Source organism: Neovison vison, chromosome 11 (assembly GCF_020171115.1).
Source record: "Neovison vison isolate M4711 chromosome 11, ASM_NN_V1, whole genome shotgun sequence".
NCBI lineage: Eukaryota > Metazoa > Chordata > Mammalia > Carnivora > Mustelidae > Neogale > Neogale vison.
Genome location: NC_058101.1, coordinates 108,185,647 through 108,329,825, shown reverse-complemented (window position 1 = coordinate 108,329,825; position 144,179 = coordinate 108,185,647). Strand labels below are relative to the sequence as shown.

At 41.6% G+C, this 144,179-nt stretch overlaps 1 protein-coding gene across 1 annotated transcript; it reads left to right on the top strand.

The window, feature by feature from the left end:
* The first annotated feature begins 91,338 nt into the window (after positions 1-91,338).
* On the top strand, positions 91,339-140,666 carry DAPP1 (dual adaptor of phosphotyrosine and 3-phosphoinositides 1). Its single transcript, XM_044224418.1, has 9 exons — positions 91,339-91,554; positions 112,859-112,981; positions 116,773-116,906; positions 129,525-129,655; positions 133,794-133,841; positions 135,100-135,162; positions 136,556-136,641; positions 139,048-139,135; positions 140,102-140,666. Exons 1-9 carry the CDS (start codon positions 91,454-91,456, stop codon positions 140,168-140,170), a joined length of 843 nt encoding a protein of 280 aa, XP_044080353.1. The 5' UTR covers positions 91,339-91,453; the 3' UTR covers positions 140,171-140,666.
* Positions 140,667-144,179: the final 3,513 nt, after the last annotated feature.

Genomic DNA, 144,179 nt, shown 5'->3' with positions numbered 1-144,179 from the left:
AGTTAAAAGGGTGAGTCTTGAGGCTCTGAAGAGAGAAGACTTCTACAGAAGCGTGAGAGGTGAAGCAAGAAGACAGCAAGCAGCCTAGCATTCCAGCTCAGGTGAGATCTGATGGCACTTGGACAGGTGGTAGCAACTGAGTAATCCCGTTTCTGGCCCAGTCTCCTTATCTGAACAGAGCTGGCCTCACCGTTAGCCAGTGCCGTACAATATGTCCCCATCTGGTCCTGGCTTGACTCCTAAGTCTTGTTAGATAGCATCTCTTTAAAGCCTGGCTCTAATGTTCATATCCAGGTGAAGCCAAAACCACCCAGCTGAATTCATCACTACCTCTCCTTGTTTCCACGGTATCTTGCCCATACCTTTCATGTAATGCGCATTGCACTGTATGAAAATTCGAACATGTATCTTTTCATAGCCATAAATTTGTGTTTCACCTGGTAGGTTGTGAGCCCCTTGGAACAATGTATATGTTTCACTGCTACTTATCTTTGTAACAAAACCAAGACGAATGTCTGTCCATGGTAAATGATCAGTCAATAAATAACAATTATTTTAGATCCAGCTCCATACATTCCATCTTAAGGAGGGATATCTTTCTGCTCTAAACAGTTCAAATGTAATCATATGATAACAACAGATGCAAAATGATTCTTTCTCAGAGAAGTCATGCATTTTTATAATTTAAAAAAAATTTTTTTAAGAAGGGGCCATTTCTACAATTAAATGTAGGCCATTTCTACAATTTAAAATATTTTAATGCAGGATCTTGCAAACATCATATCTTGTTTTTTGTTTTTGTTTTTGTTTTACCAGAAAAAAAATTCAGAATTTCAGGCAATCAGTCATTAAGTCCCAAGTTTGTGGCCTTGAAAGTGAAGCATGTCTTCAGCTCTAAAGAAGCAGATTAAACCACTTGTGCTGTCAGCTTGAAGCATTTGGAACCTGGCCAGAGCTGCCTAAATTTTTTTTCTTTCTTTCTTATTCTCTTCCTTTCTGCCAGGCTCTCACAGGGAGTTCATTTGCAGAATCAAATGAAAACCAATCCCTTTTATGCAAACCTTCCTGAGGCAGCAGGGCTATGTTTGGTCACAAGAGCAGTGGTTCGTGAGGTGGAAGGCTGGGTGGTGATTTTTTCCCCCCACCAGGCCTCGCCAAGGTCCTCCCCACCATGCAGCGATGAAAGGAAGGATCAAACAGCTCGCTCAAAGCCAAGTTCCATCAGACTTGCCTTTGCTAAATATAGCGCACGTCAATAAACACCATTGTGAATATGCAGTTTGCCCGCTGAAGAATACATTGCCACCTCCATCAAAATTTGATGCATGCCTGGATGTGTTTAGATCTTCCTGGATACTCTTTGATCGACTGCAATCCAAAACGAATTATCTTCTTTATTTTAAAATCTGACGTTCAATCGTTTCTGCTCAGCATTTTAGGTAAATTAATTAAAAAACAAACAAACAAACAACAACAACAAAAAAAACAAGAGTTCCAAATCGGGGAGGGCTGAATGAACAAAGTTTAATCACAGACAAGGCTGAAGTCTTGGCCATTCTTAAAAATACCACCTTAGGTCAGGCTGCCACGATCCATGTCCTGTGTCCATGAAGTGAGTCCTCTGTCAGTCAGATAAGGACTGGGAGATGGAGCGAAGATAATCGTTGCTTTAGACAAATTCTCCTGAGTGGTGTCTGCTGATACAATTTCCAGAACATGTTCTGTTTTCTCGTCTGGAAGACTCTGCTGGTCAAGGTGCGGTACTTATTTTTGGTTTATGTTCACCTTTGATCCTGATGGAAGTCAACATCTTTGTTCTGTAGCCAGCACCCGATCCTTGGGCTTCTGTTCACTCTCACCTCAAAAAAGATCAGGAGACAAAGCACACCCGGCATGCAAAGTTCAATAGCAGTTGGGGGACAGGGACCTAGAACGCTGTCTTCAGTGGGAGGCCTAGGGGTTACCACCGGAGGGCATAAAGTTTTGCACTTACTTTGACTTCTGAGCCCCCAGGCAAGGGGGAGAGGCGTGGGGATCTGAACACCCATGAGCAGAGCCACACGCTGTGGTGCATGGGAGCGGTGACAGTTGGGAGAGGAGCTTCCTGCCCCATGGGGTTCCGCTGCCTCCACGTTTGCATAGAAGAAAGCTTAGGACTTCATCCATCTATGGTTTTCAGCATCGGTGATTTGGGGGAGCAGATTTTCACCCCTCCACACACCAGTTTCTTCCTCATTAGTTTATCCAGTCAACCCAACAAACTAGGGTCCCAATTTTAGAAAACAAATATTTCAGCCTTGAACCAGACAGAAAAAAAGAAATAAAACATTCTGTAATGCTAGCTGAATACAAGAGAAGTAGATTCTAACAGGACAAAAGAAGGGAAGAAGTCTATATTTTTTTTCATTGTGCTTTTCCCCCCCTTTTTCCTTTTGTAGTTACCAGCCATTTTGTATCGTTTATGTGCTCGGTTACTCAATCTTTAAGATGAGTGTAAACTAGGAATTTAAGCATTTATAAGATGGAGAGCCCTACTCCAGGAAAATCCAAAATAATACCCCCAAAATGACTTACAACATATGCATTGGGCATGGTTTTCTTCTTTACCAGAGGATTGTTCAGTAAGTTCCTTTAAATCAGAATTGTGCAGACTGAAGCTTTTACAAACAGCTCTTGAGCTTTGGAAGGAAACAAAAGATCTCAATTAATGTCTCAGCCACAGCACTTAGTAGCTGCATGACCTTGAGCACGTAGGTGAGTGAATTTTCAGAGCTTCCATTTTCTCTTCTATAAAACAAAGATAGCAACACCTACTTCACAGACTTGTTAGGATCAAATGAGCCAGTTTGTGTGGAACCCATTTATTTGTGAATTCAGGGAACTTTCGGGCAGCATCTGCTCTGTGCCAGGCACTGCTCGGCACCGGTCTTGCTTTCTACATAGCGCGTGGCACCTTCATTTGCGATTTTCATCTGTTAGGGACTTCCAGCTTATGTTGAAACTCGGTCTCCGTGCCGTACACCCACAAGTTCTTAGAACTCTATCAAGTGGGTAAACTGAGGGACAATGACACATATTCGTTGACTTTGCAGAATTCAGATGCACTAGGAATGGTGAACAAATGGCGTACCTGGCGGGTGTGTGTGTGTGTGCAAACCGCAGCCTTTCCAACACACAGGAGGGAAAGAAAGTGCCTCATGGTGTGTGGCTGCTGATGCTGCTGAGGGGCTGGGCATTGGACAGACTCTTCCAGGCTGCCCTGCAGCCCATTCCCAGAGCCCTTGAAGGGGGCACCATGGCAGTGTGTCCGTGATGGGGCTGGCTGGTGTCTAGGTTCCAGAGCCACGCCACATCGGTGGGCTGTTCTGTCTCAGGCCGTTCTGATGTCTAGTGCTCCATACCACCTCCTTTGTGTCCTGCCCCAACGGCCTGAGGTCCTGCTGTCATCCCCACTCTTCTCATCTCCACACGGGCAGGAGCAAGGACTCTTTCCGTCTTGCATTAGATCCTAAAAGCTACCATTCGCCATCTTGCCTTACACTTATCTCTTCTGTTTAGTTGGGCTTAAATACCTCGCTATGTAGACTTCCTCTGGAAATTTTTGTTTGCCCAGCCATAGGAAGCAAGATGGTAGCACTGCATAACCTGAAGGGGCTGTGGTCTGAATACGGGGCAGTGTGTGTCAGTAGCGTCTTCTGTAGCGTCTGGTACTATACAGCTTGTCCGGCCATCTGTGGGGTAGCCCCGATAGGAAAACTAGAAGCTCTGGAATATTCCTTGCAATTGAATCAAAGCTCAATCACGTCCATATTCTCCCATGCTCCCGCAAGTTGTTTTGGTCATTTTAATCTTTCTCCTCAGCATTGGAGAATGTTCCAAGTACAGGCTTTCTTAATCCCTAGGAAACTGCCTCCTCCCCTCCATCCATCTTTTCACAGCCCTCGTGGGGGACGGCTTCATCTTTCCTCAGAATTGCTATAGCCACCCATCTCCTATCTGGTCTCCCTCCTCTCAGTTCCACCTCCCACCACTACCAGTTTTCTCGTGTTGACAGGGCGAGCCATCTAAATCACAGAGCTGGCCAGGCCATGCCCTGGCCTTCAACCCTAAATGACTTTCTATGGCCTTCAGGACAAACTCCACACTTCTGAGCATGGATATAGGACCCTTCATCATTCTGGCCCCTGCTCTCACCTTCTGCTTCTGGAACAATGTACTGGCTCATTCAACTCAAGGCTTTTGCATTTTATATTCATTTTGCCTAGACTGTCCTTCCACTCTTCTGTCCCCTTCTCCTGAACGAGCCCAGCTCAGATGTCATTTTCTCTGGATGTAATTTGAAGGCAGAAGTGGGACCAAGTATTTAGCAATGAAAACACTTCTTCAGCCCGCAGAGTGTTGAAAAGTAACAGTCTTGTAGAAAGGTCAGATAGAAAGTGCTGCCTCTCCCAGCACACCCTGATTTGTAGGGGATTAGATGGTAGGGGCAAGAAGTTCAGAGAGCTATCCACAGAGTAAGGCCATGCCAAGCCTATTCTACTCTGTTCCTTCCTGGTATCTGGCCTTCATGCAGAGGTGACCAGATGGCAGAACGGTTCCAGGAGGGGCAGCCTCAAGTTGCATGGGAAATAAAAGTCAGAAAATGGAGCAGAAAAAGTTGAAGCTTGGGAACCTGAAAAACCAAATTCTGGCCACCATGTCTTTAGACCTCTGATTATCATTCCATTATGATCTGTCCAAGGTTTGCATATCATGCTTCACGCAGCTCTAGGTGTTGCAGATGCTTTTCAAGGGCCACATCAGGACACTAGAAGGAGCAGAAAGGTGATGAACCCAATTCCCCAAGATCACCTCGACTTCTGTCCTATATTCTGTTCTGCATCAAGTTCCATCAGTGCTGCTTCAAAAGCATTGCAAGACCCTAACGGAGACTAATAAACAGTAGATATGCCATGAACCTTCTTCATATGTTTCACCTTTTCCCGGAGTTGAGTGGTAAGACTTGTTGACGATACTTCAGTGGTAATGGGGCATTGTTTCTGGCTGCCCCCGCTGTCACCTACCTGCTCTGCTCCTTCCAGCTAGGCTGCTGACTGGTCAAGGATCAGTTGGGCTTTGTCGCCCAACCACTCAATGCCAGCTGTACTCGTTGATGACATTCTTTTAATCACATATTCTATAAGCCAGTGAAATAAGAGTCCTCTTTTCTATGAATACTAAGGAGAAGGCTTCGGGAAAACTTAATAAAAAACAAGTCACTAAAAATATGGCTGTGGAATGATGTGTGGAGAAGTCAACGCTGTAGGGGAAGATTGTAAAAATCTAAATGGAATATGCTCTCAGACTGTTTCACGAGTATCTTGGAGTTCTTATTCCGCTGTAAAGAAATCCAATCTGGAAATTATACGTGGCATATCAGAAGGTGGGGTTCACTAAAAAGGGGGAACGACCTCACTCCAAACAGTGTGTCCACACTCAGATCAAGCCTTGGCCCTACAGTAGTCACTGGAAAATAGACATTTACGTTTTAAGAAAAAATAAAATGTTTTGACAGATAGATAGACATATATATTATTTTTATGATTCCCCACTTTGAGACAGACCAGAAAATGTTCTTTCTGTAAAAACAAACAAAAGAACAAGCAAGAAAGACAAACTCACAGCAATAGTCTAGGCTCTGAGCTTCTGTTGGCACCTTTTTTTTTGCCCCCAAACAGAGAAGTCACTTCTACTGAAGGGGACCCTGACTGGCTTTGCATTTGTGCAGCTGTCAGGCTCAATGGCCACTATAACACAGACAACATGGTCATTTCCAACTACAACAGGTGTCCCTGATTTGAAGTCTTTCTTAAATTTCAGCAGAGACTGCAGTATGATCATGAAAAAAAAAAAAAAAAAAAGTTGGACCAGAAGGAGAAGGATAGTCGGGGGTGTGGAGTGAATGGTGTGACCTGGAGGATCTCTCTGTAACTGGTCGGTACATGGTCGGAGGGCCAGAGAGTTCTGCTTGGCAAACCCACCATTATAGAGATTTACTGATTCTGCTTTCAGCTGAGATCAGTTGCTGAATGACTTGTCTTGTTTTTGTTGGGTAGGGACTGGATGCCAATCATACAAATCTCTCTGTGCCCAGTGGTCGCTGAAATGACATACAACTAAATTAACGTTGCTAGGGGTCAACAGAAATGTGCCGACTGGGTGGGCATTGACATAAAGAGTGTAATACGTTGGTGCAAGGAAAATGTGTTACTTTGGTAGGAGGCACAGCCATCTGAAATCAGAATGTGGATCCCTGGGGTGCAAAACAGTTTGGGATAGACTAAGTATTTTATCAGGAGTCTCTATGATCTGTACTTAAGCACAACCCTTAGTAAAAATCAAGAACCTAATGCCTTAAATTACAGATGAGGCACAAGCCTTCAAAATGTATCTTGTCATCTGTAGAATTCTACCTGGGAAGGTGGACTAGGTCTTCATATCTTTGCAAAGCAAACTTCTCCTATGTTTGCTGTCTGTCCTCTGTCTGGCCTCCTCAGACTCTCTTCCCCGTGACAGCCATTGTCTTAGTCCAGAAAATTTGTACCTTTTAAAATATATTGAAAGGGGCACCTGGGTGGATCAGTGGGTTAAGCTTTTGCCTTCAGCTCAGGTCATGATCTCAGGCTTCTGGGATTGAGCCCCTCATCAGGCTCTCTGCTCGGCAGAGAGCCTGTTTCCCTCTCCCTCTGCCTGCCTCTCTGCCTACTGGTGATTTCTCCATCAAATAAATAGTAAAAAAATTTAAAAAATCTAAAATATATTTAAATATATTTTCTTTTTATAACACAGTTTACATCACATCTTATGTCCTGTTCTGCAACTTTCTTTATGCATCTTATTTTTAAAGCTCTACCATAAGGTAAAGTTCTATGTATTTCCTAAAGATTACTTAGCTAACTAGTTCATGTTTTACTTTATAGTGGCAATATGGACATAACAGGGAACAAAAACCCATTAAAACAATACAGAAAGATATAACTTTTACATAGAAAAACTGCTGACAGTCTGCGAGGTACAAGAGATCATCTGAGGGCTGGGAGGGGGCTGATATCTGAGGATGAGAAGTTTCTACCAGGAGCAGGAATTGGCCTGCTCTGATGAGACTTTCCATCTTCTGTCAAATTCAAGGCTCGCCTCGGGCTCTGGGAGAACTGGTTTACTTTTCCAGGGAACAATCTGTAGAATAAAACTGGAGTAATGTCAGGAAATGTACCCCAACTTTGTCATTATCCCTAACAAATCTCTGCTAGTTTATACCTCAAGTAAGCTACTAATTAGGTGGGAGTCAGAATTTTTGCAGGTCAGACTTTCTAGTAGAATGGGAGTCAGGCCATTATGAGGCCTATTCATTCCCTTGGTTAATAATTTTCCTTTCATTCAGGACTGTGCTTCCTTTTTTTTTCAGCTAAATGAGCTTAACAGATTCCTCTAAATTAAATTAGATTTATCAATTAAATTCCTCTAAATTAAAAGAGCTGGAGGATAGTTCTTAATGGGGTAAAGTGTTGTGGTCTCCAGTTTTCATCAAGAGGAAGGAGTCTTGGAGTGCCACAAGAGGGGCATTGGCTTTGGGGTCAGACCATGTGCTTGGATTCAAATCCAAGAAAATACATACTAGCCATGGGATCTAGGCATGATTTGACTCTCCAAGCCTCTATCATCTCATATGCAAGCTGAGGTATATTAATCCCCCAATTATAGGTCTACTGGGAGAAGTAAATAAGATAATGTATTTTCCCATGGGCCAGGTCCTTACATGTACAGCTGGGTCAGGCACTGTGAGAGATTTCCAGAGAATGACACATGCTAAGTATATGGCAGGCAATCATTAAAGACTTGTTGACTGGACTCAATCTCATAAAGCAACAGGGACACTCAAAAAATAAATAAAACAAATATGAGACCATCACTGAAAGAGCTTTGGAATGGTGCTTTAAGAGAGTAGATTAAGCAACTCTTCCCACATATGCTCTTCAGGACTTCTCTTCCAGGAACAAACATAAGGAAGGAACAGGGAGGAGGAAAATCAGATACTTCTTGAGACCAAAAGAAAAATTATACAAATAATAAATAAAATATATCCAGTGTCAGGTGATCATTAATGAAAAATTGTGTTGCAAAGAGCCAAGGCTTAAATTCTGGCTTGATTCACTTCCAGGATACAAATATCTAGAGGTCAGTATTTCTCGGTCTCGGCACTTCTGACATTTTGGGAGAGATGGTGCTCTGTTGGGGGTGGGGGGGCTGTCCCATGCATTTTAGTGTGTTTGGCCACGTGCCTGACTTTCACACACTAAATGCCAGTAGAACTCTCCACCAAGTTGTGACAACAAAAAATGTCTCCAGTTGCCGCCAAATGTCCTATATCCCACAAAATTGTCCCTAGTTGAGAACCACTGTCCTAGGGCCTATTTGGCCAAATAATGTAAGAAAAAATGCATTCCCAAGGAAGAGACCCAGCATTTGGGCTTAGCCCAATATGTGGCTAGGACATATTGGAGGAAATGTAATTTATATCAAGACTAATTGGAAGGTAAGTTGCTGGGACACTTCTGAGCACAGATGTTCCTGCTAGCCAGATTAGACTTCCGGTCCAGCTGTATGTTTGTGCCCAAAGGAGAAAAGGATTACAAAAACTGGAAAGCTCTGTTTTCACTGAAGTCTTGCAGAAACACTGAGAAAGGTGTCCTTCCTCATCATCTGTCCCTCTTGCTAACTCTGGCCACTCTTCTGCCTGATGTTCTTCCAATGTACTGATTAATCGTGTCCTTTGCTCTGTACTTTGGATCCTTGGATATCTCAGGGCTTGCTGACTCTGGAGAGACTCCCCTCCCAGGACTAGCCAGTTACTAGAGCTAGCGAACAACATGCCTGTGAGTGTGAGTTTCATACCCAAACCAGCCAACCCAGGGCCCACACCACCCACCTCCCCTCCGGGCTCTCATACTCAGAGCCACTGTTTCCCTGCCTCAGTCACCCCCAGAACCAGATACCAGACAACTCCAGGCAGCCCCTTTGCCTCAGAGCACCCTGAAATTATTCAGACTTATGAGTTCTAAAGTGCGTTCCCTGCTTTGCACATTCCTTCCCAAGGAAACCACGACGACGACCCTGGCTCACATTTTCCCCCTCACACCCTTACCTTCTTGACTGACCCTCGTGCTCCCTCATAGCACCCTTCCTCCTGGAATTTATGGATATGACCTTTTCAGTGATAACTATCTCCTGATCAGTTGACCCCTCCATACCTGAAAAAACCATAAATCCCACATTTTAAAAGACATTCTTGCTATGCTACCACCGCAGAACATACATGTTTTTCCCAGCATGGGTTCATTCACACCCCAGGCGCTTTCTCCAAGCACTCCATGCGCACTCCTGCTGCATGGCTCATGCCCTTGCCATTCCTTCTGCTGGAAATGGCCCTCTTTTTTCAGAAGCCCTTTACCCAGACCCCAGGAGCTTCTCCACATTCCAGATCTCATCTCAATCAGGAACTTCTTCAGAGACCTCCCCTGTGCCCCTGCCAAGGTCAAGTCCCTTTGTCATTGTTCTCATAAGCTCTCTACTGGTTCTTCTTAGCAGTTAAGGTAGCTTGCATTTGATTTCCTGAGTGATTATTTGATTAAGGTCTGGTGTCCCCCTTTAGATTGGAAACGCCCAGAGAACAGCGGCTGTGTCTTTTTCCTCACGATCATGTGTTCTGCGCACTGCCCAGTACATTGTACATGCTCAATATTTGTTGGCTGAATGAAGAGATGAATCCCTTGGGTACTCCTAGAAAGACAAGAGGAGGGGTGCCTGGGTGGCTCAGTGGGTTAAAGCCTCTGCGTTCGGGTCAGGTCATGATCTTAGGGGCCTGGGATGGAGCCCTGCATCGGGCTCTCTGCTCAGGAGGGACCCTGCTTCCCTTCCTCTCTCTCTTCCCGCCTCTCTGCCTACTTGTGATCTCTCTCTGTCAAATAAATAAATAATAATAAAAAAAATCTTAAAAAAAAAAGAAAAGACAAGAGGAGTCTTCAGAGACTTTGAAGAGAAGGAGTCTTCCCAACAAGAGAAAGTTGGAAAAGAGTCAGAGAAATATATTTTATTACTGTGAACATGGCTTCCCTGGCCCAAGGCAGCTGGATTCTAACAGACAACCACCCAGTGTTAGCAGATTATAGCACATACATGGGATGGCGTATTATGCATGCACTGTTATCTCCATCTTAAAGATAAAGAAAATGAAGCATCTCTAGGGAGAACACTTGCCTGTGGCTCTATATTAGTATCATAACTACATTAACAACTGCGGTAATAGCAATCTTCTCGAGTTAGGATTATTTTTCTATTCTCTAAATTTTCTGCAATGAACGTGGGTTAATTTTGTGACATAACATAATTAGTTTAAAAAGACATGTAATTGTTTTTAATGACAAAAATGTTCTTTAAAGCAATGTTGTCAGATACGACAGCAAGATAAATTTTATATACAGTATCATTTCAGTGATGTTTTGTAAAAAGCAGAAAAAAATATATTGAAAGGAAATGGGTACCCATGTTAGAAAATGAATGTTTTTTTCTCTTTACTTGAGCACTTCAGCATTTCCCAAATTCCTTACCATGATCTTGGCTTATTAAACAGTTTGCCAAAGCTGTCCACTGTATAGCAGTTACCACTGGGATGGTTTCTTGGCAGACTAAATCCCCCCAAAGTTTCTAAAGCACCTTAAACTCTCACCCCACAATGTCAGGAATGCAGGAGATTTAATTTTTTTCCCTATAACAAAACAAATTTGTATTTCAAGTTTAAGAATGGAAAAAGTCTCAAGGCCAATGTATTTCACTCCCTTATCTTCCCCAGCCTGCCCCCACCTTCGCCCCACCTGCACCCCCTTCCTAGGGATTAGCCACCGTGTTCTACTGTAACTCAAAGGGGGGTGGGAGGTTGGGGTACCAGGTGGTGGGTATTATAGAGGGCACGGCTTGCATGGAGCACTGGGTGTGGTGAAAAAAATAATGAATACTGTTTTTCTGAAAATAAATAAATTGGAAAAAAAATAAATAAAAAACTCCCTCTTCAGAGACAAAAAAAAAAAAAAAATCAGGGGAAGAAAAACCATTATGTCAATATTCCAGAAATATGATCTTTCCTTGCATCAGTGGTACTGAAGCAGTCAGTACTCAAATCAGACCAAACCCTAGTCACCCTCTGAGGGACTGACACACTTGCCTTTTCGAGGTGGGATAAAGTAAAAATCCTACCCTCCTGTGACTTAAAGTCATCCAGGCTGATGTGACCTCTTTTTCCCCAGGTTGAGGGTTTATTGTCAAATGGAGATTGAATCCTTTTTACCTAGAAGGGTGGTCAACTCAGGTCATCTTGGAGGGAACTGAAAGAGTACATTGAAGCCTGAACTGGCAGCTGCTTTTGGCTATTAAGTAGTCTTTCTGCACTGGAGCAGATGGTGTTGGCAGGGCCACTGAAGTCACCCTGGAAAGACAAACACATTGAAAAGTGGGTTTTGACTTTCCACTTTAAATATCTTTTGAGTCTATATACATACATATATATAGTTGAGTTTGATAAATACATATTTTCTATATATAATACACAGATTTTATATATTACATATTTATATAATATATATTTCTTATATAGTAATATAATATGTATATTTTATATAGTACATATTTTATATATAATATATATTTCTTATATATGGTATATTTCATATGTATATCTATCACTAGCATTTTTACGATCTTACTTTGCAGGCTGGTCTGTCAGTGTACTTTCAATGCCTACCTAACCCAGTGCTTGGCACATGCTGGGCATTCCATATCAGTTTGTTGTATTTATGATAAATAAAAAAATGGTAAGTGATTTCTAAAGGGTGAATATCGGGGTGCCTGGGTGGCTCAGTCAGTTAAGTGTAAGATTTCAGTTCGGGTCATGATCCCAGGGTCCTGGGATAGAGCCCTACATCTGGCACCCTGCTCAGCCGGGAGCCTGTTTCCTCCCTGCGTCTGCCGCTCCCCCTGCTTGTGCTCTCTCTCTTTGTCACATAAACAAATCAATAAATAAAGGGTGACTATCCACAGATAACATGCACACAGCTAGGACACAATTCAAATTTATTCTCTCCGTAAGAGGGCATATGGGGAGTCTGAAGGGATAAGATGGTAACTTGCTACTTTTCCTGGCACTCCAGAGCTGGAGCAAGGATCATCTGGAGTAGGAAATGTGCTCCTCGCCATGCTCGGTGACGAGGAGGGCGCTCCTTGCGTGGCCCGCAGACGTACCAGGCTCATACCAGAATGGCACTTCTGGCTGGCGGTGCTTCTGGCTGGCGGCATGCCGAGGGATGCAGAGCCGCTGTAGAGAGTCCACTACAAGCTCATTGTGTCTCACGACTCAGGACTGCCTGGGGCAGGACGGCACTGCCCAGAGAGACCCGGGAGCAGCCACAGGTGTACAAGCGGTAGATCCTTAAGGTGGTGGTTCCAGAGCGTGAGCAGTCTTCTGAACCTGGTTTTGGAGTCAGCCGAGAATCCAGTCACCAACACAGATCTCATAATGACTTCAGGAATTCGGAACTCAGCGCCCGGCGACACCCTCTGTTTCCATTATTATCGTCATGATCATTAACTTTGCAATTACACTTATTTGAACACCTACACACCAGGCACTGTGCCAAGAACTTTGTTTCTAATTGTTACAACCTCTCTAGAAGGTATTATCTTCACGTTACAAAAAAAGAAAATGAGCCCCAGAGAGGCTAAATAACTTTCTTAAGGCTCACAGCTAGGGAAAAGCTTGCCTTCTGAGCTTCAAAACCCATTAATGACTCCTCATTACTTAAAGTTGCTGTTGGTATCTGTATTTCAAAGAACACTAGGGGGAGCGGAGACATGCCATGAGGGGCCTCAGGAGCCATCTCAAGGGCAAGGTCATGGGGAAGGTTCCAAGGTTCTTCCTGTAGAGCACATTTTGATAAAGCTTCTCTGATTTCATCTATTTTCAATACCAGTCATCTATTTAAGATTTAATTTGATTTCTTCAGGGCTCTGCTCTGATACATGAGGAAAAAACAAACAAATTTTTGGCATTTCTGGACCTTCAGAAACTTATGCCAAGACATCATCCCTCCTGTAACTACAATCCCTGTTCTTGAACATTTCTGCTCCCATCACACTGGCCAAATTGTTTCGGGAACTCTCTTCTTGTCTATTTGACTCTGTGCCTTTCTTCAGTCTTCCAGGCTCGAGTTGTTTTCTTTCAGCCCCCTTTCCTGCTGTGCCCTCTGGAGACTTCACCAGCCTCCCTTGCCTGGAAGTTATTCAGAAGGGCGAAGGGTGGAGGGCAGGGAGTGGGTGGAAGGTGCCGCTGGCATCTGGTGGGGAAGGGATGCTGCTAAACATGCTGAATGCATAAGACAGGCTCAAAGTGTCAGTAGGGCCAAGGGAGGGAAACCCTCCAACAGGGCTTAGAAACTAACAAAAATTGAAAAGAAAAGAGTAAAACCATCTTTATTCTCAGATGACATGATTGTTAACGTACAAATTCCCAAGGAATCTATAAAACACTATGAGGATTACTAAATTAATTTATAAGGTCACAGGATACAAAGTCAATGTACCAAAAAATTAATTTTATTTTTGTACACTTGCAGAAAACACCTAGGAAATACTTTTTAATCATAGCAACAAATACATACAATATTTCAGAATAAATTTAATGAAAGATGTGCAAGACCTCTACACTGAAAACTATAAACATTGTTGGAAGAGATAAAAAATCTCTAAATAAATGGAGAGACTTTGAATTTTCCTGGATCAAAAGACACAATACTGTTAATATATTAAGTTTCCCTAAATTAATCTGTGCATTAAATACAATCTCAACTAAAAAATTAGATTTTTTGGTAGAAATTGACTCCAATATGAATCCACCATGATTCCACAAACATCTGGAGGACTCACCAATTTTTAAGGTGATTTTCAGATCTATTATAAAGTTATAGTAATCAGGATAATGTGGAATTATCATAAGTACAGACAAATAAACTGATGCAACAGTTTAGAAAGTTGGGAAATAGACTCATATATACAGAACCATTTTTTAAATTTTTGTTTGTTTGTTTGTTTTTTTGTTTTTTGTTTTTTGTTTTTTTTTTCCAATTTATTTATTTTCAGAAAAACAGTATTCATTATTTTTTCACCACACCCAGTGCTCCATGCAAGCTGTGCCCTCTATAATACCCACCACCTGGTACCCCAACCTCCCAATTTTTTAAATTTTTTTAGGAAGGTTTTAAGACAATTCATTAGGAAAGAAAAGTCTTTTAAACAAAGGGGCTGGAAAAACTAGAATATATGGGGGGAAAAAATGAACCTCAACTGTACCTCACACTGTACATAAAAATTAACTAAAGATGGGTCATAGACCTAAAAAGGTCATAGACCTTTTTAAAAAATGAACAGAAAAACCATAAACTTGGAGAAAATATTCATTTATATGTATATCTCTGACAAAGGACTTGTATCCAGACTATATATACCCCCCAAAAAAGCAATCCAATTAAAAAATGGGCAAATCATTTGCATAGACAATTCACACTTCAAAATGAGCATTAGTCCAAGGAGAAATTAGCACTCATAAAAATAACTATTTATACTCCTTACCTCTGTTACTGCTTACCGTAAGCAAGAAGTCTCACAACTTCTCTGTCAAAGGACGATGGGCCATATTGCTTAATCTATGGGGGGAAATCTAAGATATGAAATCTCCAAGCTTGGATGTTGTTGATCTAAGTAAAGAGAAGGACAAATTTGAAAATTGTGTTCTACATGCAGGAGTGTTGACTTCTGGTAAACCATGGTGATTAAGCACAAATATTTATCTCTACACCCTCCCTCCCAAATCCATTAAAACAACAATAATGGAAGAAAAATGTTCTAAATTCACAATAAAAGAAAAAAGAATAGATGAAGGGAGATGAGGATTGTCAACAAATTTTTGGAAGCCAGAAGACAGTGGATTGGTGGTAACTGACTCTAGCAGAGCAGAGAAAGCTAAAATGTAAGCATCTGAGACACACAGGAAGATGTTGAAAAGAAGCAAACTGTTTCATTTAGCAGAACCATGGAGAGTCTCAAAAATTGGATGTAACCAGTTACTTTGGAATGCGACTCTGAGAAATGAGAAGAGAAATTTAATATGTATCAAGAGCATGTCACCTCCTAGGTATTTGCCATGTCCCTTCATAGCCTGGTGCATACCCCTGTCCACCCCAGCAAGGGCAGGGAGGTATACTCTACAGGGAAGTTGCATCAGAGGTTGTGGGATCAAGTAGATCAAGTATGGATAGAAGATGGTGTAGATGATACCTGCATCAGAATCAACTAGGATATAAATTTAAAGTGTATTAGGATGGTAATGAGATTTTTTTTTCAAGCTAAATGTCTTTTTGTCTTTCTCTTCACTGAATATAACTTTTGTCGTCTTATGCACCAGGCATTTATTGCCAATGATAAAATTCAATTTCAAGATTTTAAGCAAAATTTAGAATTTTAGAAAACTTGTATCTGCACAGTAAGAGGCAGTTTCTTCTTACTGGAATCCTTTAAGTCTTTTCCAAATACTTAAAGACTTTTCTGATAAGATTGGCAAAACCAATGTGTTTGTTTAATATTGTATAATGAGAAAGTGACAACATTTGGAAGATCCATGTGTCTCAGTGAACCAACCTCTTCCCAATGACCAATCACCATGTTATATAATTATGAATGGGTAAAAGATGACTGAAAATCCAAGATAGAGAAAGTCTTTTAGGGGCACCTGGGTGGCTCAGTGGGTTAAGCCGCTGCCTTCGGCTCAGGTCATGATCTCAGGGTCCTGGGATCGAGTCCCGCATCGGGCTCTCTGCTCAGCAGGGAGCCTGCTTCCCTCTCTCTCTCTCTCTGCCTGCCTCTCTGCCTACTTGTGAATTGTCTCTGTCAAATAAATAAATAAAATCTTTTTTTTTAAAAGTCTTTTAATGTAATAGAGTAAGAAGACTTTGTTGACATAATTTCAGTTTCCACATTGCAACTCATATTTAGAAAACTGCCACTTGTCAAATATTGATACAGTATCAAAGAATATCACAACTAGATGAAAAGGCTATTGAAGTACTCTTTCCTTTCCTACCACATATTTTTGTTAGACCAGACATTGTTCATATACTCACACCAATATAACTTGCACCAAAATAACATAAAGCAATTGTTTGAACGAAGAAGCAGATTGGACAATCTGTTTTCTAGTAAACCAGACGTTTAGAAAAATTTCCAAAAATGAAAAATAATGCCACTCATTTGGTTGGAAAACACAATTGCTTTTCATTAAGTATGTTATTTATGTTAACATAATGGGTTTATTATTGTTGCTATAAATAGATTGATGAAGTTTTTCAAAAAATTTCTTGGTTTGGATTTTTTTATACTACAAACATAAATAGATACAATCCACAAAAATCAAAACTCTTTGAGGTCCTTAGTAATTTTGAAGATGTAAGGGATCCTGAAACCAAAAAGTTTGAGAAATGCTTCTCTAGGGGAACTCTTATGTATCCTAGAAGTAATCTAGGCTTTAATCATGTGCCAGCTATTAGGATGCAGTGAGGAAAGCATAGCATCAATTCAGGGATATATATACATCCTAGAATATATATATTATAGAGTTATAATAAAATTATATATATATTCTAATTATATAGTATATATTCTAAACTTACATATTCTATAATTTATACTATATTATATAATTATATATAATAATAATATTATAAATTATAAACATATATCATATCTTATATTTAGTTCTTTTTATATAGAATATATAATTAGAATATATATAATATATAACTAGAATATATATATATAATTCTACCTATAATATGTATATTCTAGGATATATATATCCTTGAATTGATGCTATGCTTTCCTCACTGCATCCTATTAGTTGGTACAAGATTCTGATTTGTCCCATTTCTACTTATGCCAGCTTTGATCATTTGATTACGGTAATGTCTACCAGCTCTCAGTTTTGTCCACTATAAATTAAATCTTTTCCCCTTGTATCTCCTACATATTTTGTGAAAAGATGTTTTGAAGCTATGGGAACAACCTGCTTTTCATCAAACTTTTCCTTCCACTAAAATGTTAACCTCCATTAAAATTTCTTGCCCAATTAATTACTATGATGTTTGCCAAAAATATATTTTAGTTTCATCCTTTCTTTTACATGAATTACCTGCCATGTTATTGTTACAAACATTGTAAGAAGTTTTCTCTTCTCTTCACTTATCTGCCCACTTATTTATATACATCAGTATGGACTCAGAGATTCCTATTTAAGTCAGTAGTTTATAACTTGTTAGTATCATTGTTTATTTTGATGCTTGAATTGTCCCAGATTTGGCCAATAGGAGAAGTTTTAAGTTAGCTACTCTGTCCCTTTTGAATGTCTTTATCATTCTTTGCGTTCTTCGTTACTTCCTGGCCCCATCTGACTAAGAGAGCTGTCTTCCTGACCCAGCCCTAGAAACTGGTCACTTCTAGGGTCCAGAGTCCTTCTTCATAGTAAGCGGCATTTACAAACCAAGCTGTAGATGCCGGTATACCTATTGCTATTGGGGTATTGCTGCTTCCAGGACTTCTCAGTGGCCAGAGCTAAGGAATACAGGAATGCTTGCTGAGAGAGAGAAACATGCACGCATATACATACAGTTACAAATACACTTATATCTGTGTTTAGGGCCTTTCTATATTGGAAACTACAAGATTTATTTTATTTTAGCTTTCCCCCTTTTAATATTTGTGACTTCTTTCTCTAACTTTGAGAAATCTGGTTCCCATTATCCTCAATAGTCTTACTTATATGGTCAGTCCTCATATGAAAACAATTGACTGACCCCACCAAGCTACCCCAGGACTAGGTACACTTTCCTCACAAGAGCCCCAGCATACCTCGGAGATGCTGTCTCTTTACCAGATAGGCCTTCCTATCTCAGGCTCTGATCCATTAGTTTTGGGGATGGAGAGAAAATGGCAGGAAGGAAGGGAAAGAGGGGAAGTGGGAGGGAGAGAAATTTCTTCCATTTTACATAATTGAATTTACCAGTATTTTCCTTCATGGTTTGGATTTCATTTACCTAAGAAATCCTTCCCTACTCCAGTTTTGTAAAGACAGTCAAATACATGTTCCCCTGAAAGTTCTGTAGTTTTGTCTTCTTCGTTGAAATCTTCACTTGGTATTGATTTTTACTACAGTGTATGTGGTGAGGGTCCAATTTCTTCTTTTTCTTTTCTCTTCTTTTTTTTTAATGCTTGTAATTATTGTTATTTTATGACATGGAAAAATAGTTGTCCCAATACCATATATTGCAATGTATTTCTTCCTTGCAAATATTTTTTTTTACGACTGTACAGGAAAAGTCATTGAGTTTGAAGAGGAGCAGAAGAGAAAATTCAGACTATGTCATATGTGAGCCTCAACAGATCACATGTCCTGATATTCAATTGCAATCATTTTGGGTCTTACCATAATGTTTCCTAAGAGAAAAATTCAAATGCTAAACTAAGGTAAGCAATCACATTTCCAGCAGAACTAAAGGATTATTCTGATTGTGTGTCAAGGAGCTAGTATATATATTGAAGCAGAAATAATATGACCACTCGTAAAATTTGTCATTAGAAGGCATCCTTTAACCATTTGCATGCTACACATTTCCTTTGATTAATATGGTGCTGCACACATGCTTATGGCTGTCCTTTGACATGAGTATTTGTCACAGCTGACACTGATGGACACGGACTCATTTCTAACTGCCCAGACTGGCTATGTTGACTCATCAGGATATAGATCCTCCGGTTTTTTAAAGAAGGTAATGCAGCAATACAGAATGTGCTTTGATTAAAACAATTTCAAAAATATAAGAAACCATCAAAATAAATTTTCCAGTAGAAAATAAGTCTTAGAACTATAGAGTAGGCTTAAAGGTGAATTAAAGCCCTACACACTTAATGAGTTATGATGTCTAAATGATGCCAATAACATGTGCCAAAGATCTAAACTAGTATAAAATAACTTTTTGCTTTTCCTGAATCATGGTATGATAATTATTTAAATTCTTGTAGCCACAGTGTACCCTATGGAGGCCATATTCATGTGTTTTGTGAGCAAGAAATCCACTTTTAAACTAGAGAGTGTGGGCTTTTTCGAATATTAATCTTAGAGGTAACTGATACTTTAGATTTGTCAGTTACTAACTCTTCTTTTCCCTTGTGGGAAACCATATCTGTTACATTTATAGCCAGTGTAAAATAGTTTTGTGGTTGTAAAACGGGGACGGGCATAGGATTCCAGAAAACGACACCTCAGAGTTTCCTCAGAGGTGAGTCACCCAGCAGAACCTGGGCAAGGAGTGGAGCTGTCTCCATGAGTTTTGTTACTCATGAGAAGCTTCTCTGTTCTGACGAGGAGCTAAGAACTTAGTGGGAGACCCAGATGAGAATGGATACTTTCCAAAAGAAAAGACAGAAATTCTGTTTCTCATGGTTAGAAGTAACAGATAGAGATTTGAAACGGGGATAGCTGGATCTGTCTTCAAAGACAAATAAATAACAAGATTAGGATCCAGTGCTAACTTGGGATAGTAGGTGAAAAAGCTAGGCTTATTTTGAGGTTGAAATGAACCTTAGCAACTCACTAGCTAGTGAATATGTGTCAAATACATCATAAAAGTTGTAGAGAAATGGATGAGGGCTTAAGTCCGGATAGCTAGGCCCTAGTGTCATGGAGCGCATCCTGAATGAATTTCATAAAATGGTGATGCCCCAAGACAGAATGCCTGAGGACCCACAGACTCACGGAGAAATGTCTTCCTCCCCAGGGACCAGTGTTAAGGGCCGGACTAAGGACACAGTGACTGGACATCCCAGGAGCCAGTGCTAGAGACGATGTTTGGAATCTACTTTTGGCGAGACAGTTACCATGTTTTTAACAGTGCTCTTCCGAGTCTATTTAATTTAGTCTAGCATACACAGAGTCAAGTCCATAACAAGGAGCTCTGGTAGGGTGGCTAGTTAAGATATATGTGACTAAGTTTAGGAAAACTAGTTTGAGAAATCTACGCGTTCTGTTTCGGCCAGTTCTATGCTAGGGCCAAACGCTGACCCTGCCTCAGGTGAACTAAGAGATGAAGCAATTTTCCTAACTTGGTGACAGTGAAGATGGGGTAGAGGGAGCAACACGTGGATAAGGCTACATGCATGGATGCCAGGGGTGGTTCTAGCTCAGTATGATGGGAAAAGGCAGTGATGTAAGGAAATGAAAAGTGCAATAGAGGAGGGAAATAATCAGAACAGCTGGAGAATGTTTAACCTCATCCAACCTGAAATTTTCTTTTGTAGATGGGTTGATATGTTTGCATATTCCGCAGTTAGTAGGACGTTAAAGCTCTCAGAGGTTATCAGTGGATACTTCATCACTTAGCAGTGATAAAGGGAATTTATGCAAGTGGCTGCTTTGTGAGCACAGCATTGGTGCACAATAATACTCTGCTTCTTAAACCCACCCAGTAAAGACGTTAAATGTGGATAATGAATTTATTATTGAAATCCTGATACAGGACAATGTCTTGTACAGAGTGGGAAGGGCAGGCCGTTCTTAACTGCTTACCTGCTAGGGCGTCTTTCTCAGCCCTTGAGAGGGAAGAAATAGCTTTTCCAGGCCTGCTCTCCTGAGCCCAATCTCTGGGTTTCGACTTTTGAGAATGAAACCCCTTTTCCCAATTCCCAGTCATTCCCCACCCCCTTTCTTACTTTCGACACCCACACAACACCTCTCCAATACATGCATGCTCTTTCTCTGCCTCACACTGCTACCTGAATGTTTGACTCAACTTGATTCTCATTGCAAACCGCCTCAGCCTAGTTTTGATTCCCAGACCTGCTTTATCTGGGTCAGTCTCGAAAACACTCACGATACTACTTGCTTCCAGGAATGAGTTGCTGATAACTGTTGTTCATAGTGACTACATGCCCCAGCACGTGTATTCAGTACCATAGAAAGACATGAAGAATGTGTCTACCCCGCACTGGAGAATCTTTTCTCTGGTCACAGTGGAAGTCTAGGATGATAAAACCACTTTCCTTCAAGTTTGAGTAACAATTGGAACAAGCAAATTGCATCCAAGGAATATGAATTTGTAGCCAGATTGTCAGTTGTCATCTCACTGTGAGAAATCCACTGGCAAGAAGATTAAATGCTACATTTTTATCTTTGGGATAAATAGGCTGTAGTGCAGTTGCTGGGTCATAGGGTAGCTCTATTTTCAACTTTTTGAGGAAACTCCATACAGTTTTCTAGAGTGGCTGCACCAGCTTGCATTCCCACCAACAGTGTAGGAGGGTTTCCCTTTTCTCCACATCCTCACCAACATCTGTCATTTCCTGACTTGTTAATTTTAGCCATTTCGACTAGTGTAAGGTGGTGGTATCTCATTGTGGTTTTGATTTGTATTTTCCTGATGCCAAGTGATATTCAGCATTTTTTTGTGTGTCTGTTGGCCATCTGGATGTCTTCTTTGCAGACATTGCAGACATTGCAAGACATTTCTGCAAGACGTTGCAGAAATGTCTGTTCATGTCCTCTGCCCATTTCTTGATTGGATTGTTTGTTATTTGGGTGTTGAGTTTGATAAGTTCTTTATAGATTTTGGATATTTGCCTTATATCTGATATGTTATTTGCAAATATCTTCTCCCATTCTGTCAGTTGTCTTTTGGTTTTGCTAACTGTTTCCTTTGCTGTGCAAAAGCTTTTGATCTTGATGAAGTCCCAATAGTTCATTTTTACCCTTGCTTCCCTTGCGATGTTTCTTCCCTCGGCGATGTTTCTAGGAAGAAGTTGTTGTGGCTGAGGTCGAAGAGGTTGCTGCCTGTGTTCTCCTCAAGGATTTTGATGGAATCCTGTCTTACATTGAAGTTTTTCATCCATTTTGAGTCTATTTCTGTGTGTGGTATAAGAAAGTGGTTCAGTTTCATTCTTCTGCATGTGGCTGTCCAATTTTCCCAACACCTTTGTTGAAGAGATTGTCTTTTTCTCATTGGACATTCTTTCCTGTTTTGTCAAAGATTAGCTGGCCATAGAGTTGAGGGTCTCCTTCTGGGCTCTCTATTTTGTTCCATTGATCTATGTATCTGTTTTTGTGCCAGTACCATACTGCCTTGATGATTACAGCTTTGTAATAGAACTGAACTCCAGAATTGTGATGCCACCAGCTTTGGTTTTCTTTTCCAATATTCTTCTGGCTATTTGGGGTCTTTTCTAGTTCCATACAAATTTTAGGATTATTTGTTCCATTTCTATGAAAAAAGTTTATATTATTTTGATAGGGATTACATTAAATGTAAAGATTACTCTAGGTAGCATAAACATTTAAGCAATATTCATTCTTCCAATCCATGAGCATGGGACATTTTCCCATTTTTTTGTGTTTTCCTCAATTTCTAAAACATAGTGATCTGAAAGGGCACATGAACCTCAATGTTTATAGAAGCAATGTCACAATAGCCAAACTATGGAAAGAACCTAGATGTCCATTGACAAATAAAAGGACAAGGAAGATGTTGTATATCTATACAATGGACTATTATTCAGCCATCCAAAAAATGAAATCTTGCCATTTGCAATGACATGGATGGAACTGGAGGGTATTATGCTAAGCAAAATAAGTCAATCAGAGAAAGATAATTATCATATGATCTCGCTGATATGTGGAATTTGAGAAACAGACAGAGGATTATGGGGTAAGAGAGAAAAAAATGGAACAGGATGAAACCAGAGAGGGAGACAAACCTAAGGGACTCTTAATCTCAGAAAACAAACTGAGGGTTGCTGGAGCAGAGGGTGGTGGCTGGGCAATGGACATTAGGGAGGGTATATGCTATGGTGAGTGCTGTGAATTGTGTAAGACTGATGAATCACAGATCTGTACCCCTAAAACAAATAATACATTCTATATTTAAAAAGCAAAAATAGGGGTGCCTGGGTGGCTCAGTGGGTTAAAGCCTCTGCCTTTGGCTCAGGTCATGATCCCAGGGTCCTGGGATCAAGCCCCACATCGAGCTTTCTGCTCAGTGGGGAGCCTGCTTCCTCCTCTCTCTCTATCTGCCTCTCTGCCTACCTGTGATCTCTGTCTGTCAAATAAATAACTAAAATCTTAAAAAAAAATAAAAAGCAAAAATAAGGAGGAAACACAGAATCTAAAAAATGCAAAGTGTCTGACTGGCTATAGGCTTATCATGAGCAACAGAGGCTGGAAGATATAGTGAGTCAATCCAGAATTCTGTAATAAACTAAGCTTTTATTTAAAAAAAAAAAAAAAAGATTAAACCTTTATGTCAACTGGTTGGCAAGTTGCATTTCCCGTTAGAAAAACCATCTGAAAGCATGGTCAATGATTTGTTTGGTATATAGAGCCCAAATTTAAGAGAATAGATGGCTTGTAAGGGATATTCTGTGAGCATGAGACAAAAATCTAGTGACTTTGCTTCTAGAACTCATCTTTCTAGTAATCTGGATGAATCAAAATGCTGCAAACCAGCAGTTCTTACCTCCATAGACAATGAAGATCGGATCCTAAAATAGCTGCTTTCATGCCTAATGACTTTCTCTTTGAGCCTCTGACATTTTGATATTGAAATTATGTTTCTCTGAGCATTAATCTATTGACATATCTACAGAAATTGGGGATTTAGGCGTAACAATTCTGCTTTGGATATCAGACTATCCATATGAGGTAGATAATTCTGCCATGCCTGAAAGGTAGAAGGTCCTCAGGAAATATGAAAAATTGAATGATAAATAAATTTACTAATGATTCAAAATTAACTAAAAACCTTTGAAGAACTTTATGAAAAATGGACTTAAAGTGGCTATTCTTTGTTTCTAATTCTTTTGAGGAGAAAGTAGTTTTATAGAACTAGTAATGAATAACAGTTTATAAATCATTTATTGAAATGCTTCACCTGCAAGGGAACCACTTATTAAGGTGGGGGAATATCACATTGTTCACTTAGAATCTAATTTCCAAGACTTTCTGTCCAGTAGTAACATGGCAGGAATAAAAAATTTGCCAAGTCAAATTGAGCACTTAACTCAAAGCTTCTCTTTCTCCAGTTATAAAGGGAAAAGAAGCTCTTGGAAAGAAGAAAAATAAAGAAGATTATGTAGGATGCTTTGCTGTATGTGCCTCACATGTTCAAATATAAGTCTATCTTTTCAGTAAGGACCAAATGTTATTTTCAGACATAACTCTTGGCCAATTTTGTTAATGTACACTCTAGTTCTAGTGAAGCCATTATGGCTTCTACTGAAGCCATAATCGCAGACCATTTTTGAATAAAATAATCTTTTATTCATAAGTTATCATGCTTTCTACCACATGATGGTATTACCATGAGTGAAGCTTTCCTTTGACCCAAAGGCAGTCACTTATAGTCTGGTCAGCAGCTTGTGAATTGGCTAGAGCCATAACCATCCAAGATAAGGGTGTTCCCTGGGCACCCCATGCGTACTGCCATCGGACGCCCTCTCTCAGGGAGTTTAACTCAAAGATAGATGCAGCTAATGGAAAAGAAGAGGATCTGAAGGTGCAGTTATAAGGCAGTAAACAGAAGCCTGAGACCACAGGGGGTACAGAGGCAGTTATCAATGGTAGCAGCGGGTGGGAGCAGTAGAGGCAAAGTGCTGAGTCACCAAAATGGTGGAACACTAGAGTAGAGGGCCAATAGTGTGTCTTGTTGATGGAATGTGAAAATAAAGGCGAATCAAATGACAGTAAAGCAAAGGCTATTTATTTATGTGTGCTATAGCAAGGGAGTCTGCCACTGTCACTTGCATTTTGACAGAGACTCAAAGGCAGGCAGAGGAGTAGGAGACTTTATAGTAGCAGAAAGAGAAGTTTTCTGGTATACGCTAATTGAGACCATTGGGGAGGGGAGGCTACTGGTGGGCTAACGGGAAGTGGACCATCCTGTGTGATTAGTTAGGGGTGACTATTTGGCTTTCTCTGATTGGCCCTAAGTTGCAAGCTGGATAAAAATTGGGCAGCTATAAGTCATTAATGAAGCCCTGTTCATTTTGGGCTGAATGTTGTAGAAGTTATTGTTTAGCTTCCTGGGTTGCCCCCAGAAAGAGCAATCTGATTTCTTGAAAGTGAGACACAGGAGGCTGTTCATTGCAGGCAAGGGGTTGTCTGCCTGGGCTGGTCGCTGCAGGTTGGGGTTCAAAGGTCTATTTTTATATATGGTCTAGCCCTTGTCCATTTGTATGTTCAGTCTCTAAGGATTCTAGCTGTGGTGTCTGAGCTGGTAGTCCAGTGCTCCACAGGGCCTGCCTCTGCCGTTGGTGAAATCGCTCCTTATATTTTCTACTTTAAAACTGTTTCTGGGTGCATGTCAGTGGCTCAGTTGGTTAAGCACCCCACTCCTGTTTTTGTTGGGCTCTGCTTGAGACGCTTTCCCCCCTTCTCTTCCTCTGCTCCTCCCTGCTACTGGAGCACACTCTCTCTCTCTCTCTCAAATAAATAAATACGATATTAAAAACAAACAAACAAACAAACAAATAACCTGAAAGTGTTTCTGTTTTTAAAATTAGGATTGTCTGAGGCTTAACATAAAACTCGCATATCCTGGGAAAGCCTTGAGTTCAGGCAAACCAGGATGGCCGGTGGCCCTACCTATTAATATCCCTTTAATAGTCCCAATTAACTGAGTTCACAAGCAAAGCACGGATGGATTTTAACATCTCATCCTGTTCGGTGCTCTCTATTCCTTGAAATCTAGAACAGCCTAACAAACACAAGGCAAAATGACATCCTTATTTTTAACACGTGGAGTAGTGGACACTTCTTTTCTCTCAAATCAAGTGCATGAGTGTAATAGAATGCTGTCCTGGGAATTAGGAGACCTGTTTTTGCTGTCGGCCGGCTCTGCGACCTTTGCTTAAATCGCAGAAAAGCATCATGGTCACTTTCTGGAGACAGCGTGCAGACTTGGTTTCAACAATTCGTTCTCTGTAGCTTTGGGAAAGTTACTTTATTTTGGAGCCCAAATTTTCTCATTTGTAAAATAGAAATTCTAATAATTTAACTTTAAGGGTCATTGTAAGAAGTATATGAAATAATGTGTATAAAACAGTTATCTTGTTGCCTGGTGTGTAATACGCTTCAATAAATCTGTACCCTTGGCAAATATATTTTTCTTGCTAATACCTCCTACCATGGCCTGAAGTGTGCCCCCCTCAGCCAATTCATATGTTGAAATCCTGACCCTCTCCCCCCATACCTCAGAATAAGATTGTATTGAAGATGGGGCCTTTGAAAAGGTGACTAAGTTGAAATGAGGGAATAAGAGTAGAGCCTCATCCAGGATGACTGGATGAAATCATCCTTGATGAGGATGACTTTAGGAAGAGGACACATGTAAACACAGAGGCAAGATGAGGTGAAGACAAAGGAGGAAGGCGGCCTCTGTAAGCCAAGGGAAGAGGTCTCAGGAGAAACCAAACCTGTAGACACCTTGATCCCGGACTTCTAGCCTCCAGAGTCATGGGCAAATTCCTGCTGTTTAAGCCCCCTGGTCTGTGGTACTTTGTTATGGAGTCCTAGCCATCTACTATAACTCTAAAGATGACATCCTAATTTAAATAAACAACTTGAGATAGAATAGCATCTCTCTGAAACCCCCATTGTCTTATTTGTTGAGATTAGGAATTGAGTATTTATGAAAAAATAGAAATCTGCTTCTCAATAAGTAATTTTAAGTTTTATATAGCTCAGAGATACTGTGGTTTCAGTCAACATAATTATGTATTTATTTATTTAAGATTTTATTTTATTTATCTAACAGAGAAAGAGAGAGAGACACACACACACAGTAAGAGAGGAAACACAAGCAGGGGGAGTGAGAGAGGGAGAAACAGGATTCCCCCAGAGTAAGGAGTCCAAGACAGGGCTTGATCATGACCTGGGCAGAAGGTAGATGCTTAACAACTGAGCCACTAATTGAGATGCTTAACAACTGAGCCCTCAGTCAACATGTTTAGAAAGCCACTAATTCTGAGACATTCAAATATTTGCTTGCTGTGGACACCTCTAGGATGGAAACGTTCTGCATATTTTCTGACTATGTATGAGACTCAGGTAGAGATGAAATCAAATAATAATCAACCAGCTAGCAGACTGTACTATGTTGCTATTCTGCCAGAGCAGAGTGGGAGCTGCTCTCATTGAAGAACCAACTATCCGTGTGATTCAGGTTTAAATTTTCTTCAAAAAGACAGGAACAGTGCAAGGGAAAAAATTAATAATAAGATAGGCAATCTTGGCATGCTGAGTGGCAACCACAACTAACACAAAGTAACACCACTGCAAATATGCTGTAACAATAGTACTTATAGCCCCTCCAGAGAGCAACATGATCATTTCTGATGCTCCCATGTGGAACACACAAAAGAACTTTGAAACACACACACACACACACACACACACACACACACACAGAGACACAACCTGAGATATCCAAGCTAACACAGGTTTTTAAAAAATCAACAATGTGGAGTATCTAACAAGGAAGAAAATATCTAGGGTATACAAAGTGCCGAGTACTTCATCAATGTCGTCATTTTAAGGCCTCATTCAGTCAGTCATCTGCAAGCATACCACATGCTTTAATTGACTGAGCAGTTTGAATATTTGGGTTTCCTGTAACATCAACCTCCATGTGACTTCTGAGTTCAGTTGTCTTTTACCCCACCTCCCCCAACCCTGTAAGGTAGCCAGGGGTTGGGGTGGGGACAGAGTGGAGGTTGGAGGGGCATGAATTTCTTCTCGGGCTGGCAGGTAAGCAGCTCTTCCCTCCTAACAGGGACTGAATTTCCATCTGAAGATTTTGGTCACAGTGCTTTTTACCTCTCTTCCAACTTTGTAAATTTGGATTCTATAAACATCTGTATGCATTTTGCATCGCTTTAGAAAATAACTACAACTTTGATTGAATTTTTAAATATCTTTTCAAGTATTTTGAGATCGTTTAGATGGTGCTATGATCTGAGTATCCTTAGTTTGGGGAATATGTTGTTCTCTGCAGTTTCCAGACCACAATTTTAAACTTATGGGAAGGTTGCCAGTGACTCTGAACTCCCACCTTTCCTTTCTGTCAATTGAAAAGGATGGTCAGGAGAAAAGGAACATTCTCTCTTTTGTCTTAGCAAAGTTTGTTCAGTCTACAAAATTCCATTTCCAAGGACTGTGAATTGTTTAATGACTCTAAGCCAAACAGGTTTTGTAACTTTCTGCAACCTTCCTAAGTGATGACTTCTTTCATATTTGTTTAATTTTTTTTTTTGCCGTATGCCACTGTAATTATTTTAGTATAAATCAAATACAAAAGGATAGGAGTTTCAACCACATCCTTCTACTTGGTAAAGTCCTACAATCCACCAAGGTCCAACTCAGATCCTTCTAAGAACCAGGAAGAATCTTCTCCAGATGGATAGATTGAATCCTGCCCTGCCTAAATATCCCTAAATATCCTACAGCATCTTGTATGCCCATCTAGAACAGCACTCACCATATCAGAAATGTCTCTCAACACTGGATTATACTCTGTTTAGGAGAGAAGCAGTACATGATTCTTCTCTGTATTCTCAGAGCCTGTGTATTCCCCCATATAATCCCTGGAATACCATCAGTGTTCCATTAATCCTTATTGAATCCACTTAAGGGTCTATTAAAATCAAACATGAACATTTACCCATAATCAAGGTGCTAAAAAGTGAAGATCATCCCAAGACAATATTTATACATGATATCCCATCTTTGGGATGGTTTTCTATAAAGTTATCAAAACAGTCTCACATCTGTAACATGACGTTTATTAGGAACATTGACCTTGGAATTCATAAAAAACTATTGCAGGAAGTCTGGACATCAAGATTTCTGCAACTCTGAGAACTGTGATGGTTATAAAATATGGCTAGAGCACGTTAAGGACCTTCTATCTTTTTCTCCCTATTTCATCAAGAAGGTTAAGAATCAAACTTAGAATCAAATCAATCTTTGCATGGTACGTTTATCTCTGTGATCATGACATATTCTCAGGGGCCTTTGCCTAGTCACATATATGAGGGGGTCCCTGAAAGGGGCTAGGCATTTTAAGATGTAACCATGCTTTATCTTAATGTTTTCAGGCCCCATTCAGCAAATACATATAATTTACTGTTTGCCAGGCACAGTGTTAGACGCTGGGACTATAGCAATCACCACTGGTTCCTACCCCAAATCCAATTCCTGCTCGCCCTCCATTTCCTTATTAATTCTGATCAGGGTAAAAACGTGCCTGGCTAAAAAAAATCTCAAGCTTCCTAGACTGTCATAATTGGGTGTGGTAAAGCCACACTTTGCACACAATGAGATCACAACCAAGGGCTTACAGGAAGTCAACCTTATAAATTTAAGTTATTTTGGATGATGGTTCTCTGTTACTTGCAGCTGAATAAACTTCCGACGCTACGGCAAGGCAAACCCAAGTACTGTTGAAGTGTGACACTTCTCTGCCAGAAGAATGATAGGGCTTAAATCTGGCATCTCATATCCTGAGGCTTTTATTTCTAGACTACTCTGAAATCTTCTCGGGGTGGGGGGTGGTGAATGAAAATAATTGAAATACACCTTCCCCTGTTTTAAGGAAGGGAGTGGATTATGGGCCCATAGTATGACCCTTAGGCCTGAGATAGAGTGTGGGTGTTGGCAGCATCACACTAATGAATCCAGCTGGGCTTGTGTTCTGCAGACAGGTAAAGAAGTACAGTTATAAGTGAAGGGTCAGTTCCCATAGTCCAGTGAAACTCCCCTGGGCAACAATCTGGCCCTTCCAGGGGAGGGAACATGATCGTTATAGGAGGACTCAGAGGCATTTTCTAGTCGTCGTGTTGTTGTTGTTCTTTTTCTTCTTCTTCTTCTTTTTTAAGATTTTATTTATTTATTTGACACACACACACACACACACACACACAGAGTACGAGGAGGGAAAGCAGCAGGGAGAAGGAGAAGCAGAGAGCCCAACATGGGGCTCCATCCCAGGACCCTGGGATCATAACCTGAGCTGAAAGCAGACGCTTCACCAACTGAGCCTCCCAGGTGCCCCATTTTCTAGTCTTTTAAATCCAGATTTCCTTACCAACACTGCCACTTTACGCCCTTGAAGAGAGGGCAGTCCAGACAAGAATTTCCTTATTAGCAAACAAATTATGGCTAGAAGCCAAAATAACCCACCAAGGAGTAAGTATCTGCTTTGGGGAGAGGGGTGATATTAAATGAATTGAAACAGAAATAATATTGCATTTCCTGCCTCTCTTTTGAGGTCATCTTGACCCTTAGATCATCTTTTGTAATAATCATTCACCTCTGACTAGAAAAGCAAAGTCACTGCCACTGGCCCCGGGTAAATATAGTAAGACACTTGCAATGCAATGCCTTTGAGAAGCCAGCATCCTCCATAGGGAGCAACCTCATCTCAATAACAAAGAGATAGCGAGGGACCTCCAGCTGGCCTGCTGGGTGTTCTGGGACTCAAACAGCTGCTTCCCGATGTGTCATTCCCACCTTTCACAGCCTTTCAGAGGCAATATTTACTGGCTCACTCACAGAATACAAAATCTCTCCAATTAAGCAAATTGGTGCAAAGGCTCAAGGTGGCAGCTGGCAGAGCTCCTGGAGGAACCCGCCTTGAACGGCAGCCCGAGTGCACGCGGAGGGCAAGAGGGGGTCCAGGCATGTCTTGACGCCTTGGGTCACAGACATGGGGCCGGGTGCCTAGGATGGGGTCCTTCTTGTTTTTTTTTCCTTATTATGCCATTGCTGCTGTGGACATGTTTGATTTTTCCAAGTCATCATCACAAATACAGCCCTGTTCCCACAGCTGTGTGTGTGTGTGTGTACTCATGCATGAGTGTGCAACACCCTTATGTTTGTAGAGAAGGGAAAGGGGATGGGAAGAAAGAGCCTCCTGCTCCCTGAAGACAGACGTATTTGCAATTACTAAGACGTTTGTAAATAATTATACTGACAGTGCTGAGTAGCTGAAATATGACAAACACAGAAGAGAAGTGAATGGACTAAAATGAAAAGGGAGTCTTAGGCAAGGGGCTTGCTGCTTGGTTTAAAGAGCAGTTTTTTCTCCCTCTATCACCTGCCTCTCAGGTCCCGGCCAGCTTGTCTTGCCAAGGCCAGTGACTCAGCAGAGCGTGCCTCCAGCAGCTACTGAATGACACCCTGGAAACAGTTACTGTGGGTCTCTATGCTCGAGAACCGCACAGCGACCCATGAGGCATTGTATCTTTGTTCGCCACCTTGGCATGCATTTTCTGCCCCTCTACATTGCCTCAGTGCTGTGAAGTAATGCAGTAAGGGGCCACGAGAGAGGCCTCCTGTGGTCTTCAGTCTAAAGCCTGCTATTTTCTTATCTGACTTGGCATTTTGAACAGCTGGATGGTTCCAGTCCTTGCCAAATGTTGCTTGGAGCTGTATGGTGGGGGGTGGGGGGGTGGGGAGGGGCGGAGGCGGGGTGGGGGGGGGGCATGGTATCTTGCCCTGTGACATGATTAAGTGAAAGCATACACTTTCTCTTTCGTTGACTTTCTCTGTGCCCAGAACTGAAATCAATCCAATCACTAAAATCCTGATGCGGCAAACGATAAAGCTCAAGGCTTACTACCGTTACTGGAAAAAGGCCAAACTCAGCTCCGTTTGACAGGCGGGAGGGTGAGGGGGGAAGTTTTACCTTTACCTGGAGATCATGCATTTCCCTCCCTGTTGAAAAGCATGAAATTGCCATTAGATGGAGCTCAATGAAAGAAAAAACAGAGGATGGGCTTTTTCCAGGTAGGAAAGGTTTTTTTCCCCTGGGAAATCTACTGGCACTGTTAAAGGAGCCCATTTCATTCTGGTATAGAATTTTACAGGGGAAAACTCCATATAAGCTCAGCAGACATCTCTCTGACATTAGTGGTACCTGTGCAAACCCATCTGCGAGAACGGCAGAGAGGAAACTGACAGGCAGGAAATACCCGGGCCCAGGAAATGACCTCAAAGTCACCACCAACAATCTAGTTTGTATCATGTGGGAGATTAGAGAACACCAGCAAACTCAGATCTCCCTACAATGTGTAGAATGAACTCTAATCCAGTCTGTTCCATTTCTCTGCTCCTCAGTCATCCAGGCCACCAGGAGACTTTTGGGTGTTCAGGCATGAAGCGAGCTGAAGTCAAAGAGATGTACGGTCTGGGAAGAGAAAGGCAACTTAGTGTGTAGGGTCAGAAGGAAGTTTCCAGTCTGGCCCTGTGTGGTGGTGTGTTGATGATGACGAAGCCAATTTCCACAGCCAGCCAAGACTGTTCCCCCTTGCTTTAGGGGTGGGGTCAACTCAGAATGTGCACGATCCTGTGTAATAGGGAAAACCTGTGTCATGGAAAAACATAATCCTTCTGAGTATCATAGAAGAGAAAAAAAACTGTAGTTTTTGTTAACAGCCAGCTAGTAATATTATTTAACCGAATCATACTCATGGATATTCCACTGAGTGACATTGGAAATTTGTGAAGGACGTTTAATTTCAGAACTTGTGCATGCTGAGGTCTCCTGCCACCATAGAGCCCAAAATAGCAAAAGAAAGAAAATAAAAATAAATCATTTCACCATGTTTCTTTATACCCCCATGAAACCATAGTATGAGACTTCTATGCAATAAGCAGTGAAGAAACTATGGATTTGAAAAGGGAATTGGTACCTTATGAACAGATCTGTACCAATCACTTCTTGAAAGATGTTGTTTTCCGTCTGTTTTCTGATTGTACCTCTACAGTTCTTCCATCAATGCAAAGACTTTCCATTTGTCCTTTCCTTTCCACCCTGTGCACATCATTTGACCAGTCAGAAGAGATGTGCGTTTAAAGCATCTGTTTGTAAATCAAAATGTTTTAATTATTTTTTAAACTGGTGGGTGCCAGGGGGGAGGTTGGTGGTGGCATCGGTAAAATAGAGAAAGGGGACTGAGAGGTACAAACTTCCAGTTATAAACTAAGTAAGTCACCAAGATGAAAAGTGCAGCATAGGGAATATAGCCAATAATATTGTAGTAACATTGTGTGGTGACAGATGGTGACTGTACACGCGGAGAGCAGTGAGTAATGTGTAACATTGTTGAATGCTATAATGTATAGCATTGTTGAATCACTATGTTGTACACCTGAAGCTAATATAACATTGCATGTGAATTATAATTCAATGAAATATACGTTTTAATCACACTGGGAGAGTCTTTATTACACTATTAGGAATAATTTCAGAGATAAGACATCTTTTAGAGAGTGAATAATTAAACTGTAGTACATCTTTTACACAAATAGGAATTCGTGTACTAAATGCGCATAGTACAAAAGCCTCCACACAAAGTAGTAGATTGTGGTACCCTTTACATATGGGGTAGGTATTCTCAATTTGGTCAGTTAGCTCATGCTTGCCAAAAAGATGGCCCAGAGATCCTCAAAGTTTCCAAAGCTCTGAGCCCCTTCACTAGACCTCAAATGATTCTCTCCCATGCCTTTGCTCACATCCTGATTTTCACCCCAAACATGCCTATCCACCTGGCCTTAAGTCTACTCACACCCAAAAACAAAGGTGGCAACATATAAGGAATAATAGCTTTGTTACTGAGTCTCGAGGAAGATATTTTCTCCCAAAGAATAAGGGAAGAAATTTCAACGGGTAGGAAGGCAAGATGGAAGAAGAAGAGGGCAGCCTCGCTGAACTCAATAATGCTGAACCGTTAGTCTGTGATTTGATGTTAATTTCATGAGTGGGTACCTGCGTGGAATATTAATTTGGATTTCTTTTCTTGCATTTACCCCCTTTAACAAAGAAAAAAATGTACATTCTCCAGGAGTCACTGACTGATTGGGGAGTGAGAAAAGAAAAGGATCAAGGAAGATGTGGTGTTCCTGACTTGGACCACCAGGAGATACTGCTAGTTTTCACTGAGGTCAGTGGAGGACACATCTATAACAGGACTATCTGTATTTGGCTAAAGACAATGTTGTAAAGAATTGTGGTATTATTGCTTTACAAGTTATTTAATATTTTATAGTTCTCAAAGGTTTTTCAAAAACACCATCTCTTTAGATTTAACAGCCCAATAAAATATGTAGATGAATTATCAATATCCTTGTTTTAGAGATAAGAAGTCTAAGGAACCAAACACTTAAATGATGGTCCAAAGATCACAGGGAAAAGGAATGGCAAGGTGGAGCTTGAACTTCAGTCTTCTGTTTCTGAATCTCTTAGAGCACGGAGTTTAGTATTTACTTATGCTTTGTACCTTCATGAATGTTAGCGAAGTCCCTATTTCAAAATTAGAGTATATAATCTCCAAAACAGAGAATAATGGTATGTGTTTAGTCCCCAATTTTCTCAACCTTAGCACTATTGACATTTTGGACCATGGGCTGTCCAGTGCATTGAAGAGTTTCTGTAACAATCCTGATCTCTACCCATTAAATGCCAATAGCACGTTCCAAGTTATGACAAGTCAGTATGCTTTCAGTCATTGCCAAATACTCCCTGAAGGGCAAATCGCCCCTGATTGAAAATCACTGATTTAGCATGTGGCAATGCTGGACACAGAAGAGAAGCCCAGTAAATTCCTGGTGATGGAAAGCTAATATGCATTCTGGCATGTTTTTAATAGAAACTGATCAGAAGATAAAGTTAAATTGGAGTATAAAGTCAATGACTTGACATTTTCAGCATTTGGAACGGTGCCTACCTAACTGGGGAGGGCTAGGGCTGTGACGATGACTGTCCTTGTGGCAGTTAGTAGAATTAGCACAATTCTGTAGGGATCAATTTAGGAAGAGAAGAGGGACATGGTTTCTTTCAAAAGGAGGTATGTGTACAGTGTGGGTCTCCCTTCCCATGGCAGCAGCAGATCTAGGGTAGGAAGCACGCTCCTATTTCCCTTGTTTAGAAATCCCAGCCACATAAAAACAGACACATAGACCAGTGGAACAGAGTAGAGAGTCCAGATATGGACCCTCAAATCTGTGGTCAATTAATCTTTGACAAAACAGGAAAAAATATACAGTGGAAAAAAGACAGTCTCTTCAATAAATGGTGCTGGGAAAACTGGACAGCTATATGTAGAAGAATGAAACTCGACCATTCTCTTACACTGTACACAAAGATCACCTCAAAATGGATAAAAGACCTCAATGTGAGACAGGAATCCATCAGAATCTTAGAGGAGAACATAGGCAGTAATTTCTTTGATATCAGCCACAGCAGCTTCTTTCAAGATACATCTCCAAAGGCAAAGGAAACAAAAGCGAAAATAAACTTCTGGGACTTCATCAAAATCAAAAGCTTCTGCACAGCAAAAGAAACAGTCAAAAAAACAAAGAGGCAACCCACGGAATGGGAGAAGATATTTGCAAATGACAGTACAGACAAAAGGTTGATATCCAGGATCTATAATGAACTCCTCAAACTCAACCCACACGAAACAGACAAACACATCAAAAAATGGGCAGAAGAAATGAACAGACACTTCTCCAATCAAGAAATACAAATGGCTATCAGACACATGAAAAAATGCTCATCATCATTAACCTCAGGGAGATTCAAATTAAAACCACATTGAGATATCACCTTACACCAGTTAGAATGGCCAAAATTAACAAAACAGGAAACAACATGTGTTGGAGAGGATGTGGAGAAAGGGGAACCCTCTTACACTGTTGGTGGGAATGCAAGTTGGTGCAGCCTCTTTGGAGAACAGTGTGGAGATTCCTCAAGAAATTAAAAATAGAGCTTCCCTATGACCCTGCAATTGCACTCCTGGGTATTTACCCCAAAGACACAGATGTCGTGAAAAGAAGGGCCATCTGTACCCCAATGTTTATAGCAGCAATGGCCACAGTCGCCAAACTATGGAAAGAACCAAGATGCCCTTCAACGGATGAATGGATAAGGAAGATGTAGTCCATATACACTATGGAGTATTATGCCTGCATCAGAAAGGATGAATACCCAACTTTTGTAGCAACATGGACGGGACTGGAAGAGATTATGCTGAGTGAAATAAGTCAAGCAGAGAGAGTCAATTATCATATGGTTTCACTTATTGGTGGAGCATAACAAATAGCATGGAGGACAAGGGGCGTTAGAGAGGAGAAGGGAATTTGGGTAAATTGGAAGGGGAGGTGAACCATGAGAGACTATGGACTCTGAAAAACAGTCTGAGGGGTTTGAAGTGGCGGGGGGGTGGGAGGTTGGGGTACCAGGTGGTGGGTATTATAGAGGGCACGGCTTGCATGGAGCACTGGGTGTGGTGAAAAAATAATGAATAATGTTTTTCTGAAAATAAATAAATTGGAAAAAAAAAAAAAAAAGAAATCCCAGCCACAGGGCAGGAGCTCACTGAAGGGCGGTGAGTGGAAGGAGCCGGTGACTTGAGTACCTGGGGAGTGGAGTCTATTTCTATCTCTGCTACTAACCGAGGAGTAAGACCTTTGGCAGGTCACTGCTCTTCTCTGGACTCGGCGTCCTCATTCATAAAATGAGGAGGTTGGAATATATTGTTTCCTAGGTACCTTCAAGTTGAACATTTATTTATGATTCTGTGATCCAGGTTCCCAGTGCCCTGGGTGAAAACCTGGAGATTGAATATGTTACTGAATTCAAGCTTTTCACATTCTTTCAAAGATAATAAAGTGCCTACGCTCTTTTTTAAATAACGTTTCCGGTGTGGGCTGAGGCAACACCCCTGATCAAATACATTAACATTAATATTTCTATAGTAAAATGTATGGCTGTTCACACTCAGTGAAATACTTAAAGGTAATTAACAGAAAAGCATCAGTTCAGGTTCGATTTTTATTTATTTATTTATTTTTGCCACAAAAGCCAACAAACAGAAACCCTTCTTGGTTTTCAGACCACTTTAGACTTCAGAATTGTAGAAATGCATTTCTCAGTGTGCACTTAATTTCGATTATTGGTAAGTCACTAATAAATCATGTTATAAGGAAGTAAAGTCTGCTAAATAAGCGTAGGGTATACTTTTTAAAAGCATTTTGGGATATAAGAGTTTTATTTAAAAAAGTAAGAGGCCTTTTCTTAGTATTTATTCTCTTGGCTTCCTATTTCAAAGTTAACACACTAGGCATTGCCTTGGGCCTTGATTTTTATTCTGCTGTTTTGTTATCATACCCAAAAATGATTATCCCAGGTGATATATGTGATGAGAAAAATATGAATGAAAATGAAAATTAAATGAATTCCTTCTGTATTTTAATGTAAAAGCATATACCCAATTTCATGAAAATGGTAACTAAATGAGTATTTACCAAAAACACAAAAAATTAACAAATACAATACAAATTATTGTACAAATACAAAAATTAACAAATTAACAAATACAATGGTTTACTTTGTGTTACGTTAATCATGGTCATGTTAACAGACAGTATGATAAAATGAAAAAGGAAGACATTTCAATAAGTTCTGTTTATAGGCTGATGCTCCCGGGAGGCTCTGCTACTTCCTGGCTGGTGCAGACTAAGTTCTAGGGTTGGACGCTTGGACCTGAGGCTTACTCTCCTACAGGCGTCGGTTTTCCAAATTGCTATTAATATTGCTGCTGCACACAGCACTCTCCTTCACTCGCTGGACACTTTCTGTCACACAGGAGTAATACACTTCAACAGAAAAGCGCCACTGAGCTAAATATGTTCAAAAGTCCTTCCCAAACAGGAAACGCATGCTCCCTCTCCTGCAAGAGAGACTCAGGCAGGTAGGGAGCCCCCAGTTCAAGTCTTACAATCTTTCAGTCGGAAGCAAAAAGCAGAACATAATTGCTTTGCACTTGCCGGGAGCAGCAAAGTAGAAAGCTGAGACTGTTGACCTGTTTCAAGCCATGGGGAAATCAAGACAGAGGGGGAAGGACAGAGGGAGGAGGGAAAAGAAGGAGGGAAGAGTGTGTGAAATGGTGTCGATTATGGAAATTTGCCCTGAAAGAGCCAGCTGTTCGCTTGTCTATTTCGTCTCCTTGACTGTTGGAATAATGAGGAGGAGGATGACAGATGCCAGTCACAGTGCTAGGTGTTGGTAGTACAAGGGCGAACAAGACGTTTCGAAACTTAGGGCTTAGTAATATGAACAGACAATAAACAAGCAAGAAAAAAAAATTATTTTCCAATAATGATAAAGGCTGCAAAGGAAACCAACCACGTACTCAAAAGGCTTTTTGGGAAAAACCTTTCTGGGACGTGGGAGTTAGACCGAAAAGCCAAAGGAGGATAGTAAGTCAGCCATGGGACACACCCCTACTGCCAAAGCCCAGGATAGGAAAGGGCTGGGGTGTTGCAGAAGAGAGAGGAGGCAGGGGGTGACATGGGGGAAGTGACAGGACGAGGACCATGGAGCCTGAGCTGTCCCAGTAAGGAGTCCGTACTTTCTGGCAAGGACAATGAGAGGGCCCTGAAAGGCAAAGCATAGGAGAGATGATGGGTTTTACGTTTGAAAAAGAGCATGCCAGGTGCCTTGTGGAGAACGGATTGGGAAGGGCATGAGAGAAGGTGAGAGTGCTCGTTAGAAGGCTGCTTTGGATGAGGCGGTGGCAAGAATTTAAAAAACCTCAAGTACACGGAGACTGGGGGAGCTGGTTAAGGGAAGGGCTATGACCTTTACAGGTCAGCTTCCCTGAAGCCTGTGATTTTTGTAAGATTTATAAGCATCTGCTTATACTTTCAACCTGCAACTTCTGTAGGATTAAAAAATATGTTTAGTTCCTGCTGTGGATCATTTTTTTTAATAATCCAAATATAGACAAGACTGCCACAAAGGCAATATTGCTAAAGACCTAAGCATTCACCCTGACAGCAGATGCACAATTCCTCTTTAACTTTTCCATGTCTTGTAGGATATTGAAGACTGAAATTATATCTCCTCTCAACCTTCATTTTCCTAGGTTGAAAAACATCGGTCTCAAGAAAGCTGCCCCTTTATTAGTGTATCTATTTTAGACCCTCCTACCACTCTTTTTTCTAAACCGACCAGTGGATTTTCTTGAGATGTAGAATTAGCACTCCACCCAAAAAGCCAAAGATGGATACTATGCTTTATTTAATTTTCCTTAGAGCAAGATTTTACCTTGATCCTTTTTTCTTAAAATTTTATTTATTCATTTCAGAGAGTTTGAGCAATCATGGGGGGAGGGGGGGAGCAGGGAGGACAAAGCAAACTCCCTGCTGAGCCCAAGGCAGGCGTCCACCCCGGGGGTCCATGTGGGCCTCAATTCCAGAACCCAAGATCATGACCTGAGCTGAAGTCCGATGCTTAACTGACTGAACCACCCAGGCACCCCTTACCTTTTTTTTTTTTTAATTTGTATTATGCTTAAATGGGTCAGTGGTTTGTTTCCGCTAGGAAGCATGGGAAGTGAGGGAGACACCTGCTGGTGTGTGTGTGTGTGTGTGTGTGTGTGCGCACTCACATGTGCACATGTTCACAAGCTGCCCTTAATTACCATATTTTCACACTTTTAGTCAGGTTTTCATATGTCTTTTTAACTTTTGTCGCCATGGTAAGATGATGCTTTCTTGGTTGGCTGAGTGGTCTCACTGGTGAAATAAGGCGAAATAAGGAATTTAATTAGTTACCTATTGCTGTGTAACAAATTGTTACATATTGCTGTGTTTCAAACCTAGAAACTTATAAAAAGAAAAGTTCATTATCTCAAACCTTCTACAGAGTAGGAACTCAGAAGTTTAACTGTTTGGTTCTGCCTCAGGTCTCTCATGAAGTCCCAATCAAGATGTTTGCCAGATCTGCAGACACCTGAATGCTTGAATGGAGCAAAAATCTTCCAAAATGGCTCATTCACATGTTGAAAATTGAAGTTGGCTCTTGTCAGGAGGCCTCGGTTCCATCTTAGGGATGCTTGAGTGTCCTCATGGCATGGCAGCTGGCTTCTCTCAGAGCTAAGAATCCGAGAGACAATGAGGCAGAAATCATGTATCTTTTATGAGCTAGCCTCGGAAATCATGATTCATCCTTTCTGCGACATCCTGTTGGCTACATGGGTCAGCTCTAGTGAGTGTACACACAGGCATGAACACTGGCAGACTCATTGGAGGACATCTTCAAGGCTGGCTACTATAGGATAAAAAACTAGAGTAGGGAGGGACAGATGGGGAAGAAGCAGACCATGGAACAAGACACACACCATAGCAGGATCAACTATTTTCCCTTGAGGAAGTCCCACTGGCCAGATGCAGCGTCTGGAAGGCATTGCACCAAGTGCCAGTGTTGGAATGCAGGGACCAAGCAATGTTACGAGGGTGTTACCCGGGTATGGATCAGGCATCCGAACTTGCCATTGATTCCTGTCAGGGCAAGTGGTATTCTGATTCAGATAGGCACTTAGCTAGCATCTGGAAAAACATTTATTATTTACAGTAATTCATTAATTATTATATTACAATAAGAAATAGTATTACTGTTACACATTATTCAACAACTACTGGGCACTGCACATTAAGAATACAGTGGGAAGATGAACTCCCTGTCATCATGAAGCTTAGAATCTACAAGAGACTATGTGTAAATAAAAAGATAATGTCACTATAATGTGATGAGCTCTGTGACGGGAGAGGTACGGCATGGTGGAGATTTTACAGGAGGAACATCTGATCAAGAGTTGAGATGTGGATAGGAGATAAAGGAGGGAGCAACACTGGAACCAAAGCTTAAAAAGGAGTTAGCTGGGGCGCCTGGGTGGCTCAGTGGGTTAAACCGCTGCCTTCGGCTCAGGTCATGATCTCAGGGTCCTGGGATCGAGTCCCGCATCGGGCTCTCTGCTCAGCGGGGAGCCTGCTTCCTCCTCTCTCTCTCTCTGCCTGCCTCTCTGCCTACTTGTGATCTCTCTCTGTCAAATAAATAAATAAAATCTTTAAAAAAAAAAAAAAAGGAGTTAGCTGCTGGAAGACAGGGAGACAGAGAGAATTCTAGACCAAGAGAATCGCACATGGAACAAGAATAACCCTGTAGCAAGAAAAAAGATGTCCCTCTAGAGCAACTAATAGTGTTTCTGGGTCTAAACATGCAACCCTGAGGGTAGCAAGAAGTGAGAATACAGTGAAACCCCAGTGGCAGGATTTTGGTTGAGGTGGAAGGGTAGGACCACAATTCTGGAAGGAAGGGGGTGCTCAAAGGGAGGCAAGCAAACCTCAGTCTTGACAATACAGAGGTTCTGGGGAGTTCCCCAGACAGGAACTGTGAGGCTGGGACAAACATCTGGTGGGAGGTTTTGTCAACTCAGGTGATATCTGAGGGAGATCTCTTGTGATGATTCATATCGAAATTTATATTGATAGTTTGATGTTCATATAGAAATTGATTACCCTCAGGCAACCGCCAGGACAGGGAGGTGTGGGGGCATACCAGGGAGGAGAGCTCAGATGTAACACGGCACATGAGCTCAAAGGAGGGGTGAGCCATGCACACAGGAGTCGTCAGATAAGAACGTCGAGAGAATACTGTGGATGTGGAGGTAGAGGGTGAATACGGTTTAGGAACTAAACCCACAAACTCTGGACACAAGTCCTTTCATGCAAAGCCCTGAGCTTCTTTTTGAGAGCAGAGTAGTTCCTTAGAAAGCCATCCCAGACCAGACCCCATGAGGAAAGGGACTATATCTGCTAGAAATTAATGTTTCAAGAAAAGGTGGAAAAATAGATAGCTCTAGAGTCTGTCCTGGGCTGTCCGTTGCCTCAATTAAATCAGAGATCTTCAGGATCGGATTTGGAGAGTACGTGGGCTGAGCTTTCAAAAAGGACTCATCAGTACATCCGATAGTGGGAGAAAATAGGCAACAGTAGAAGCAATGTCATGGCCGTGACCTCTCAGTTGCTATGGAAGAAAAGGATGATGGCAATGTCTACCTTTCTAATCATGGGCCATTTCCTCTGGAGGTCTATAAGGCAGGTCATACTGTCCCCCATTTTTATGAATGAGGGAGCTGGAGTCCCAAAGTTTACATGGCTAATAAAAAAGAAATCAGGATTCAAACTCAGGTCTTCAAATATAGTCTAGTTTGTTGTTTTGTTTTGTTTTAACCTACTATACTGTCTTCCTACCCAATAAAAGGAGAGGTTATTTAAAAAATGACATTCTAACTGGACATTGGAGTAGGCCTCAGAGAAAGAGAGAGAGAGAAGGAAAGCAACACACTAATTTTATGTACACAAGGAATGCTAGTGACATCCAAGCTTGAATGTTTGAGTATCCACAGCTGGGGGATATTTGTGTGACATGACTGAGACATACATAAAAAACCTACACATATAAGATGATTTGGAGCCATGCAGGTATATAGAAGTAAACTTCATGACAGTTGTGTAGTTAACGAAGTAACGTGATATAAATGGGGTTATTTGATGACTGTAAGGAGACATGGATGAAGGTTAGTTTCATATCTACTTTTGAGAACACAGAGGATACCATACCCAGTGCTATTTACTGAACACCTACTCTATACTAGGAATTTTAAAGAGTTTACCTCATATAGCTCTAAAAGCAACCAGGAGGAGTAGGCATTATTTTGAACATTAACAGAAGAGAAACTGAGAATCAGTGTAGTTTGTCCAGTGACACAGGACTTGTGAGCGATAGGGAGAGTCACTGTTTGAACCCGGGTCTAACTCCAGCCCATATGGTCTTGTTCCTATACCAGCTGCTGCAAGGCAATGGAACCAAAAGAATTCTTGGTTCTTTCTCTCCTAATTCCTTAATGCCATGTTTCCTAAAACCTATTCTTGTTAACTGACGTTTCTCCCAAATCTGCCTCTCCTCATATGTTTTCTCTCTGTGACTCCCTTGGCAATCATCCCAATCAACCAGGCTTGACGCCTTTTTTCCATTCATCCTACCCATCCAATCTGTTTGCAAGTCCTGGCAATTCTAATTCTATCTTCATTTTCACACCATTCCCCTATCTCGGCCTGACAGGAACCACCTACTGCAATAGCTTCATGACTTGGAGCTTACTAGGTTGAACTAACCTCTGAAGTGGCCCCCAGTAAATCCCACCTACGGGTATTTACAACTTGGAGTAATCCCTTCCCCTTGCATGAGGACTGGGCTTGACAACGTGCTTTGAATGACTAGAATAAGGCACAGAGAATAGAATATGGCACACGTAATGGGATATCGCTCCCAAGATTAGGTTACAAAGAGACTCTGGTTTCCATCTTGCTTGCCCTTTCTTTCTCTTCTTTCCCTTCCCTTCCCTTCCCATTTTCTGGTTTAGAACAAAGAAATTTATTGCCTCACTGTTCTGGAAGTCAGAAGTCCAAAATCAAGGTGTCAGCAGGGCCATGGTCTCTCTGAGGCACTAGGGAAGGATCTGTTGTACATTCTTTTCTCCCACCTTGTAGATGCAATACTATGATCCTAAGTTTGTCTTCACATAGCCATCTTCACATCCTCTGTGCATGCTTTCTCTTTCTTGCTCTCTCACTTGCTGACTCCGATGGAAGCTGGATGCCATGTACTGAGCTACTCTATAGAAAGGCTCACTTGGCAAGGAATTGAAGGAGGTCTCTTGCCAAGGACCTTGGAGGAGCTGGGGTTCCTAGTCTAATAGCCGGGGAAGAGCTGAATCATGCAATGACTATGCCCAGTTTTCGGATCTACAGAAACTAAGATAATGAATGCTTGTTCTTTTAAGTGGTAAATTTGGGATAATTTATTTTGCAACAATAGGTAAACAATATACTAATAATGGGTAGTCCCAAATCTAGGAATAACATCGTTAATTTGGGGGCTGCCAAATTAAACTGCCAAATTAAATTTTGGGGCTTCCAAATTAATATAATTCTGATTATGTCATACCCTTGTTAAAAACCTTCAATAACTTTTCCTTTGCCTTTAGAAAATACCTAAGCTTCTCAGTTTAGAAATGAGATGTGTTATCACCAAGCTCCAGCATAACAGTTAATAATTAACTAAAGATTATTTCATAGTTGAAGGCAATAATGTATAATTCTGTTGTCAACTGAATCCATTCTGTCCTTTAAGCCTAAAACAACAGCAATTTCCAGAAAAACTTTGCCCATTCTACCCCACTTGCGTGCCTTTGCCTTTATCTCAGCAGGTCCATACCTACTTGGAATACCTCATTCTTCAGCAAACTCTTCTTGATTTCACTCTATTGAATATCCTCTATCTTTCCTCTGAAATATGATACTATTTAATTTATGCATCTCTTGTGTCAACACCTTTCTCTACCTTTTATTTTAGTTGTTTATATTTTATCTCTTATTTCAGACTCTGAGATCTTTTGAAAGAAAGATACTTGCACTGTTTTGCCCACCATAGATATTATAAAATGGTGACATAGATTATTCCCGACTATTCTCCATCACAAGAAGAACAACTAACAACTATTCAGGAATAAAACACCACTGAGAGAATCCTAGAACATGGTGATGAGGTTGAAGCACCTTCTGCACCACAGAGATGAAGACAGACTGCATTAGAAAGGTAAGAAAAGTGTCTGCACACTGACTGCATTGCCTCTACCCTAGGCCAGTGTAGTACCACACAGCGAGATCTGCCCTGGACCTCTAGTTCCTCCAGTAGGAAAAGAGAACCCAGTGGGAACAACCAGCCTCACTCCAGTATTGTGGGTCATTTTGCAAGAGCCCTAGGCTGATCTCATACCACAGGGATTTTCAGGGCTCAACAACTAAGAATCTGACTGTGGTAAAGAAGGGGAGAAGGACTTGCAACAACCACCATATGGGTCTTGGCAGACTGAGTTCATACCTGCAGTCCCTGAGTGGTAATCCCAATCAGTGCTTTTGCCCATCTGCGGAACCAAGTCAGGGGGACACTCCCACCTGGAACTGGTAGGGTACATACAGATCTGCCTGATAGGGATCCTCAAATTGGTGCAACCACCTTGGAAAACCACCTAGAGCTCAGCTTTGTCCCTGGTGTCCCCACAAGCTGGCAAGGAGCTGAATCATAGTCCACCCACTGTGGAGAGTGTCTTCCAGACCCATATGAATAGAAGGACTGGTGAAAACTCCTGGTAACTGTGTGGCACAGCTCTGCTCTAGCTGAGAGGTGATGGGTAAAGCCAATTGCATCCAGAGCAAAGCCAGTGCCAGGAATGGAGTGTTCTGTGGTGTGCACAGGCAGGGGGAATAATTCATATCCAAGGGTAAATGTAGTTCCTGGCCCCTCCCAACTAGAGAAACTGCCCAGGAAATGGAGAGTAACCCAGAGTGTCCTCTTCTCCTCTTGCCTAGGCAGGAGAGCTGAGACATAGCTTCAACCACTGTGGAGAGTGTCTTTTAGCCCCACTCCATCAGAAGGGTTGGAGACATCTCCTGGAAGCAGTGTAGCCCAGCAACACTGGAACCAAGAAGTGGGTAGGCAAAGCTGCTACATTGCAGAGCAAAGCCAGGACCCTCTTCAGTCAGAGCACTTGGAATGTCAGTTGGCTTGAGTTAAGAAAACAATGAACTTTACCAGCTTTAGAGTTACTTCACTTGCTGTGCTGGACAGAAAATCTAATTCATATCCCCATTCATCACTGAATATAGCCTTCAGCCTGTCCAACCAAGGAATCTAACTATAGCACATGAGAAGCTGTATAACCCTTGCAACACCTATGGACAGTGGCAATGGGACAGAGAGCACAGCCCATGGCTTCCCCATCTGCAGAGCAAAACCAGGGAATTAAGGGCCTCATCTGACTAGGGAATTAAGGGCACACAATGGCCTGTTTATGCCCCTAAACAATGAGCTATACAGGTCCTGAACTCTGACTAGTTGCTCTCCCAGGGCAAGAAAGCTAATTTATAGCCCCATTTATAACTGAATATAATGCCTAACCATCTAAGCTTGACCAGAGAATCCAGGCAACCACTGAGTCCATCCTACAGACTCGCATGGGCAGGGAATCAAGCCAGCAGTCCTATCTAACTATTATCAGCCAGTGGCACATCTCCATCCCCATCCTCAGAGTTCAAATATTTGCCTCACTCCCATACAGGCCAAAATAGCAGCTCCCACAAGCCTTAGGACATTACCAGCAGAAACACCCAGAAACCTAAACTGTGCTGCCTGAGGAAGAACTTTCTCTGCAAAATGAACCTGTAAAGTCTGGAAAAGGGGCCCAGTTACCCAAATACACTGGTACCAACATAAAGAATCAAGGATCACAAAAAATCAAGTAAATATGACAACCCCAGGGAAGACTTAAAAACTTCAGTAACTTACCTTAAAGAAATGGAGATCTGCAAACTGTCACACATAGAATTCAGGATAACTCTTTTAAGGAATTTTAGTGAACTACCAGAAGACACAGAAAACTAAACACAATTAAGAAATAATGCATGAAAAAAATGAGAAGTTTGACAAGGAAATAGCAACCATCAAAAACAAACAAACAAACAAAATCACAGAAATCCTGGAGTTAAATAATTCAACAACTGAACTAAAGAATTTCAAAAGTAGAATCAGCTACTTGGAGTAAGGACATTGGACATTATCCAGAGGAGCAAAAAGAAAAAGAAAGTTTTAAAAACTGAGGAGAATGTATAGGAATTTCAGGAGAAAATGAAAAGAAAAAAAAAAAAACCAGTATTTGCACTATGGGAATTTCTGAAGAAGAAGAGAAATAAAAAGGAACAGGAAATATATTTAAAGACTAATGGCTGATCAGAATCCTAGAGGAGAACATGAGCAGTAACCTCTTTGACATCGGCCACAGCAACTTCTTTCAAGATATGTCTCCAAAAGCAAAGGAAACAAAAGTGAAAATGAACTTTTGGGACTTCATCAAGATCAAAACCTTCTGCACAGCAAAGGAAACAGTCAACAAAACAAAGACGCAAGCCACGGAATGGGAGAAGATATTCGCAAATGACAGTACAGACAAAGGGCCAATATCCAAGATCTATAAAGAACCCCTCAAACTCAACCTACACAAAACAGATAATCATGTCAAAAATGGGCAGAAGACATGAACCGACACCTCTCCAATGGAGACATACAAATGGCTAACAGACACATGAAAAAATGTTCATCATCACTAACCATCAAGGAGATTCAAATCAAAACCACATTGAAATATGACCTTACACCAGGTAGAATGGCCAAAATTAACAAGACAGTAAACAATATGTGTTGGAGAGGATGTGGTGAAAGGGGAACCCTCTTACACTGTTGGTGGGAATGCAAGTTCGTGCAGCCATTTTGGAAAACAGTGTGGAGATTCTTTAAGAAATTGAAAATAGAGCTACCCTATGACCGTGCAATCACAGTACTGGGTATTTACCCCAAAGATACAGATGTCGTGAAAAGAAGGGCCATCTGTACCCCAATGCTCATAGCAGCAATGGCCACAGTTGCCAAACTGTGGAAAGAACCAAGATACCCTACACAGACGAATGGATAAAGAAGATGTAGTTTTTCATACTATGGAGTATTATGCCTCCATCAGAAAGAATGAATACCCAACTTTTGTATCGACATGGACTGGACTGGAAGAGATTATGCTGAGTGAAACAAGTCAAGCAGAGAGAGTCAATTTTCATATGGTTTTGCTTATTTGTGGAGCCTAAGGAATAACACGGAGGACATGGGGAGATGGAGAAGAGAAGGGTGTTGGGGGAAACTGGAGGGGGAGAGGAACCATGAGAGATTGTAGACTATGAGGAACTAACTGAGGGTTTTGGAGGGGGTGGGGATGAGAGGTTGAGTGAGTCTGGGGGTGGGTATTATGGAGGGCATGTATTGCATGGAGCACTGGGTGTGGTGCATGAACAATGAATTCTGGAACACTGAAAAGAAATTTAAAAAATAAATAAAAATTAAAAAAAAAAGTAATTGCTGAAACCTCCCTGAATTTGGGGAGAGAAATGAACATCCAGACTCATTAAACACATTATAATTAAATTGTCAAAAGTGAAAGACAAAGAGTTTTAAGAGCAGCAAGAGAAAAGAGAAGTTACATACAAAGAAATCCCCATAGACACAATTTTCTCAACAGAAACTTTTTAGGGCTGGAGAGAAAGGGATAATATATTTAAAATATTGAAAGAAAATAACTGTCAACCAAGAAGTCTGTACTTGGCAAAGTCATCTTTTAGAAGTGAAGGAGGGATAAAAATTTTACCTAACAAACATAAGCTGAGGGAGTTCATTACTACCAGAGCTGCCTTGCAGGAAATACTAAAGGAAGTTTTTTGAATGGAAGTAAAAGAATGCTCATTAACACCACAAAAACATAAAGAGGTAGTGTAAATATTAATGGTAAGGTAAATACATGGTCGTATTAGATTCAGCAACATGGCAATAGTGATACATAATTCACTTACAACTCTAGTTTAAAAGTTAAAAAAATGAATAGTATAAATAACCATAAATACAATAATCTCTTAATATAAAAAATGTGAATTATGATAGCAATCATCTAAAATGTGAGGAGAAGAAATTAAAATGTAAAGTTTACTAATTTTATTGAAGTTAATTGTAATCAGTTTAAAATAGGGTGCTGTAAGTTTAAGGTATTTTACTTAAAATTCGTTTAAAACCACAAAGGAAAATTTTGTAGTAACTACACAAAAAAACACAATAAAGAAGTCAAAGGACACTCATACCAAAAGACATCAAAACACACAAGAGAAAACAGCAGGATAGACACAAGGAACAACGGATCTACAAAACAACCAGAAACAATGAACAAAATGGCAGTGGTAAGTCCTTACCTATTTATAATTACTTTAAACATAGAAGGATTAAATTCTCCAATTAAAAGACAGTCAACAAAACAAAGCAAAATCGACATGGACTGGACTGGAAGAGATTATGCTGAGTGAAATAAGTCAAGCAGAGAGAGTCAATTATCATACGGTTTCACTTATTTGTGGAGCATAACAAATAGCATGGAGGACATAGGGAGATGGAGAGGTGAAGGGAGTTGAGGGAAATTGGAAGGGGAGGTGAACCATGAGAGACTATGGACTCTGAAAAACAATCTGAGGGTTTTGAGGGGGCGGGGGGGTGGGAGGTTGGGGGAACCAGGTGGTGGGTATTATAGAGGGAACGGATTGCATAGAGCACTGGGTGTGGTGAAAAAATAATGAATACTGTTACACTGAAAATAAATTTTTAAAAAAAGTGAGAAAAAAAATTTAAAAAATTAAAAAAAAGACATAGAATGCCTTAATGGATTAAAATACACACATACACACACACACACACACGCAAGATACAATATGCTGCTTTTAAGAGGCTCATTTTAGCATTAAAGACACATATAGACTGAGAGTGAAGAGACAGAAAAAGACATTTCAAGCAAATGGCAATCCTCAAAAAGCTATACTTCAGACAATCTTCCACTTTAAACTGGAAATGGTAAGAGGAGACAAAGAAAGTCATTCCGTAATGATAAAGGGATCAAGAGGATATAAATTATAAATATTTATGGACCTGATATTGGAGCACCTATATATATAAAGCAATAACTAACAGAACTTTAAGGAGAAATAAATAGTACTACAATAATAGTTGAGCACTTTATTACTAAGTTTCAACAATAAGTAGGTCATCCAGACAGAGATTCAATAAGAAAACAAGGAATTTAAACAGCACTATAGACCAAAAGGATTTAACAGACCGATATAGAACATTCTATCCCAACAACAACAGAATACACATTCTTCCCAAATGCACATGAAACATTTTCTAGGATAGATCATATGTTAGGCCACAAAACAAGTCAGCAAATTCAAAATGATGGAAATCACACCAAGTATCTTCTCTGACCACAATGGCATAAAACTGGAAATCAATAACATGAAGAAAACCGTAATATTCATGAACACATGGAAATTAAACAGCAGTCTTCTGAACAACCAATGGAGCAAAGAAGAAATTTGAGGGAAAATAAAAACATTTCTTGACATAAATGAAAATGGAAACAAAACATACCACAACATGTGGGATGCAACAAAAGCAGTTTTAAGTGAGAAGCTCATAGCAATAAACACCTTAAGAAGCAAGAGGGATCCCCAATAAACAACATAACTCTATACTTTTTTTAAAAAAAGATTTTATTTATTTGACAGACAGAGATCACAAATAGGCAGAGAGAGAGAGGGAAATAGGCTCCCTGCTGAGCAGAGAGCCTGATGCAGGGCTCGATCCCAGGACCCTGAGATCATGAGCTGAGCTGAAGGCAGAGGCTTAATCCACTGAGTCATCCAGGTGCCCCCATAACTCTATACTTTAAGAAACTAGAAAAACAAAAATAAGCTAAGCCTGAAGTTAGCAGAATAATAAAAATTAAAGCAGAAATAAATGAAATACAGAACAGAAAAACAATAGAAAAGATTAAACAAAGAGTTGTATCTTTGAAAATATAAACAAAAAGTTGACAACCCTTAGCTAGACTAACCAAGAGAGAAAGAGAAAGAACCCAAATGAACAAAACAAAGGGAAAAAAATTAAATCTAATGACACAGAAATTCAAAGGACCATAAGGGGCTAAAGTGAAAAACTATACGTGGGCAAGCTAAACAACATAGAAGTTGAAAAATTCTTAGAAACATAGAACTTATAAAAACTGAATCAGGAAAATATAGAATATTTGAATAACCCAATTACTAGTTGGGAGATCGAATCAGTAATCAAAAATCTCCCAGTGAGGAAAAGGCCAAGACCAGAGAGCTTCTTGGTGAATTTAAGAAAATATTTTAAGAAGAATTAACACCAGTTCTTCTCAAATGCTTACAATAAATCAGAGGAGGGAACACTCCCAAATTTATTTTACAAAGCCAGCATTATCCTGATACAAAATCAGAAAAAGACACTCCTAGAAAACAAAACTATATGATCCCTGATGAATGTAGTTGCAAAAATTCTCAATACTACAACAGCAAACTGAATTCAACACATTTAAAGGATGATATACCATGATCAAGTAATATTTATCCCTAGGATGGTTCAACGTATGCAAATTAATTATAGTTATAAATCACAGTAATAAAATTAAAGAAAAGAATCATGTGATCTTCTCAATAAATGTAGAAAAAGGATTTGATGAAATTCAACATCCATTCATGATAAAAATTCTTAAAAATAAGGAGTGGAAAAATGTATCTCAACATAATAAAGGCCACATATGATTAGCCCACAGTTAACATCATACTCAATGGTCAAAAATTGAAAGCTTTTCCTCTAAGATCAGGAACAAGACAAGGGTGCCCACCCTCACCACTCCTAATCAACATAGTACTAGAAGTTCTAGCTAAAGCAATCAGGTAAGGTAGAGAAATAAAAGGCATTAGAATTGGAAAGGAGGATGTAAAATTTTCTCTATTTGCAGATGACATGATTTTATATAGAGAAAATCTTAAGAGACTCCACCAGAAAACTGTTAGATCTAATCACTAAGTTCAGTGAAGTTGCAGAATACAAAAATCAACAGTATTTCTATACACTAACAACAAATTTTCTGAAAAGAAATAAAGAAGCTAATCCCAATTGATAGTATTATCAAAAACAACAAAATATTAGGAATAAATTTAACTAAAGAAGTGAAAGATCTCTACTCTGAGAACTACAAGACATTGATGAAATTAATTGAAGAAGACACAAATAAATGGAGAAGTATCCTGTGTTCATGGATTGAAAGAATCAATATTTAAGCATCAACACTACCAAAGCTATCTATAGATTCAGTCTCATTTCTATTAAGATTTCAATGGCATTTTTTACAGAAGTAGACAAACAATCCTAAAATGTATACAGAACCACAAAAGACCCTGAGTAGCCAAAACAATCCTGAGAAGGAAGACGGAAGGAGAGGTGCCTGGATAGTTCAATCAGCTAAGCATCTGCCTTTAGCTCAGGTCATTATCTCGGGTCCTGGAATCGAGCCCCACAGCAGGTTCCCTATTCAGTGAGGAGTTCGCTTCTCCCTCTGCCCCTTCCCACCTCTTGTTCTCTCTCTCTCTCTCTCGAAGACCAAAGCGGGAGGCATCATACTTTTGATTTCAAGCTATATTATAAAGCCACAGTCATTAAACAGTATGGTACTGGCATGGAAACAGACAAGTAGCCTATTGGAACAGAACTGAGAGCCAGAAAGAAACCCAAGCATATATGGTCAACAAATATTTGATGAGGGAGTTGAGAATACCTGAAGGAGAAAAGTCAGTCTTTTCAATAGAAGGTACAGGGATAATTGCATATTCCCATGCAAATGAATGAAACTAGACCCATATCTTATACCACTCATAAGGACTAACTGAAAATGGATTAAAGACTTAAATGTAAGACCCAAAACCAAAACAATAAAACTCCTAGAAAACACAGGAATAAAGCTCTTTGGCATGAGTCTTGGTAGTGATTTTTTGGATGTGACACTTAAAACACAAGCAACAAAATTGAAAATAAATACCTGGGACCACATCAAGTTAAAAAGCTTCTATAGAGAAAAAAAAGGTCACTAACAAAATGAAAAGATAACCTACAGAGTGGGAAAAAATATTTGCAAGCTACATATCTGATAAGGGGTTAATATCCAAAATATGTAAAGAACTCATACAATTCAATAGCAAAAAAAAAAAAAAAAAGTAACTCAATCCAAAAATGGCCTGGGGTGCCTGAGTGATTCAGTCAGTTAAACATCTGACTCTTGGTTTCAGCAGAGGTCATGATCTCAGGGTCATGAGATCGAGCCCTGCATAGGGCTTCTTGCTGGGCATGGAGCCTGCTTAAGATTCTCTCTTTCTCTCCCTCTGCTTTATCTCCCCCCCACCAAAAAATTAATAAACAAATAAAATAAAAAAATAAAAAATAAAAGTGGGTAAAGAACCCAAATAGACACTTCTTTAAAGAAGATATACAATAGGCCAACAAGTATATGAAAAGATGATCAACATCACTAGTCATTAGGGAAATGTAAATTAAAACCAAAAAGAGGTATCATCTTATACCTATTAGAATAGCTATTATTAAAGATAAGAAAGAACAAATGCTGGAATCGATGTGAAGAAGAGGGAACACTTATGCACTGTTGGTAGGACTGTAAATTGGTGCAGCCACTATGGAAAACATTATGAAGTTTCCTCAAAAAATTAAAAATGGAACTACCATATGATCCAACAATTTTACTTCTGGGAATATATCCAAAGGAAATGAAAAAACTAACTTGAAAAGCTATCTGCACCCCTGTGTTCATAGCAGCACTATTTACAAGAACCAAGACATGGAAAGAAACTAATTGTCCATTAATGGATTAATGGATGATGATGTTGCAGGTTATTTATGCAGTGGAATAGTACTCAGCCATTAAAATCTAGGAACTTCTACCACTTGCAATAACCTTGAAGCCATTATACTAAAGGGAAATAAATCAGGGCGCCTGAGTGGCTCAGATGGTTGGGCGTCTGTCTCCAGCTCAGGTGATGATCCCAGGGTCTTGGGATTGGGTTCCCCATCAGGCTCCCTGCTCAGTGGGGAGTCTGCCTCTCTCTGCCTCTGCCTCTTTCTCTGTCTCTCATGAATGAATAAATAAAATCTTAAAAAAAAAAAAGGAAATAAATCAGACTGAAAAAAATCTCACTTACATATGGAATAAAAGAAAAATTGTAGTGAAAAAGATTAGATTTGTAGTTTGTTGCAAGAGGGGGAAGTGGGGAGTAGAGAAGCCAGTCAAAGGGTACAAACCTTTTAAGGCACCAGTAGGAGCGCATGTACCACATGATGACTTAGCTAACACAGCAGCAGGGTATATAGGAAAGTTGTTGAGAGTAAATCCTATGAGATCTCACCATAAAGAGAATTGTTTTTCTTTTTCTCTTTCTTTTCTTTTTATCGTGTTTATATGAAAGATGGGTGTTAGCGGAATCTACAGTTGGTAATCATTTCACAATATCTGTAAATCAAACTATCCTGCTGTACACCTTTAACTTATACAGTGGAGTATGTCAATTATTTCTCAAAAAAAAAAAAAAACTGGAAAGAAAAAGAACTTGCTGAAGTTATTCATGCATTTAAGAATGTTAATACCATCTGGGGCACCTGGGTGGCTCAGTGGGTTAAAGCCTCTGCCTTCGGCTCAGGTCATGATCCCAGGGTTCTGGGATCGAGCCCCGCATCGGGCTCTCTGCTCAGCAGGGAGCCTGCTTCCTCCTCTCTCTGACTGCCTCTCTGCCTACTTGTAATCTCTGTCAAATAAATAAATAAAATTAAAAAAAAAAAAGAATGTTAATACCATCAAGCCACTCCTTCTACTGTCAAAGAAACCTAATATAGAAATTTCTTTAAAACATCTGAATCAAGTAACCAAGATACCATTGTCGTTTTATAGCTAAGTATCTTCCCACATCAGGGTTTGTCCTAAGACGGCTAAAGCAATGGAATCTGGTAATGACTGTGCCATGGGGCTCTAAGCTGGAGAGAATGATCATAAACAGCTGAGAAAGTGTGTGTTAGTTTCTGAGACTGAACTGAACTCCTTTTGTAAGTAGGGCAGTGGGAAGGAGGCAGAAGAGCTGACTCTATTTGTCTCATGTTGGTCTTTCCCTCTCTGGCCTCCTGGGTGTAGCAGATGCAAAAGAAAGGCTTTGCACAGTTCTATCCAAGCCAGGAGAGCCATCCCCAGGGAGGGTTCAGTTAGCCTTCATTAGTTGCTAACTATCTTTTGCAGGTTGCTTCTAAATTAAGTTCCATAGATTAGTGGCTTTCAGTCTTTCCATGCACGAAGCAGACTGTTCTTGCTCCTGTGAGTAATCCCTAAGGAAGTCACGGCCATGATGATCCATGCGGGGGCGAGAACTAAACTCAAAACCGGAGGGGTTTTTAGGGTAATAGGTTTTTTGTTTGTTCGTTTGTTTGTTTGTTTCATGTCATTTTCAGATAGGAAGGTAACTTAATGATGTAGAATGTTAGCCAATTAAAATGTAATTATCTTTCAAACAAGAGCCTTTACAAATTGATTTACAAAGAAAAGACAGGTGCATCTGTTGTGCCTAACATTTGGCTAGCCGCCACAAAGACCATGGGGGTAAACTGAGAATCTCCTTCCCCACTTCTCTCAGATTCCACTCTATCTGGAAATGTAAATGTCAGTCTTGTTGTTCCCAGGGGAGTATCTTAACCTCAGAGCAGAATTTTATCTTGCTGTGCATTGTAGCTACATTGTCAGGATGAAGAAGGATCTGTATATAGCTAGACATGTTCTTGTGGAATTTGTTAAAAGGCACTTTAGGGGCCCCTGGGTGGCTCAGTGGGTTAGGCCACTGCCTTCGGCTCAGGTCATGATCCCAGAGTCCCGAGTCACGCTCTCTGCTCAGCGGGGAGCCTGCTTCCCCCCCACCCTCTCTCTGCCTGCCTCTCTGCCTGCTTATGATTTCTCTCTCTGTCAAATAAATAAATAAAATCTTTAAAAAAAAAAAAAAGGCACTTTAATTTTGAGTTCAGTCTTCCAGGAAGGCTATCTAGAAATATGTATTCCAAGTTTTAAATTTTTGCCTGTCCTTTAACTAAGAAATTGCACTTCTGGAAATTTAATCTAAAGAAACAGTTAAGGATCTGTTCCAGATATGTACCCCTAGAAATATTCACATGAGAATTATTTTTGTGTAATGAGAAATCAGAAGTAACCTAAATGCCCAACAAAAAAGTTTGGTTAGATCACCTTTGGCCCAGTCATATCCTCGAGTACTATTCAATTCTTTAGAGTGATGTTACAGAAAAATTATGTATTGATATAAAAGGATATTCAGAATATATTCTTTAAAAATACATCTTATGCTCATTTTTTATAAAACAATTAAACATCTAAAATCTGTTGAATATTTACTAGACTCTAACATTTGTATGCATCTTCATATTTAATCCTAAAGAGGAAGTAGTAGTAGTAGTAGTAAAGAAGTAGATATTACTTTTACTATTACCTTCACTTTAGAAATGATGAACGTTCTCAAGGTCACATAGGTAGCAAGTGGCAGAACAATGAGAGAGAGAGATAGAAAGAGAGAGTTAGAATAGAGAGAGATTGGGAGGTATTGATTAGTAAATTACATTGAAAAGAATCTGCTCCTAGATGTTAAAAGTTGTTATCTAATTATAAGGGGATTGTGAATATTGTTTCCTTCTTTTTGAGCATATTTTTTTTTCTATAATGACCAAATTGGCTTCAACATTAGAATTGCTTAGTCTCTCAAACATCTTTTCTTCTCCTGATCCTTTTCATAACGACTTTATATATGTGGGAGAGGTATATATGTTTATATATGTGGGAGAGGTCTATATGGTATATATATCCTGGGCAGATGGGGAAGGCATGAGTTCATGCAGAGTCCTCTAGATCTTGCCAAGCTCTGTCGCAGAGTAGCTGGTCTCAGCCACTCCTCGCATTGGGGAATTCTGAGATGAAATGGATCCTATGTGACCTGTTGGAGAAATATTTCCACTACGAATGACCACATGATCTTTGGTCATTGGGCTCCTCACTCTCAGGGGCCTCATTTTCCCAATACCAGGCTGGACAGACCAGTGATGCTCTAAGAAAAACTGCTCCTCTCCGTCAGGACCTGGACACGTTTGTATCCCATGAATATTCTGTGTAAACTGAGGCAATTACCTCTTTTTCTTATTGTGTTACATGAAATAAGTCAAGCAGAGAGGGTAGATTATCATATGGTCTCACTTACTTGTGGAGCATAAGGAATAACACGGAGGACATTAGGAGAAGGAAAGGAAAAGTGAATTGGGGGAAATCAGAGGGGGAGACAAACCATGAGAGACTGTGGACTCTGAGAAACAAACTGAGGGTTTTGGAGGGGAGGGAGTTTAGGTGGTTGAATGAACCTGGTGGTGGGTATTAAGGAGGGCACGTATTGCATGGAGTACTGGGTGTGGTGCATAAACAATGAATCTTGGAACACTGAAGAAATAAAATTAAATTAAAAAGAAAGAATGATAACATGCGTTTTATTCTCTTAGCAAAATTTTAAGTATACTATACAGTATTATTAACTATAAACACAAGGCTATACAACAGATCTCCAGAACTTACTCATCTTGCTTAACTGTAATTTTATACCCCTCGGTAGCAATTTCCCATTCCCCCTTTCCCTAAGCCCTGACAACAATCATTCTGCTTTGTGCTTCTGTGAGTTTGACTATTTTAGATAAAAGGTACAATCTCTTAAGCTCACTCCTGTTGGTACCTCTCCATCATCTCCATCATCTCTTTGACTATCAGTGGAAGTGGTCACAAGTCTGGCTTCTCTTAACACTTTGTACCTTTTTCCCAGCATGCTCAGGCAAGTAGGATTCCTCCATGTGATTCCTTCCCTACCACCATCTGCGTCTCCCTTCTTGTCTCGTAGCCCATTCCCAGCAGAAGAAGGAAGTCTTTCCTCTCTTCTTATTTCTGCCAGAGCAGGACTTTCCTTAAATAAATCTTTATCAACAGCTACAGCGGGCCTGATTTTTGATATACTAAAGGTGAGGACAGAGGAATTTTATAATTTTCTTTCTCCAAAATGATTACCTTTCAGATTTGTTATTGAAAGTTATGTTTAAATGCCAAAATATGAATACAAACCCTTTATTTCTCTGATATTCCTGCAGCAACAATCTGAAAACTTCCCTAACAAGTGAGTCAGAGATATCAAATGAATTTCTTCAGGAAATATAAGGGAAGTCAGTTCAGGAAAATTCAAAGACATGGGGCATCTAGATGGGTCAGTAGGTTAAGTGTCCAACTCTTGGTTTTGGCTGGGGTTATGATCTCAGGCTTATGGACTCGAATCCCATGTTGGATTCTGCACTCAGTGCAGAGTCTGCTGGATGTTCTCTCCCTCTGTTCCTCCCACTGCACTCGCTCTCTCTCTCTCTAAAATAAATACATAAAATATTTTTTTAAAAAAGAAAATTCAGGGGCACCTGGGTGGCTCAGTGGGTTAAAGCCTCTGCCTTCGCTTAGGTCATGATCCCGGGGTCCTGGGATCAAGCCTCGCATCGGGCTCTCTGCTCAGCAGGGAGCATGCTTCCTCCTCTCTCTGCCTGCCTCTCTGCCTACTTGTGATCTCTGTCAAATAAAAATAAAAATAAATAAAATCTTTAAAAAAAAAAGAAAAAATTTAAAGACATATTATTTATATTTCCTTAGTATGTTGTTATAGAGAAGATTGAAATTTGGCATAATGATTATATCATTAGGGAGCAAGACAAATTATGTGGGCTTTCAAAAATATAAAAAATAGGGCACCTGGGTGGCTCAGTGGGTTAAAGCCTCTGCCTTCGGTTTGGGTCATGATCCCAGGATCCTGGGATCGAGGCCTGAATTGGGGGGGGGTCTCTGCTCAGCAGGGAGTCTGCTTCCCCACCCCCTGCCTGCCTTTCTGCCTACTTGTGATCGCTGTCTGTCAAATAAATAAATAAAATCTTTAAAAAATACATGAAAAGCATATCAATTAGTGAAGGTTTGAGAAAAATGACCAGATGCTGTCTTTCTATAGAACTCTAGAAAAATATATTATGAGAATATTCTCTGAGAAGTCTAAGTAATGATGTGCCATGAATGAGTGTTAAAATTGAAAGGCAAATTTGGAAATAGCCATACAAAAGTACTAAATGGAATATGTCAGATACTTTGAAAGAAAAGTCAAGGAAGCCAACTCACGAGTGAGAGGAACTAAAAGGGATGACAGTGGAGAACCACATGCAACCACTTGCAACAAAAGGTGTCAAGTATTAACAAGACAGTAAACAATGTGTGTTGGAGAGGATGTGGAGAAAGGGGAACCCTCTTACACTGTTGGTGGGAATGCAAGTTGGTGCAGCCACTTTGGAAAACAGTGTGGAGATTCCTTAAGAAATTGAAAATAGAGCTACCCTATGACCCTGCAATCACAGTACTGGGTATTTACCCCAAAGATACTGATGTCGTGAAAAGAAGGGCCATCTGTACCCCAGTGTTCATAGCAGCAATGGCCACAGTTGCCAAACTGTGGAAAGAACCAAGATGCCCTTCAACAGATGAATGGATAAAGAAGATGTGGTCCATACACACTATGGAGTATTATGCCTCCATCAGAAAGGATGAATACCCAACTTTTGTATTAACATGGGCGGGACTGGAAGAGATTATGCTGAGTGAAATAAGTCAAGCAGAGAGAGTCAATTATCATATGGTTTCACTTATTTGTGAAGCATAAGGAATAACATGAAGGACATGGGGAGATGGAGAAGAGAAGAGAGTTGGGGGAAACTGGAGGGGGAGATGAACCATGAGAGACTATAGACTCTGAGGAACTAACTTAGGGTTTTCGAGGGGAGGGAGTGGGAAGTTGGGTGAGCACGTATTGCATGTAGCACTGGGTGTGGTGCATAAGCAATGAATTCTGGAACACTGAAAAGATATAAAATAAAAAATTTTTAAAAAGGTGTCAAGTAGATGGATCTTTGAGATCAAACAGAATGCAAATGAAATGCAGCTTTGCTAGTTACTGACTATACAAAAATTGGAAGTGACCAAACCTTTCTCTCACCAACCATTTATTCATTTAGAAGACAGTGATGATAATACCTAACACAGTGCCTTATGCAGACACTAAAAATGAGGTCATGAGTAAATGAGATTAGGTGACATATGTAAATTCTTCAAAGTACTGTGGGGCATATAATCATTGTTCAGTAAACAGTGGCTAAACACACGTCATCATCACTGTGGCCATCATCATCACTACCGCTATCATTAGAAAAGGCACAGGACATATAAAACTCCAAAGGAAGGCAAAGGAAAAACAGGGATATCTATGAGTTCCTTATGGATATGGAACCAGATGTGGGAGTAAATTCAGATTCTATCCAGCAGAGCTTGGAAAGGTCGTGTTGCTTCCTCTGCTGAGCCTCTGAAAAAAGAGGGGAAGAAGAGGAAAAAGCAGGGGAAAACAGCATGCACTCTATTTAGATTTTACATCGATCACAGTAAGAGCCATGCCATCCTCCATACATTTTCCACATGGAGCTTCCGGATGCAGAGCATGAAGCCCTCTCAGAGCACAGGATGTGTGGCAACCAGGATGTTCTCCTGGAGTTTCTGTACCAGGTCCTCGTTCTCGCTTCCTGCGTTTCATTTCCTGTCTTCCTCTGCAAAAGAGTTCTGACTACTGAAAAACCTTTACTAACTGCTTTGCCTGGTGTTGTGTTAGGGACACGGCTCTTAACATTTACGGGAGCGAGATGGCTTAATGTTTGGGATTGGCATTTCAAGAAAAGGGAAAGATGCCACAGGGAGTTTTTATCTGTGAGAGTCCTCATCAGGCACAGTATCTAGGAGAGGTGTTCAATATTTGCCCCCTGTCTAAGCCTGCTAGTTTTTGTTGTTTCACTATAGTTCCTCAAATTCGTGGAGCTGTCGCATGTTTCTAGCCACAGGGTGGCAGGCTGTGGTCCTCAAAATGAACTTGCTGGCTCTCTTCTCTAGGAGCTCTGCATAAGTTTGTGACCAATTAGATGTGTCTGCTGGCTGGTTTGTTTCCTACTTCCCCACCAGGCAGGAGAGCTTTATTTGGGAACATTCTCTCCTGGCATGAGTAAGTTTGCTTACCTCCGCCAACAGCCCGATATATACGTCTGTTCCCACACTGCATATAGTTCCACAGCTGAGTTGCTATAATTACAATTGAGAGTTATTTTTGATCTAAACTAATATTACTATTTGCCTACAATATTCTCAGTATGTTTTTTCTTTTTCTTTAGGAGACGGGGACTGAAATATTTCATCTTCATCAGTGCAAACGTGTATTTAAAGAGGAGATTCAGGAAGAAGCACATTCAGGGACCTTGGAAATGAAAGTTTGCATTATTTATACTATAAAAATGCTTTTCTCTCACAACAGAATTCAGGAAGTCCTTTACTCAAATCGTTTAGTGGGATTTAAATATTGTGGCTGAAAGTATTGGCCTTTGGTCTATTCTATCTTTCAATTCTCAAAGGTACCTGTTCATTTAATTAATGCTTCACACCTCAAATCACATGCATTAGCATATTAAAACTCTAGTCAGGTTCAAATCCCCAAAGTACTTTTAATTTATTAATGGTCAGTATTTGCTAAGAACTTACTAGTTTTGTTCCATTCGATTCAGCTCAAGAAATGGAACGCATGATGCCAGGCAGAGGGGAGACAAAGATGACCGCGAAGACCTGAATGTCTCCTGGGGAAGCCTGGAACACAAACAGATCATTGCAACCCAGTGCCTGAATGCTCCTGCTGGCCTTTGCGCAGGTTGCTATGGGAACACAGAGAGGGAACCTTTTACCAGTCGGCAGTTTGGAGAAGATATAGAAGAAATGCCCACCAGAACTGTGAGAGTGTATGAATCGATCAGGCCAGTGAGGAAGGTGGGCATGTGCATTCTAGCAAAATAATTTACCCTTTCATGTGAAGTGTGAGTGAGAAAATGACAGTAGGTCAGAGTTTTAGGGGAATCATAACAAATTGCTGTATTTGACCATTTGTTCTACAGAAATGACTGTTTCATGTGGTTCCACCTAATCTAACTGGGGTCAGTTAGACAACTTTGGATTAATTCCAGTTTGAATGATATGTGCTTTCTGTTTCATGGGGTAGAAACAATGAAGAATTTTCACTGGGTAAGTTTCTAACTCAGATCTGTACTTTAGACAGATCCTTGTCACAGGTGAAGAGGATGGTCAAAACCAGTTGGCTCCCCACCTTGTTTCTCTCATTTTGTCTCGTTGGATGATAACCCAGATGAGAGCCAGTGGCGGTCTGAACTAAGACCCAGGCACTAAATCAGTTGGAGGTAATCACAAGATAAAATCTGTCAGACTGGTTACTGATTTTTTCAGTGGAGAAGAAGAGGGAGAAGAAAGTCTCAGGTTTATGGTTTATATCACCAGAGGGAAACTTGGAGCCATTAACTCAAATAAAGAAAGACAAAAGAAGCTGGTTTGGGGTGAAAATAGTTATATCTTGAACGTGTTGACTATGAGGTACCTGTGGAACCTTCCAACAGAGATGGTTATCCAGGAGGAAAGTGAATATAGGAGTCTAATCCAGGGAGGACTCTGAACTGGAACGGGAAATCCGGAGACCCTCAGATCGTCAGGGGGCAGGGTGGGAACAGGCTGTCCGTCCAAAGCAAGAGAGTGATTGACACTACTGAGAAGCACATAATTTTCAAGAGAACTTTACAGAGTTGATGTTTTCTTTTTTTTTTTTTTAAGATTTTATTTATTTATTTGACAGAGAGAGATCACAAGTAGGCAGAGAGGCAGCCAGAGTGGGGGGTGGGCGGCGAGCAGACTCCCTGCTGAGCAGAGAGCCCGATGCGGGGCTTGATCCCGGGACTCTGGGATCATGACCTGAGCTGAAGGCAGAGGCTTTAACCCACTGAACCACTGAGGCGCCCAGAGTTGATGTTTTCTTTACGTGCTTTCTAAATAAAGATGCTTTAAAAATAGTCTGATTTGTAAATATAAAAAGAGTTGCTCTGGTTGATATGGACGTGAGAGCCACAGAATCCCTCCTGCTCAGGTTCCTAACTCCTCCTCCTTCCCTTATGGCAGCCCCAGAAATCTCCGGGGGACACTTGGGAAGTAGATGATATGGATCAGGGGTCAGAAAATTAAGACCCAGGGGCCACATCTGGCCCATTGCCTGTTTTTGTAAATAAAGTTATATTGGAACACAGCTACCTGAAGTCTTTTTCTTCTTGTCTGCCTGCGTTCATGCTATAGCAGCAGACTTGAGCTGTAGCAGGGACTGTGGGGACCACAAAGCCTTTACTATTTGGTCCTTTACAGAAAAAAGTTTCCTCACCCCTTGTCTAGACTAAACCCTTGATTTCAGGAATGAGAAAGCTGAGGTCCAGAGAATTTAAATAGCATCTGAAAAGCCGCTCAGGTTAGAACTTTTTTTTTTTAAGCCATAATCGGTGATTACTCTGCGGAAGAATGGACTGGATGCATTGCCCACCCACAGTAATTCCCGCAGGAAAGAACACAAATTAAAAAACTCTTTCATGGAACTTCCTTTCACTTTGGAGCAAAATACAGTTTTTAGTATTTCATTGTTGCTATTATCTTAGAAATAAACTCTTTATATTACTAATTATCCTATGACTAATGATTCTTGACTAATTCAATGAAATCAATTCTTCTCTAATTTAACATTTTTATGTGAAAATGTGAAGTATCCTCTTTCTTTTTTTTTTTTTTAAGATTTTATTTATTTGTCAAAGAGAGAGAGAGAGAGAGAAAGCATGCACACCCAAGCAGGGGAAGCCGCAGGCAGAGGCAGAAGCAGGTTTACTGAGGGCAAGGAGCATCATGTAGGACTCAATTCCAGGACGCTGGGATCATGACCCAAGCAGAAGGCAATCACTTACCCAACTGCCACCCAGGTGTCCTGGTATCCTCTTTTTTACACTAAGTAAGCCAGATTGAAATACTAGTTCTCCAAGGCGGAGTCAGTAGGGTGGTGGTTCATAGAGGTATAAGAGCTGCCCCTCCAGGTCACTTGGCACACAACTTCATTACACACCAGTCCCTCGAATGTGTGGCTCCTCCACCTTCCCTAACTCATTCCTTTCACATATGGTTTCTGCCTGCAGACACTAGGTAGGAGCTAGGGCCAGAAACAAGCCAGAGCAGAATGGGGCGGCAGCTGCACAGGTGGAGAGGTGGACGTGATGAGCAAGGGGCTAGGAGTGAACCACAGGGACTCCCGTTCCAGCAGGTGCGGGTGGGATAGTCCTGCCTCTGGGTCCTCCCCCTTACTTCAGTCCACTTCTCACATTTGGGCAGAAAGAAGAAACGCACAACCGGAGGCACACATTGCAGAGTTCTAAATGTAGTTTAGACAGCAACCAACTGGGAAGGAAACAATTCCCATGGTGCACCAGCAGGATTTTAATGTAGTCAGAGGCCTGGCGATGAGGAGACATGAATTTGGTCTTGGTTCATCTGCTGATGACAAAGCATCCATTTTCTTCAAACTGTATCCTGTTTTTCTAGAGCGCTAAAATGAATATAGATGCAGGAATAATAAACACGTATTGGTCATGTTTTAAGAATGGCAAGACACATGAGGTGGGGAAGAGAAGTATGAAAAAGGAACATAGAATAAAGAAGGTCTTTATAAGAAAATGAGACAGTTAACTCTTTCTCTTATAAGCTTACCAACCCCCTTACATACTTCTTTCCACTGGTTTCATAAATTATCAGTTCCATTTCATGCAGTTAGCCCTGTTATTTCAAGTATGATAGAGAAAGCTAAATTCATATCTCAAGGCTAAATGCATATGTCAAGGCTGGATATTTTTGTATTATGCATGTATTTATCAAATATTTATATAGCTGCTTACTGGCGTGATTGTAAGAGCTTCACAAATATTAACTCTTTCTTGAATGTTTACAGAATACATCAGGGAAAGAACTGAACACTAAGTTTAAAAAGTTGGTACAGAAAAAAAAAGGAAAACATTATTAGAAGTAAGATTCAGAGGAAAAATGCAAACTATATGTTGACAACTGGTATTTCATTTTACTCTATCTTGCTTCTACAGAACATCTCCTGCACTGAACATTTTGTTGCTTCACTTAGAGTATTTCTGTGAGGAAAAGAATCCCATGCCTGTAGGGCACAACTGACAACGGTGCCTCATCTCCCCCAGGGGACACTCACATCAATGATCAATTTTCCTCACTGCTGGGATTTAAAAGAAAAAAAGTTGCCTACGTTTATATAATGTTTTTGAAATTATTCTAGGTACACCATTTTTCATATTTGTATTTTAAATATGTAAGTTGTAATACCAAAAGATTATTTAACTACAATATCTGTACACTTCCAATTACCAAGAACTCCCCATAAATATTTGACAGCCATTTTCTATAACTGCACTATCCTCAAGTTTTCACTATTTTCCTTTCAACTTCTAGAATCTTCTCTTTCAAGAATGTGTCCGATCCTTCTAGTTGCCTGGATCTGTAATTTCTCTGACGTGCACATTTCCTCTGGATATACAACCTCATCCACACACAAGTGTGATTTTGTGTGTTTCCTTTCCTCCTTCAATTCACCAATTTTTATTCAAAGAATTCTGAAACCCCATATAATTGTCTTTCCTCCAGGCTCCTCCATCTTTGGTCAGAAATTTGCTCTTGGCACTGAGTGCTTCACTGCCTATGGCCAGCAGGGGGCTGTGTGAGTTTGCCGTGTGTTAGGGCTGTCTGAGGCCATCTAGCCTTGAGCTCGCGCTTCATCCTCAACTTCATTCCTTTCTAAAGATCATTATTTCTTTGTAATATATGAAACAGGTTTCATATATTACGTGTATTTCATTACATATATTTCATATATTTCCTGTCATCCATCCATCTTACAAACACTGTGTATGTTGAACTTCTAGCATGCCCCAGGCACAGATGTATTACCTCTACACGTCCGGGATTAACAAAACAGACATCATCCCACTTCTTATGGAGCAAAAGGAAAGTAAACAAATACTATTTTGATAATGCTCAGTGACAGAAAGGAAATAAACAAGGATCACTGAGGAGAATAAAAGAGCTAGGACCTGTTTAGAGTGGTCAAGAAAGGCTTCTTTAATGAAATGTCATTATATCTGTTATCCTAAAGACTTTTTTTATGATACATTTCCCTGATTTTCTCTTTGGAAAGTTCTGTCCTCGTCCTTCAGCCATCCCCTATCATCCTTTTTCAGAGATGCTTTTATCTCTTAGCAAAACAGATTAACATACACTTCCTGCACCTTTTTTGAGAACTGGGAAAACTTGCCTACTTTGTTGTCATCTCTTGCCTTAAAAATAAAAGACCTCTATCCCCTGGTAGCCTGTATGTGAAGACATACTCTACCATTCCCTACTACAGGGTCAAAATAAGATCCCTTCCACAGATTGCTATCCTGGTGGCCCAGCCAAACTTGGCCACTGGGAGAGAGATTTGGCACCAGGAACCCCAGGACTAATTTTATCATGTTTTCTGAGGATTTTCTGATTTAGTCTCTTCCTTCCCCAAGGTATTTTTTTTCCACATTTTAATTTTTTTATTTCTGTATTTATTCTGTTCCCTTCATCCCCTCTGAATGACAAATCAAGATTCTCTAAACCATCCTCCACTCTTGCATCTTTAGAAGATTGAAGCATCTTTCTTTCCTGAACTTTTAGCTTCGGGAAGGCAAGAGAGCATAATGGATAAACACACAGCAAGGCAGGAGACATACCACTTAAATACCCACCTCACCACTTTCTAGTAGTGAGACATTGAACAAGTGATGGAACTTCTAGATTTCACTGACCTTGCATCTATATTCGCTTTCTATTTCCAGTAACAGATTACCACAAACTTAGTGGCTTAAAACAACACGAACTGTTGTCCAGTTTCCTTAGGTCAGGAGTCTAGGCACAGCTTAGCCAGGTCCTCTGCTCAGGGTCTCACCACACTGCAGTCAGAGCATCAGTTAGGCTTTGTTTTCATTTGGAGGCTCGACTAGAGAAGAATTTGCTTCCAAACTCCCTTAGTTTGTTGGAAGAATTAATTTTCTTGCAGCAGCAGGACTGAGGATGTTAGTTTCTTACTGGCTGTTGGCTGGGGGCTTACCCTCAGGTGCAAGAGGTCATCTGAAGTTTCTTGACACATGGCTTCTCCAACGTGGCCACTTATTTCTAAGCCAGAAAGGAGACTTTCTAGCTCTAGTTTGCCAAATGGGAGTCTTAAATAATGTAACATGATCATGTGGCTTTTGCCACATAGTGTAACCTAATCAAGGGATTGATGAGTGCCAAACCATCACTTGTTCCATATTCTATTGTTAGAACTCTGTCTACCACAATTTCCTCATAGGGCTACTTAAATAGGTATATTATATTAAATTGCAGGTATAAAGCACTTAACAGAGTACCTGGCAGGTCCTAAACACTCAACAATTAGCCATTGTTCTTTGTTGTCCTTAAAATCTTTTGCCAGAAGGACATCAGCTTTTTAAGTTATAACCGAGCACTGGGCACATCTTCTAATCACCATCTTACCTTCACAAGCTTGTCTTTTAAATGTCTTTTCTGATGTCCTGATCTCTTCTCTCTTTGCTGGTCACTGGATTGGCTTCCCCACCAGCTGAGCATGAGGGTGAATGAAGGTCATATTATCAGCATCTTCTCCAGCAAACCATGCCATGGATGATCTTAAGGAGAGAATTACATTTGTCGTAATCTAATAAACATTGTCCCACACCCCTCCTTTGGCACATTTATTCTTTCTCTGCTGCTTCTTGTACCTCTGCTCCATCAGTGACGTGTCCTGTGCTGTTCTTGGCAGCTTTGCAGCATGTTTACTTCAAAACCTCTGTGAACAGGATCTAAAATTTTAGTAGCTTCCAATGTCCAATTTCCTTTTGTAAGTGAAATTGATTGTCCTTGTATCATTGAGCATGTCTGTACCCCAGATTCTTGGCATTCCATGGTATCCTACGTGCTGTGTAAAAGGGACCTAAAAAGTTCATCGCCCAAAGGGCAAAATCTAGAGCTAAAAGAGATGCTGTCCTTACTGTACTTACTGTTTGAATCTGTCAGAAACTGGTATTAAAAATGGTACAGTACCAAAAAGAAGGGTCCAGCCTAAAGAGAGTAAGAGAAAGAGAGAGAGATCCTAAAGAGGGACCGTAATATCTACACAGTAGCCAGATTGAGATCAGAGATGGGAACGTGCAGTCTGGTTCTCATGCTAAAGTCAAGTGAACTGAGAGACCCAAAATAGTATTGAAGGAAAACAAGGAAGCACTCCCACTGTGCTTAAACTATGTTTGACTGGTAATTAAACTACAGCCTGCATTATTTCCCTTCTCTCTTTACTTTCCCTGTTTCCAAAGTAGTCCCTTAAAGAACTCCACTTTCAAAAATCTAGCAAGGCAAAACACAATGTACACACACAAAAATGCTAGTGTCTTTTAAATGTCTTTTCTGATGTCCTGATCTCTTCTCTCTCTACTCCTTGGAGAGTACATGCAGTGGTTTTCTGTGGTTGTTGTAACAAATTACCACACGAACAGTGACTTAAAACAACACCTATCCATCATCCCATAGTTCTGTACTTCAGAAGTCCAAAAGGAGTCTCACTGGGCTAAAATCAAGATGTCAGAGGACTGTGTTACTTTCTGTGAACATTTCTGAAGGTTTCAGAGGAGGATGTATCCCCTTGCCCTTCCCAGCTTCCAGAGACCACTCATGGCCCTTGGCTTCTGGTCCCTTCCTCCATCTTCATGTGAGGCCAGATACTTCTGCTGCCATCCTTGGTTTTGTCTTTGGACTTTCTCTTGTACTTTAAGGACCTTTGTGATTACCTGGAGCCTACCAGAATAGAAGACAAGAATTTTCCTAACTCAAGGCCAGTTGATTAGCAAATTTAATTCCACCTGCACCTTTAATTCTCCTTTACCATGTAACCTAACACAGTCCCGGGTTCTGGAACTGGGCTGCAGACAGCTGTAGGGGCCATTATTCTGCCTACCACAGTGGGATTATGGGCGATTTTGTTCTTGTTCTTGTTTATTTCACTCTATGTGTATTTTTAACTTTCTATATAATAAACATGGATTACTTATACACATTTTAAAAAATCAATTCACAACATGATTTAATTTTCTTATGCCAAATTTCCCCATTACTGTCCCTTCCCCAACATTACCATCACCACTACTCTTATGTATCTTAAGGGCAAAATACGTCATCGAAATTTTCCATAGGAGACTACTTTTTCTTATTTGCTATTTTTAACAACTCTATTATGTTTCTATCTTCGGATACTTTGACTTGCTATTTAAGTTTTACTTTTTTTTGCTTCTGTAGTTGGGAGTGGGGAAAAAATTTTGTCTTTGGAACTTTCTCCATCAGAGTCATGATTGACTCTTTTACTTGTGAGAATTTTGACATATTTATAACACATACTCCCAGTCTCTGATATTTAGAAAAAAGAATCAGAATTGATATTGACTTTAAAATAATAAAAGCTTACATTTATGTAGTGCTTACGATGTTCCAGGCACTGTTGTGAATACTTTACATATATTAAGCTAACTTATTTACTATACCCAACCATTTAATGAGACAGCTAGTATCTTTTTAACCATTTTAAAGATGGAAATAAGGCACCAAGGAAGGAAGAAACTGAGACTCAGTAGAGTTAAGTAACTTGCCTAAAGCCACACAGCTAATAAGAAATGGAGCTTAAATTCAAACTCCAGAATCCAGAACCCATCCTCTGGTATATTGTTACATTGCAACTCATGTTTTTCTATCTTCTTCTTCTAACATTTTTTCTTATTTTGCCATAATTTTTTTCATCTCTTCTTCCTTTTGCCCAAATTACCATTTTTTTTTTTGGAATCTAATTTCTTCTAGCTTAGCAGGATTAGAAAGGAAGTATAGCATCTCTCATGATCTCTATTCTTCTAGGCACATAAGTGCCAGGAATTCTACTGGTGATTACTCTTTTTTGGAATATTACAGACTGTCCACTGCTATCTTCTCAATCCTCTACTCATGCAAGTTGGTTTTAAGTATTTGGTTTCTTTTCATTTTTTTATTATTATTTCTGATGGTGTTTGAAAGATATCTGCAACATAGTTAAACCTGTTTTATCATAATCACGACAAAATATTATACTTTAATATCAAAATCTGTTTTGCATTTGTTTTAGAAAAGAAGAAGGGAAACTAATGTATATTGATTGGCTCTTAAGTTAGGAAATAGGAAATGCTTTTTCAAATGTTTATTTAGCCACACAATAGAGCTGTGAAACATGGTAGTGCCCCTGTTTTACAACTGAGAAATGAAACTTCAGAAAATAATTGTACGAGGTGGTTTTCTTTATACCCATTCACAGATGAGGAAATGGAGGCTTAAGGGGGTTAAATAAATTCCCCACAAATCGAGTAAACATGGTTTATCTGACTTTAAGGACTATTGTCTTTTCTCATTACCACACTCGGATCCTGGCTCCAGCTTCTACTGGAGAATCTATTATTCTTCTGTTTTTCAATCTTACTCTTCAGGAATTTCTATAGATTGAGATAAATTCAAAAGCCTATAGAACCCAAACAGGTAATAAGAGGGAGCAAGACAAACCATGTGTCAGGAAGGCAATGACGTGAGCTAAATGGCAGTGGCAGCTGATCCTAGACCCTCATATCCCCCGGCTGCAGGCACGTGGATAGATCTGAACATGAGGCTTCCCGGAACAAAGGCTGGGAAGACCGACATCCAAGAGTGGCTGAGCCCAGCTGGCTGAGCGCTCAGAGTCTTGGAGCCCTGGTGTAACATTTTTGTGCCATCCCATGTTCCACACCTTCAGATTCTTCAAGACAAGACAGAAAATTGTGCTTTTGAATTATAACTCTTAATTTTTCAGTGATGGCAATTAATTTGGCTCTTTGTTCTTGAGCCTCCAGTTCTTGGGCCTCTGTTCTGAGTACTCACTTCTGCCTTCTTGCCCATTTACTTTCCTCCTCCTTTTCCATAATGTCATGGAATTTCTTTTTCTTATGGCCTATGTCACTTTTTAAACAAGTATTTCATTTCTAACTTTTTTAATTGAAATGTAGCTGACATATAATCTTTGTTAGTTTTAGGCATACACCATAGTGATTTGACATTTACATACATTATGTAATGATCACCATAAGTCTAGTTACCATCTGTCACTGTACTAAGTTATTACAGTATTATTGACTATATTCCTTGTGCTGTGTTATATCCCGCTGACTTCTTTATTTCATCACTGGAAATTTGTACCTCTTAATCCCCTTCACCTATGTTACCCATGCCTCTACCCCCTGCCCTCCAGCAACTACCTGTTTGTTCTCTGTATTTGTGAGTCTGTTTCTGCTTTGTTTGTTCATTTGGTGTTCTATAACAATTTTAAGATTATTTGTTCTAGTTTTATTTTTTAGAAATGACTTTGGGTTGCACTGAACCTATAGATTGCTTTTGGTAGTATGGACATTTTAACAATATTAATTCTTCTAACCCATAAGGATGGCATATCTTGCCATTTATGTGTGTCTTCAGTTTCTTTCATCAGCGCCTCATACTTTTCAGAGTATAGGCCTTTTATCTCATTGGTTAGGTTGATTCGTAGGGAGAAAATAGCCATCTACAAGTGGAGAGGCTTCAAACAAATTCTTTCCTCATGGCCTTTGGAAGAAACCAAACGTGCTATCATCTTAATTTCAGACTTCTGCCTTCCAGAAGAATGAGAAAATAAGTTTCTGTTGTGTCTGTCCCTCGGTGTACTTAGTTATGGCTTCCCAAGCAGACTCTTCTAGCCTCCTTCATTCTGTGTTCAACACAGCAGCCCAACGGACACTGTTAAAACCCAAGTCAAATCACCCCTCTTTTCTGTGAAAACTGCCCAAAACCAAAATCCTTCTACCACCCTGCAGTGATCTCTTCTCCCCTGCTGCCTTCCCAACCCCCTCTCCTACAAAGCTCTGCTCTGGCCACTGCAGCCTGTTTGCTGTACCTCAACCTCCAGGCCCTGGCTCAACCTCATAGTCTTTTCACAGCTGGCCTTCTGCCCTATGTTCTTCCCAGGATTCTTCTCAGTCCTGGCTCTCTTCACTTCCCTCAGGCCTTTCCTCAGGTAGAATCTCTCCAGTGAGGCCTTTCCTGGCCATTTAATCTAAAATTGCAGTCCCCCCTACACACACACACACTCCACTCTCCCATTGCCTGAAATCTTATTCTCCTTAGTCTGTATAACTATCTAACATAGGCTATATATATATATATATATATATTTTTTTTTTTAAGATTTTATTTATTTGACAGAGAGAAATCACAAGTAGATGGAGAGGCAGGCAGAGAGAGAGAGAGGAGGAAGCAGGCTCCCTGCCGAGCAGAGAGCCCGATGCGGGACTCGATCCCAGGACCCTGAGATCATGACCCGAGCCGAAGGCAGAGGCTTAACCCACTGAGCCACCCAGGCACCCCATAGGCTATATTTTTATTCATCTTTTAATACTGTCTACCAATCTACTCAAACGCAAATGCAAATGCCCCTTCCACAGGGCAAGGATTTTTGACTATTTTACTCATTCCTTTATCTACTGGGCCTGACACATAATTGATGGTCAATAAATAAATAGTTCTTGAGTGAATAAATGAATTAGTGAATGAAGAAATTCTTTACACCAGTGAGAAGTCTTCTTTCTTCCTAAATGTAAAGCCTAGCTGATATTAGGACCTTCATCCTTTCCTTTGACAACACACTGTAACGCAAAACTCTGATGGCTTTACCAGTGCTATTAACTTACCACACCACATTTAACCATGGCAAAATATCATTTAAGATCCCTAATCCGTTTTGAAAGAGAAGGAGAAGTCTTTTTTCTTCATAACTGCCAATGACTCTTTCATCATCCTTCTTCCCTGAACAAGTAAATCTAATAAATGTAATTTCTTTGCTGTTCTAAAGTTCCTCTCACACCCATTTGCAAGGTTTCTTCTGTTATTCCATATACCTATTCTTACTTCATAGAATTTGAATTGCTACAGTCATATCGCTTTGTTTTCTTTCCATGGAATTAATAGTCAAAATTCTCAGTGCTTTTTTGCAGCAAATGTACAATGTCTGCTTTCCTAGTAAAGCTATGGATTCTTGCTTTCTGCATGAAAAAGAGATTCTGAGCAACAAAACCCATTATAGCCCTCATAGGATGCTAAATCTAAACATTAATAGATTTCTTAATTTTCAAAGATTGAACCATATTCTAAACCTGTTGAGAGAGAGTTACAAACCCTGTGTTTTTCAAAATATGGCCTGGAACCGTCTTGGAGTGATTTTAAGCATCCAATGGGGCAAACTGTAGCTTTCAAACTCTTCTGACCCCAGTAAGCCCCTGAGCTAATCCTGTCTACCTTTGAAATGGACTGTTGCTTTCCTGACCCCCTTGTGACTCACCAGATTAGAGAGCATGCCTTCTTTAAAGTCCCTTCCATCAAGATTCTATGACTGTTGCTCATGCTGGGTAAGGAACTGACCACAAAATCCCTAAGCCGTCATTTGTATAAGATCCCTTGTTGGAATATTTGTATAAGATCCCTTGTTGGAATATTTTTGGAGTTTAAGGAGATGTATTTTTCAAGCAGCAATTCAGTCCGCTTTTTAGTTTCTAAAGGATTTTCTAGGAATCAAGGTTATCAAGACACTGCCTTCACAGTTGAAGCTTCAATTCCATTTTGTTCTTTGACTTTATTTCAATGGCTTCCAAGAAGTATTTGCCAAGAGAGGCCGTGGTGGGAGGCAAAAGAGAAGCGTAATGTCAGCCCTAAAAATGCTTGCCTTCTGGTAGAGAAGATCAAATTAACATCTTTAAAACAGTGAGAAGCCAAAAAATGCAAATTGGGTGGTACTACTCAGAAGTACAGGAGAGGCTCAGAGGAAGGAGAGCAGAGTAGTCTGCAGGAATCAGGAAAGGCCTCAGGAAAGAGACAGTGTGTCAGACTGAGATTTGGGGGAGAATAGGATTAGGGTTGACAGAGGAGGAAGTGGGGGCCCTGTAGCCAAGAGAAATGCCATAAACTGAAGCACAGACGTCTGTCTTTCAGAGCAGGACCCTCTACTCTCTTGTGTGGAGGATTAACATCTTCAGACTCCAGCCCTTTCTTCCCCTCCTCCAAATGCATGATTGCCTTGGGGTTTTGAAAGCTCCCCAAGATGAAAACCCACATGCATCAGGTGAGAAAGCAGGTGGAAGTCTATTCCTGGAATAAGAAGTGAGTCGTCTCTTGATTTCTCCACTAGATTTTGAAGATTATAAATGAGCAAATGTCAGATTCAAATAGATCCCTCAAGAAGGATAATTTTAGTAGACTGTTTGGGCCTGGAAGCCTGTCTGGGCACGTACAAGCACACAGATATCAGTTACCTTTGGTTACTGAGGAGGAGCAGGTGTCTAAACAAGGCTGCTGCTAGCCAAACTGATTGAAAATGACACTGTGCTCCTCCGCAGCCCCAGGGATTAGTGAATGCACAGCAGGGCCAAGATCACCTTCTTTTACAGATGGCTTTTGAGGACACCTGTACTTAATTAACTGTCACAGTCAATGGCTATATCTGAAGCTGCCATTTCGTCCGAAAAGATCACAAAGTTATAGTAGCATAACACTGTGGAGCTGAGAGCCTGGAAAGAGTGACTCTAAGTTGTTGGCCCCAGGGTCAGTGACTTCTGGAAAGTTCCTGCATCTCTCTGAGCTCCCAGTTAACTCTAAGTAAGTTAGGTAAAGATGCAACTTATTATTATTCTTTCTTATTTCTTTGTTATTACTTTTTCTATCTGCCAGAACAAATTACCAAGCACTTACTCTGTGCAAGGCTCTCTGCCAAAGGTTTAAACGAAGAGGGGAAACACAGAGATGAATGAGGCAATTTATGTCCTCAAACAGTGTGGAATCTCCTTTGGTAGCTCAGTGGGGTAGAGTAAGGCTGAAGTCATAAAAGGGGTACAGAATATGCCAAGGGGAGGCAGAGCAGGGAGTGATTAATTTAGAGAGAAAATTTCTGCAATGACTCCTCAGAGGTATTTTTGACTTGTGTTTTGCAGAATAGACAATACATACCCTAATTGGGAAAAAAAAATAGCATGATAATGGGAGTATAAACAAAGGCACAAAATATGAAAATGCAGAATATATTTGGGAAATGACCAGGTGCCCAGTGTGGATGAAAAATAGGTTTTGTTTTATGTTATTTTCATTTTCATTTTATTTTATTTATTTTATGTATTTATTTACTGAGAATGAGAAAGAGAGAGCATGGAGAGGTGTTGCGCAGAGAGAGAGGGAAAGAGACAGAATCTCTTTCTATCAAAAGAGAGGGGTTTGATCTCATGACCCTGAAATCATGACCTGAGACAAAATCAAAAGTCAGGCTCTCAACTGACTGAGCCACTCAGACACCTGAAAAATATGTTTTGGAAAGTAGGTTAAAGCCTGATGATGAAGAAGTTGAGTGCCAGGCTAAGAAGATATAATTTTTTTTCTATTCACAAATAACACAGAGTTACTGAAAGTTTTGAGCAGAAGGATATAGCATGACCATATATAAGTATTAGTAGGTGATGGGTGGCAGAATATGCCCCTCCAAAATATGCTATTTTGGCATAAGGATTATTTTGAGTGGAAGGCGATTGAGAAGAAGTAGATATAAGAACAGCTCCCTACCTCCCTGTGCCTAAAAGCAGGAAATAGATTTATAAAGGTGTCCCCTTCCTTCTCTTTCAGAAAGAACAGAAGTTAATCACTGGAGACAGCTCTAGCTTTCACCTGCTGGGAAAAATCCACACAAAAGGAATCTACACAACAAAACTGGCTGAAACTAGCACTTAGGTACCATTACTTACCCCATATATTTACCTTCCCACAATTTGCCACTCCTAGAGGCCCAAAGTCCTTTTCCTCTGTCTTGTCACTGCTCTAAAAAGTTGTTCTTTGTTAAGCTTTATAAGCCTAAGTTCTAACCACCCCTTTGAGTTACTCATTGTTGGATGCTCCCATGCATGTACACAATGCATTTATTACTAAAATTCCGTTTGTTTTTCTATTATTGATCTGTCTTCGACAGTCCAATTTATAGGGCCTCAGGTAATGAAGCTAAGATGGGTAGAATGAAAATAATTTTCCCTTCCTTATCTGTGCTACCAGGAACATGATGGATAGATTCAAGATAAAAAAGGCCAGTAAGGACCAGCAATTGCTATATTTCTAGAAGAAGATGACAGAGGCTTGACCTGGCCCAGAGACAGTGAGAATGGCCACAAGGGACAGATTCAATATGCAGACCGAGGTACAGGGAAGAATAGAGGTTGGCTCTATAGAGTTGGCTCCAAATTTAGCTTCAGTTGGGGCTCTTCTACCACACGCTATGAATGGCCATCTCTAGTACTAGGACTTTGACCTATTTCTATTCACAAAAAAACTTAAACTTACAGATCTTCTATATCTTCCCAGACCACAATTAGCTATGAGTGGACTAAGACTGGCAGAGGATCTGACTTCAAATCAGTAACTAGGACAGTAGAGATACTTTCAAATGAAAAAGAGGAAAAAACAACAACCAGTTTGTGAAGAAAGAGATGATGTTCAGCTCCCTCATGGTCATGAGTGTAGAGATGGTGCCATGGTAATTAAGAATGTTTATTTGATGTTTTCTTATAGCATTTGACAGAGGTGATTACTGCTGTTTCAGATATTTGTGAACATCTACGGTAATCTTTTGTTTGTGATTCTTCATTTGTTTCTTTGGAAATTAACTATTGGGGAAATGTAAATTTCAGTTCTAGTGAATCTTTCATATTGAAGACAAGATAGGAACTACTCTTAGAGACTGAATCTCTTCTAGAAAACTTCATATATGTTAAGATAAACATTATAGGAAATCTTGTAACAGAGGTATGAAGGTCACAACCTTGTCTCTTAAGGGGGAGACCCGGCCTTTGACCTGGTCAGGTCCTTTGGCACAGGATGAAGATCATTTATTTTACTTTCATCTATTAAGACCCTTATTGTATAAGCAATTGCTTTTGGCCTATTATGACAGCTTATGCCTTCCTGAGTCCAACCCCAGAACATCCTCTTTCCCAAAGATTCTGAGGAGGGGGCATTTCACTTGTGATCTTGGATGCTCCAAAGAGGCAGCTCTCCAAGAGCCCACCTCTTCCCGGGGCAACCTGCATGCCTTGCCTCAGGAACAGAAGGGACAGTCAGCACTTCATCCAAAAATCTTATTCAGGAGTAACTGGAAGTGAAACAGTTTGGTGGAAAATGTGTTGCAGAGTTTCCAACTCCTCTGAAAGTAAACCTAATGCCCTCATGTACCTCCAGAGTAATTATTAAAGCCTTTATTGGTGGAAAAGTTAAAAAAGGTTCAGATCTTTGGAATTAATACATTTAAGTGATCATGATCTCTTGAACATCTTGATCATCTTGAACAATTTACGTTATAATACTTGCTTTTACAGCCTCTAAAACCCCTGTGAAACATAATTTTTTAAAAGATTTTATTCACTTATTTATTTGAGAGAGAGAGAGAGAGCACAAGTGGGAGGGGCAGAGAGAGGAGAGAGAGTCCCAAGCAGATTCTGCCCTGAATGTGAAGCCTGACAGAGGCTTCAATGCTGGGCTCAATCTCAGGAGCCTGAGATCATGACCTGCGCAAAACCAAGAGTTGGACACTTAACTGAGCACCCAGGTGCCCCTGAAACATAATTTTGAAAAATATGTTCTTGAATGACAAAAACAAAAGTATAAAGTAAATTTGGTACTGCGGTTCTGGGAATTTTTATGTGTTCATTTGTAGTTATTCTTTAGCAGTGTGTTGATCCAATCAACATTTTATGATACTTGTTACCTGCCAAAAAGTATTCATAGCCTAAGATTCTTGAGCAATTGTGAGAGTGTGCCTACAGACACACGTGTGTGTATATATATGTGTGTGTTTGAGGTTTGCCTCTACTTACAGATGAAAACTTGTATAAATTTGCCATGTGGGAGACAATTCTGTTTTTTTTTTTTTAAAGATTTTATTTATTTATTTGACAGAGAGAGATCACAAGTAGACAGAGAGGCAGGCAGAGAGAGAGGGGGAAGCAGGCTCTCTGCTGAGCAGAGAGCCCAACGTGGGGCCTGATCCCAGGACCCCGGGATCATGACCCAAGCTGAAGGCAGAGGCTTTAACCCACTGAGCTACCTGGGCACCCCAACAATTCTGCTTTTCAACAAAAAAATAGAACCTGAGTCCTGTGCTATATCATCACCTGACAGTTTGTAGAAGAAGGAAACATCATCTGGAAAGGAAAATATATGCAGGAAATTCACTATTGACTCTCTTTGATTTGAAGGCGATTTCCACCAAGCTGGTATGTGTATGTGTGTGTGTCTGTTTCTCTCACAACAGAAATGAACAAATATATAAAAAAGAAGATGTTTTAACAAGACTGAGTTTTACCCCTGTGTTTGGTCCTAAAACCAAGTATTTCCAATATAAAAACTTCACAAGCTAGGGGAAACAAACAGTCGCCTTCTTTGTAAAAATGCCTTCTTGCCACCAACAAGAATATGTTCGGGAATTATAGCAGGCTGTGATGCAAATTCTCGTGATGCATGCTCAGTATGGCACTAGGAATAGAAAACCCAGACTCTTCTCAGAGCCTTGGACTCCATCTCGAGTTAAGTCCGCTCTGCCGCAGGCCTCCTTCTGGCTTGTTCCCAACACGTGGCTTCTCATATTCAACCTTGTCTACATCTGTCAGCTCCCCCAAGTCCCACGCTTAGTGAAAAAATACCATCTGCACATGTTATTTCCCATCCTCCGTGGCTGGAAGACACTGATGACATGTAGGACTCTAGACCTGCAGAGTCGATTCCGGGAATGAATGATTTTTTATAGCAGGTGTCCACAAATCACTCCATTCTATAGACGGTCAGGCTGAGTCTCCAGGATTGAATGACTTGCCCTCTGAAAATCCCTACAGAGCAAAGACGGAGCCAGGTTCATAAGGTGGGGAGGGCCTCCAAAAAAGTGGGTGACCCCATGCAAACTCAGGAAATGAACATGTGGCCTTGGGCTCTAGTGCAGGGGAGAACTCTTAGGCGGGCTAAGTATAGTCGCTCCAGCTGGAAGACAGCCAGTGCTCCGGGGGCCAGCTCCAGGGCCCGACCCAAGACCACTCTAGGAGCCTTAGTGGCCACAGGTGGATGGCATAGTTCTTTTAAATCTCCCCTAAAAGAAAATCTTTCATCAGTCTAACTCCGAGTGTTGACTGTATTCCCATTTTTAAAATTAAGGATAAAAAGAGGTCGTGGTGAGGAGGAGAAAGAAGAGGTGTTCATTCTTGAGAAATCAGAGCTACTGTCCATGAGTTGTTAGGGAACGATTTTTAAGTTGATTTCCTTGCTTCTTTAAAATCATTTATTTTCACAGACACCTACTTAACTTCTCCTTTACAGTATTCTTTTTGTTTCGTGAAAGCCTAAGAAGTCTATCTGTCAAAGTGTGACTCCTCGTTGTCCAGGTGCGGGAATAAGGCTCCTGCTCTGCCTGCCTCACCTTCAGAGTTGTCAGAATGCCATCCTGAGGTGCTAACCCCACGGTGGGTGGGGTGAGCCCAGCATAGAGACCAGCAAAGTCTCTTCTCCACCCTCCGGGGAACCCCAGCCTCCCTGCATGCAGGGGGCGGTGGCAGAACAGATTGGGTATGGGCAAGGGTTTTGGGGTCAGATAGACCGAGGAGTCGAACCAAGGTTTCACTTCTTACTGCCATGCCCATGTGCAAACCTCAGGTTAGTCGTTTCTACCTCAGCAATAATAATACCAGACCCTGAAACAGAGGCTGTGAGAAAAGATGACGGGATGGCATAGAGTAATCCACAAAGGACCCTGCCAGGGATATCATCATCAGTACACTTTTTAGGGGATCCTGCTTAGCATGGAAATATTATCCTGAACAATGTAGGGAATCATTGTTGCTTTTACTCCATCTAAAACACTTCTGTAGGGGCACCTGGTCGACTCAATCAGTAGAGCCTGTGACTGGATCTCAGGGTTATAAGTTTGAGTTCCACGTCAGGTGCAGAGATAATGCAAAAATAAAATGTTTTAAAAAGAAATAAATAAAACACTTTAGTAAAGCATGATTTGATGTTAGATATAGAGTACTGGGGACAGGGTTAGTTAGCAAATGACAGCGGTTCCAAGGGACATGGAGAATAGCTTATTGTATCACTGCCAGAAATAGAGAGAGAAAACTATGCTTAAATGGCATTTCAAATGTCTCCTTTTTTTTTTTCCTTCTCTCAATTTAAAGTCACATGAATTTGCTTCCTTTTGGAAGTTAAGGTGGCATTCTGCTATGGGAGCCCAGCTATGCCAAAACGGCTGCTTGTTTACCCGTTTGCTGTTAGTTAGGGGTCTTCCATATTTTCCTATGCGTTTTCCCCTTCCTCAAAGGCAGGGGCCATCTGGGCACCTCTCTCATTGCTTGCTTCCCTAGCCAGGTAACTAGCTGGTGCTCAGTGAACTTTTCTTCGATGAACAATTGGATGCATGTGGAACCATTTACCGTTGGGGGGGATTTCTCCAAAGTCACAGCCTACAAGCTGAGTTCCCCAGCTCATCAAAACCACTCTCTCCATCCAAATTTCTGTGGTTTTTTTTTTTTTTTAAGATTTTATTTATTTATTTGACAAACAGAGATTACAAATAGGCAGAGAGGCAGGCAGAGAGGAGGAAGCAGGCTCCCTGCTGAGCAGAGAGCCCGATGCAGGGCTGGATCCTATGATCAGGTCAGGGATCATGACCTGAGCCGAAGGCAGAGGCTTTAACCCACTGAGCCACCCAGGCGCCCCCAAATTTCTGTGTTTAATTATAATCCTCAATAAAGGAGTAGGTGTTTATGTTGCTTTAGGTTTGTTTTTTGTTTCTTAGGGTTTTTTTCTTTTTTCTTTTTGGTTTTTGTCTGTTGCCACTTGTTAGCTCCTTTTCTGTTTTTGTTTGGATCCGAGTCTACTCCTTTGTGTTACCTTCCTGCAAACTTTTTTTTTTGTTCTTTTTTTTTTTTTTAATTTTATTTATTTATTTATTTGTCAGAGAGAGAGAGAGAGAGAGAGAGAGGGATAGAGAGTGAGCACAGGCAGACAGAATGTCAGGCAGAGGCAGAGGAAGAAGCAGGCTTCCTGCTGAGCAAGAAGCCCGATGTGGGACTCCATCCCAGGACGCTGGGATCATGACCTGAGCCGAAGGCAGCTGCTTAACCAACTGAGCCACCCAGGCGTCCCTTTTTTTGTTCTTCTAAAAAAAGGTTTTTCCCTGAAACTTGTAGCTTCCCTGAGGCTGGGCGGGTAGACTTATGTGGCTTGGATTTTGTTTATGTGCTTTGAAAATCCTAATTATAACTCTTTGGGGAGTTGCTGTGCAAAGTTCTGTATACAAGAAGAGCTGGACAGTGGACTGACAGGCTGGCAGGGATTAAACATGTGTGTCCCTCTGGGGCTGGGTGCAGCTGCCACCAGTAACGCCACAACATGGAACCCTAGGACAAAGGTTTGCTGTGCCATGTTGTACTGGGCTCTTAGAAGGGGGACTGGTTAAAGGACAGGAAAGTAGCACTGTGAAGTAGGGTGAAGTAGACGGCCTCCCTATGCTAATTTAGGGGCACCAAGGGGTTGCCCCCCAAACGGGGCAAGTCTTTCATTCTCTAGCTGAAAGGTCAAGTGTGGCATCTAAAAATCCCTGCCTAAGCCACAGTGTCCCACTTCTTGAGAAAGAGTCACTGGCTGGTCATCAAGCAGCAACAAGGAGACAACATGGGGTCAATCCCCTTAGAAGGAGAGGCTTTGGAGTAGGGAACTTATTCCTACATTTTGTTCCCAGGCTAGTGCAATGAGGATAAAATGGATTTTCCAGAGTCTCAAGATGGCTCAAGATGGCTGCTTCATCCTCCTGCCACCGCGTCGCTCTGCCGTCCAGCTTACAGTCCACCATGAACATTCAGCCTTGTGGGCTAAGAATTGGTTGTCTTTTTCCAAACCCCGAGTGTCTATTTTTTGTCATCATTTGCAAATGCCCAGGCCCAGGGAAAGGTCAGTGGAAACATCAGGTTGCTTCCACCTTTGCTTCTCAAAGTGCGGCCCATGGGCAGCAACATCACCTACTAACACTTTACTTGCTGTGCATGAAGACTCCAGCCCCCAGCCCAGACCTACCAACTCAGAATCTGTTTTTTAATAAGGTCCCCAGATGATGTATGTGCACATGAAAGTTTAAGAAGCACTGGCTCAGATCTGCACGTAGATTTATTCAATTTTGGTTTGCACATTAGAAAGACAATGGATCATTTCTGGATGTTGAAAGAGAATATGAGGACACAAGAAAAGTCACCCCTTCTATGCCTTGATTCACTTGCGTGTCTCAAGGGCCCATCAGGATGATGCCTCAGCCCGGGCACTTTACTAGTTTGTCCCTGTGCTGCCTGGACCTATCCCCACCACCTGCCAGTGACCAGGTCTCCGCCATCTCCCTTCTGGACTCCGTCTTGAGGTTCCCAGGTGGGGAACGGGAGCGGCTCTGCTTCCCCTCTGCTCCAGCTCTTGCTCTCTTCTTGGGCAGCCTCTGTTTCTGGTCTCTGAAGTGGCAACGCTGCCACAGACATAGTCTCCAACCACTGACAGAAAAGGGGGTGTATTCCAGACCTCTGAGGCCCAGGGCAGCTGCAATCTGCTCTTCTGTTAGCTGGAGCCCTTGGCTATCTGCTTCCTGGGCTCTAATATTCACCTCTCTTTCAAGCAAGAACATTTCCCTTCAACCTCTTTTCAGGAGGGGGGGGGGCCAGGAAGTGAGAGGGTTGGGAGAAGAAAGGGGTCCCAAGCAAGAGGCGGGAAGTGGTGGCCAGAGGGCAAAGTTGGTCCCCAGAGGACGCTCTGTGGAGATGGGGAAGAAGAAATTCAGCAGAGAGTCTGCTATTCCATGTGAAGTTTCTTTCTGAGCTGTGCTATAGTAAGATCCTTCCTCCATTTCTCAAGCAAGGCTTTAGCAAAGTCTGCTATCTCCATCTCCTTGGCAGGAGAGCTGAGGTTCGGGGACCATGTCTGACCTGCAGTCAGGTGGTGTGGTGAGAAGAGATAGCCCTCACCCTAGAAGGCACATCAGGGGCCTGAGTGACCTCGATTTCGGGGGAAACAAGAAGTTGAGGCCTATAACTATGAAGTTGAGACCTATCACTAAGCCCCCCAGATTTGTAGATATCTTGGAGGTAAAACCCTGTATTTGCCACAGAGTATGGGATGGGCGAGCCTGGACAAATTGCTTTTTTTAATTAAAGAACGAGTTCCCCCAGAAGGGACTTGGATCACCTAGGAAAGAGTGATACTACTGAACAGTTATACTTCCTGCCAGGACACAAAGGTTCTGGAGGGAAAGAGAGATTAGGTTGAATGGAGATCAGGAAAAACCACTGTGGGCCTGCCTGCATCCAGCCCTGAGGACCACCATTGTCAAATCCTGCTTCAACCCTTTCCCCTCGGCCCCTTCTCTGTCAGACACAAAGTATCTGCCTGAACCCGAAGTTCTAGAATCGTTAGTGATATTGCATAATGCGTAAGCCCTAAGAAGATTCTGTCTATGGAATGCACTTGGAGGATCTCCACAGGAAGGACCACGTCCTGACACCTGCCTAGCCGAGTCTCAGCTGAGCTGTGGAGACATGGCAGCAAGAGAGCTCGAGTTAACTTAGCTGGCCCTTGCAAGCATGGAAAGATCCCTGCCTTTCCTGTTTCCGGAAGATGGCCTCACTCTACCTACCCAGCGCACTGCCTGCCAGCACACACCAGAGTCTTCAAAGGAATAACCAAGACTTCTTTGATGGGGTTGGTATGGTATGGTATGGTATGGTGGGGGTGGTATGAGATGCTTGGCTGTCTTTGTTCAGTCTTACAGCCCTCATTTCCCTAGAAGCCTGAAAAATCTATCCACACCACTTGTGGTCTGTGGTTCTGCCTCTGTCTCCAATGGTGCTCAACCTTTGGAGGCCATAAGCATCAACTGGGGTGACTGTCAAAGATGCAGATGCTCGGGCCCTGAGCCCAGTTGAGATGTGGAGGTTGGTGGTCCATGGACCCACAGGGAGAAGTCCTCCTCCTGTGCTTGGCCTTGGGCCATTCAGTGTGCCAGCTCCAAGCTCCCCATCTTTCAGAGTCATGAATTTCCGCTCCTCCCTGCACTGGGATGCTTAAACTCCCCTCAGGGCTAGGTTCATGCTTTTTGCTTCTGGCATATTCCTACTTTAAGAGCCACTTATTTGCGCTACCTAGTCAGGGTCCTCTTTTTCAGTTTCTCTGACTCCTTCTCAATGTTTCCCCCTCAAATCCCTCACCTAGCTCCTTATAATTCTGCCCTTTCTGCTGCTTCCTCTCTCCACTTAACCTTCTGGAAATAATTCACCTTGGTAATAGTCCCTTTTATACAGACTGCAGAACTGACTGAAACACATTTACATTTAAAGGGAAATTTCTCTTTTCTCTCATTAACATATTTTAAATACCAATACTCCATCTTTATTTGACTCCAGATCCATGGGCAGGGAACAAGCCCTGACAAACTTAACCTACCTCAAAATTGTTGCTGTGGCCAAATCACCATGGTTGGGGTGGGGAGTGGGGGGGGCACCCTCCATCTGCTTTCACCTTGGGAGCACCCAAAGAGGTCTCACTGTTCCCAGTCACCATTACAATGAAAGGAATATTATCCTTTCATTGTAAATTTAGCAGTTTAATAGGGCCTACTATCTTATTTTAAATGAAAAAGAAAATGCTTTGAAGATTTATATTTACTAAACAGTGGAAAAAGTGCTTAAAATACATCATAAACACAGGAACAAAGAAATCATTTTTTAGGTATTAAATTGAAGTTTTAGATTCAAATCACTTTTTATTCATTCAGATTCTTTTGGTAAGGTCTCAAAACTTTAAAGGAAAGGGCAGCTTGCTGAATTAAGGATTCAACTGTTTAAAACTTAATGAGACAGGTCATGAATGACATCTAAATCATTTAATAGTTTGGTTTTTAATGTATCTTCTATAAATGTGGTGTTGAGTAATACTCTGCTTTTTTTACTCAAGAACTGAGCTGATAGGAGGAAAAAACCCAATGGAGCTAATCTCCACTCCGGAGAAGACAGTCATAGCTTCCAGAGCAGTGTGGTATGACCGCCACCTAGTGGCAGCATATCCTCACCACAGAAGCCCTGCCTGGTGGAAGCAGAGGAGGGCTACCACGGTGCCCAGACTGCAAGGCTAATTTACAAAGGAAAACCACCACGTGACTACAGTCCAGAGGTATTTGCCATCATGTCAACACTTAGAGCTTCTAGGGATACTTTAAGAAATATGTATTTGTTGATACAGTTTCAAAAAAGTTTTCTAGGGACATGTAAATCAGGGTCTCCACTCTCAGAAATGTATCTTTATTTCACTGAGGCTCCAAACAGACTATATATATATGGTTCAAATTTCCTCTCAGTTTCATTCTAGCCCAGGAAACACTTAGTGATTAAAAAAAGAAGAAGAAGAAGAAGCAATAAGGTTTGCTGATGTTTGTAGTATTGGAATCAGTTAAGGAAAGAATGTGGACTAAGTCAGCTTCACTTGGACCTGCTCTGGGACCTTAGGTGAGTATTTTATTACTTGTCAACCCATTTGCCCCACTTGTTAAACAGAGGAGCTGAAATAGATTCTAAGACGCTCTCCATGAAAAGTTCCAAGACTTCTGTTTCTTAGTTTCCACCCTACCGTGGACCAAAACATTTGGAAACTTCAGCTAGGCTGCTCCCAGGGCGCTGCACCGACTCCCACCCGCCTAACCCCCGCACACACATTTCTGTGGGTAATTTCAAAGCTGACCCATTTTCATAACCTGATTCTATCCCTTCTGGGAAATGAAGCATCACAGAAATATCTCAACTGGCCAGTTGGTCAAATCATCTTTGCTCCTCGTCATTTGTATCTATGGGCTTCTCAAATGAAGTTGGCTAAGAAGACAAAAGGCTTTGAGTAAAGCCCACAAGATTCAAAAGCGTGTAACCTGACATAGTTTCATTTTGTTGAGTGAGCAGCTACTTTTGCAGACTTAAAAACAAATGCTGGTGTGTTCAAGGTTTCATTTCAGTCCCCACTTTCAGAATTCAGAAATCAGTGCCAAGACGATTAGGCATGACCTTTCCATACAGATGGTGCCTCCCTTCGCGGGTGCAAACAGCACCTGTCACACCAACCCTGAAATGCAGATGTTTGCATCTTTGTAAGACTAGTGTCTTAAAATGGTAAAAGGAGCGCCAGAGTTGAGGCTTTGCAGAAGGGAGCATCATATCACGTAATCTGTTCAAATGACTTGATAAGAAAGCCTCGCTGCAGTTCTAGGAAATTAGATGACATAAAATGAAGCCCTCCTCTTAAACCACATGCACGTGTGCTCTCTTAAAATTATTGGATTCACGAACAAACCCTGCTGCTGCGTCTTGAAGGCATGCTGATTCACTATGAGAAGAGGTGTTTGGGAAATATACATGATCGCCAGGCTTCAATACAAAGCAGAATGCATACTCAGAGTGTGTTGGGTAGCTTCTGCAATCCTGTATCATTGTTTCCCCAAAGTCCTAATATCTCACAGTTAAAAGGGATCTTAAAAGTTACTTCCTCCAAATATAAGAATTCTTCACTAATAGCTACAAGGCAGGGGTGAGGAAGGTTTGGTAGTGATCCAGCCCCGAGAGTAGCCAAGAAGATTGAGAAACAAGAATAAACCTGTTGAGAAATCCATCTGTTTTTCTCACCAGTGACCCTCAAATCCAAACAATGTCAATGCTAAGATGCTGATCCAGGCAGGGGCAGACCACCTTCACTCTCCCACCCTGACCGCCCTGCTGATTCCCAGGTTTTCTACACTCTTTTTGCCTCTGACTTAATATTACATGACTAAGACTACACTCCTTTTTTTTTCCCAAAATATTTTCTACTTTATACCTCCTAATTCTCAAAGTAATATTTTATAACTTAGAAGATATAAAAACAACATAAACAAGTATTTAAAAATGTGTTCATAATTCCCCTACCCAGAGATGCTTCCAGCCAACGAAAGGCCTATTTCCTCCATGTTCTCCTTCCTATCAATTTTTCTTTATGTGATTGAGGTCATTTGTATATCTATAGTAAAGATCCTTAAAAAAAAGAAAAAGCACATTTTTCAAGGCTGCCTAATAATCCACTCTATTGGGCTGTGCTAAACCTCCTAGAACAGAGGCCCAGAGATCCCCTTCATGTACTGGATAGTAGAGGGTCTCGGGTGTCTGGGAACAGGGTTGGCCAAGATGACTGGAGACATTTGGGGGTGCAGGGCAGTGGCTATTTAGAAACTTAGATGGAAATATTTTAGTCTTTTAACAACCAGCATTGAGTATTTGACAAGCAGGAAGGGAGTGTAAGGAAACTGGAAGGACCAGCCAGGGACAGAGGGGAAGCATTTTATTATGGTGGCTAAGGAAACTTCTTTTGAAAAGGTGACCTTTGAACAAAATACCTGAGTGAAGTGAAAGAGGAAACCACATGAGATCTAGAGGGAGAGAAAACCAGGAAAAAGGAAAAGCAATTATAAACCCCTGAGGCAAAAAGGAACCAGGTTCAAGAAGGAGCAAGGAGGATGGCAAAGCTAGGTTGAAGAGCGTGAGGAGAATGCCAAACGTGTATGTCTAGGAGATACCCTATCCCTGTTTCAATAACACAGCAGCTGAAAATACTGGTAGGAATAGAGATGAAGTCCATAGTACCCATGAACTTGATTCTTGCCCTTGGGACTTGGCTCGACCGTGGATTACAGTGGACATGGGTACACGTATGGCCCTCGAGAAGTTCTGAAAGAATGGAGTTTTCCTGGGGGACGTGCCACAGTGTGACTCCGAGGGAGCTTCAGTGCAAGACAAGGATTTCCCACCACTGCAGGGAACCCTTGATTCTCCACCTTCCCTGATGCGTTTTGTGAAGTGTCCTGCTATATCACTTCTGTACAACTTTCAAACACTGGTAGATGGTATGAGGGAATGAAACCACCCACAGGCTTAGCAAAAGAAACCAATATTTCACATTAGATAAAGAAGGCTGAGAACGGAGTTCAAGATTGACTATTAAAAATGAAAAGTAGGAAAGCAATAGAGAAAAGGGGAAATAAGAAAGAGGCAAGAGGAAGGGTTGGGAAGACCCGAGTAAATTTTACACCCTGAAGTTAGTGAGTTATAGCCAAATCCAGACAGCCTATGCAACAAAGAACCTAGGACTGTTATAGACACAGGAAGAAAATAAAACAGGGTCTCAGTTAATTCAAGACAACCCAATTACGTTAGCCCTTGATACTGGATTAAACGATCACATAATTGTGGCAGAAAACAAAGGTGGTGTTTCAAGCAAAACTGAATTGGCATATTTTTAAAAGCAATATGGCAGCTCTGAGCCTGCTATAGAATTAAGGGAGAGCTGGAAGCCCTCCTGTTGGAGAGCTGGCCTGCAGCTGAAAAACGTGGTCAGTTCTTTCTTTCTCTGCTGTTTCTGTGCTCTAATTTAATATGAAATGGTGATTTTTTTTCTTTTTTTTTTCATGAGTTGGAAGAACAGACAGTAGGAAACAGGGTAAGACTCCCTCAATCCCAAGCTATGGTTACCCCAGTCCATGGTTTCCCTTACAAAATGTATCCTTTATTTCTCACCAACATAAATGGTGAAGGGGAGATCATGTTTATTTAATAACACACTTAGCTAAGGAAGCTGAAACATTGTTCCTTCTGTGAAGAGAATGAGTAGAATTGCCATTGCTAGGTAGCCAGGTAAAAGCAGACATCATGATATTTAAGCTTTCTGTAGAGAGAGAGAGAGAAAAAAAACAACAGAATAAGATCAAAAAGGATCTTTAACTGTATAGTCATTTTTTTTAAAGTTCTCCATAGAGGAGTCTCAAGTGTTAGAAGCCTATTCTTCTAATAAAGAAATTCAAATCTAGACACAATACTTCTCCCAAATTCTCTTTATGTGACAATTAATGGTTTGGATATGATAGTCATTCAAATGAAGGCCCAAGATTTCTTGACAAAGAAAAATTTTCCAACAAAGCACAAGATATTCCAGAATTGTTAAAACAGCTTGAATGTTTGTATCCATTTCTATGTTCAAAACCCATATGTAAGAATTCAGTGCTAGGAACCAGTACCACTGAAAAGAATAATGAAATAAGGGGCACCTGGTGGCTGAGTCCTCAAGCATCTGCCTTTGGCTCAGGTCATGATCGCATCCTGGGATAGCGCCCGGCATTGGGCTTCTACTGAAATTGGGAGTCTGCTTCCCCCTCTCCCACTTACCCTGCTGTTCTCTCTCTCTCTCTCTCTGTCAAATAATAAAATCTTTTAAAAAAAAAGAATATTGAAATAAGTCAAAAGTAAGTTATGTGGTATTAAATACATATATATATATAATATTTGGAAGCAAAAGTTGCAGTTTCTTTAATAACATGTATGTATATGTATATATGTGTGTATACACACATATGTATATCCAAAAATATATATATATTTTAAAGATTTTTAGTTATTTATTTGACAGAGAGATCACAAGTAGAGAGGCAGGCAGAGAGAAGAGGGGGAAGGGAAAGCAGGCTCCCTGCTGAGCAAAGAGCCCAATGCGGGGCTCGATCCCAGGACCCTGAGATCATGACCTGAGCCAAAGGCAGAGGTTTAACCTACTGAGCCACCCAGGCACCACTGTATATCCAAAAATATATTTATATCCAAACAATCTAATGTAAAATATATTACCAAATATTTTTATGAATACCCATCATTTTGTTGAAACCATCTTTTAACACTGCAGCAACTGGTACCACTCCAATACTGAACGTGTAGTTAGTGAAGCAGGGGGTAGTAGGGAAGGGAGGGAGCCTGGGGAAAATGGAATAAGTGACAGAAAGAATAACCTCAAAGGAGAGGGTCACAGACGGGAAAACAAAATGAGAAAAGGCGAAGGGCAGGAAGACTGAAAATGGGAAGAGGGTGATCTTAGCCAGTTTTGTTTCTTTCCTGAAAAAAACGAGGAGGAGAGGTTAAGTAAAAGAAAAACCAGAATTTTCTAAAATGGGAACAAAATAGATACTGAAACACTGAATAAAACGCTCTAGAAAGAGAACAGGAAATCTCTGCCCAGCTGCTCCTATTTCTGCCGAGTGCACACTCATCCCCTCCCGGGCCAGGGCTGACATCTGTTTGCCAGTGGACCCTGTGCTCCTCTCCGTATAAGCTGTAGCAAAAAGAATTTTAAATGTTTCTGTACAATCGGTTATGTGTTATCAGGGCTGGAATTTCTCCCACGCAATCAGAGCAGCCTGGTTTCATAAGTCTCTGACCAACAGAGGGGCTGGGAAAAACTTGAAGGAAGGAGAAATGGTACCAGGTACAGACCCTCTCCTTTAGGAACAGCTCCTCTGTCTCGGTGCCCTGTAAGACAGTCTCCTCAGACACTAACGGGCATGGGCGTCACCCTGGGCATCTTGTTTCAATGTGGGTGCTGGTTCCAATGGGCTGGGGCAGAAATTGTGCATTGTAACAAGCCCTCAGCCATGCCAGTGCTGTTGGTCTTCAGTTCCAGGGCAGCCTGGTGATCCCTGTGTGAGTGAGGGTGTGTGTGTGTGTGTGTGTGTGTGTGTGTGTGTGAGAGAGAGAGAGAGAGAGAGAAGGGAAAGAATCCAGAAGCACATTCTTTCCGGCCATAAGAGAGAGAAGGCGGGAAGCTGGGCAGGTTCCTTGTTCATTCATTGCTGCCCTTTGCCCGACTCCCCAGCCTTCAGAGAGACAGCTGTTTTCTGTGAGCACTTGCAGGTGGGTGGGCTTTCTCGTCGAGCCACCCCCCAGGAAGCAGTGTCCATGGTGAGTCAGCCCAGGGAAGGACCTGGAGCTCAGAGACTCTGGGCACCAGGCTGGCACCTCCAATCATTCCCTCCTCAGAGAAAACAGTGATTGTCTCTGAATCATGCCCATTTGAACGTTGCGAGTGTGTTGGAAAGCCTGGGTAATGGAGGTAGACATACTGATACGGTTCTAAAAACCAGACTTCAGAATTGAGGCTAGTGGTTTGACTGATTTCTTCACCTACCGTAAAGATGATCCTGAAACAGAACTTTCCTCAGAGACCCTTGCATTTGGGGGACGGAAGGAGGGGGTGCTCGTGCTCTCTTCTCCAAGGCTGAGAGAAACTGTGGTTGGCCTTGTGAAAAGAGTTGGAATGGACAGTCCCAATCCCGGCTGGTGTGACATCATCCTTATTTTCTTTGACAGAAACTGCGTGTTGTCCTCAGGGTAGCTACCTAAGTTTGCATACTTCCTGGCTGACAGAACACTCCTGCCCGTGCCTTGGGGCCAGGGTGGTGAGTGTCAGTGGGAGGAGTAACCAAGTTTCACTTCCTTGCTGGTTGGAGACTCAGCCGCAGTGGGCTCCTTTCTCAGAGGAGGAGAGAGTGAGGAGCAGTAGGACCCATCTCTCTCTCTCTCTCTGCCTCTTCCCGTAGCACCTGACAGGGGCTCAACAGACGTGAGGAGCGCGAATGGGCAGAGCAGAATCTCTAGAAGGGAAGATGAGCACCCAGGATCCTTCAGATCTGTGGAGCAGATCAGATGGAGAAGCTGAGCTGCTCCAGGACTTGGGGTAAGAAAGCAGGTCTTCTTTTCTTGGTACTGCTTGGGTGAGCCCTGACTCCCAACTCCCACCCAAAGAAACTCTCACCTTGGTTGATTTTCTTTAGCACCCTGCCATATCGGTCTTCTCTGCTTTCCGCTGCACTCATCTGAGCCCATTAAGCATCTTTTTGCTGGGGGCCAATCGCATTTCAAAAGCATATAGTGTTTTCCCAAGGTGTGAAGACATCCAAGTGGAGAGAATGGGAAGAAAATCCAATGTTGGGTGTTCTTTTGACCCTAGGGTCAGAATGGAGAGGTGTGAGTTGATGTTGCTTGGTTTCCTTGATATGGATCTGGTTTATGAATAAAAGTGCTGTTCAAATGTTTGGGGCTCTGAGCTGTTGACAGTAAGAGGGCTGTCTAGCCGGTAAAATAAACAGCCCAGCCTACCGCGAGGGAAGGGACTTTTTCAAAAGAGGAAGAATGAGGAAGTGTCTGCCCTGTCCCATCTGGGTTTCTCTCTCCTGACACTGCATTTACGAGCTCTTGTATGTATATATCTGTATGCACAACTTTGAGCCTTTTAAATGCTAACGAATCAGGAAGAGGATAAAATGTATGCCTCAAGCAGGTTATAAGTTTAAGTAGGTGGAGTCAATGTAGTCCTGTCTTTAAGAAGGGACCAGATGAGACATCCCATTGGGGTATTTAATAAAAGAAGCAAGTATTACAGAAGAGAGGTGTAGGGGGTTTCTAGAGAAACTGGACCTTTACCCTTAAAGCATCAGAAATATCCTAAGGAGGCCGGCTTGGACACCTGTGCTTCACAAGGGACAAGACCAGAGCCTCTTTGTAAACAGCACTATCTCTGCAGCAACCCACGGGCCTAGAAACTGTCATCTCCATCTTACAAAGGAAGAAAATGGCACCAAAGGGGTTGAAAAACTTGCCTACGTCACACATCAACAAATGGCAAAGTTGGGATGGCAAGCTGCAAAATCCCGTGTTCTTTACCAGAGAAAAAGGGAAACAGGGATGAAATCTCTGCATTAAGATGGCAGAGATTGTATCTTTTTGTGTGTTATAATTGTCAAAGTTCTCAGTAAAGTCGTATCTTCAGATTTTAAAATGGAAGTCTCAGAATTCAACTCTACCTTCACAACATAAATCAGATACAACAGCTTGAATTTTCTATGAAGTCAACTCCCCTTATTGGGAATTTGGAGTTTAGGATACCACTGTTCTTCCAGGCTGAAACTCCAAAGAGAAAGGGGCAAAATGCCCCTGAGCAGCCAAAGGGGTGTCCCCGAGTCCAGGCACTAAAGCTAGATTTTGGGGCTCTCACTTATAGCCTTATTAAATTATTAAAGTATAAGTCTTTACATGCTTCATTATCAATATTCCCAGCCCATGATCAGCAGAAAGCTCCAAAGGAGAAGTGAAACAAAGGAGGTATTCAATTCTTGTTCTTTAATTAAGCCATCCTGAGCCCACATTCTATGCTTGAGTGATGTTGTCACCTCCTTGGATGACAAGGATGAGCTAGATAATGTCTCCTCTATCCACCAATGCCCATAACAGGAAGTGACTGTGGGTAAAACCCACAAGGAAAACAGAATTCTGCCTTCCCTCCGTGGTCAGAAAATGGACGTTCAGTAGAACCCAGAAACATCCCCAAAAGGTGCATTTGGGATGTACCAAACTTCTGTATTTCAGAAGGCCTGGAAATTTACTGAATATTTGAGAATGGTTTCCCTAACAACAGAGAAGCTACAATTAAATTGGAAAAATCACTCTACAGTGGAGGTTCTCAACCTTAGCCATGTACTAGTATCACACAAGAAGTTTTTATTTAAAAAATTCTTGTCCGGGGCAGCTGGGTGGCTCAGTCTGTTAGTCTGCCTTTGGCTCAGGTCGTGATCTCAGGGTCCTGGGACCAAGGTCCACATCGAGCCCCACATCGGGCTCCTTGCTCAGCAGGGAGTCTGTTTCTCCCTCTCTCTCTACCTTTCTCCCCAGCTCGTGCTCTCCTTTGTTCTCTCTCTCTCTCTCTCTCTCAAGTGAATAAATAACAATTAAAAAAAGAAATTCCTGTCCAGGCCACATGTCAGACAATGACATTAGTATCACGGGAGTAAGTGTTTCTTTTTAACACTCCCCAAGTGATTCCAGAGAGAGACCAAGGTTGTGAGTCGCTGCATAGGGTATAAATCCATCAGAAGTGCTGAAAAAAATGAGGCTTTATTTTTCATTTATTGAGTATGTCCCTGAATCCTAAAACCATTAATAAATGCTGATATTTTATTTGTTGGTTTGGAAGCTTGCTTAACAGTTTTATTGAGGTGTGCCTTGCAGATAAAACTCATTCATTTCAAGTGTATAAATCCACAATTTTTAGCGAGTTTAAAGAGTGGTTCAAACATCACAAAAAATCAATTTTAGAATATTTTCACCCCCCTAATGAGAACCTTCAGGAGCATGTTTTTTTTTTTAATTTAATTTTTTAAAATATAATAAGTATATTTTTATTTATTTTTTTTTTTTTTAAAGATTTTATTCATTTATTTGACAGAGAGAGACCACAGTAGGCAGAGAGGCAGGCAGAGAGAGGGGAAGGGAAGCAGGCCCCTGCTGAGCAGAGAGCCTGATGCGGGACTTGATCCCAGGACCCTGAGATCATGACCTGAGCCGAAGGCAGCGGCTTAACCCACTGAGCCACCCAGGCGCCCCAATAAGTACATTTTTAAATATAATGGGGTGCCAATAAACCACCTGGACAGGTGGCGATTTCTAGAGTCTGCCTATTTTCCTGGTATAAATACTTCTACCGTGGGCAATTTCAAGCTGCAAACAGTTTAACAACATAACTGTATAATTCCTGAAAATTTAATGATGGACTTGAGTGAGTACTTGCCCCTTCAGGAAATTGCTGATAGACCTTTTGCAAGTGATAATATCTGAGAAAACCTGAAAAGGACCAGTTGCCCCTGGCAGAATTATGAATATAAATGAAACTTTTTCTTTGAAACTTTAAGTCACTGGTTGGGTATGATCTGTACCAAAACTTCAACCAAATTCAGTTTTTAAAAAGTGCCATAAAAAGAAAATGATTTCATGTAATTGATAAATAATAGGTGGCTGGTTTTAAAGATTTAATTTTTAAATTATTTTAAATATATTACTTGAATTGTTAGGTGAATTCTTATGTCGTATTTTGGGTAGATATAAACAGATGATGTGTTGGTTAGAGCGATATACATCCTCATTCTTGGGTCCCTATTTTTATTCAGGCTCTGGAATATGTGACTTTTGAAAATTAAACCCTGAGCTTCAGCAAATTAATCTGTCACTTGCCTTTCTAGGACACACATGGCTTACTCAGAGCATCGATTTATTCTTTTCTAAAGTACCTAAATTCGGCAGCTCAGATGCATTTCTGAGTCTCATTTATAAAGCATCAATCTAAAAACACTTATTTTCTGGGGCACCTGGGTGGCTCAGTCGGCTCAGCATCTGCCTGTGCCTCAAGCCATGATCCCAGGGTCTGGGGATCCAGCCCCGCCCTGGGCTCCCTGCCTCTCTCTCCCCCTCTGCCCTTATGCATACTGGTGCTCTGTGCTTGTGTGTGTGCTCTCTCTCTCAAATAAGTAAAATCTTAAAAAAATTTTTTTTAAATAAAAACATTTATGTTCTTTAATCCTAAATATATTAATGTGTCCAAAGCAAAGGAGAAATAACCCCATCTGTGGTTGTCGCTCAGCTTTACTTACACTTCGGCGGGATGGGACTGGGGGAGGAGGTGGGGCTGTTGGTGAGGTCAGGAGGGACAAAGGGTGCTGAGAATGGTCCGTGATAAGGAAGAGGTGGGCTGGGAACAGTGAGGCTGTTTGTTGCTTTCAAAATGGAGCAATGGGGAAATGAAACAAATAGTGAATGCTAGAGAGGTGACTTCAATAAATAGCTAGTTCTAAAATTGCTAGTTAGTGAATAAAGTTTCAGACAGTCTTTGATTATTATAACAAAGTTTACTACAAGACAATGTAATCAATCAATCAGTAAGTCGGTAAGCAAGTCTCTAATTTCTCTACCCCCTTACATATAAGAGATCAGGGGTCAGCAAGCTTTTTTTTTTTTTTTTAAAGATTTTATTTATTTATTTGACAGAGAGAGATCACAAGTAGGCAGAGAGGCAGGCAGAGAGAGAGAGGAGGAAGCAGGCTCCCTGCCGAGCAGAGAGCCCGATGTGGGACTCTATCCCAGGACCCTGAGATCATGACCTGAGCCGAAGGCAGCAGCTTAACCCACTGAGCCACCCAGGCGCCCCAAGCTTTTTTTTTTTTTTTTTTAAAGAAAAACAAAACAGATAATAAATTTTCCAGGCTTTGCAGGCTTTGTGATTTCGGCCACAGGTACTCACATCTGCCACTGACATGCAAAAACAGCCATAGATAACACAGAGACAAATGACCGTGACAGTGCTCAGACAGAACGTTATTTGTGGACACTGAAATTTGAATTTCATATTATCTTCATGAGTCACAAAATAGTCTTCTATTTTTTTTTCCTCCCACCATTTAAAAATGTTAAGACCGTTCCTGTCTCGGAGTCTATACAAACTTGTCCCCTGGCAGGAAATACAAAAACCTGTACCCTGGTGGGATTTGGCCCTCAGGTGGTGGTTTGCTGACTCAGGGAACAGATGATCATAACGAAAATGAGTCCTCATCAGGAGCCAGACATTTTGCATACACCAGCTGTGGTCTTCAGAAGGTACTAGCATTCCAACTTTATGTACAAGGAGACTCACTTGCAGCAAAAATCATGTTGCCTGAAGTCCCAGAAATTCTTGTGATAATTCATTATTTACTGACCACGTACTATGTGCCAGCACCATGCCATTTCTGCCCGTTATGTCACTTAGCTTTCCCAGTAATACTTTCAATGTGGTATGATTATACCCATTTCATAGAGACCGAGAGGGGGTTCAGACAAGTTCGGTGAACTGTGCAGGTCACAGAACCCACAGTGGTGCAGCTGAGGAACACGTCTCCTACAAGCCTACCCCAAAGCGATGCTCTTTCCACTGTTCAAAGAAGCTCTGTGTTCTAATAATGGCAACAGAGAATTATTGGATGTCACTATGTGCCAGGCACTGTTTTAAGCCCTTTGTATGTATGATTTATTAAATTTACACATCACTGTGGGATAAATACTATACCATCTCCATTTACAAACCAGAAAAGTGAAGGATAGAGTTTTAGCACATGTCCAAGATTACATGCTTAAAAACCTTTAAATCCAGGAGTTTGGCTCTGAGGCCCACATGCATACCCACTGATGCAACTTGCTACTTTTTTTTTTTTTTTTAATTTTATTTATCAGAGAGAGAGGGGGAGAGAGAGTGAGCACAGGCAGACAGAATGGCAGGCAGAGGCAGAGGGAGAAGCAGGCTCCCTGCTGAGCAAGGAGCCTGATGTGGGACTCGATCCCAGGACGCTGGGATCATGACCTGAGCCGAAGGCAGCTGCTCAACCAACTGAGCCACCCAGGCGTCCCACAACTTGCTACTTTTCATCACACTTGTCTCCTCTTATTTATATTAGCACTATTTGTTGATACTAGTAAGAACTGAGAGACAAAAAGAAAGTTCTGTGATTACTACAGCCAACAAATGTTATTACCAAAGACCTTAGTCTTTTGTTTTCTTCATATAATATGTATGCTCATGCCTACAAAGCCAGGCCAATACCCTAATTAATCAAAACTTTATTGGATTTGTTTTTTAAAGATTTTATTTATTTATTTGAGTGAAGAGAGAGAGCATGAGCAGGAAGGAGTGGGAAAAGCAGACTCCCCGGGCACCTGGGTGGCTCAGTGGGTTAAGCCGCTGCCTTCGGCTCAGGTCATGATCTCAGGGTCCTGGGATCAAGCCCCGCATCTGGCTCTCTGCTCCGCAGGGAGCCTGCTTCCTCCTCTCTCTCTGCCTGCCTCTCTGCCTACTTGTGATCTCTCTCTGTCAAATAAATAAATAAAATCTTTAAAAAAAAAAAAGCAGACTCCCCACTGAGCAGGGAGCCCAGTGTGGGTGTTGGTACCAGGACCCCGGGACCATGACCTGAGCCAAAGGCAGACACCTAACTGACTGAGCCACCCAGGTTCCCCCCAAAACACTTCATTGGATTTTTTGTAGATTCCATTTTTCAGAGCTAGACAAATAGAATAGGCTAAGAAAAGTGTAGTAAGGTCAAAGTTTTGCTATTTGGGTTTTTTTTGTTTTGTTTTGTTTTGTTTTGTTTTTTGGTAGCGAGAAAGGATGAGTGGGTAGGGAGGGGCAGAGAGGGAAGGTGAGGGAGAACCCATCAGGCCCAGCATGGAGCCTGGTGTGGGGCTCGATCTCACAACCCCGAGATCATGAACTGAGCCAAAATCAAGAGTCAGAAGCTCAAGCCACCCAGGTGCTGCTGAAGTCAAAGTTTTAAAGGAATCTGTTTACAGAGCTGTGATACCAAGAAGAGTAATAAAACTTGTTCCTCTTCTGTGCACAACTCTGTAATCTTGGATTCTGAAAATAGAAGGTGATTCTCCTGTAGCTGTATGAGAATATGTGACTAGTTTACAGTTTAATCTCTCCTTGACTCAAATGAATTTCCTCTTCGGTTGTTGTGTTTTCTGTTCCTCTATGAGTGACGGTGACTTCCTCCTACTTATATGTGGAAATCTGTCCACAAACGTTCTTCACGTTGAGTGGGGTCACTTTGTTTCACCCATTAACTCTTCTTATCCATTCATAGATCCAGCCGTTAAATGATGACAAGGCAATGTGGGGGGTCACTAAAATGAAGAAGAAACGCCTGTCCCCTCAAAGAGTTTACAGGGCAGAGGACAGAGAAAGCACACACATGTAGTTAGAATGCAGGGTGGAGAGGCTGAAGGCCGTGAGTATATCTAGGCGAAGTGCACAGTGTATGGCAGGAAGGAAGGCACCACTGGTCGTGGACAATAGGGCTTTGGAACCGGTAGGTATTTGTCAGTTGACATCAGAAAAGATGACATTTGCTGAAGAGAAAATGACGTGAATGAAGGAGTGGACGTGGCAAAACATGGGAGTATTCAGAAAATCAAAAGCCCACATGACCCAGAGCCTCTCATCCCAGGGACCAGCAGGTGGGGAATGTGTTCATTCAGTGGATTCTGGGCTCTACGTCTCCGAGTCTCCGCCCAGAACCTCACTGTCTGAGAAATGTCCACCTGCTTTTCCTCTTCTAGTTTCTAGTGTCATAGCCACAGCCTTGGCCTTTAAAAGAGGGGAATAAAGCCTGCGTTCATTTCTTGTTCCTCCCAGCTCCCCTGGAGGATAAATTCCTATTCTGAGCCCACAGGCTTCTGGTTCCTACACCCTGGTATGGAACTGTCTAGAACCAGCACAGTCCACCTGGTGGGCTCTTCACTGTGCGTCTCCCTCAACTCCAGAGTCTCTGTGGGTCCTACATTCTCCCTGACCACCTGCCCATGAAAGCCTGCCCGCATTTCCTGTTTTTAGACTTTTTTGTTTAAAAATATTGATAACTTCAGGGGCACCTGGGTGGCTCAGTTGGTTAAGCATCAGACTCTTGATTTCAGCTCAGGTCATGATCTCAGGGTCTTGGGATTGAGCCCCGGGTCAGGCTCTGCACTCAGCAAGGAGTCTGCTTGCCCCTTTTCCTCTGCCCTGCCGCCCCCCACAACCCCACATTCTCTCTCTCTCTCTCTCAGATAAATAAACAAAATCTTGTAAAAAATATTTATGACTTTTAAAAGTGTAAGAGCAGTAAGTTAATTTGTTTTGATAAAAGTATGGTTAGGCAAGAGAATGTCACTTTTTAGAGACACATGCTGAACTACTTAAAGCATCATGATATCTATAATTAACTTTTAAAATGTTCCTCCAAAAATATATGAAGAATATATGGCAAATTCTACCTAAATTCTAGGTATTATTTAAATATGTGTACTACTTTTTCTATTACTTATGCTATTTTTCTACTTCCTGAAGTTATTCACAGTAATCAGTTAAAAATAATAACTATATGTATTAATTATTGAAAATTTGGGAAATAAAAGCACCCAAAAAGTCAGCCAGGTACAACCACCCAGAATGACATATTGTTCAACTTATCTCCAATATTTTTAAAAATATTTTTCTGGGGGTACCTGGGTGGTTCAGTGGGTTAAGCCTCTGACTTTGGCTCAGGTCATAATCTTGGAGTCCTGGGATCGAGCCCTGCGTCGCAGCCTGCTTCCCTCTCTCTCTCTGCCTGCCTCTCTGCCTACTTGTGATCTCTGTCTGTCAAATAAATAAATAAAATCTTTAAAATATATATATTTTTCTGTAAATACACAGACACATGCAGATTGAACTATGGCCATAGCACATATACAATTTTTCTTTTGCTTCGTAGTAGAATATTTTTCCATCATCTATGTTTTAGTCTGTGTCAAGGCCTGTTCTGGGTCTGGCTTTTCCTCAGGTCAGCCTGTTTCCCTCTATTTGGATATTTAGGTTGGTCCAAATTCCAGAAGGCTTTATATAGATTAGGAGTTTGGACTTTGGTCAAACTCCCTTTGACAACATGGACTTACTGAATGCTTATAGGAATGTGGGATTAAATGGCCATCATGTTTTGTTTTGAGATTAATCTGGTAGATGAATCTGGTAGCTGAGCACAATAAGTAACAATGGGACCAGAGCCAAGAAAGCTAATTAGTCAGGGACTTTACAGATTGGGGAATAAGGAACTAGAGTGACGACCTGGGAGAGCAAGAAAGGAACAGAGGTGGAAACCAGTCAGTCCACTTCGGGAAACACAATAAACGATTCACATCCAAATAAGAATGAGTTCTGCTTTCATATGGTTCTTCAAAATAACATCAAAGGAATTTTAAAAATCTTAATGCTATCAGCGTCTTTTAATTCATTCTTTGTTTACTTGACCACGGTACACTTCTAAAGTTGTCTGGGGTTCATCTTACGGCTTGTAAGGTTCTGACTCACTGCCAGTACAGTCTACGTTTTGGGTTTGATTCTCCAGATAATAAGAATCATTTTGCAAATGTCAGTCCTAAAGCAGCAAGAGGTTTGTCCCCTGGCTCTAGGCTGAGCACAGTCAACTCCTTTCCATGGCAAGCTCCTTAGGAGCAAGACTGTAGCTTCTTCATCTCTGACTGTCCCACTCCAGACCACCACTCAGCAAAGAGCAGATGTGTCCAAAGGTTTGAATTGCCCCAAGTTGAGTCAAAGGCAAGACCAGAATTTAAGGTCCTTGACTTCAGCCCTCTACCCCACCAACTCTGACAATGTGTAAGTATTACCCTCAGACTCGCTTTGTCCCCTTATACCCAAAAGTTTTTTCTGGTGGGACAAACCGACGTTGCTGAGATGCCTCATCTGAACCATGCAACCTAGAAGAGAGAACTCAGAAAACAAGGGTCTGTCTGTATATTTTTCATCCCGTAAAGTCTGGGACTCTTTCCCATAGCTGTAGCTTGCTGAAGGTGGACCTCTCTGTCTCTGGTAGCAGACCGCAATGGCAGCCGGCCCGCAGCAAGGACATGACCTGGAAGCAGCATTTTATGCCGTACAGATGACCCGAGTAATGAGAACGAATGTGGAGGAGGCCAGCGCGGTTCCACTTGGGGATGAGCCCTCCCGAGAAAACCTCTGGTGTGGGTCTCTGCCCAGCTGTTCCAGGCCTCTGCAAGTGCTTATCCATGAGATAGTTTCTGAGCTTTGGCTCTTCGTCCAAATCCAACAGTCGCTAAGCTCCAACCCCTAGGAGACCAATAACACTCTTGTAGTCTTGCGACCATTCCTGCCCTGTGGTGGCTGACCTGAGGACTGTATGCAAGGATCTGTGCTGGAATGAGACGCAGGTGGTCCCCTGCTCCCCAGGCCATGGCACAGCCCTTCTGGTCTCCGCAAGTCCTTGTCTTCCCTGGTGTGTCGACCCACCTACCAGGCAGGCTCTGCGGGTCTCTGTGTGTCTGTGTCCTCCTCTCTCTCTGGTTTCTCTGCCTCAGTCTTCTGAATACTCTGGGTCCCTCTGTTTCATGTGCCCTCAGCAACTGCCCCATCTGCTTCTGCTATCTGTGTGAGCCACTGTGCTTTTCTAGCTGGCTCAGAGTCTTTCTGTCTCTCTGTCCACGGCTCTTCCCTTTTGTGTCTCTGATTCTCTGTGCCAGTCTGTGTCTCTGAATATCAGAGTCTCTGCCTCTGTCTCTGTGTGTCTTCCCTCTCTCGGAATCGCTGGCCTCATTCCTCGGACTCCTTCAGGAACAGGTTTGCCCTGACCTCCGACCCCCACAAGATTCTCTGCTTCTTTTCCGCCCTGTTTGCCTTTAGCTGAGCCTTGACTCCCACCCAGAAAAAAAACCGACAAACCTTGGGGCCCACCCTCAGTTCCTCGTTTGACCAGATAGCCAGCACCCTGCCCCTGTCATCACTCAAGTATGTTTCCCAATTTCCCAGGGCAGCTGGCCTCACCGTTTAGGTCCGCGATTAGCACATGGAAATGTGGGCATTCAGAATGGCAATATGAAGAGCCACAGACCAGCAGGTTCCATGACAGAAACCTCCTTACTGGAAGGACTGTGGGGAGCTGATCTAACCTCAACATCACACTTAACACCTCTCTTAGGCCTCGTTCAAATGTTTAAAAACTTTGCAAAGCCCGTTTGGCTCTCTCCACTGGGACAGGGCCAGTGGAACAATACGCTCACCTTTGTGAATAGGGGGCTTCATGTATTTATATGGACAGCACTGTTTTATCCTAGACATTGTCGTGACCTTAGTATAACATAAATTGTGGCACTGATAGCTCTTGAGTTGGCAAGATTTTTCCTTATCTGTAACCCACAATTTCTGATGGCATAGAGGGCCAAGAGCTTTACTTTTCACAAAACATCACAGTATTTAGCACCAACCATATGACCAGATGAGCCTGAGGGAAATCAGCAGCCAAGCAGTCCTGCTGAACGACTCAAGTGTTAAGGACAGGTGAACCCAGGTTAAGATGGCTTGGAGTTGCACCGCCCTATGGTTTCATCCTGTGTTCTATCCCCATTGTGTTTGGAGGGATTCTGAGGCCCAAGTACATAACCTTAGCAAGAAAGAAAACAGATCAGTTGGTGCCATTTTCCAAGGCCTTTATTTATTTTTTACTTTTTATTTATTTTTATTATTTTTTTAAGATTTTATTTATTTATTTGACAGACAGATCACAAGCAGGCAGAGAGGCAGGCAGAGAGAGAGGAGGAAGCAGGCTCCCTGCAGAGCAGAGAACCTGATTCGAGGCTTGATCCCAGGATCCTGGGATCATGACCTGAGCCGAAGGCAGAGGCTTTAACCCACTGAACCACCCAGGCGCCCTTTATTTTTATTTTTTTTATTTTTTATTTTTATTTTCAATTTATTTATTTATTTTTTTAAAAAATAAACATATAAAGTATTTTTATCCCCAGGGGTACAGGTCTGTGAATCACCAGGTTTACACACTTCACACCACTCACCGTAGCACATACCCTCCCCAATGTCCTAACCCCACCCTCCTCTCTCAACCCCTTCCCCCCAGCAACCCTCAGTTTGTTTTGTGAGATTAAGAGTCACTTATGGTTTGTCTCCCTCCCAATCCCATATTTTTATTTTTAATTAACATAAAATGTATTATTTGTCCCAGGGTACAGGTCTGTGAATCATCAGTCTGACACAGTTCACAGCAATTACTATAGCACATACTCTCCCCAGTATCCATGACTCAGTCACCCTATCCCAGCCCCTCCCCCAGCAACCCTCATTTTGTTTCCTAAGAGTCTCATATGGTTTGTCTGCCTTTCTAGTCCCATCTTGTTTCATTTTTTCCCTCCCCCCACGACACTCCACCCTGCCTCTCAAATTCCACATATAAGTGAGATCATAGGATAATTGCCTTTCTCTGATTAACTTATTTCGCTTAGCATAATACCCTCTAGTTTCCATCCACGTAGATGCAAATGGCAAGATTTCAGGGGTTTTTGATGACTGCATAATTTTCCATTTTGTGTTTGTGTGTGTGTGTGTGTGTGTGTGTACACACTGCATCTTCTTTATCCATTCATCTGTTGATGGACATCTAGGCTATCCATGACCTTTAAAAAAGGCATGGCATCCTCTGTTACACATTTGCTGTCTTTGGTCTAGAGAGTACAGAGAATGTGTCCGTGTCATTCAAAAGTGAGGATAAGCTTGAAAATGAAGAAAAAAAGAAAATTCTGTAAAGAGGGTTTTTATTGGCTGTTCAACTCCAAGGACTTAGCTGCTGTCACACAATCAGGAGTCTCTATTCTTGCTTTAGGTTGCATTATATGTTTTCTCTTATAACTCTGATGGGACCAAATGTAGGTTCTGTGTCACTTTTCTTTGCCAGGAAGGGGAAGAACAAGTCATTCATTATATGAATAATCTGTCGATATGGGTTACTAAGAAATTTTCTCACCAAGGAATATATAATCTAAATGGGTGTGTGGCTCATGTTTTAACATGCAAGACCACTCCTGTGCCCACTTGTTCTTCCAGAGTTCTTTTGAGTTACTCCTCAATTTAAAGCCTCTGTTTCAACTAGGCATTCCGTTTCCTATATATGTCAGGCATGTGTTAACCACAGTGCCTTTGCTTATGCCATTTCTGTCATTGAAATGCTCTTTTCTCTCACTACTTAATGAAGCCTATATTTAGTCTTGAATTTCCAGTTCATTATCGTCGTCCTCCATGAAGCTTTCCCTGATATGCCAGCCCTTGTGAGCTTCCCCTCCTATACCATTTACTATCTGTATCACTATGATTGCAGCTATTTGGGAAATTTCTGCCTATGTTAGCTTGCAAATCCTTCTCTTTTCCTCTCCGTTGGTACTTTAAAGCCACTTAGTACTTTCTTTACCCTCTGTGTACTCTTCTTTAGATGAGACACACTGTGAACTCAAGCTATCAAACCTACTGAAACAAATTAAAGTTTTTAGGACCAAGAGTCCTTGAGCTCTGTACTTTTCAAACTCTAAACTGCATTAACAATCATATGGGACTCTTGATGAATATAAATTATAGCTCAACAAGCGTAGGGGTCTGAGAATGTCCATTTCTATCAAGATTGCCAGGCACTGAGTAGAAAGGCCTTGCATTGTTTTTCAAACACCAGGTGCAACTCATTCGTGTCCATAAAATCAGTTTAGTGGGTTACAATCAATGTTTGTCAAAAATAAGTGGAGAAAAGAAAATAGTAAATAGTAGGTATCCTATGGAAGAGCAGTGTTGTTTTTTATAATACTCTGGTGTGTGTGTGTGTGTGTGTGTGTGTGGTGTGTGGAGAGAGAGAGAGAGATACAAATGCATTTTATACTGTGGGCTGATTAAAGAAGTTTGAAAGCCTCTCCTTTAAAGGATATAGCAAAATGAAATATCAGTTTATATCAGTGGATTAAGTTAAGACAATAAAACCCAATAGGGTAAAAACTGTGAAGGCTCCAGAATGCCAGGGCAATTTCCCAAAAGGTTCTAGCACCAAGGGCCACTGTCTTGGAATGGGAGAAGGGGCTTACTTGAGGACCAGCCTGCTGGATCTAACTGGGCTGCCTTTCTCTGTGGTTGAGCTCACTTCCTGTACCTAACTGGGAGGCAATGATGAAAATTCTTTAGTGGGTGGGTGTTTCCTAATTTGTTACTATATCATGGAAGGGATAAATACCACTGTTTCCTTCAAGGTCAGCTGTTGGTTTTGGTAATCTCATACCCAGTGCAAATATTCTTTTTAAGCTTGATGAGTCTCTGCTCTGTTACCTCCATTAACCTTGAGACATATTTATAGCAATGTGTGTGGGCCTTGGGGAAAAAGAAGAATACAACATTGCTTGAATGTATGTTATAAATAGTAGTTTCTTGCTCTTTTCTACTTCTTCAGAAAAAATGAGACCAAAAGAATTTTTTTAAAATTTTTTGTTTCAGGAAGATGAACCTTATTCCACACTATTCCCATATCTAGCACAATGCCTTCCGTATTTTATCTAGCATAAGATACAAGATTTGCTAAATATAAAACATAAGTAGCATGTTCTCCTCTGCAAAAGTTAAAGAATCATAAAAAAAAAAAAAAATGTTTGCTAAAGGGTGCCTGGGTGTCTCAGTCAGTTAAGTGTCTGTCTGCTGCTTCGATTATGATCCCAGGGTCCTGGGACCCAGGCCCAGCCCCACCAGTGTCAGGCTCTCTGCTCAGCGGGGAGCCTGCTTCTCCCTCTCCCTCAGCCCCTTCCCCTGCTTGCACGCTCTCCATCTCTATCTCAAACAAAGAAATAAAATCTAAAATAATAATAATAATAATAAGTTTGTAAAAGAAGACAGTGTTCCAATACATGAAAACAAAAGGGTTTTCTTATTATTAGTCACCTTGACTGCTGAGAAAACTAAAGTTGCTATTTGTGTGGGGTCACATAGCTAACAAGTAGGAAGTTGGAGCAAACAGACAAGCTAAGGAGGTGACGGGAGGCAAAGGCAAGGTCCCTCCTCAGCAGAACTCTCCCTGACCTGACGTGCTACATGGACATTTGTGATAGAAGCTCTCTGCTTCTTCGCATTTCTTTTCAGTTGGCATTTCCCAGTTGTAAAAAGGTTTCTTACTGCCCTTAATTCTAAAAACATTGGTCTCCTGATGCAGTTGGGAAAGACTTGACAGAACCGCAGAGGAAAATAACTTACTTGGGAGTTTTAATCAACCAACAGTAGGTACAGTGTAAATCCCCAGCATGATGCAATTGTCAAGAAACTAACACAATCCTGGGGTTGCCTTAATACAGACCCAGCAGAAGAATAAGAGGGATTCTTTGAGGCTTAGTTTTCCAAGTCAGAGCTTACCTTTAACATAGATTTTAAAAATTTAGAAGGTTTCAGAAGGGATAATGTCCCTTGGTGCCCGTCATGAAAAGAGAAGTTGAAGGTGATGGAAAGAGAAAAGAGTACAATCCAAATGCTTCAACTGTTTGCTTAAGTATCATGTATAGAACTCCCAAGAAGTAGCTCTGGGACCATCTGTGGAAAGCTAGACAGCAGGAAACAGCAATTCAATATAGGCAAGAGTATTCTGGCCATCAACCATGGCAGTATGGAAAGATCTTGCCTATAGAGTAGTGAGTTCCTGTCATTGATGATATGTAGCAAAGGTTGGATGTGAGTCTTGTTAGGGTTGAGGCTTTGTTCACCCACCGTACAAAAGAATTCTTTTTTTTTTTTTTTTAAAGATTTTATTTATTTATTTGACAGAGAGATCACAAGTAGGCAGAAAGGCAGGCAGAGAGAGAGAGGAGGAAGCAGGCTTCCTGAAGCAGAAGCCTGATGCGGGACTCAATCCCAGGACCCTGAGATCATGACCTGAGCCGAAGGCAGCGGCTTAACCCACTGAGCCCCCCAGGCACCCCGTACAAAAGAATTCTTAAAAAGAACTGTAGGGATGCCTGGGTGGCTCAGTCGGTTAAGCGACTGCTTTTGGCTCAGGTCATGATCCTGGGGTCCTGGGACTGAGTCCTGCATAGGGCTTCTTTCTCAGAGGGGAGCCTGCTTCTCTCTCTTTGCCTCTGCCTGCCTCTCTGTTTACTTGTGATCTCTGCCTATCAAATAAATAAATAAAATTGAAAAAAAAACCCTATAAACCAACCTGATGGTAGGGGATTGTACATGGATTTTATTCCCTAAGCTAAACATTTTTTTAGAGATCCATTTATTTATTTGAGAGAGAGAGAGGATGTGTGTGCAGGGGTGAGTCAGGTTGAGGGGCAGAGGAAGAAGGGTAGAGAAAGAGAGAGAATCTTAAGCAGTGTCCCCACTGAGCACAGAGCCCAACATGGAGCTTGATCTCATGACCCTGAGGTCATGACCTGAACAGAAAACAAGAGGCAGGTGCTTAACCAACTGAGCACCAGATGCCCCTAAGCTAAACATTTTTAATAGTCTGATTTTTTAGAGCTTAGAAGCATATATAATTTTTAGAGTCACCAGAAATAAGTTTACTGGGAAGCCAATGAGGCCGCAGCTTCAGGGCCTCTCTCTGGTACAGACCCTAGTCATATAGTTAATAAATGTCATCCATTCAAAGAGTATTTAAGATTAGTTCCTATACATGAAAATGTAAAGCACTCTGGAATCTTAGAACTCATATTTGAGAGAAATGTGTTAGAGGTCCCAGAATTGGCAATGATTTTAAAAACTTGATTACCCATAAGCCTGAAAATCATTTTTCTATGCTGTGAATAATTTAAAAAAATATTCTATATGAGACTGACTTATTATTCTAGCCTCTCTCTGGAAAACTATATTATAAAATTGTTGTCATGTAAAGAAATAAAGGTAATACAACCAAAAATATAGAGGAAAAAAGTATAAGGGTATGTGAGGCAGTTAATGAAAATAAGTTGTTTTTCTTGGTTTTGTGATGTTTGTTAGCTTTTTAAATGTCTTTTTTGTGTGATTTCTCATTCTACATAATTATTTAATTTTGTGTAATTTTATATCAGTTTTTTTAAAGAGAATTGCAAATTTTACAAGCTTCAAGCTGTCTATAATCTGACCCTTTGGCCTAATAATCAGAATAACAACAACAACAAAAATGTTTTAAACAGTTCCAGTGATAGGAATTTAGTTGGAATACAGTTCTGTGCAATTAGGTCTTTATGTAAGGAGCTGTGTGAAGGGTGCATATGAAGCCGTAAAAATCGCTGTAGCATCAGCCAAGGACCTATCAATCCCCAGCACCCTCTGTCACTAGGCCAACCTCCCAGCTTCGTCACCACACCTGACGGCTGCCTGCTGCACCCGCCCCGAGTAGCTTCCGCCACCGAGTGCTGCTCTGATGCGAGACACACCATTCTCTGGTTTCCAGCCCTGCTCTCCTGTCATTCCCTTCCCTGAACAACAGTCACTCCAAATCTCACCGTGCTTTACATGGAGGAAAAAGTTTCTCTCTCTCCCCCGCTTCCCCCTGAGTGCTAGGTCACTTCCAGTGTTCAACAAACAGCAGTGGAATAAAGGAAAGAATAAAACAAATTATTAGCAGGGCTGTCTCTGGAGGTTGGAGTAAAGAAGACCTTAACTGCTTCCCTTTATTTCCAGTTCTAGTTTCCCGGTGGATGGATGAATCTGTTTTATTATTATTTTTTTAGATCAAGCCAAATCAGGAAGCTGTGACGGAGCTACAGTCTTCCTTAACAACACCCTTCACCTGGGGTCCTTCCAGGATTTGAGTTTGGTGGTGTATTTTTTTCAGACTTCTATTTTATGCTTTTGCATACCTGTATATGATTGTGTGTATGTGTGGTATTGTTTGGGTGGAAAGGAAACTTTTGTGTTTTGTTTTTTTTTTTTTAAATTAAGAGGTGTCATCCCGTACCTGTCACTAGTCCTCTAACTTAGTAACATGTTCTGGGACCCCTCGGCTTTGATGTGTGCGTGCACACAAACATCCTCAGTGATGCGTAGTGGGGGTGCACTTGGCTTCTGAGCAGAACAATTGTCAGGTGTTTAGGACTGCATTGTTCTTTGTTGCAAGTTAAGCATTCCGGGCACCCCACCACCCCCTGGCCCCCCTTTGAACAAAGTGCTCATAGCCCCTGACCCCTTGCCTTCATCAACAAAATGCTCTCAATGCCTTTTCACCCTTGGTTAACTTCTTACATAATCTTCTTTTAGGAGCTCTCAACTTTATTTATCACTTTACTGCTGGCAGATATTTAGGATGGTTCCAAATTTTTACTCTCACTGACAAGTCTGCAATAAACACCTTAGTTCCTATTTCCTTCCGCTTATGTGTGAGTATTGCAAGAGGCTGACTCTAGAACAGGAATCCCTGGTCACATGCCCTTGTTCAGCTCACCTGTGCTAGATTCCCCTCCAGCCTTACCCTTCTACCAGCAGTGAGTGGTAATACCCACGGCCCTGTATTCTTCAATACCTAATACTGTCTAATTCTTCAATTTTAGCCATGCTGGTGAGTAAAGAAAATACCACGTTGTTGTCTTAATTTATAGTTCTCTAATTAGTATTGAGACTATTTGAAATTCATATTTGCTCCTTTGTGAAAGACTCCCACTTTCTCTTCCATGTGTACATATTTTAATTTTTACTACATATGATTTATAATTGGAAAAAAATAATACACAATTTACAAAATAACTTAGTGTCCTTCACAGCCTATTCAGATATTGGCTCATTCAAACAATGGTCTTGATCTTTCTTCCTGGAACCATTCTCTGGAACGTAGTTTGCAAAGTACTTAGCTTATCCTCCTGACTAAATTAGTGGAGACTAGACCGGGGCTTTTCCATTTCTATTCCCTTTGACCTGCCTCGTATAATGCCTTGTGTAATGTGTGGCACAGATTTGAAGCTTAATAAATCAAGATTGGAATGATAAAAGATAGAGAAGGTTGTTATGAGAAAACTGTCAGCTTTATTTTCAACATTTGGCTCTTTGTGGACACCGTCTTGAATGATCCTTACCAAAAGTGGACATAGACCTAGAAAGGACATGTAATGTTATTTGGATTTAGAGTCACTTTCCCAGAAGATACATTCATCAGAATTTCTAGGAAAGGGATACTAAGCTCAACTAAAAGAGGAAGGTCAGATGTGGAAGAGCTCTTCGGGGAATGAGGATCCCATTGCCCCAGAGACATCTTGAAATGTGGGAGGCTGCCTGGTAGTCTCTGTCTTAGGTCAGCCCAGGCCCAGGACTCGATAAAACCCAACGGGATGGCAATAGTGACTCAGCTAAGCTGTCACCCAGAAACTAACCCGTGCTGAGATATTCCACATTCAGGACAGTGTGATTCTCCCTGCTTTACGCTCCAGTGTTTCTTGCATGTTTATGATATATTGTTATGATTTGAAAGATGAGCATAAAAAAATTCTTTGTAAAAACTGCCATCCGGCTGTAATTACTAGAAGAATTCTGTAAATGTTTTCAACACAGACTTCAGATCTCACTGAAAAGAATCCAAAAAAATGTCCAAGCCCTTTATGTTTTAGAATTTCATTAATCAAGTTTTATCACTTCAAAGAAGTAACCTATTGGCTCAAACAGAATCTTACACCAAAGTGTTCATCCAAAAAGTAATTGTTGGCATGATGTATTTAAGGACTTGTGACCTTGTGGAGATTTCACCTGTCAAAAAGAATTAGTAGCCAAACCTGGAGTATTTTTTATAGCTTCACTTTTAATTCCACAATTGTCCTTTTTCTATCGAGGCATAACTGACATACAACATTGTATTCGTTCCAGATTCCAACTGTCCTTTGAAAGCATTTTGTATGAGAAGATTTGAACTTGTCTGAATCAGTTCAAGGAAGGGGGGGCTTCTTTGTGCATAAACAACTGGGTGATCCTATAGAAATGTTTCTCTTTGCCATTGCTTCCAGCCCACAAATACATTTCTAATACTGGATGGGGGCATCTGTGCCCCACAGAGGAAATATGCTGAGGAAAGATGTATTGGGAAATGCAGATTTAGAAAACCGATTGCTTGGAGACCTATGTAGAAACTTCCTTCCACAGATGGTCTTACATGGACTGTTTATTATCAGGCTAAAGTTTCATGCCTGAGGGATGTCCCAGTAGACGACAGCAGAAGCCCTCACCCTCAGAGTAGGACTCTTCCTTGAAGTTTTGGTTTTTTTTTTGTTTGTTTGTTGGTTAAAGATTTTATTTATTTGAAAGAGAGAGAGAGAGCACAAGTGGGGAGGGCAGAGGGAGAGGGAGAAGTAGATGCCCCACTGAGCAGGGAGCCTGAGGCAGGGCTGGATCCCCAGGACCCTGGGATCGTGACCTGAGCCAAAGCAGACACTTAACCGACTGAGCCCTCCAGGGACCTGTCTTCCTTGAGGTTCTTGTACACTATCCATTCATCTTCAATAGCTCTTCAGTCACTGGCATAGTTGACATCACTTGTGTAGTTGCCTATGACCCCTTCCTCTCCACTGCCCTGAGCTGGGGGTCCCTTGCAGGGGTGACTATCCCCTGTACCTAGCTTCCCATTTTCCAAAATAAACTCAAAATAATAAAAAAAAAATATATTTGAGGCCCAAGAAAATTACATTGATGATGTAGCACAAGTTAGGTTTTGTGGGTCTCAGTGGTTTCATGAAACCACTACCGTGTCCTGAGTTCTGATGTTTGCCAGGCCTGTTTCGGCCATTTCATGTGTGTGAATGTGAGTGGTACTCACAACTGCCCATGGGATATGGCTAGTGTGAATCCTGTTTTAGAAGTGAGAAAGCTGAAGCTCTGACTGGTTACGTAACTTGCCCAGGGTTGTGCAGCTGGTGGGGGTGTCTATCACCTAGATAGGATTCGAGTGAACCAACTCTAGGGGCCACAATCCCATCTCACCACGCTGGACCGCCTCTAGCGAGTCATTTAAAAAACGTGTAAGATCTATGGGGAAAGGAGCAGATCAGTGTGCCTAGAATGCTCTTACTTCCACAGAGTTAGGAGGTGGGGGGTTGTACTAGAATGCCTTCGGATGCATAGCTGTCTCTGAGGGAGAAACATGGGAAAATGGCTGACATTGGTGTCCTCTGGAAAGAGAACAGGGGAACTGGGGATTCAGGGTGAGAACAGGGTTTTTACTAAGTCTTCTTTTTGATCCACTTGGGGTTTTTTCTTCTACCATGGATCTATGTTACCTTTTCTAAAACAAACTTTTAAAAAAACATATAGATTGATTTGAAACTCCCTGGGACTTCTCTAACTCCTCAGATACTTGTCAGTTTGAAACACGATCTGATGGGGTTTACGAGTCAGTATAAAACATTGGAGTTCCTTGTGTTCAACTTCAACTCACTGATGACTGTGGACTTCAGTATAGTAGCTCAGAGCTTTGCCAACACTGCAAAAAGCAGGACCATACTTGCAAAAGAGCTTGTGCAAGAGAGATCAAGAGAAAGAAAATTAGCCAAATCTTATTCTTAATGGTTATTTTTGACTTGTACTTTGAAAAAAATCTTGCTAAAGGTAAGACCCTATCTCCAAATAAGGTCACATGCTGAAGTACTGGGATTCAGGACTTCAACATACGAATTATCAGGACATAGTTCAACCCATAACATTGATTTTCGCCAGTTTTCTCTACTCTCCCCTCAGCCCGGCCCAGAGAGTTCCTTGTCCTGATGTTTGGTCTCTGGGCTACCTGTGGTGGAGAACATGGCTGAGGTCATCTCTGAGAGGAAAACCCAGTAAAGGAAGAGTCGCCTGTGGTGAGGCCCAAGTGAAAGTGTGGTTCTCTCCTTCCTAGGTGGTATCACGGCAACCTCACACGCCATGCGGCCGAGGCCCTTCTCCTCTCAAACGGATGTGACGGCAGCTACCTTCTGAGGGACAGCAATGAAAGTACGGGGCTGTACTCTCTCTCTGTGAGGTAGGACGCTGAGGAACTCTATGAATTCAACATTGTTCCAACTCTTCCTTACACAGGCATTGACTCTATCATCACACGCACATTGCCAGGTAACAACATTCTCACATTGCCAGAAAAAAATTCTCTTGAATCCTGGGAGACCTGCAGCTCTAAGGATTCCAAGGCCTGAATGGTGGACTGTGAGAACCGTTCTTTCTCCTTCCCTCAGCAGGAAAGGAAACGGGAGACCCTAAAGACACTGTATGAATTGTTTAGTGTCTCACTTACCTGATGGAGAAACTGAAACCCAAAGTGCTAAATTGCCTTTGCACCCCATTAATCAATGATAGAAACAGCACCAGAATCCAAATTCCTGAAACCTGGCCCGGTGTCCTCTTAATAGTTCTTGCTAGCCCTAAAAAATCAGAACAATTTGTGACTGTGCAACATTCATAATCACAAATTCAAGCAGGCAGGCAAATTTTAAGGTTTTTTTTTTTTCTTTCTATAAATGGATTGACCTTTCTCCAAGCTCCACTTCCTCTGAGTGTTAATGGAATTAATCTGGTCCCTACACAGATCTAACCTGTAATGGTCCAGTCCTTCCAGGGTCCCTCTCCTCCCCTGCTTCCTTCTAGCTGGTCTCTTGATCAGGGAAGCTGACCTCGCCCGGTGGTAATCAGGAGGCATTGGTTTTTAGTCAGCATCTGTCACCTTGGCCTCTGCGGGCGTGTAGCAAGGCTTTCTGGGTTTATGGGGAGTTGTCTTCTGCTTAGACTGGGGATGTGAGGATCCATGAAATTGACAACCTCAAACGGTTACTGTTTTTTTGCTGTTCTAATAGCACCTCCATGTGCTCCTGAAAAGATCCCTTGGGGGGCTCCTGAGTGGCTCAGTTCGTTAATCGACTGCCTTCAGCTCATGTTAGGATCTTGGGGGTCCTGGGATTGAGTCCCAGGCCAGACTCTCTGCTCCTTGGGGAGCCTGCTGCTTTTCCCTCTCCCTCTCCCTCTGTCTACCTCTCCCCCTGCTTGTGCTCTCTCTGTCAAATAAATGAATAAAATCTTAAAAAAAAAAAAAAAGTGTCCCTTGAGGTAACACCCCTCACGCTGATCTGACATGAGGTTTTCTCTATTTTTTTCTGCCCCACATGGTCTAGGCCTCCTTGTCACCCACTCAACATCTACATCTACACTCCTTTACCTCTGAATCCTTTTTGATCCAGATTAGAGACCATTTGGGTTTGTTTTTGTTTTTCTGTTTTGTTTTTTTTTAATCTCCTCTCCCTCTGATAGGGGCAAAGACTGGCTTCAAAAGTATTTCCTGAAATAATTGATGGCAGGTTTCTATGAGCTCAAAAGCCAAGAATTAATTTTCTTGTCTTCTCTTTGTGCTTCTGGACTTCCGTATTTTCTGTGCCCGTAATGAATTACCCCAGACTCAGTGGCTCTAAACAACTCCATTGATCATCTCACAGTCTCTGTGTGTTGCAAGCCCAGGTGGTTTCTCCAGTTTCTCTGCTGTGGCTCCTGCCAGGCCGAAACCAAGGTGCCGGCTGACGTTGTGGTTCAGCAGGGACTCAGAGTCCTCTTCCCTCGATCTCTTCTTTTTTGCTTCATTCCTTTTTTTTCATTTCCTTACTGCTGTAGGACTGAGCTCCATCTTTTCCATGCAGCTATTGACCAGGGACCAGGGTCAGCCTCTGGAATCCACACATAGTTAGTTCCCTGCCAAGTGGCCCCCACAGGCAGTTCACAGCACAGATGTTTGCTTCCTTCTAGAACAGTCTCTCTGATCTCCTCTCCTGTGACCAGCCAGAAAGAACTCTTTGCTTTTACCAGGACTCTCACATGATTAGGTCAGGCCCACCCGCACCGTCTCCCTATTGTCAGATCAGCTAATGCAGGGCCTGAATTATCTGCAAAATCCCTTCATAGTAGCATCTATACTAGCATTTTATTGAATAAATGGGAAAGGTTTATGTAGTCCAGGGACTGAGAATCAGAGTCGCTATAGCTAGCTGCCTGCCACATCGTGGGAGGGAGATGGGATAAATAAGAGGTCATGGAGAAAACACACACACACACACACACACACGCACATTCATTAACATTTTTCATGTTACTCTGCTATATTTTGCTTAGAATTTTTCTAAATAACATTTTTGGGAAAAGTATTCATCAGACATGAAATTCTGCTCAGGTAGAAGTAAGAATTGTACTTTCTCTGATAGACAGCTACAGGTGAAAATCTCATCAGGTCGTTAGGCTGCAAATCGTTTAATGCATAGCTCTTCCCCAAATCACTTAACAAACCTGCGGGAGTATTCGATCAAAGAATGTTAACTTCTCACCTGTAGATGTCTCATGTGAGCAATTAGATCAGAAGCTTTTTACAAACAGGCACATGTATATCCCATCTGTATAAAAATGTAAAATTCAATTCACCAATTTCCAAGACAAACACTTGGAAATACTTTCAGAAAAAGAAATAACCACCAGCAGAGGTGACAGGAACCATAGACTGGCTCAGAAGACTGGCTGATTTGACTCGTTCCCAGGTTCACTCCCTTAATAATCCGTGTTTGAGAGCATCCGCTCTATGCCGACCACGGTGGTGAGTGTTGAGAAGCTTCAGACTTCGCTCTGAGGAAGTACAGCCTCATGGGGAGTGGGACGCTGCACAGGTAGCTGTCTACAAGGTAGAATGCAGTAACCCACAGGAAAGAAAGCAAGATCTGTGCTTGGAGGGTTGAGGAGAGCAAAGCAAGTAACTTAAGATGGAAGGATCATGCAGTGACTGACAGAGTAGGTGGTATTTAAACTGATGCTTGATCAGAAACAAAGAGGACGCTGTTGCAGGTGAAGCGGACTGAGGGCTGTAAGAGCTAAGGGACAACAGAAGAAACTTCTAGGAGAACTGTAGGTCCACTTGGCTTAGAGCAGCCATTCTCAGGGTGTGGTCCCCAGACCAGCAGCATCACTGAGAACATGTTAAGGGTGCAAATTCCTGGGCTCCACATCTTGGAAGTACTGAATCAGGAATCCAGGGGGTAGGACACAGAAATCTGGGTTTTAACAAGCCCTCCTGGTGATTCTGATTTCTGATGCGTGCTAAAGTTGGAACAGGTCATTCATAGAGAAGAGAAGAATAGTGGGAGTCAAATAATGTATCTCTATGTAAGACATATAAAATTTATATATATTATGTGTAATATAGAATTTATATATGCTTTATATATGTAATTTATATTATAAATAATACGTGATTTATATATTTATATATAACTATATATACACTTACAATTTATAATTTATTTAGTGCTCTGCCTTATTCCAAAAGTGAGGTGGCAAAAGACGTTGTAGGAAATTGGGTATTTTATTCAGTAGGCAGTGGAACCAGCATGGCAAAAAAGGGCAAATTAAGTGACAGAAACAGAATTCAGATGGACTCCCAAACAAGTAAGAGAGAAGAGCCAAAAAGAGGAGAACTTGGGGAGGGTGCGATCTGCCATTTCTATCATTCGCTATTCTCTGCTGGTCTTAAATACTGAAGGGGGTTTTGGTCAAGGATAACTTTGGGTAAATCAGAGAGTGCACAGGGAGAATCTCCTCTTGTCTCTATTACAGTGAAAAACTGAGAAGAGCTCTGCCAAAAAAGCACTAGTACTTTAACATGCCAGTGGTTTCAATAGCTGCGTTGCAAGGCTCAGTTTTTAGAAGGGTTTAATGGTGATGCTAATATACTAAGTTTATATTCCTCTTCTTCTTCAAAACCTTAAATAACCTTAAGCATTTCTTTTTCCCTTTCAGAGCCAAAGACTCTGTCAAACACTTTCATGTTGAATATACTGGATATTCATTTAAATTTGGCTTTAATGAATTCTCATCTTTGAAGGATTTTGTCAAGCATTTTGCAAATCAGCCTTTGATTGGAAGTGAGACAGGTAAGCAATGAACAGATAGAGACTTCAACTAGGAGACATTGTTTCGGGATAGAGGAGGGACAGGGAGGATTTCATTAAATAGTTGTACTTCTGTTGAATTATGTGCTTATGATACACAATTAGATATGTTTAGAAACAATTTTTTTCAATTATTCTGCTATATGTTACATTAATAAACTATTCATATAGTTTATTAATATATTAATATATAATATACACATTATATATAAATACATATATGCGTATGTATGTGTATATGATTATATCGGTATCATCTTTGGGAAAAAACAATGTGCTTCATGCAAAGTAGATAGTTTTCTTAGAATGCATCATTTAATAGATTGATTTAAAATACACAATTCGGGTCATGATCTCGGGGTCCTGGGATCGAGTCCCGCATCGGGCTTTCTGCTCTGCAGGGAGCCTGCTTCCTCCTCTCCCTCTCTCTGCCTGCCTGTCTGCCTGCTTGTGATCTCTGTCTGTCAAATAAATAAATAAAATCTTAAAAAAAAAAAATAAAATACACAATTTTTTTAAAATAGTCTTTTCACTTTATAACAATAAATATAATCAACAAAGAAAGAAGAAAGGCTGGAACAACTTTCTGATTCCTCATAATTTTAGTATGGACCATTTGTATATTGGGGAGACCCATAAAAGATAATTTTGAACATTTAAAAAAATAAAATTCTTAAATTTCCACAAACATCACTGAATATTGCAAGTATTGACTAGAAATTGCTCTCTTGAGCAAGGCCTTTATTCACCATAAAGTTCTGTTTCTCTTATCTTGGCTTTTTAAGTTTTTACACTAGACTTAAAGATGGATAGAAAATTTTGAATTTCCCCGTTTGAGTGGTTAAAGTCAAACTAGAATATTGAAGTTTTAAAAAACAAAAAACACGTGACCTTGGTATTTGAATTATCCGACTTGGTTTTCTGTACCAGTTCCATAAAGTAAGCAGAAGATCACCCCTGTATTTGTGATACAGAATCACAATATTATGTGACCCGAGTGATGGTAACTCTCAGTTAATCAAAAGCTGGGCAATTCCAGAACTTGCGGCAGAAGAGGAACTCAAGACTTAGCAGCACCGCTGTTTTACCATGAACTTGTACATACTCATTTTCTGGGTAAACTTGGCCAGTGGGCTTTCTGTTAACTTCACTGTGGTGGGGAGAGATGCCACCACTGGTTTTTCCTTTTCTGCTATTTCTGTGGCCTGGATAGACCCTGAGATGAATCATACGGTATCAAGTGTAGACGAAAAGCACAGTGGAAACCACAAAATAGTTGCCTTACTTTATACTCACTGCACAAGGCCTGTAATAGAATATTCCAAACTATGAACTTGAAGCTATAATTTTTTTTTTTTTTTCTGGTGGAAATTCTTCCAGTTGGCCCTGGAAGTTACCTCCTCATTTAACCAGCAATAGTTCTCATCACACATGGCAGGTGGGCCTCTATTATTTATTTCCATCGCTCCCAGTGTTGGCAAGCTTTTCAGTTTCTCAAATCCCTTCACTTCCGACTGACTTATTATTTCCAACCCACAGTTTTATTCACTTCTTGGTCACTAGAACTTGAGAAGAGACGTTTTGAAGCAAAAGACTTTGTTTTATCTGCCTCTGCTGTGTCCTTCTCCACGTCCCCCAGGTCCCGATATGGTGCATGATGCTTCCGGTGAATGAATGGATGAGTGGGTGGAAAACTGAGTGAGAACTCTGTGTTGCCTCAAAGCCATGAAAAGTGTTATCTTGCAGCCTTCTTTCTTCCTCCAAGGAACATCAGTGTCCTTCTTTTAAACGTTCCTCCTAGATTCTATTTTTAACCCTTTGGATCATTCTCGGTGCTCCTTCATGAACTTTCTCCAAGTTAGAGAAAAGGTGCACACTCTTACCTATCAAAATGTTTCAAAACAACAACAACAACAACAACTTTAAGACTAAAGTGCATGTAGTGGTTTTTGGTTGAACTTTTCTGGCACAGGTCCAATCTCCAGCCAAGAGGATCACCTAAGATTTCGCTGAAGTATAGACACCTTGACATTGAATTCAGGACAATGAAATTTCCTGTAAATACATTAAGTTTCCCTGTAAACATGTCAGTCTAACTAAAGAAGGTTTACCATTAATCCATTAGGGATTATTAAAAAAAAGTATAATCCTGACTGCTGGGGTAGTTTTATCCAAAGCTAGTATTATTAACATTAACCATAACTACTTTATGTATTGCGCTGAAACTCAGGAAACTTAGATTTTTATCCTCTCTGCTGCACCTTCTCTGTTCCATCATCATCCAACAGGGAATTTGATATTATTTGAACGCGTGTCACAGGCTCTTGATGCTTAAGAGTCTGTACTTGGCTTACTAACTTCCAGCCTTTGAGTTAGATTCCACGGACTCTGAAATATTCCTCTTATCTGTCCCAGCCAGATGAAGGCAAAGCCACTGAGGCTGGGAACAAGGGGGAAAACCCATGACAAGTGAGTGTTCTAGTTTTGCCCCTCTGAGAGTAATAGGCCTCAGGAAACAAGATAACGTGCTGAAGTCATGATGAGTCTTAAGCCCAGCAGATTTTCAGAAGCCACAGTCAGCACCGTGACCTGTGAATAACAGTGAATGGAAACCAGGATGCCACCTTCCAAAAATAGGTCTCTTCTTACTCATTTAAGTATTGGCTCCTGGTGTTTACCCGCAGTGATGGGGGAACCTCCAGGCTCATGATTTCTTGTTCACCATCAGAGGAAGGGCAAATTCCTAAAGTTTTCATTCAGTTAAAGATTACCAGGGGAGGTATTTGCCTGCACGATGGATGAGGCTTGCAAGGGTTCTCACCTCCAGATCCTAGGAATGGAAAGGACTCGAACTGGGTATGTCAGTCCACTGCTTTTAGCCCAGACCCCCTTCAGGCCAGCATCCCCCTGCAGTGCATTGGGAGTGAATTTAAGAGAGACTTCCCCACACTTAATCTCCTGGACACATTACCTCCTAGGGCAGCGGGGGGCGGTGGGGGGGAGTGAGGGGGAACCTCCAAAATAACCAATAGCCTTACACTTCACCTTACAGTCATACATAATATAGAGGGGATCCCAGGTTTTCCTTGGGCTCTGGGTCTTAAGAAAATCTTTGTATTGAGGAGACATAAAAGTGTTTACCTCAAGGGAAGAATACTATTTTGAGATATCCTTTTTCCTATTCTATTCCTATTCTCTACTCTTTAAACTCTGAGGATTTCTGTTTCCTCATTGGAAGAGTGAAGATTTCCTAAGCAAGATCTAAGCCCCCTGACAGCCTCAGTATTCTATTATTATAATTTCCCTTGCTATAATCTGCATTTAACCTTTCCAATCTCCATGAAAGTTTTTGTTCCCTCTAATTTCTCCTTACTGACACCCATAAATACTCTTAAGGTATTTCTGACTGCCAAATCCCAGTCATTTCCTAAGTATATCAGAGAGACATTTGACATGTTCTCTCCCTTTACTTTCCTCGGTGGCTCTTTCTGTTCTAACATATTGCATAATTCACTTAAAAAAAATCTTTGCAAAAAAATTTTTTTTAAATCTTTGCATTGCTATGTAAATCTTATGAGAAGAGAGATTTTTGTCAGTTTCGTACCCTGATCCTTCATCCCAGTACGTAAGAGAATAAATGCTGCTAATTATCCACATTTCATCATTTCATGTTGGTTTCCCATTCATCCATTGCCCTAGGCTGCTTTGCAACGTGCATGGCAACACTGTAACCAGCAAACTTCCAACAATTAACTTTTACTTCCAAAGTTTACGCGGAGTGTTGTTTGAAATGATGCTTTATGTTGTATGTATGGTCAGTAATGATTAAATTCAGAATTTGACTTTCATTTGTAATCATAAGTTTCTATGTAAAACTTCCTTCATATGTGTACATGGCTTCTAAATTCAATTCAAATTAGACTTAGAAATTTGAGACTTTTTTATTAGCATGGATATGTTTGGTCCATTATCAATTTTTACTGTATTCTCTTGTAATTAGCTAAGTTTCATATATATAATCTTGAAAATTTAGACAGCATTTATTTTATTTTATTTTATCTTATTTGAGAGAGAGCACATGCATGCACAAAGGAGCAGGGGAAGGTGGAGGGAGAGGCTTCGGAAGGGTAGAGGAAGAGAGAAAGGGAGAGAGAGAATCAGACTCCCCACTGAATTGTGGAGTGCACAGGCCAATGCAGGACTTGATACCAGGATGCTGAGATTACAACCTGAGCCCAAGTCAGATGCTTAACTGACTGAAACACCCAAGTGGCCCTAGAGAGCATTTACTTTTATCCTTAAATATCTAAATATTATTAGAACAAAAATTACCTTTCCTATTACCTTTTGTTTCTATTAGAATACTTCTGTGTAGGGGCGCCTGGGTGGCTCAGTGGGTTAAAGCCTCTGCTTTCAGCTCAGGTCACAATCCCAGGGTGCTGGGATCGAGCCCCACATCGGGTTCTCTGCTCTGCAGGGAGCCTGCTTCCCCCTCTCTCTCTGCCTGCCTCTCTTGCTTACTTGTGATCTTTGTCTGTCAAATAAATAAATAAAAATCTTTAAAAAAAAAAGAATACTTCTGCGTATGAAATAGTCATACACAATGTATTATAGGAATTACTGTGCTGGGACTTTAATCACCTACCCAGCATGATACAAGTCAAGTGCTATGTTTGTGCTTACCCTTTATAATAATTGGTTCTCAGTTTTGAAGGTCCTATCTGGTTCTTTCTTAAATGTCAAATTTCCACTTCTCTTTTTGTCTCGATGTGGGGATTCCCAACCTCTTGATAACTGCTATAGTTATTATTATTTTATTTTGTAACCCCAGCCTTTTTACCCAGGTGGCATTTAAGAATAATGAAGTTAAAATTAATTGTAGTTTGAGACTTGTGTGACATTTCTGAAAATTATTGGTGACAACTCAGAATTCTGCCAAACCACAACCAAGAATCACTTCTTTAGCTTATGCTCACCAAAAAAGGAAATTTTCTTCGTTTGTGATGAGGTGTGTTCGAAAAAGGAAAAAGCAGGCAGGGAAGGAAAGGGAAGCAACATTTGTGGAGTGCTCATTGAGTTCCCTAGCGTTCTATCAGATGTTTTCACATATATCAAATTCTTTTTTACTCTTCTGTACCACCCACCATAAATGTGAAAGTTGTCCCATTTTCAGATGAGGCGATCAAAACTTAGGCATTCTGCATTATTGGGCCAGGGGGCACCGCTGGCAGGCATCAGAGCTGCAAGTGGAATCCAGGCCAACCTTGCTCTGAAGCATAGGGGCTTTCCATTCACATCACGTCTCCCGGTCTACCAGTCAGCTGGCAGCACGCCATCGCCACGGCAGTGTGACCCCGAGTGGGTCTGGGTGGGAAGATTCCCTGCCACAGTGACCTAAGAGAATGTCTGTAGGACATGGCGGGGCTCTCCCCCACTCTCTTCTTTAAGGTCCATAATGATATTTTTGGTATGTGATGTAAAGAATGTGAATCAGTTTGAGCCTTGGTCTTTGTATTTACTGCTGTTCTCATTTTATTTACATGAATGGCCTTTTGAGAAATGATACTGTCTCAAGAGGATATCAAGATATCGAGAGGATATCTTTTTTTTTTTTTTTTAAAGATTTTATTTATTTATTTGAGAGAGAGAGACAGTGAGAGAGAGCATGAGCGAGGAGAAGGTCAGAGAGCGAAGCAGACTCCCCATGGAGCTGGGAGCCTGATGTGGGACTCGATCCCGGGACTCTAGGATCACGCCCTGAGCCGAAGGCAGTCGTCCAACCAACTGAGCCACCCAGGCGTCCCTCGAGAGGATATCTTAAAACAGAAAAAAAGTCAACTAGAAAACAAACACACAGAGGCCCATCTTATTTATGTCCCTCCAGAAAGGATACAAAACAGCCTCTGTAAATACAGTCAGGTAAAATGACATGTAAAGGTTGAATGGGAAGGTGGAAGAAAGGGAAACTGAGGCACAAAGACGCAATGGCCCCAGGAGGACAGTCTTCAATGGATAACGTACATTTGCAGGATAGAGGACACAGCTTTGGTCACTCAGTGTCCTCGTACTTCTTGCGCCTGCCTCGAGCCTGGGTGTTCAACTGGATTTATAGGCTATTAGTATGGGAAGGGAGCCCACAGACCATCTCATTTTTCCTCTACAAATGAAGAAACTGAGGTCTGGTGAGAAATGTTGAGGCAAAAACTCACATCTCCATTCCTCAAGCTGCCTCTTAAAGAACCCATTTCTTCGAACTTTGATCCCTGTGTATGCTGTCTTGCCTACCACGGAGCATATTTTACAGGCTGTAGAGAGTTTCCATTGGGTGGCCACCATGGCTGAGAATTATACCGTAAAATGAGTAAACACAAGAACTCCCCGTTCAACTGCTCACCAGCTGGATGTCCTTGGGCAAATTACGTAACCTCTCTGAGATTCAGTTTCATCATCTTATAAATTAGAGCTGATGATCTAATAGTTCATGACTTACTGGTGAAGATTGGATGGGATTAAGTATGTAAGGCTATAAAAATAATTTTTAACACGTCTTTCCATGAAGCAGTTTATGGTAATTCACTCCGTCGTATTATATGCAAGAACTCTACCTTCTTTGGTAGATCATGAAGAGTTCATGAAGGATGATTGAATTTCTGTTTATCAAATGTTTATGTCCTCTCCAAATTTTAAGCCAGTTCCACAGTGGATTCAGATGAAAGGTCAGATCAAGTGGCCGCTCCAAAGAGAGTGACCTGACTTGACGTGGGTATTTTAACAGAATCTTCCAACCTGGCTGACTGAACTGCCTCTCATTCCTCTGTATAGTTCTCCCTGGGAGACTGGACAAGGGAACTTAAAGCCCCTGTATATGTAAATGAACACAGTTTCCCCAGCACCATTTTATGATGGGTTCAAGTTCATCTGCTGAGCAGGTTGCAAAGACAAGAGGAGAAATATCTTGAATATTCCTGTCACTCCCTCTGGAAAGCTCCTTCCCACCAGCAAGAGGTGACAGAGGAAACTGCCACAGATATGCCAGTTGCCAAGCTTGTTTTCTGAGCCCGAGGGCAAGTACAAAACATGGATGGACGTGGTCCTATTTTAATTGAGCAAATAGGTATTGAGCACCAACTATGAGCCACGCTGTGATGCTACTGACAGTAGAGTGATGAATCAGACATCATTCTTACCCTCAAACATCTTACAGTCTGGCCCGAGAAACCTGGTGGGTAAGCAGGTGCTTTAGTGCATAAAAGAAATACCCTGAATAAAAGTTTCCCGTTTAACTGAAGGAAACTTTGGTGGTTCTAGGCACTTTCAGGAGGAGAAGCTTCCAGGTAATTGACGCTGCTCCAGGAAAGTGGAGTGTTTCTCTCTGCTTCCTTTTCTCCTGTTGATCCTGAAAATACATTAGCAACACAACACAATGGCAAGCTCCTAGGATTGAAGGGAGGCCCCTGCTCTGCTCCCATTAAATAACTTTTAATTAAAAAAAAAAAAAGAAGGTTTCCCTTGTAGGAGCTATATGTGCTCTTGAGCTACTCTCTGTTGCAGAGATCACCCCAGCGCCTGGGCGCGACACTGCTCCTCCGGTGTCGCTGAGCTCCCGCGAGGTCCCCACGAGGTCCCGCGGGAATCCAAGCCAGGGTCGGAGTGGGCGTCCTGTACGTTAGCAGTGCAGCCACGGCAAACTGAACAGCCTCCCCTGGTCTGCTCTGGTCCCCTCAAGAACGTACCTCCGCGCAGCGCTTCTGAAACCAGGTTTCTCGTCAAAGGCAGGAAACGACAATCTCCTTCATGTAGCTCAGAAGCTGAAGTGAAACTTGCATCAGGTTTCCCAGACCTGTGGTCGTAGAGCTTCCTCTCTCCTCCCTCTACCAGCCCCTGCCTCCCGTTGCTTTGTAGCTGAATTCTCCGAACAGATCCTGCTGTTCCTTTGGCCTATCTGACTCACCTGGAGTTCCTCCTGGAAGGGACCAAGGGCCTACCTTGGACCTTAGGTGGAAATATAATGAGTTTGTGGTGGCTACATTTTCTAAGTTTCTTTTGATTGCAAATGACAGAAACCTACCTTGGCTAGATGAATTTAAAAAACAAAAACAGACAAAAAAAAAAAAAAAACAAAACAAAAAATGTGGGGGAGAGAAGTGGATTTTTTTTTTTTTTTTTTGGGTAAGGATATTAGTATTCTTGTTCATAATATAAAGGCAGGATGAACACCAAGTGCCAATAAAGAATCAGCCCCATGATCACGGCAAGTCTGAGGCTTTCAGCAAACCGAAAAGCCTCCCTTGGCCTTGCTCTGATCACCTCAAAAATGTACCTCTGAGACATTTCTGAGACCTGGTTTTATGTGAAAGGCAGGAAAGAACAGTCTCCTTCATGTAGCTCAGAAACTGAAGATAGTGGGCCTTTTCTCTGGTAGATCCCTGGGAAGTGAGTCCCGTGAGTGCACTGGGGGGAGGTGTCTGTGGGGGACACCCAGGGTCTGTGGGGATCTACCCTGGAGTACAAGAATGGGACAGTCTCTGCTGAAGGGGAAATCATCGTAAGCCCAGCAGCCGTGCCAAGGAGTCTATGTATTGTTTTCTCCTTGACCAGAACCATCAAGCTAGGAAGACCTCAAGAGGTGGATTACCAGTGGGAGCTATCATTTTTTTTCCCAATTTATTTATTTTCAGAAAAACAGTATTCATTATTTTTTCACCACACCCAGTGCTCCATGCAAGCCGTGCCCTCTATAATACCCACCACCTGGTACCCCAACCTCCCACCCCCCCCGCCACTTCAAACCCCTCAGACTGTTTTTCAGAGTCCATAGTCTCTCATGGTTCACCTCCCCTTCCAATTTACCCAAATTCCCTACTCCTCTCTAACGCCCCTTGTCCTCCATGCTATTGGGAGCTATCATTTTATAAGTAGATTGTCATTTTCTTCATTCCACCATTCAGTCTAGCCTCATTCATGGTCTTACTAGCTAAAATCAATCTAAACTCAATTCTGCTTTCCTGTTGACTCATTAACATTTCTCTCGGCTTAGCGTTTGTTGGTTAAAGTTTAGAAGAGGTTTTTGAAATAGAATATTGTTCCCCCCCGTGGAGATTTGGACAGCTGTACTTGACGTTGTGGTCCTGTCCTTATCCTGGCGCAGGGTGATCATGACCCTGGGAGGTTGGCTCCTCCCAGGCTCTTCTCTGACGTAACCCTGACCAGCTATGGCATTCATATATCCCCTCACTGATCAAGCCTTCATTATGTCAGCATCTCTACTGGTAGGCAGGGACACAAATATAAATTTGGCACCATACCTGCTCTGAAGGGACTCTCAGGGTTGGGAATTGCACCTGTTGAAAAGACAATGGGTTTACAATACCAAGTGGTTATAGCGTTGTGGCTCAGGCAGCACCCCTGCCCAGAGGTCCTTATACTTTAACACAGGGGGCCCCCAAGGCTGTCCTTATCTTCCAGGAACTGGTGACCCCTCCAAAGATGCCCACCTCTCTCCCTGCACCTGTGAATATGTTACGTTCTATAGCAGGAGGGAATTAAGTTTGTAGGTGGAATTAAGACTACCCGTCAGCTGGCTCTGGATGGGGAGGTTACTCTGGATTTTCCAGGTGGGCACCCTGTAATCATAAGGGTCCTTGTAAGTAAAAGATGGAGGCGGTAGAGGGAGACCCAGAGACGTGGCAGTGTGGGCAGGCCTCACACGCATCGTTGCTGGCTTTGAAGATGGAGGAATGGGGCCACCAGGGAAGGGATGGTGGCAGCTTCCAGAAGCTAGAAAAGACAGAATGGATTCTTCCCTAGAGCCTTTCCAGAAAGAGAGCATCCCTGCCAATCCCTTGATTTTAGATTAATGGGACCCATTTCAGACTTCTGACCTCCAGAACTGTAAGATAAGAAATCTGAGTTGTTTTAAGCCTTATGGTGGTGGTGATTTGTCACAGAAACAAAGGGAAGTCACTACAGGTAGTATGCTTGGTTATGTGCAAAACCGGAATTAACTCGGTGTGTCTTTCCAGCACATCATTTAAAAAATTATTTTCATATTAAACATAGGGAAAAGGATGAAAATCTAGCATCCTCTGGGAAGAGAAAGCATGAGATATCACATTTTTTCTAACTTGAAAACTGCTTTGAGCCTTGGGCTCCAGGCCCCTCTCCTCCACTGTCAGATGGAAGGTTTAGGAGGGGCCCAGGCGGCTTAAGAAAGGCCATTGGCGGCTACTAGACTCTGCCATTTTCATTCTTGGCAGAATGTCACACATGGGGCTTTTTTAACTCGACATTTAAAAATGCATGTTCTAGAGATGCGCTCATTGGGTTTTCGTCTAAGAATTTAAAAATACTCTATATCAAAGCGTAATAACATCTCACATTTTCATAATCCTTTCACAAAACACTTTTTATTCAGTGCTTCAGACAGCCTTGTGAAGAAAGGTCGTTATTCTCACATGTCCGAGGAGGAAACAGAAGCTAGAACGATTGTCCAGGGTCCACGGAACAGAGTGGCAGTGGTGGCTCTTTCCATGATGCCATGGTGACCGTCGGGCACATCATTGGAGGGAGGGGCATCTTTGTGGGGGGCACCTTGGAGCCAGGCCCACATTCACGAGCACCTGGCACCGTTATGATGGTGTACCACGGCCCCCAAGCCGCGCAACGTCTGCTCTTGATTTCAGTGTCTCTGCTTTCATTATGACTCTAAAACTGTAAACCTGTCGCTGGCCCCTTGTCCTGATATGACTGGATCTGTTCTCATGAAAGGATCACCTTGACAAGAGAGCGCTGACAATGCGCAAGCATGGGATGGAGGCTGCGAGTCCCTGTGAAAGCCATTTTTCACTGTGATCCCAATGCTTCAGGTGTGACCTGGGTGCAGAAGAAGGAGGTCAGGGTCTCATTCTTCTCTGGGGCCCAAGTCAGAGACCCTCTCCTGGCTTTTCTCGGTGATTCTTGTCAAGGGACAGGAGGGGGTCCCATGGGCCTGTCGTCAGAGGCCACAGGTGTTTCTTGCAGTCAGTGGGTCATGCATACTCAAGCACCGAGCACAGCACGGTGGCTTTGTTTGTAGGTGTATTATTATTATAATGTACTTTTTACCTGCAGAGCTGGTCTCTGTCCTCATTGTCTCTCTTAACACCAGTTCAAGTTCCATACTTTCGTTTTTTTTTTTTTTCCCTTCATTTATTTGAGAGAGAAAAAGAGCATGAGCAGGAGGGAAGGGCAGAGGCCAAGGGAGAAGCAGACTTTCCGCTGAGCAGGGAGCGTGATGTGGGGCTCAGTCCCAGGACCCTGGGATCGTGACCTGAGCCAAAGGCAGATACTTAACCCCCTGAGCCACCCAGTGCCCAAGGTCCATACTTTCTATAATCTTTCGAAGTACTTTTTCAAAGGAGCCTTCTCACCACCCTTATGAAATAACACCCTCTTCCTTATGCCTCCCTCATCACCTGCTATGCCTTTATCTTGCTCTGTTAGGGTTTCTATAACACTGCTCTCTCCTGACATATTGTATTTCTTTTCATTTTTTTTTTTTTTCTGGCTCCCCAACCAGAGAAGCAGGTGCTGTATCTTCTTTGTTTGCTGTTGTATTCCCACTGCCTGGATGAGTGTCTGGCACATAGGAGAGCCCAGTAAATATTTGTTGAATGTATTACTGAGTTCTTCACATCTCCCTGAATGGTACAATCTCAGACCTGCCTTTACAAGACCCCAGTGAAATAAAAAGAAAAACCACAGCAAGGAGGAAGAAACCCTTAACTTACTCTTTTTGTAAAGTGTCTATTTCTGATCAGGTGATTGACTGGGGGAAGACCAAAAGTGTTGAGTCAGAAGTGCTCTCAGGCTTGGAGGGACACGCCAAAGCCCCCCAGAACTGGCCCCTGTTGGAGCCCTTTTTCTGCCTGACCCTCTCCTCCAGGTGGAAGTGAGGGCAATCATGCATAAGCCAGTTCAGGTCACGTTCACTAGAGCAAAGCAAATTTTCATGTAGCTTATTTTGTTAATTGGGTGGTAAGAGACAGTAGGGATAATGCAACGAGTGCACTTTTCCTGAGACCCACTGATCTGTTAAAAGTTTTTTCTGAAACTAGTGAGCAATAAGGACTGTGGAATAAATCCTCTCATACCCCAGTGCATTTGTTCACTTTTACTTTCGTGGCTTTTGTAAAGCTTTCCTGTGAGTTTCCAGTTACAGCTTAAGGTCTAGATCCATGTGGGCCCCTCCACGAAAGTTATTCCGAAGTGTTCCATGGAAGGGGTCTTTGGGGCCACCAGGAGCCCCCAGCATGCTCATCCTCCTCTCTGACCCTGCTCTTATCATCCTGTTCATTTAAATGGCAACCCGTTAAGTAAGATCCATTGCTCGTTCAGTCTGAGCACTGGAAGGACAGAAATCATCTCCTCATGCTTTCTATATCTAGTGTGTCCACCTTAAGTGCCTGGCACATGGGTGCGACTCAAGAAACGTCGAGAAAATGAGCAAGTGAAAAGATGAGAACGTAAGAGGCTAAAATCTAGCCGTGGTTCTCTGGTTGTTAGCCTGTGGGCCTTCTTTCTGGGGTTGCTCGCTGACGATGTTCTTTTGTCTTCACTCAGGCACCCTGATTGTCCTGAAACACCCCTACCCGAGGAAAGTGGAAGAACCTTCCATTTACGAGTCTGTCCGGGTTCACACAGCAATGCAGACGGGCAGAACGGAAAGTGACCTTGTGCCCACCGCCCCTTCCGTAAGTGGCTGACCGTGGTGCCCTCGCAAATGTGCAAGGAAGTGTTAAGATACTTTAAGAAGTATGTTTGTTCACGTGAAAACTCTACCTTGGGAACTAAAACCTGAAAAGGAACATCCAGCGTGAAGCCCGTGACTCAGTTTCTCTGATCCAGGGTAAAACATTAAAAAACAACAATGCCATAGCGATAGATAGGATTCTAAATACTTCAAAAACACTCTTAAATTCCTGTCCGTACTTAGAAGGGGGAGAGATGTTGATGTTCACACAGTTGGCTACACTGTTACTCTTCCACGAGTTTCTTCTATTAAGAATTATTTTTTTTTAACATTTCAATTGTCTGTGAAGGATAAATATGCCCCACTTTGACTATAAAATCTCGGGATGTTGTTTTCTCCTATTCTTTCTCTCCCTCACTGGAGGGAGGGTACAGACAGAACACATTTGCACTTCTTGGCAGCACGGACCATTGTTCAGTTTCTGTGCAGCCCGAGCATTCATTGTTCCTCAGGAGCCCATCCCTGTTTGTTCTGTGAGCTGTGACCCCGCAAACATGCCTCCCGGCACCGCTTCCGCTCTCCCCTGCACTGTGCTGGCGGCTCTCCTGTTCTTCCTCTCTCCCTTGTTTGCCGAATACTCCTGGCATAAGACGTCAGGATTTGTGTGTTTAATAAAGAAGACAACACACAAAGGAAATACAAAGAAGGTTGAAAAAAAAAAAGGTCCTACATTTTACTGTAGGACCTATCCTGCCACCACAGAGATCTTTCTTAAAAAGCAAATGGGTCACATGACCTCCCTGCTCAACCTTTGGCAGTGCCCGTTGTCTTCCCGGTCCACCTGGCCCTGCTCTCTCTCTGGCCTCGCCTGTGCTCCTCCCATGCTCGCACCAACGTGCGTTCCCCTGACTGGGCTCCTTCTCCCCTCCCCGTCACTGACATGTGCCAACATGGCGGCTGTCCCTTCATGAGCCTTGAAGACAGATGTCAGAGACCAGTGTCTCTCAGGATGCCCTCCTGGGCCCCTCCTAGCGTTCTTTAAAATGGCCCTCTTTTGTGTTCCCAGCACCCTCTGCTTGCCTTTACCCTGCAGTCCTCATGGAGCACGGCAGAAGGGCATTGCTAACATCTGTGCATGTGTCTGCTCACCCCCTTTCCCCACCCCCTTGTGGGCCTAATCCTTCTGGGGACAAGAATCATAACTTGTCTTTGTGGCTTTTTGGAGCCTAGCCTGGTTCACGGCGCACATTACATTTTTGTTTCTGGGCTCCGTCGACTCAAAAATAAAAATCCTGGAAATGGTTGAAGGAGGTAGTTTATTTAGCTTTGTTAGAGTTGGAGGAGGAAGCATCAAACCCCAGAACTAGCAAAACTGAGGAAAGCAAGACCATAAATAGTCCCAAGTCAAAACGGACCAAAGAACAAATCAAGCCTTACATCCTAATTGATTCTTCGATTTCCAGCCAACCCACCCCTCCCTGACTTTCCTCTTTATCTGCCCTGCTTCCCACCCCCCGCCCACCAATCACCTCAACATCTCGCTCATCTGTCCTCTCCATGTAACTTCACACTCTCCTCGGTTACCCTTCCCTTAAAGATCCCCACCCAGGGTCAGTTGTACCATATACCCTACTATGTGTGCTCTTTATCAACAGTACAATGTAGGACCTAATCTGTAGACCTGGTGTGAGCAGGAGAGTTAGCAGCCTTAGGTAGAGACAGACCTCTTGAAACCAAATTCTGCAAACCTTATTGCCTACCTTCTTTGCACACTCCAAGGATCAGACAGGTTCTCCTGCCCGAGTGTCTCAGTATGCCTGTGCACAGAAGGTTCTGTATAATGGAGTTTTTAAAACAATATTGAGGGATTGGTGGGGCATGGCTGCACCCACACTGTATGATGACAAATCCATGGAGTTTACTGTGCATTAATACAGGCAGAAAATGATCAACACTTTCTAGTGTCGCAGCGAGAGAGAACAGTGCAAGAGCCCAAGGTGGGAACTAAATTGAGGTGTTTTGAAGATTAGCAAGAAGATTATAATGATCTGCATGAAGTGGGGAGAGGCAATGTGGTAGGAGATGAGGTTGTTGAGGGAAGGAGGGGTCAGTCATGTCAGGCGGTGTTTTTCTCAAAGGGCCCACCCCTCAGCTGAGTGCTGGGAAATTCGTAGTGCTTTGGGGCGCTGCTGGCATTAGCGGGTGTCGGGAGCTAGGAAGAGCCTGACACTTTAGCCTGCTTGCACACTATTAGAGCTGCGCGGCATCACGGCAGACTGCTGGTTGGCGGCCATTTCCTCTGGAAGGAGACACTGTCTCCATCTTCTAAGGTTGTTTGCCCTAAGAACATGCTTTAAAAATGGGTCTGTGAGGCGCCTGGATGGCTCAATCATATAAGCATCTGCTTTCAGCTCAGGTCATGATCCCAGACTCCTAGGATTGAGCCCCACATTGGGCTCCCTGCTCAGTGCAGAGTCTACTTCTCCCTCTCCCCCTGCTCCTCTCCTCTGCTCATGTACCCTCTATTTCTCAAAGAAAAAATTGTTTCTCAAGTAAATTAAAAAAAAGCTTTAAAAAAATAAAAATGGTTCTGGAACAAAGGGCTATTAGTGCCTTGCTTATAAGACACACAGAGACATGAGAGCTCTGGAGAATTGTTTCCCAGCAATGGGCAGGGGCCACGAAGGCTAAATATGCTGGACTGACTTTTGTTTTAAGTGTCCAGGAGAAATTATAAGCGTTTAGAGCAACATAATTTAAGTCTTAAAATTTTTAAAAAGCTCATTGGCCCCGCTAAGTGGAAAATGGAATGTGGCTGAAATTGGAGGAAAAACACCGGAGAGGGGGCTGTTGGAGCAGTCTAGTGAGAGATGGTGGTAGTTGAAACTACATAGGCAGTGGGGTAAGAACTGGTGAACTTCAGGGTGTGTTGTGAGGCAGGAGAGACGAGACTTAGGACAGATCGAATGTGAGATGTGCAAGAGAGTCTCACAGTGGTCTTCCTGCTGTTTACCAAGATGGCGGAGGTGGGTTTGGGGGATGGGAATGAGCAGTTCTGTTTTGGACCCAGGAAACGTGAAATACCAATTGGTTGTGTTGGTGGAGATTGAGATGATCTGATTTGCAAACCTGACATAGAATAGGTCCCAATCTAAATTGTCAGTTTCCTTAGGTTCCCTGTTGTGAGATTTCTATTCCTTTTACTTCTGCAAATTTTTTCTCTTTGTTCTGTTATTCTACTGGTGTAAGATACAGTATAACACCATACTAGAACAAAATGTCCTTCAGTTTCTTTGGGAATTTATGAAGTTCTAAATTTCTTTATTTTAGGGTCCTTATTTTATGCATATTTCTATTTGCATGGTTCTCTACCATTCCTTACATTTTATAGGCGCTAGCTACATGTGTGATGTTACTACCCTTGAATTAATGCTGTGTGAGCTAAGAAATGACTCATTGTCACTTCAGATCCCCTTTGGATAAATCAAGTGTAAATAAATCTGCATTCCTGGAAGTCTTTTCCACAGAATAGAGGTCTCAAGAGATGGTCTCTGAAAAAAAAGGTGGGGGGAGGGCTGTAATGGGGGAGGTTCATGTGATAAAATAAATATTGGATATGCTATTTCTCATGTCCCCTCTTAAAATTCACAAGGCATACTGGCAGAATACATTCTCTGGGAAGTAAAGAAATCCCTCTACTTCATCCAAAGTTTTCCAAATGCATTGACCCAATGTCAATGTGTGTGTGTGTGACCCAATGTCAAAGTGTGCACACACTTGGGCACGCATTTGTGCATAATACCTCTGCAACAATTTAAGCAGCTGGGTTTTACATGACACACTCTGCTCAATGCTTTTAGAAGTGATGGGATGTGGCTTATTGTTTGCAAATTGCTAACTCAAGTTAGAAGAGTCTTTGAGTTTTTGCCTCTTGCTACAGAACTCCCCACCAAAGACCCAGTCTGAAAACAGTCTCTCACAACACAGGGAGGATTTTCAAGTGTCTCAGTGAAGAATGTAGGGCGATTATTTAAAGATCAAAGGCAAACCGGTGTTTCATTTTAAAATGGGACAGGAATAGAACGACAAATCATGTGGCGATAGTTCTGGGCTTCACTTGGTGCTTCTTTCTTTTTCAGCTGGGCACCAAAGAAGGTTACCTCACCAAACAGGGGGGCCTTGTCAAGGTAAGGAAACATGTCTCTGCTAGCCCCGGCCACGCAGAGAGACAGCTCCTGTAGACTCAATTCTTGCTTTGACATTTTTAAAAAGCACAATTGCCTATTTTGAGCTGCTGCACTATTTTTCTGTTTCAAAAGCCGGTCTTTATGACTAGTATTAGTCAAATTTCTGGAAAATCACTTGACTTTTCTTTGGCAAAGTCAAATGTGTGAGTCTACCATTAAGACCTCCCAAAACGTACAGTCCTTTAAATGGAACAAGCCAGGATGAAAAGTAGCAAGTGAACTCTAAATATTTCTTTTCTTTTCTTTTTTTTTTTTTTTTTTAACTAAGAAGAAGTCAAAATTGCATAAAATATTAACCTAAAAGTAGGCCAAAACGTCACTGGCATTAATGTAATTCTGTTATAAAATCCTAAAGAAAACACAAAACTTTACTAGGTCTGGGGTATCCAACTGTCCCTCCATTGATGTAATTGTATTTTTTAAGTTATGATGCCCATTTTAATATTCAAGAAGGCCTTCATGGAATATGTCTACTTTTCCCTATTTTAAGAGTCAGGGCACTTGACCTCTCTCCTGGGTACTGGCCCACTTGCATTCAACCTAAATATTTGGTTATTTGTGTCCCTACTAGACTGGATGCTCCCCAAGGATAGGAAGTATTTATATTCGTGGCATATTTATTTTTAAGTTCTCTGTTACTTCTTTTAACTGGATACATTGCTGCCCAAGATAATGGGAGGGCTCTATTAGTACATAAGAGAGGGAAGGTGGGGAACAACAGTTCCCACCACCAATACCATGGAACTCTTAGGCAAGTCTTAGAAAATCCTGTGGTTTGAGGTTCCCGAACTTCAGTTTGTATATTTGTGAAACAAGACTATTTGGCATTGTATAAAGATTGGCTAGATAGTATCTAGCCCATAGTAGGTGCCCACAAAATGGTATCTGTTGTTATTATAGAGTTAATAAGACAGTTATCTAGTGGCTTGCTATAATTCACCTTGCATATTTATGATAGGCTATTTCTTCTTATTTATTTAAATATGTCAATATCTCTGCCTCCATTATGAACTTCATGCATGGACTCATTTTAGTTTTTGTAGCTATTTTGAAACTTCCCTTCAGAAATGACTTACCACACAATATTTTATTGTATCTAATCTTTTTTAGATACTTTTCAAGTGAAAGGAAATCGTCCAGTTTAATATTGTCTTCCTCAATTCAAAACCTACATGTTTTAATTATTTTTTCCCCTCAGACCTGGAAAACAAGGTGGTTCACGTTGCACAGGAATGAACTGAAATACTTCAAAGATCAGATGGTGAGAAATATGATAACACATTTTCCCTTTAAAAATCAGCTCTTGGGGCAACTGGGTGGCTCAGTGGGTTAAAGCCTCTGCTTTCAGCTCACGTCATGATCTCAGGGTCCTGGGATCGAGCCCCGCATCGGGCTCTTTGCTCAGTGGAGAGCCTGCTTCCCCCTCTCTCTCTGTCTGCCTCTCTGCCTACTTGTGATCTCTGTCAAATAAATAAATAAAATCTTTAAAAAAAATCAGCTCTAATTAATAAACACAATAACAACAACAAAAAAAATCAGTTTTCTAGATGCAAGGAACATCTGCCTTTGAAATCTCTGAAATTTTCCTTATGAGCTCCTGAAACACTAATAAATGACTGGAAATGTGAATTCTTGATTCCTGATAGGGGCGGAGTTTTTTTCTTTTTAACTAAGCTTTCTACCCAACCTAGGGCTGGAATTCATGCCCCAAGATCAAAAGCAGCATGTTTTCCCAGTCAGCCAGGAACCTCGAGCAGAGTGCTTTTGCAAGGATGAGATGTGTGTCCCAGAAACTGGCTAAACTAGCTCCCCAGGGTACATCATCCCCTTGTTTAGGGCAATGGAGTTATTCTCTTGTCATGATGTATGAGCTCTCTCTGCTGCAGTTTCTCCTTTTACTAAAAATAAGTCTCCAGGATGCCTGGGTGGCTCAGTCGGTTAAGCGTCTGCCTTTGGCTCAGGTCATGACCCCAGTATCCTGGGATGGAGTCCCACATTGGGCTCCCTGCTCGGTGGGGAGCCTGCTTCTCCCTCTCCCTTTGCTGTTCCCCCTGCTTGTGCTCTCTCTTTCTCTGTGACAAATAAATAAATAAAATATTTAAAAATTTTTTTTTAAAAAGTCCATTTCTGGGATGCTTGGGTGGCTCAGTCGGTTAAGCATACCACTGTTGATCTCAGCTCAGGTCTTAATTTTAGGGTGGTGGGTTCAAGCCCTGCACTGGGCTCCATGCTGGTAATGGAGCCAACTCAAAACAAAAACCAAAAAACCCATGTCCATTTCCCATGCCCATTTCATAAAGCCAATTTGAAATTATTTTGTTTCTTCTCACTTTCCGTATACCAAATTTCTGAGAAAGCAGAAGTTTAAAAACATGAAAGAAAATATGACTCCTTTCCATGTTTAAAATACCTCCACTAAATTTAAATTGATAAAGACAATCTTCCCAACATCCAGTCTCATGAATAACCAAGCCCCAAACTGGGGCTTATAACTAACCTGAGTAAGCATCTCTATGATCAGTCCCCTTAGTGAAAGTAAAATTGACAGGTTCACACAGTGGAAGACTTTTAGGGGACAAAGGGATGAACAATTTTTTTTTTTTGTTTTTTGTTTTTTTGTGATGACATAGGTTGCTTTTTTTTTTTTTTTAAAGTCACCAGAACCAATTCGGATCCTAGACTTGACAGAATGTTCGGCTGTGCAATTTGATTATTCACAGGAAAGAGTAAACTGTTTTTGGTAAGTTGTTTTGTAAAGAAAATGATTTTAAAAGTTTTCTTGCCAATTATTTTAGCTGGGGAATTAAAGAAAAACCTGTATATCTTAATGTAAATGAGTGTCTTGATCTGAAGGGCAGGGATTTAACTAGCACTCAGGGCATATATATCAGCAGTGCTTCCAGCTGACTATGACATAATATCTCATTTAAAGTGACTTGGAAAAAAAAATAAAGTGACTTGGACTGGGAGGTGCCTGGGGGGCTCAGTTGGTTAAGGGTCTGCCTTCAGCTCAGGTCATGATCTCAGGGACCTGGGATGGAGCCCCACATCAGGCTCCCTGCTCAGAGGGGAGTCTGCTTCTCCCTCTCTCTGCCCTTCCCCCTCCCCCTGCTCATGCTTTCTCTCAAATAAAGAAACAAAATCCTTAAAAATAAATAAAGTGACTTAAACAGGCAGGCCCAGTGGCTACAGCTGTTTATGTTGTATGCCACATAAGTATATACATAAGTGGATTCCATTCATGTTTTATTCCTTTTAAGTTTTTTACTCAATAATTTCAACTTTGACTCCAACAGTGGGTGATTTATATTATTATGACAATTTCTGGCAGATGGCAGGAAAGTGTTTTTGTTTAACCTCATTAGTAGATCATGACAATTTTCTAACTAGGAGAAGTAGTGTCTTGCAAAAGGAGTGTCTTATTTCCCACAAAGTTTTATTTTAATGTTTTTCAAATGTACAAATGCTGAAAGACTTACATACCCATATACCTTTCAGCTACACATGCATCATTAATATTTTGTTGTACCTGCTTTATCTTTGATTCACTTTTTTCCTAAACCAGTTGAGAGTAAGTTGGAGGTACAATGGCACTTTACCCCTATATACCTGAGTATGCACTTCCTAAGAATAAAAATGCCACATTACATACTCCCCCAAATTAATATTAATTAATTAATATTAACCTCAACCAATAACGGATATCTTTTTAAAATTCATGGAAATGTACCACACAAGCCAGTGGGGCGGGTTATTTCTTATATAACAAAATAGGAGGACACAGACATCTAGCTTGACAAGATCGGCACCAGCGTCTCTACAGTTCTCTTGGGCTTTAGCAGTTCACTTGCTATTTTATTGTCCAAGAGAGCTACTCTAGCTGTAGCCCTAACATTTTCAGGTCAGTCACAAAGAAGGACGCAGGGATGGTATCAGCCATGTCTGTCCCTTTTTAACAGGAAGGCAGACATTTACTCAGAAATCTTCTATTGGGTTTTCCCTCCCATCTCATTGGCCATGGCTAGGTCTCATGGCCATCGCTAGCAGCAGGGGAAGCTAGAAAACTAGTAAGATCATAATTGGCTCCAACTAATTATCATTTATTGCCTGGGGCTCTGTTAGCAAGAAGAAAGGGAAAATTATCTGCATTAATAGGCGATTAATAATGTCTCTCACAGGGAGTACTGAGCAATGACAATTCCAGAAAGCAGTTTTGCACAATGTGACAGGTTAACAGCACCCCAGTCCCACTGTCCTCTCACTGCCCAACAGGACCTCATGTCAAGGTTTATCTTCTACACACAGGGACTTAGGTCTTGTCTATTCAACCCTAATTACAGACACGAACAAGATATGGTGCTTTGGTTCTAGAATATAGAAACCCTCTTGAATTTCAGTTTGAAGCTTTTTTTTTTTTTCCCCATGAGAGGCAGGGAAAAAGGATATGAATTGTTTTGCATCTCAGCTGTAAGGACAGGAAATATGGGCAAGATATAAGTTAAGGCTGACCTTATTAGTCAAAAGATTTGCCTATAGAGCCAAAGAGAGTCAATGAAGAGTTACCATAGTTCTAGAATAAGCTGTTCATGCCAATAGGAGAGTTTGTCTTCTTCCAGCAGAGAGTAACTCATTACAGAGTAGGCAAAAAGAATAGTTGATGAGATTTATTATCTTTTTTTTTTTCCTGTCCCAGATAGTCAAAACTGCTTACATCCACAGGATAGCTTATTTCTCATGGAATCAAGCCAACACAAATGAGTTTCTTAGTAAATTATTATCTGTCTTGCTTATTCTTTGACTCATGGTACAAGTTCTGAGTCATTTTTTTTTTTTACACATCAGCTGAATAAGCACACAAGTGTATTCAGTCAAAGACGTCAGTGACAAAAGGATCTGGGTGTGTCCTGGACATGTTTTCTTTTTTGAATTCTCATTCGAAAATACAAATATGGCCGGTGATAATAATATGAGTCTCCAGCTTCCTCAACATTTCTGCTGTTTGCTGGCAGGAGTCGCTCTGTATCTACCAAGTCTTCAAGATGCTCTTTGTTGATTCTTTTTTTCTGTTGAATAGTCTAGTTTCTGTTCAACTAGTATGTTCAACCAACCACCTGGAATATCTTAAGTTTTTCTTTTGTCTTATCAGCTTGGTGTTTCCATTCAGGACATTTTATCTCTGTGCAAAGACAGGCGTAGAAGCTGATGAGTGGATCAAGATACTACGTTGGAAACTGGTGAGTTACACAAATCCTCTGGATGCCTAGTACTCAGAAGTAACATAGTGACGATTTCAAACATATTGCTACTGAAACTGTTGGACTACCCCCAAGAGTCAATGGGATGTCCACTGGCAGGTTTATGGAATAGTCTGTTCATTCCTGAGAGACAAAGAAGGCATGCAGACGGGGGGGGGGGGGAGTCGGGGGGTAAAAGAGAAAGGACAGAGCTGCACTGGGATCTCAGCCCCAGAGCCTTAGTCTCAAGCCCTCAAGTACATTAGTCTTAGTGAGTTGTTAGTCCTATGTATTTTTCTTTATCTGTTTTTATGTAATTAGCTGACACATAGAAATTCATTGAGTATTCTTTTCTAGATGCAGGCACTTTTGCTTTTGGTTATGTTTTCAGTTTGAAATCCAAATAAATACACCACTCATTTTGAGATAGTCACAGTGTATTTGATATTGAGTGGAGTAATACTTTGGCACGTTAAACATTTGCTCAGATATGAATGAACTTTTTATTCTTCATATGCTGTAATTATGGAAGTGACATATCATTAGAGAAAAATTAAGGCAAAAATAGATCAGATTCACATACTTGTAGACTTCTCCCTGTACAAATAAATATTCAAAAACAAAAAACTAATCATTCTTTAGTGTTCTTTACCTGTGCACTCCACTGACAATGTATAATAAACAATATTCCCTATCAATAAATTTAGACCCAAGTATTCATTTTGATTCATTGAGTATTACTGCATTTAATGAATTACCTAAGTCTTAGGTCAATTCCCAGTTTGTATGTTTTAGCAGTGACTTTATAGTATTTATCCTGAGAAAAATAAGAAAACCATACTGAAAATTGTAACATGTTGATTTAGTTGCATAGTGTCCTTAGTAACAGCATGTCTTATTTAATGTTAAGTTCGTTATCTTAAATTGCTCAATAATCAATACGCATATGTGTTTGCTTTATTAAAGTCTCAAATAAGAAAGCAGCTCGACCAAAGGGAAGGCACAATCCGATCTCGGTCATTCATCTTTAAATAGACCTTTCCTGATCCAGGATGCCCTGACCCAGGACCAGGGCGGCATGGTCCCTGATGCTGTGATCTGCAGCAGGCTTCAGAGGAAGGCTAAGGATTCTTCTTTCGAAACAAATCGAACGCAGATGTGGGTTTGGACCTTTCAGAACCCATTGCATTCGCGAACTCATGGGTCACTGCTTGCCCTTCAAGATGTTGTCGTCTCCTTGAGAATACCAAATCATCACCGTTCTGATGGGAACTGATGACACCACCAACCCAGGCATGCTCACTCTTAGAATACGCGAGAGAAGATCAAGGGTTTGTGTTTTCCCTCACTGTGGTACCCAAGCTGGTTGACAGTAGTTGCCTGGGGTCTGATTCTTCATCCTGGTCAGCTCATCTGACATCTGGGTTGTGCTGTCCACCAGGAAGGGAACAGCTATGTCCTCTGATGTTTCTACAGAAAGTGTATGCAACTAGCAAACACCAAAGACTGGGGCGGGGGTGGGGTGGGTGGGTTGCATGAATTCTTTTTGCTTTTTTTTTTTCCTTTATACAGAAAACAAAACATTTCCAAAACTAAAATGGGAAATGTTTGCGGTTATTTATTTTCTCTTCGTTAAAGGCTCAGAAATCTAGTGGGTGCTGCCTTTCCTTCTAATGATAAATCTATGTGAACTAAATGTCCTGTAGAACCTCAGAGAGGATGAGAAAGATAAAGGGAGGTAAAACCTAAAAAACTCCTCTTAATCATTTGGCGGAGTGGGGTGCGGGGGGGCGGTATTAAAGAGTAAGAAAACATAAATGGAAGAAAGGGAGTAAAATAGTAGAGAACTTGTAGTTAGTTTAATAACAATAATCAGCATGATTACTATTAGCACTATAACAATAATAGAGCACTTGGAAGCACCAGGTTGTCCCCATCCAACATTTCTGCACATAGACGGAGAGACTTCTCAGGCAGAGAAGAGGGTGCTATGCCAGCCTCTCCCCCAAGGGTGAGTGGTCCCTGTTGGCTGAAGGGAAGAAGCCCCTTAGCTCTGAGATCGCTGAGCACCCTGAGCCCTTCCTCAAGAGCAGACATCCGGGGTCGGTTGAAGAAGCAACACTAAATCCACATGAATTATACGATGATGTGTTACATGGCATTTGCAAGCTAGAATAAGGGGGTTGAAATCAGGAAATATGATACTGGCATCCAGAGCTCACAGATTCTAACCCCTTCTCTTATCTTTATTAATACTGCTTTTTTAGGTAGATGTTTGAAGGGAGATAAAAGTGGAGGGAGGGCCCAGAATAACAAGTATGGTGCAGAGCTCTGCTACAACACTGCTTTTGCAGTCCAAGTGCATAACTTGATTGATATGTTTCTTGTTATTTAAACATCCGGAACTCCAAAGTTATATTTTTGTATATTTCCACAAGGTTTTTAATGTATCTTGTTATGTGTGTATCACATGAGATAAAGCAAATGTCAAGTTAAAATGTATTCTGTCAGGCTCACCAAGTAAGGAGTTGGGAATGAAACCTCACTGCGATGAGCGGTTCAGGTTTTGTTTTCGTAGAACCCAGAGTTTTTCTTTGTGTAGGTAGTATTACTGTCCTTAGTTTTTGTAAAATACGCCATGTTTATTTATATTCTTTGGCTAAGTTTATTAAAACAAGCATTTTGCTGTGCCTGTAACATTTTGCTAATAAAATGTATTTTTAATATCTGTAATTTAAAAAGAAATAATGACTGATTAATGTCATAAATGGCCATGAAGAGAACCCACTTCCATTAGAATGTGTGCTACGGAGAATTTGGGGTTGAAGAGCCAGTCCCGGTCCTGAAGGAGTTCTTAGTTAAATATGGAAAAAGAGAATATAAGATAATGTATCAAAGTAAATAAGACAAATTCTGCACGTGAGGCACTTGAAGTTCTGTGATGGAGAGAGTACACCTCAGCAGGGGTAGAGTCACTTTTGGAGGGGATCTGACATGAAGAGGTCAAGCTAACTTATAACATTAACATGTACTACGTAAGTCACCGGAACTGCCTCAACTGGGAAGACTGTAAGCCCGAAGCAATACCACATTTCTGGAAGGGTCTCGGAGCTTGGTGTCACCATCAACCACCTGCAGGATGCAGGGCAGGTGATTTCCCACCACATCCTCATGCAGCCCACCCATCTGGCCCGTGCGGAGAATGACAGTGGATTATCAATCAGGTGGCAACGCCAACTGCAGCTACAGTTCTAGATACGATTCTGTTGCTTGAGGAGGTTAACACATCCCTCGGTCCCTGACATGCAGCTATTGATCTGGCAAAATTATTATTTTTTTTCTATTGGTAAAGACTACCAGAAGCAGCTGGCTTTATCTGGCAAGGTCAGCATCCACCTTTCGCTATCCTATCTCGGAGGTTTATCCTACTTCAGTTCAGCTCTATGCCATCATTTAGTCCACACCGACCTTAATCACATTTCTCATAACATTGCATGGGTCCACTGCATTGATGATGCCATGATGCTGATTGGGCCTAAGGAGCAAGAAGTAGCAACTGTTCTAGACATAGTGATAAGATCATGTGTTTGAGGGTGGGAGATAAATTCAGCAAAAACTCAGGAGCTTTCCACCTCACTGAGATTCTTGGGGTCTGGTGGCATGGGACAGGTCAAGAGAGCTTTTCTGGGATAAAGGGTAACCTGTTGCATCTGGCCCCTTTCACAACCAAAAAAGAGGCATAATACCTACTGGGCCTCTTTGGATTTTGGAAGTAACAGATTTCTCATATTGCTCATGGAATTTGTTGGTTTTACCGTGTTCCTTCTCATCCTGAAGCAGCAGGCCCAACAGAATGGTGGAATGGCATTTTGAAGACTCCGTTACAGCACTCCCTGGGTGGCAATGCCTGGCTGGGCAGGGGGCTTATCCCCAGGTTCTTAGGCTATGCTAGTCTAGGTGTTCTTGTTCCAAAGGGAGTAATGCTTCCTTCCACCAGGAGAACAATGATCTATTCATTCAACTGGACATTAAGACTGCTACCAGCTTTGGGTTCCTATCTGTGATTCAACAGGTAAGGGAGGGAATGGCTGACCTGGTGGGTGTGACTGAGCCTCATTACCTGGGGGAAACTGGGTTGTGACAGCACCATGGAGGGAAGAGTATGTTCACACAGGACATCTAGGGGATCTCAGTGCCACTGAGTCCTGCGACTAAAGTCAGTGGAAAACTATAGTTCAATTCAGGCAGGACAACCCATGGCTTGGATTCTTCAGGAATAAAGGTTTGGGCCACCCCACAGGCAGAGCCATGACCAGCTGAGGGGCTTGCTGAGGGCACAGGGAGTATGGCGTGGGGTAATGGGAGACAATTATGAACACCAGCTACAATTACACACTCAGTTGAGAGACAAGGATTGTGATTCCTACATTTCTTCCTTGTTTTGTTATGAATGTGTGTACATAAATATGTATTATAAATACACATTTAGCAAATTTTCCTTTCCTCTTGTACCCTCTTATCATCTAACATAAGACGTATTAAAAATGGTTAACCTTACATCACAGCATTTAAACTGTAATATAGGAAGGAGAAAAGTGAACATCACCCAAGAACTCTGCATCCTATTCTGGGGAGAGGGAACGTGTCCTCCGTATGTGGGTTAGTTGTTTGATGTTTGATGACAGAAACACAAAATTGATTACTGACTTTATTTGGAGGTTAAGTGTGCTTTAGGAAGATGTCTATGATGCCAAGCTGACAAGTGCAGACTGTTAAGGTTAGTTTTGGGTATCAACTGAGCAAGGCACTAGTACCCTGTTTTTCAAAAGACCACAAATCTACATGTGGCAGTGTTATTTTATACATGTGCTTAGCACCCATCTACCATCCACGGAATCTAAATAAAGAGATTATCTTCCCTAATATGAGCAGGCCTCATCCAGTCAGTTGAAAGGCCGACCTTAAGAGCAAAACAGAGGTTTCCATGAGGAAATCAGAAGCCTTCTGCCTGAAGACTGCAGCCGCAGCTCCCTCCTGAGGTTGC

Coding starts and splice junctions, on each gene's coding strand:
- DAPP1 (XM_044224418.1), top strand. CDS start 91,454: ATGGGCAGAGCAGAATCTCTAGAAGGGAAGATGAGCACCCAGGATCCT. Junction 91,555..112,858: donor GAGCTGCTCCAGGACTTGGG/GTAAGAAAGCAG, acceptor TCTCCTTCCTAG/GTGGTATCACGGCAACCTCA. Junction 116,907..129,524: donor TTTGATTGGAAGTGAGACAG/GTAAGCAATGAA, acceptor GTCTTCACTCAG/GCACCCTGATTGTCCTGAAA.